This window comes from Magnolia sinica, chromosome 13, assembly GCF_029962835.1.
Source record: "Magnolia sinica isolate HGM2019 chromosome 13, MsV1, whole genome shotgun sequence".
Lineage (NCBI taxonomy): Eukaryota > Viridiplantae > Streptophyta > Magnoliopsida > Magnoliales > Magnoliaceae > Magnolia > Magnolia sinica.
In genome coordinates, this window is record NC_080585.1 from 21,088,392 (window position 1) to 21,232,110 (window position 143,719).

The 143,719-nt window shown below is 39.5% G+C and overlaps 5 protein-coding genes across 7 annotated transcripts; 4 read left to right on the top strand and 1 right to left on the bottom strand.

Annotated features, from left to right (window-relative positions):
• Nucleotides 1–16,010: 16,010 nt before the first annotated feature.
• On the bottom strand, nt 16,011–88,640 carry LOC131223170 (nuclear pore complex protein NUP205). Of its 2 annotated transcripts, XM_058218483.1 has the most exons (45): nt 88,315–88,635; nt 88,119–88,214; nt 76,455–76,529; nt 76,245–76,349; nt 76,003–76,113; nt 75,533–75,692; nt 74,105–74,190; nt 73,766–73,888; nt 73,416–73,643; nt 71,611–71,700; nt 68,967–69,116; nt 56,859–56,975; nt 56,572–56,778; nt 55,113–55,214; nt 54,895–55,038; nt 52,762–52,892; nt 52,483–52,602; nt 52,029–52,152; nt 51,654–51,851; nt 51,447–51,565; nt 51,137–51,287; nt 50,929–51,041; nt 50,768–50,849; nt 50,607–50,693; nt 50,411–50,488; nt 50,007–50,201; nt 47,311–47,403; nt 47,119–47,232; nt 46,759–46,929; nt 46,534–46,589; nt 46,375–46,447; nt 46,069–46,259; nt 45,840–45,969; nt 45,653–45,730; nt 39,139–39,303; nt 36,458–36,610; nt 36,238–36,375; nt 31,494–31,637; nt 31,246–31,359; nt 31,050–31,145; nt 21,111–21,245; nt 20,683–20,783; nt 17,857–17,976; nt 17,607–17,739; nt 16,011–16,337 (listed from the first exon to the last, which is right to left on the bottom strand). In XM_058218483.1, the coding sequence occupies exons 1-45, from the start codon at nt 88,453–88,455 to the stop codon at nt 16,254–16,256; spliced, it is 5,622 nt and encodes a 1,873-aa protein (XP_058074466.1). In that variant the 5' UTR covers nt 88,456–88,635; the 3' UTR covers nt 16,011–16,253. The 2 variants fall into 2 exon arrangements, 1 of the variants encoding a protein (XP_058074466.1); XR_009160317.1 differs by lacking the exons at nt 16,011–16,337; nt 17,607–17,739; nt 17,857–17,976 and having other exon boundaries at nt 21,111–21,238; nt 88,315–88,640.
• A 6,818-nt stretch (nt 88,641–95,458) lies between these two features.
• On the top strand, nt 95,459–104,978 carry LOC131223172 (RHOMBOID-like protein 5). 2 transcript variants are annotated; one of them, XM_058218486.1, is made up of 6 exons: nt 95,459–96,061; nt 99,566–99,729; nt 100,213–100,382; nt 100,745–101,004; nt 103,489–103,617; nt 104,688–104,978. In XM_058218486.1, exons 1-5 carry the CDS (start codon nt 95,778–95,780, stop codon nt 103,538–103,540), a joined length of 930 nt encoding a protein of 309 aa, XP_058074469.1. In that variant the 5' UTR covers nt 95,459–95,777; the 3' UTR covers nt 103,541–103,617; nt 104,688–104,978. The 2 variants fall into 2 exon arrangements, with proteins under 2 accessions (XP_058074469.1, XP_058074468.1); XM_058218485.1 differs by having other exon boundaries at nt 95,460–96,061; nt 104,587–104,978.
• Nucleotides 100,022–127,335, top strand: LOC131223171 (2-alkenal reductase (NADP(+)-dependent)-like). The gene is made up of 6 exons (XM_058218484.1): nt 100,022–100,027; nt 123,905–124,148; nt 125,112–125,289; nt 125,784–125,950; nt 126,670–126,752; nt 126,903–127,335. The coding sequence occupies exons 2-6, from the start codon at nt 123,915–123,917 to the stop codon at nt 127,279–127,281; spliced, it is 1,041 nt and encodes a 346-aa protein (XP_058074467.1). The 5' UTR covers nt 100,022–100,027; nt 123,905–123,914; the 3' UTR covers nt 127,282–127,335.
• LOC131224149 (L-type lectin-domain containing receptor kinase IX.1-like) lies at nt 107,835–114,970 on the top strand. The gene is made up of 4 exons (XM_058219694.1): nt 107,835–107,989; nt 108,075–108,466; nt 109,352–110,071; nt 114,123–114,970. Exons 1-4 carry the CDS (start codon nt 107,835–107,837, stop codon nt 114,968–114,970), a joined length of 2,115 nt encoding a protein of 704 aa, XP_058075677.1.
• A 3,996-nt stretch (nt 127,336–131,331) lies between the features above and the next one.
• LOC131223175 (2-alkenal reductase (NADP(+)-dependent)-like) lies at nt 131,332–136,211 on the top strand. The gene is made up of 5 exons (XM_058218488.1): nt 131,332–131,637; nt 133,827–134,004; nt 134,774–134,940; nt 135,578–135,660; nt 135,791–136,211. The coding sequence occupies exons 1-5, from the start codon at nt 131,404–131,406 to the stop codon at nt 136,167–136,169; spliced, it is 1,041 nt and encodes a 346-aa protein (XP_058074471.1). The 5' UTR covers nt 131,332–131,403; the 3' UTR covers nt 136,170–136,211.
• Nucleotides 136,212–143,719: the final 7,508 nt, after the last annotated feature.

Genomic DNA, 143,719 nt, shown 5'->3' on the forward strand with positions numbered 1-143,719 from the left:
AAAAAATGAAGCATTGAAATATTCAAATGGACCACACCATAGGAAACAGTTGAATTAAACGTTTACCGTTGAAAATTTCTTGGGGTCTACAAAAGTTTTGGACCAATCTTATATTTGTGTTTTCCCTTCATCCATTTCTCTATGAGCTCATGAACGTGTTGGATGACAAATAAACATCACTGTGGGGCCTAGCAAGGTTTCAACAGTGGAAATCATTATCCCCACTCTTTACTGTGATATGATCCACTTGATATTTGGATATACTTCAATTTTGGGTTCAACCCCTTAAATCAGATGAAAAAACGAATGGATGGTGTGGATAGACCACATACATACAAGGTGGGGCCAACTGAGTTTACTCAGTACAATAAGAGCATACAGTGTACACGGTACGCAATCCGATTTCCAAATGAAACCATCTACCGTTTCCGTTAGACTTTCCGTCAAATATAATTTTTTTAATATATTTAATAAAAATGAGGACGTGACAATTACAGTAACGTGGACCAATAATAAAGCTGGATTCAGCCGCTCACTGTTTCCACGAAACACAGGATCCGCACTCATGTTTAGGACAATCTGATTGCCGGATTTTTCCACTATAAAAGGTAAGAATGAACCAAACCTAATGATTGTGAAAATTTGAATTCTAAGCTTTCCTTACTCTCATGATTCTGATCTTTTGAGGACGATGGGCATAAAATATCGTGATAATTTAAATGACGATGAAATTATTACTTTGGATTTTTATTTTATTTTTTAAAAAAAAAAAAGATAGTGGAATTTCACTCCAATATCTTCCAAAGATTGTCCGTATCTTGCCTTATAGTCATTCGAGAAATTTTATTTTTTTTTATTTTTATTTTTTTTTAGAGTGATAGACAATAAAAAGTGTGCAACACTTGTGATGGAGGGTCTTTAATTATTATTATTATTTTATTTTTATTTTTTTGCGTGATGGAGGGTCTAAATCAATAATGCCACCATTTATATATACTGTGATTAATATGGACTGTTTATTTTCCTTCCGATTGGTTGGAAGGCTAGGACTAGTTATCCAAGTGATTTGTTTTAGAGAAATGGGCAATCATTGGTGGGACTCACATGATGGATGTCTAGATCAATGATCAATATGTGCCGTTTATTTTCGTAAGTGTTGATTGTAGGTTAGGATCATCCAACTAAAGTGGTTTTTGAAATGGATGGACAATCGAAGGTGGGGCTCATATGGTTGAAGTTATAGACCAATTGATAAAAACATTTATAGCATGGTTAATATGGACTGTCAATTTTCCTAGGCATTGATTGGAAGATTAGATTCATCCAAACAAAGTGATTTTCTAAGAGAGTCAATCAAGAGTAGGATCTAAATGATATATCTAGATTAATAAACATACTATTTTATAGATTAATAAACATACTATTTTATTAGGATCAATATGGCCATTCATTTTCCTAAGCATTAATTCGATATATTTTTTTATACACACACTCACACCAGACAGTGGATTTTCACCACAATTGGATGTTATAATTATCCAACCAAAGTAGTTTTTGGAGAAAGATAGGCAATCAAGAGTGGGACTTACATGATGGCCATCACAGATCAATGACTCAACCATTTGTAGCATCATCAATATGGACGGTCAATTTTCCTAGGCATTGATTAATTTGGAAGATTAAGATCATCCAATCAAAGTGACTTTTAGAGGAATGGAATTCAAGAGTGGGACCCACATGGTGGATTTCACAATATGAATGAACTAAACATTTGTTACATGATCAACACGAATTGTAAATTTCCCCAGGTAATTGATTATAAGCTTGGGATAATTCAACCAAAGTGATTTTCTAAGAAGGGTCAACAATCAAAGGTGGAATCCAGATAATGGCAAGCCTAGAAATGATTGGAGCATTTGTGATATTATCAACATGAACAATCCATTTCCTCAAGCATTTAGTGGATTGATAAGATCGTCCAACGGAAATGATTTTTAAGAGGCATGCTCAACTGAGGGTGGGACCCACATGATAGACAGTTTAGGTCAATGATAAGATCACTTGGGATATGTTCAATATAGGCCTTCCATTTCTATAATCATTAAATAGATAGCTAAGATCATCTGACAAAACTGTTTTTTTTTTTTTTTTTTTAAAAAGTGATTTAGAATAAAAGGTTGGGACCATATGATGGATAGTTTACATAAATCGATTGTCATTTGTAGCGTAATAAAGGTTGGGAAGACATTGGGTTTCATCTAGTTTGCACTAGCCTAGATTGATCTAAACTTTTGTTGAAACCCCATGATGATGAACCCTGGACCTAGAATTTAACCAAAACCGGTGACAAATCTACACCTGCAATCCATTATAAAACCAGCGACCTCAATATCTGATCAGGCACCCATTTATCCCCAAAGTCCAAAAGGCCACCCCATAATCCAACCCAAAATGAGACAGTGTCCCTGAATATTTTATATGAGTTCACAAATCAAGCCAAAACACAACAATTGTCAATCATCAGAAATTGATACCTGTTAGCCAACTTAAATCGGATTTCCACTAGCATGTTTTGGTAGATTAAGGGCTAACAATGGATAGCTGGATCACAGCAATGTAGGCTCGTAACATAAAATGTAAATAGGTCGGTAGCGAAAATCTGATGATTGTAGTAGACCACTAAAAACCTTTTGTGAGCTGTAAAAGTTTTTTATTAATATGATATTTATTTCTTTACCTTCATTTATGTTTGTGTGACCTTATGAATAAGTTGGATGGAAAATAAAAATTATAGATGAAATTACGTGGAATAGGATAATCTACCATAGATATGTGTGGAAGTTTGGCAGAGTTATAGTACGAAGGTTATCTTCTAAAGATAAGTGATTAAGACAATAAAATTTTACCAATTAACATACAATTACTTCAAGTAATATGCTAATTTATACTAAGATAATTAACTCTAAGGCTTTTAAGCCAATTGGGGGTCCAATGACATAGATTACAATAGATATGTCATTCGAACAACTAGTCTATAAATGATAGTATATATGTGTGTGGGAGACGTGTTAACTATTCCAATCATAGGATTCATCAAATCATGTATACATATAATCTAACTAAACACAAGAATGTATAGTTTTTTTAATTTCCGACGAACGCACTCTCCTTAAGTGTACCGGATTTCACTATCGAAAGTTTTAAATTAGGTTCACCTCTAACCTTTACAACCCTACATAAGAACCTAGCGTACAATCCTGTGGGAGGCTCCCATAAGAGACTTGGTTTCTATCGGCTAAACAACAAAATTGGTCCTAGTCCAATGACCTACGTTTACTCCCCCCGGAAGCTCCTATAGAGACTAACACATACACACCCGTGTTCGGTAAATTCTGTCCTACACAAAAGCCTAGGTCCTACATAAGAACTTATCGAATTTATGTCACAAACTCTTATCATCAACCTTACATAAGAAAAGAGATTATGGACTCACTAAGTGACACTTACTTCTTGAATTAAGCACATTTGACATGCCATACTTGAGTTGCTTCTTCAAAGCTCTCTTATGCTTGAATTAGCTCCTTAATTGTTCTCTCAATCATTGATGTCGATGCTTGTCAATGCTTCAACTTTTAATTCAAATAACTTACATTACATGTGATTCTCCATTTAAAGTAACCAAAGTGATGGGAATTGGGTAGAATCTCTTATAACTAATGAAAAGTTGAACTCTCGGAGAATTCTCCCTAATGGGACACTCTAAAGGTTGATAGACACTAGGATTTACTAATAGAATTGTTGTCTAAAATTTAGATAAGGCTTGAGATCATGATCTTCTTGTAAAAGACTTTGGAATGTTCATCAGAGTGTAGAATTATTAAAAAGATAGCACAAATCTCAATAGGATAGAGTATAGAAGTTTAATCGAGCTTAGAATACACTAAGGCCTTTAAAATGTCAAAATCCATGATTTACCCAAAGATACAAATGCAATATATTTCATAAAAAAATCTCTAACAGATCTCAAACAGCTAGGCTCGAACAATCGAGCCTAGCCCTCGATCGATTGAGTTAGCTGAAAATGATCCAAAGAATTCGCTGGGCTATTTTGGCCATGTTCAATCAATTAAGCTTGATTGTTCGAGAAGAATCGAGAATTTCTCGATTGATCAAGCTCATACCTTGACCGTTCGAACTAAATCATTTTTAGGCCAGTTGCTTGCTGGACATTTTTTGCCATGTTTGATCGATCGACTCGATCGATTAAGCTTTGCTTGAGCATAACACAAAGAGTGCTTGTTTGGGTTATTTATTTTCCAACAGTTCGGAACGTCTATGACATATCTTATCACATTCTAATAAGGCTTTTAAGGCTAATAGATTATCATATAAGGTTTTTCTATTAAGTCAAGAATCATATAGAGGTTCAATGGTTGTTTTGGGTTAAAGTTGGAGTCACCAATGCACCTCATTTATATGTTCTTTACTTTCTTAATATTCCAATCTTCATGTGTCTTAGGGGGCAGCGGGTATGTTTGCTATCAGAAGGAAAAAAACTACACTAGTCAATCAAAAAGATTGTTGTGAGTATTGTAGAATACCAAATTTACTTGTTCTGAAATAAAAGGGGAAAGCGTGGGAAAAGAAATGCCATTAGAGGGAGGGAAATTATTTTGGAGATTTTACGTGAAAATCTCGCACATAGAAACTGAATTTCTCTCAATTTCCGACTGAATTGGAGATCCAACGGCATGAACGTTTCCTGCGTTTTCAACAAAACCAAACAGGCCCTAAGTAATGATAAAATGTTATGTTGATTTGCAGGGATTTGTAAATGCATGGAATGCCGCATGCGCGACGCCTGGCCAATTGATGACTATCGTTCCAATGGGAAAGACTCTTACGCTAAATCCAGTATCCTTGAAAGGTCCCTGCAAATCTACCAATATCCATAGTAAGGTACATAGAAAGAGATCATTTCACGAGCTATCACATATAAAAGCACGTGGATCAGGTGATCTTAACCATCTGATCAATAGCTTAAAAAATGAACGGTCAAAATCACTTATGGCAAAGTAATCCTACCTAACAATTTGAGATGTCTCTTATGGTCATGAAGAATGACATTTGCCATAGAATCTAAACCATCCCATCCATGGCTTGGAAAACTGATGGATATACAAAAAGAGGCCAAGTAATGGACAGATATTAGACCATCCAATGTATGTGAATTTCAATCTGTAGACGGTGGAAGAACCTAATGGATGGTCTGGATTGATTGAATGTACTATTCAGTAGTCCAATGTAACTAGGAGTACTATAACTTATGGTACTCCGAGAACATTGAATCATTTCTCATTATACAAAATTTAAAACTATGGTGAGTGGGCATGCAGGTTTTGGGAAATAGAATGGCGCCCAATGATATGTCAGCGTGGAATGGACAAGATCAGAACCACTGGATTAAAGTCAATGACGTGAACGGTCTCACAATCGATGGATCAGGACAGATCAACGGCCAAGGTTTTATATGGTGGGATTGTAGAGCCAAGGGAGTAAGCAATGCAACTTATAGCATTTTTTCCCTTTGTTTTTTTTTTTTGGTTTTTTTTTAAAAGAAATTTTTGAGCAGTCCTTAAATTTTTATATGTTGTGTTTATGCAGCAATGCTCCAGCGCACCTAATGTAAGTAATACATTTTCTGCACCGTGCATTTCATTCTGTCTGTGTGGATTACCTGATTATTTGAAAGGTTAGTTTGATCTCCAGAATCACATGGTGGGTCCTATCTGATAAACGTTTTGCAAGCTTATCTAGACCATCCAGTGTGTCTGTGAATGTGTGGCAGAACTGATTGTTGATGTGGCCTCCAGATCATTCACACAGTGTGTCCCACCTAATAAACGGCTCGGATATCCTACTAATTAAGATTTTGGTAGTGCCTGAGGCTCCCATATTGGTGGAACAGTGAATCCACTCGTGAAGTGGTGGGCCTCACTCATGAAATGATGGGCGTTCATGTACGTCCCATGTCCAAACCAGTATTCAATGAGATAGTCTGGCCCAACAGATTCTTGGGCCTGGCCTGCTTTAACCTGGGCGTAATCAAAGGCTATCATTAAGGGGCTGGGCTTATGTTACTTTTTAAAGTAGAGGTGGGCATCGACTCGAGTTGGACCAGATTAGGTCCAACTCAACTCAATCCTGTTTTTGTAAGTACTTAACTCGAACTTGATCCGATTTGAGACCAAGTCCAACAGGGTCGACTCAATTCGAACCGATTTCTTACTGGCCTGACTTGATCTAAATCGATTCCTTATTGGCCTAACCCGAACCGAGTTCAACTCGGTCAAGGAGACCAAGTCAGACTGAGTTGAGTATGATTCGAATCAAGTTAGGTATGATTCAGTAGCTAATCCGTGTCCATCCCAATCCAGGTATGCCACAACCAAGGCCCTGAACCACGGCGGGAACTCAAAAATACGCAAATATATATATATATATATATATATATATATATATATATATATATAACCTACTCGATGAATGGACGAGGATGACTAGTGATTATGTAACCTACTCAATGAATGGAAGAGGATGACCAGTGAAAATAGAGTGTTGGGTTACTGAGTGGCCTATATTCCGATCAAGTTCGGTGCGACGCCAGCTCGAGTAGAGTTAGGGTTCGGTAGATGAAGGGTGAAGGTAAAACTTTTTTAAAATAAAATAATAATAATAAATAATAAATGACTTAATACTATCCAATTCCAGACTGGATTAGATCAAATCAAATCAAGTTGATACATGACCTGAACTTGACTCGGTTGGGCATTGGATTCGAGTAGGTTTACTCGATCCAACTCGACCCTGGCTTTCAGTTCGGGTCGTCGGATCCGACGAATCAAGTCGAATCCTGCCACCTCTACTTTAAGAACTCGCTGACATGGCAAGGCCCGACTAGAGTTTCAAGGATATTTTGTGATATATAATGGGTGGTGGGGCATGAATAACGAATGGCCTGGATCTTGTACAAAATCTTATAGCCGAGCTCAGGCTCGAGCCGTGAATAATCAAACAGGCTCCGATGGGCCTATTTGTTTTGCCTTGACATTTGATCTGACGTGCCATTCCTTACAAATGGGGCCATGTTTTCATTAATCCAGACTGTTGATCTTAAAGTGTTACAGATCTATTTTCCTTTTTTAGGGACTGCTGTTCTATCTTTTCCTAACCGTCTAGTTCCTGGACCATCAAATCCACATAAAGTGTCTTGGGATCTTGAATTGCAACAACGTCGTCTTGAGGGGTCTGAATTTCGTCAACAGCCCCGGGAAGCACATTAGCATATACGGTTGTACTACGGTCCACATAGCTCAGCTGTTCATCACGGTCCCTAAAGAGAACCCTAACACGGACGGTATCTACGTGGAAACTTTGCAGCACATGCAGATCCTCAGCTCTAACATCAGAACAGATAACTTTTCATTTCTACCCTTCCTCTTTGGACATAATCACCAAAATAACTTATGGTTGAACTGAATTTTTATTATATTTCCGTGGGCTTATTTATATGTCTTATAGGTGATGACTGCACTGAAATTGGTAGCGGCGTTACTGACCTTAACATCAACCAAATCAATTGTGGGCCTGGACATGGAATAAGGTTTGAACCACTACCCTTTAATGAGAGATGCCAAGGAGGCTCCGCCCTTCTGCCCCACCTTCTGATGATCTCGTCCGTTGATATAGAGAGGGTTGCTGACAGTTTCATGGCTAAGATGGATCAGAAAAGGCACGATCGACGATAGAAATGATGTGGACCATCGGACATTAAATCAGGCGTATCTCGCAATCCAAAATGAGTTATCGGAAATAAAATATATGATTTTGGGGTAAAATGAGCTACTTTAGCCACATGCAAGACGGATTTGCAAAATACCACTAGATCGATGGTCATTTCTGCATTTTAGTTCCGTTTTTACTATAAATAGTAAGTTTTAGTTTGATTATAACTCTTCATGGGGTAGAATGAGCTACTTTAGCTACATGCAAGCCAGATTTGCGAAATACCATCAGATAGACGGTCATTTCTGTATTTTAATTCCATTTTCACTATAAATAGTAAGTTTTAGTTTGATTATAACTCTCCCATGTTAGGCTTTAGGAGTTGTGAGCTACGCACAAGGTGAAAAGAGCTTAGAATAATTAGGAGAACAGCTTGGTGAAGCCAAACAGGACACTTATTATTTTTGGCCGAAAACCTTGTGTACCAGTAGACATGAGTCTATGAATAATAAGTTTACTATTTATAGTAAGTTGTGAATTTTAGGAATTTTAGTTATAGTTTGATTCCAATGTCTCTCTAGCTTAGTATCATATTTAAAGGGTTGTTTACTATTTATAGTAAGTTGTGAATTTTAAAAGTTTTTAGTTATAGTTTGATTCTAATGTCTTTCCCATATTGCTTAATATCCTATTTAAAGGGTTGTGAAATTGTTTATTTAATTCATCTATCAAATTAAGGAATTTATTAGAATTTATTTCTATTTTCTTATTTTCTTTTTTCGTTAATTCACAAAGTCTCTCTTAGGAGTCTAGAGAAGTTCCTATTGAGGAATAGGGTGCTCTACCTCACGTCCTCCCCTGCGCCATCCGTTCATCTAGAAAATATTAGAGTAGATGTGTTTGGTGTTAAAAATCTAGATCTCACTGGCCATGCAAAAGTGTCTTAGAAACAACGGTTCGGAAAGCATTTTTTTTTTCTTATCTCATGTTTGTATGGACAGTGAGGAATTAGATTGAGACTTTTGCCCGATGGCCCATGAAGAGTGGGGCTTTTATATGAATGGTCTGGATCTTCGGAAGTGCGGAGCAGATTGGACGAAACTCCATGGCGTTTCTCATGCATGCGTTGGATGTGATGATTGTGTACTGTCCTTACTTTTGGGATAGGACATGCTCAAAGTAGGTACTATCCTGAGTGGCCTAGATCTTTGACACGTATGCAATTCAACGCAGGAACTAAGCCCCGCATGGGAACTGTGTTTTATCAAAACACCGTTATTTATACGTGGGTGGACCGTGGGGAATCCCTATCTCTGGAACCCCAACTTCTTTTTTTTCTTCTTTTTTTTTAATGCATCTGGAACCCCATCTTCAAGTTCAAAACACAACACCTTACACGTATCGTACGGCACACGTGAGAATTTGACCCGTTTAATGGTTGCTTCCCACCGTGGCTAATGCTCCTAAGCCCAAAATTCCGGTTGGTCCATTCATCTGGTGGGCCATACATGAATGCGGAAATGGTTGGTTGGAAGATGTGATCCATTGTTCTAAATTCAGCATGCATGTGTTGCCCACCTGATGAGTGGGCCTGATTGATTTCTAGCGTAGGGATCATGCACTAAGGGGACCCTCTGATGGAAATACTGGATTCTCCACACGTGTGCCAGGTCAGCATGGTTAGAGCATGATTTTGTTTCTTGAAGATGGGATGTTTAAAAATAACGGTCTACAAATGCATGTATGTCAATCAGTGGAAAGGTGCTAATCACCTTCATCACTATTCATTAATTTTCTTTAGCATCGGAAGCTTAGGACGCAGTGGTTCTCAGGCATCCGTTTCACAAATTCATGTCTTGAACTGCAAATTCTTCCAGACCATGATGAACGGAGCAAGGATCAAGACATGGCAAGTAAATAATGTCAATGAGAAAGATGAGGCTTCGTGGCAGGGATGATAATGTGCCGGGCTAGCCTGGCTAAGATGGGGTTAGCCTATCCCAACCTTGGCCCTTTTCAAAAGATCAACAGCTTAAAATAAATTCAATTTAAGAATTTTTATTGGGTATTTTTAATTCAATTTAAGAATTTTTATGAATCCTGCTATCTAATTATAAACATGACCTGGATCAAAGGTGTTTATATACAACACATTCATATTAAATGGGAACTACTCACAGGTATTTTTAAACTATGTTCTTTTTGTATGATAGTGACTCATTTGATGATTGTACCATGATAATTAACTTGACTAGCTAGCCATTCATGCTTGGCCTTAGACCAGCCTGGCACAGATAACAGGCCTACATTTCAAGCCAAGGGCCCTCAGGCTGAGTATAGGTAGGGTTGTTGATGGGCTTGGTTGGCACTTAAGGCTTTCATGCCCCACCTTGCACAGTCATGTCACTCGAATCCAGATTTTCTGCTTGCCATAAAAAGAAAATCCATGTTTGTTGCAATTTGATTGGCCATATCATCACACACGGCATTTATTAATGCAACGGTGCTGATAAGGTCAATAAGAATATAAGAAAACAGGAATTTTCTGTTTATTACAAGTAGATGATTTGGATTCCTACCATTCTACTTCACTGGAGCATAGGCCGCGGATCACGATCAAATACATGAACATGCATATTAATAGGTTTCGGCCCAGTTGGGTGCACCGAGTTTGAGCGCATCATATCTCCCAACGAGGACGCCGTGTGCATCCAAAATAGTATTCCTGAATCCGACTTTGGGAAGCGTGTTGGAATTCCCGCCCACCTCCTTGTGTGTCGATTTCTGCATTCTTTTAATTCTTCTTGTATTGTAATACTTGCAGGGAGGATCTGGTTTTGCAAGAGAGATCACGTTTCAGCAACCTAACTTCACTGACGTCGACCATGTTATGGTCATAGATCAGTACTACGGTAACGGTGCCCACGGCCGCCCGAATAAGGTTAGACTCTCATTTTTCTCCTTGCGTTACCATACATAATCACAACCAATGGTTTAGCAGGTTCCACCATGGATGACCCTTGGCGCCCAACGTCCCACAATTGAACTATCTGGCGCAAACAAATGGTGAAACAAAATAGCCATAAGTTCATGTACACAATGAGATGGCTAGGATTGTTGTGGGACCCACCAAATCGTGAGGTTCCACAGGGTGTTTGGTCCATGGAATTGAATGGTATTGAATTGTATCATATGGGATTAACATCATTATTGCACAATGATTGCATGTCTAGAAATACCAAGGGACCAAATTCACAACGGATGTCGTTCATTGTACACATATATAATCATTTGTAAACGGTGTATATAGATGGATAGCATGCATCAATGTGTGGCCCAAATGTGCAGTGGATTTCAAAATCCACGGAAATCCGGCATGGGGCCAATTGCAATTCCATGGGACTAAATGCAATTCCATCCCACCTAATCCCAACCTTTCCCATCCTCTCCAAATGCAGGCTGAAATTGTAGGGGACCAAATCCCACCTAATCCCATCTAATACCATGCGACAAACACAAGGTAGTCCCGTGTACTTGGTAGGACTTGGTTATTGAGAAGGTAACTTTCTAACTTATTAACGAATTCCCTTTTCTTCTCTTTTTTCTTTGAACTTTATTCAATCAATGGCAAAGACGAACAGTGTCCAAGTGAGCAATGTAAAATTCATCGGTCTGCATGGATCCGCCAACCATAATTTTCAATAGCATCGGAAGCTTAGGACACAGCGGTTCTCAGGCAGCCGTCGATAAAGTCCATGTCTCTAACTGCCAATTCTTCCAGACCATGAACGGAGCAAGGATCAAGACATGGCAGGTAAATAATGTCAAGGAGAGAGATGAGGTTGGGTGGTAGGGATGGCAATGAGCCAGGATAGCCTAGTTGGGTGGGGTCTTAGCATTATCCCAACTTGGCTTGGCTGTATGAGATATATTTAAATGATAAAGTTTGAAATAGTCCAATTTATAATTTTATTTAAATAAATAAATAAATAAAATCGCAACCGCTGACAGACCTAATTTGAAGGGGCAAGCCCTAGCCTTGTACAATCATACCACGTAGCCATTGCTACCCTACTTCACTGGGACAGAGGACATGGGACACAGGCCATTAGAATACATGAAGATGCAGATTTCCGACATTCGCCAGAGTTGGGTGCACCAAGTTTTGGTGCTACATATCTCCCAACAAGGACCCTAGATGCGTCTTAAAATAGTATTCCTGAATCCCATTTTGGGTAGTGTGTTGGAATTCCCGCCCACCACTTTCAAGTGTTGATATCTATACCATCTTTTAATTCCAACTCGCATTGTAATATTCGCAGAGATGGTCTGGTCTTGCTAGAGATATCACGTTTCAGGAACTCACCTTCACTGCAGTCGACCGAGCTATAGTCATTGATCAATACTAATGTAATGGCGCCCACAACTGCCCAAATTCGGTTAGACTCTTTTATTTTTATTTTTATTTTCCTTTTAATATATAATCACAATCATTGGTTTAGTGGGTCCCACCGTGGATGGACCATGATACCCAATGTCTGACCAATTCGACTATCTGGCAAGCTGCCCTCTGGCTTGCAAATGAATGTTGAAACAAAATGGCCAGATGTTCATTATCCACAATGAGATGGCTAGGATTGATGTGGGACCCACCAGATCAAGCAACCATTTGTATTAATTTTCTAACTAATTGATGTTTTTTATTTATTTATTTATTTTATTTTTTGGGTTGTTGAACGTTATTCAATAAAATGGCAAAGACGAAGGCTGTCCAAGTGAGCAATGTACAATTCATCGGCATGCATGGATCAACCACCTCTGATGTGCCCATCACCCTTGCATGTAGTCAAACCGTTGGCTGCACGGGCATTTCACTAGATAATGTTCGACTAGCACCAACGACTCCTGGAAAGAGTATCACCTCATATTGCCTCAATGTCCATGGGACCGCTAGAGCTCCTGTCGTCCCGGGTGTCCCATGCCTCACCTAGCCTTATCATCATTATACTCTCTACTCTTCTTTCTCTGTGATCACCGTCCATTTATTGTTTACTGGGATTTCAATTTCATTAAATTGCAAAGAAAATAATGCTTTTATAAGAATATTAAAACTCTTTCTTTCTATGGAGGATTTTTGGAGGTTGAATAGGAATAAATCTCCCTCAACTTATCACAGGGTTGATGTTTGATCTCCCGCCCCATGAACTGAATTAAAATGTTAGGAAACAACGGGACTTTAACCTCAGAGCTGATGTGATGCAGGTCCATCTCCATGCTGGGGTGGGGTGGCCCATCAGGTGGAGCCTGTGAGAGGCAGGATGGCCACGGGGTGGGTCCCACTGTGGGACCCATGAGATGCGGGATAGCCCATGGGGAGGTCTCAGTCGGATTGACTGGGAGAGACCGGATATTCCCTGCATCATGATGTGTTCCATTTGAGTAATTGTAACTGCATTTTGGGCTGATGAGAAAAAGACAGAAGCGTCAACAGACGGCACAGATTCATTGCTGGTATCCAAATCTCCACCATACTTATCAGGCATTCTTTAAAAGCAAAGAATTTACTCAACAATTTTATGAGATGTGGAGTCATAGGATAATCATACATAGGCTCAAGCCGGACGTCAGATATCCACTTTTGCCACAATCTGGGCTGTCTTTATGCATGATAGTATGACAAAAATTGCCCTCGAAACCCCAAATGGGCCACCTGGCTCAGCTTCTGAAGAACATATGCACGAGCCACCAGCCTAACTGTTAAAAGACTTGAATTTTAGGACCAGGAGTGGTCTTCATTCCTAGCATTCCTGACTAAATCAGGCCAGAGCCAGCCCATTGACAGCCCTGTTCGCATGGATGAGTCCATCTCATCCTTTTCATGACCCTTCTTGGATTGGTTAAGCAACCAGCAAGACTAGGTTAAGAACGCTTCTCCTCTAAGTTCCATGTTAGAAAAATTGGTATACTTTTTTTTTGGGGGGGTCCATCTCATCCTCTTGATGCTGCCTCATGGACCCATCTTGGATTGGTCAAGTAACGGATTGGATGAAGCAGCCATGGGCCATATATGTACCAAAACTCACACCAACTGCACTATCCTATCCCTTGGATTGGATGAATTTTCCGAAAAACAAAAAGAAAAGAATATGTAGAAAGGGACACTTTCATGCGTTGGGGTGAAGCAACCATGGGCTTGCTGATTGGTCCAAAAGGTCCATTATGCATGAACTAAAATACCACCGCAGCCCTTGCTCAGATAGTCACTCTGGCATTAGGTAGCAACCTCTGGATTGATCCAGTCAAAACCATGGTTAGCAAAATTCCATTCTGAATTCCTTTTTTTTTTAAAACAAAGAAAAGCCATACATAATTGGTTAAATGTCTAAAACTCTATATATTTCAGAACCCAGGAAATATAAAAAAAAAAAAAAAAAATTCTCTTAATTTCGAGGGCGAACCGTATTAAACATGCTTTTTTTTTTAAAGGATGATCAACAAAAAGAGATTGGTTGCTGCCTTTGTTTGGCAAAATTAGGTGGTGGAAACAATTGATATGTAACTTGAAAAAATTATGTATTTGATAAAGTGGAAGAACAACATCGGCCCTCTATTTAATTACCCATAAACATTAACGCTCGTGCACATAGGACTTATAACCATTTTGGTTTAAATATTTTTCATTTTGTTTTCTAAGTGAAAAACATGTTAAACCCGAACATTTCATCCAATAGTTTGACATTTCCATTTATATCTCTGAGATTTTGGCCATCTTAGTCAAACTGAATTACACACAAAAATTTCACGTACCAATTTTTTGTCATATGCCATTTCTTGATTGTCATCTACTTGAGCATGGTCATTCCTCTTAAATATTGTCAAGCCAATGCAGCAACAACAACAACAACAACAACAACAGCAACAACAAAAAACAAAAAAACAAAAAAACATTAAAAAAAAAATGTATAAGAACCTCAAACCTTCCAAGCATTGGGACTCATATCCTTGGGAAAACCTGGTGCATTCGATTTTGATTTTGGGACGTCGAGGGCTTGTTTGGAGACCACCAAATAAGTTGTCTTTAACTGTTATGTCGTTACATCACTTCTCTCTCTCTCTCTCTCTCCATCCATATCAAAGGAGGCCCCACACGATGGACTGTCCACACGTCCCCATTAAAAGTGGGCTCATGTAATGGCTGATCCACATCAAAGGTCGCCCCCTAGTTATGGATATCCCACATCCAAAATGGGCGGGTATAATGGACAACCCACTTCAAAAGTGAAGCCCACATGATGGACGGTTCACATCAAAGGTGAGCTCCACATGATGGACAATGGACATTGAATCTCAGCCCCACATGATGGACAGTCCACATCAAAGGTCCGCCCCTAATAATGAATGGCTGACTTCCAAGCCAAGCCCCACATGGTGGGGAACCCAACTTGACAGTGGGGCCCACATGATGGGCAGTCCACATCAAAGGTGGGTTACACATGATGGGCAATTAATCAGGGTGAGCCACACATAGATGGTCCACATCAAGGTGGGCCCCACATGAAGGATGGCACACATTGAGGTGGGGCCCACAAGATTGACAGTCCACATCATAGGTGGGCTACACATGATTGGCGGTGGATATTGAAGGTGGGCTCCACATGATGGACAATAACATTGATGGTGGGCCACACATGATGGATGACCAACATCAAAGGCGTACCCTATATAAGGGACGGTGCACCCTATATAAGGGACAGTGCACATTAAAGGTCAGCCCCTAATGATGAATGACGCACATCCAAGGTGGCCCTCCATGATGATGGCCCACATCAAAGATGGGCCCACACAATGAACGCTCCACATGATGACAGTGGATGTGAGGGGGACCACACAGGCTGGAGGAATAGATGCTTATGATGTTGGAAACCAAACATGCTTTCCTACTCTTTGAATGATAAGCACGCATGTTTGGCATGCTGAATAAGTAGAAACCAAGATAAGCTACTTGTGGCGTAAGTAGCTTATCTAAGGTAACGATCCAAACGCCCCCCAAGTGACCCAATCTGCTTGAGAGGAAAATATCTAAACAAGGTTGTGCGTGTAATACAATCACTCCTTTTTTCTTTCTTTCTTTTTTTTTTTTTTCCTTCCAATATCTCAAATTGGAGATTTTTCAAATTCAGGGTTTCTTGCTTTTAGATATATGAATTTTCTGTAGATCTCAATAGTTAATCAAGCAAGACAAAAACTTTTCTCCTTAATTATCAAAGACATCATCCAACATACTGGTTACAATATAATTTACAAATTTTTGGTAAATTTGCTCGTGTTTGTCCCAAATTCAGGCATTTGCATGTATGGCCAGCACATCTATCTAAAAACATATGATCTTTCAATACCTTAAAAGGCCACTTACCACTCATGTTGCATGCAAAGACAACGCCAGCACATCAGAGAACAAGTTTCTCTTCTCATGGAGCCAATTTCTGGATTGTCATCTCCTTGAGCATGCTCACTAGCCTGCGAAACACCTTCAATGTGTGTCCTGTTTTATCCTGCAGAAGTGAAGGACACACATCACACATTATTGAATTACTGAAATCAACTGCAGAAGGGGTTTAAGATCAACAGCGACTGCGCTTGTCCATATTCTGAGCACCCAGGAAAAAGAAGAAGTTCAAAATATTGTTCGAAACCGGTACGTATCACCTGATGTGCACCCATTTCAGTACCCAATGATACGATACACATCACCTTTATTGCAAAATGGACCCTGAAACAACCCAATTCAGGCTAGACTAGTCCAAATCGGTCTGTCCAAATCAGAAGATTCTGAATGATTTGATTTAAATACAAGAGATAATTGGACGAAGGCTGTGTGGGGCCCACCATGATTATGTCTAAAATCCATCTCGTTCATCAAATGTGCACCCGAGTTTGGTGATGATCCCAAAAAAGGGCCAAACAAAAACTCAGGTAGGCCACAACAAAGGGAAAATTAGGGAGAATGCCCACCATAGAAATATATTAAACAAGTTTGGGCCCCCCGTGGTGTGCATATGCAATCCAACCTGTCTATTAGGTGCGACTGACAAGGATAAAGGGTCACCTAAAAGGTCAAGCTGATCAAAACCTTTTTTTTTTTTTTTTTTGAAGATTAGCTGATCAAAAACTTAGGAAGGGCGATACTATAAGTTGGTGGTTTCCAGCATGTCTTTACATTGTTTCCTATGATGTGGCCCACTGAGTTTTGGCATATCCTTTCTATGTGGTGAGGCACAACTGATGCATGGTTTAAATGCCACACACACACAAAAGGTGAAGACTGGTTTCAGCAGTGGCTGATATGGTACACCAAAACCATCTTAATCCTGGCCCAGGAGTCGATTCTTCTGTACCAAGTACCGCATTGACCCCATGACAAAATACAACCATGACCAAGTTTCAGTGGTAATAACTTGCAAAATAAGTGCAATTCCTTTCAAAAATAAAAAACGAAGTGCACTTCTACCTTCCTACTACATGCCAAGTCAATTTTCACAAAAACAAAAAGGGGGGAGAGTACCTATTTTAAAACCATTCTGACAATCACCTACATATTTAGAAAAGCTGCTCACATCAAACAATGCATTTCTTTTTTTTCTTTTTTCTTGTATCACATTTACGAATTTATGCACTTCTAATGTATTTCTATCTACATAGATGCTCCAGAATCACACATCTGCCTTAATTAATAGGAACAAAACGTTTACCATGCATGCGCCATTCAATACTACAGAACCAATGCGACAGAATAATTTGGTGCACGCACTGATAAAGCATACCTCGCCTAGTAGTTCCAGTTGTTCTAAAGTCGGAAGTAGCTTCCCACACAGAGAAGGAAGACCCTCTTGTGAATCTGTCTTAAAGCCATGCATGACAGGTTTCATAGCCACACTGGATTCTGGTATAGCAGGACTGCAGAAAGAAAGTTCAAAAGATATTCTTTTCAGAGCCAGAATGTAAGGCCACTTCCTCTTTCGTGAAATCATTTCAGATAAAATATGAACTTGAAACACTAGTGAAATGTCCTACCCATCTTGAAAATGGATGAGGAGAATGTTAAGCACATGCTCTGCGAGTTGAAGCAAAAGAGTAATAAGCTGATCCCTATTACCAGCTACCTGGCACATTTCAACCATCGCAATGTACCTCCTGTAAAGCAGATAAACCCCTTGACATTGCTATATGAAAACAAATAAAATGGAGAAAGCATTGTTGGGCAATAAGAACATATGAACGGGCATGGCAAAGAATCAGTAAGAGAAGGAACACAATGCATGCCAAATGCATATGTTCCAAAAAATAACATAAATAAATAAAACCTGAACATTAAGATCCAGAAGCACCACTATTTTCTCTTATCGATATAAAGACCATAAAATAGAGTTAGTGTGAAGCTCCAGCAGAGAAGACTTGAAAGAATGAAAACCAGAACATAATTATACCATGATCTTGAACACTTCCAAGGGTTGCTTGATGCAAGACACATGATTTAATACTAGCTTGCAACGTGGAGATTATGAAAGAGTCCATAAAGTAATTCAATTAACAAAAGATGCTAACCCACCAAGTAATTAAGAGTAAACAATAAGAAATAAAATCTGATTTAACCTAAATCACATGCCCGCATTCTAAGAAATCACATAAATCAATTAAAACTAGGCCCAATGGAATGATAAAACTTCCGATTTAGGATAGGCACGTTCCACACTTGAGGGACATATTTGTAAGTTTTATGATTAGAGTTACGAAGGGAAATTTTTGAAATTTGAAAAATTAGGGTTCATGAAAATTAGGGATTTTGGAATTATGGTTTTTAGAAATTGAAGAAAATAGGAAATTTGGGATCTAGGGTTTAGGGTAGGATTATGGATGGGGAATCAAGGGGTTTTGACGGGGGGAACAAGGGGAGATCAAAGGATTGAACAGTTGTCCATATGGTCAGCCTAGGGGCTCGCATGTGTAGGGCGTTGGCTAGGATTTTTTTAGGTCCTCAATGATTAATTTTGGTTGGGTTGAAGTCGGATGATGAAAAGTTGAATAAAAATATGATTTGCATGGTCTCGGATAGGAATGAAAAATGAAAGAAGAGAGATGAAGTTTTTGAGAAGATACCTTTTGGATAGAAAGGAAGAGAGAAGAAAGATGATAAATGGAAGCCTTGCACCTCCGTTGAATAAGGAATGGAATCGCACCACACTCAAGCTCCAAATCACATGGAGTATTTTTCAAATCACATGAAGAAGAGAAAAAACGAAGTTTTTTTTTTTTCAAAATAATGGCATTAGAGCTCCACACACCCACATTTCTCTTTTATAGTCTTAGAAAAGACATTTACAAAAAGGTGCTCTCAGATAAGATTCTCAACATAAAGACACTTAATAAATTAAAAGTTGTTCCTAACTCCCTAATCTCAGCATAAATATAAGTTATACCAAAAATAACAAACCACATAAACAATCTAAATAACTAAACTATTTCATGGCCCATGGGAGTCCATGATCAATATGTCCGATAATGATGACCCAACGGTTCGATCATGTCCACCCGATCCAATGGTTCGATCATGTCTATCAAGCTCTTATAAGCAGCCCAAGTGCATCTTCCTAGTGTGGGGTCTTCAAAGATGCACAAACATGTACATGGGGTCTTCAACGTGGGTAGGAATGTGAATTGGGCCAACTGGGCCCCATGTAATGGTCGTCTAGCAATAAGGAGAGTGGCTCAGCCCTCCTCTGGTATGGTGCTCGGATGTCCTCATCATTGATATATTATCAATGTCTCTCATGTAAGGAAATAAAAAAATACTACTCTTATGAACCGAACAATTTATTAGACAGACAATCAATCAGCAGCCGCTCTGGAACCTCTGCACCTTCATACGACCCTACACATCAAACCAGAGAGAGCCTAACTCCTGAACGATGCTGCCCAGAAAGGTAGCATCTCCTTGGGCAGCATCTCCTTGTCACTCACAAAGAAACTACCCAATAGAGCAACCACTGGGTCCTTGCAGTTTTACACTAAAATACAGACTTTTACACCTACAAGAAGATCACAACTACCACTGGACTACAAATATAAACGCAAGGGATCCTCTTACATACCATACTCTCAGACAGGAAGAATTGGTTCTTCATCAAAATTACATGCTAAAATGCTTCCACAAAAGTTTCCACAAGGCATGTAACCAAGTTGGTACGTCGCATCTATATTCTAAATAACTAACAAGTCTTGAGCTCATTTTGGAGTTCGGGTCTTAAGAAATGGGAGCCCTTGTTGATATACTTAGCATGGTATCTGAATGCTGATCGACTTGAACACTTCCCGTATACTAACATCCAACAGTTACAATCTGATTATGATCTTCAGAACATTGAAGAATGAAGACTAATTTGCGCATCAGGAGTACAATACATATCAAGTTATCAATATGACAAAATAACTACATTACCCAAATGGAATATGAGAGATATGCACTCTCTAAGGCACATTCAAGCAACAGGATTTAATTATTTCTGCACAAGAGTATGTGATCCTGATCCTCACCATTTACCACTGCACATAGGTTATGAGACAAAATCCCCAAATGGCCAGCAAAACAAGGACTGGAGAAACTAGAACTTAAAACTCTTCAACTTTAACGACAAACTCTTCAACTTAAAGGATCCATGGAAAATTAGCTGCAATGACGATTGCAAGTAAAAAGTTGAATTGTTCACCAAAAAGTAAACAATGATCACCAAAACAATGAGAACATTATGTCCCAATGATAAGATCATTGGAAATAAAAGAACAGGAAATTTATGTCACAAAGGTAAACAGTGAAGCCAAGTACTACAAAGATAAAACTAATACCGTTTCCGGATATTATCAGATGGTGATACGCAATCTTGCCGCATGCACACTGCGATAATCTCATCAACCTCCTGTCTAGATAGTTCATTGATGTCTTGAATCTAGCAGACCACAAAGATTCATTACACAGTGCAACATGCACAGAATAAGTCACAGTGCAACACGAAAAGAATGAACCTACCTCACGCTGAAGGGTAAACAAGAAAAAGATAAAAGCTGTACTCATTCCTTAACCCACACAGGGTTTGGGCGAACGGCAAGCGTCGTGGGTGTATTCCCCACGGACGCGAGTTCGATTCCCCTCTTTGGGATTACCCAATGCATGTGGTTTGCAGGTGATTGCATGCATCCGCAGGGAATAGTCTCGCCTCAAAATGGGGAGGGGACACCCTAACGTCATTTAAAAAATAATCCTGAAATTCAGTTACCTTGTTAAGCAATAATGATTTTTCTTCAGTGGCATGCTCAAGAGCAATGGTCACAGCACCAAGAAGAGAACCAAGTAGCGTCAACGTGGGTGGATGTCCACCAGGTGCATGATAATCACCAGGACCATCTGAAACCTACCACCACAAATGTATTATTAGAACCAACAAATCAGCAGGAAAATAGACGTGCAATCATGAGTTAAATATATCGTGGCAATTATCACAGAATTCTTCCTTTGCTAGTATACCATGACTTGTTTGGATTTGCAATTTTTTGCAAAGAATGTTCCGTGATATCCCTTTTTTTTCATTTTGCATGTTTTTATCTTAAGCTGGAGAAATCCAATGCATAACATTATGCATCTGAAAAAAATTAACAAAGTTTCCTGTTCCAGCAGTAAGCAAGAGCACCATGTAGCACACTAAGTAACAGAAGAGGCTAGAGCAGTCTCTACTCCTTACAAGGTCTCAAGGTAATAGTAATGCTAAAATATTGATAAAAAGAGAGTACAGCAGTCTCCACTCTCCAAAATGTCTACGGAAATTTTATTTTATTTTTTTTTTAGACGGAAAAAAAAAAATCTCCTAGACATTTTGGAGGGTAGAGACTACTGTACTCTCTTTCTGTAATATTTATAATATTATTTTTGAAAATGATACAAATCCCCAAATGTTGTTCAAAAGCAGCATGACAAACAAAAGCAAATAAATATGAGAAACACATTTTAATCAGTTTCAACTATCATCATCATCAGTCTTATCCCAATAAGTTAGGATCGGACACATGAATCCTCCTGTTCTACCATTCCACTCTATCAAAGACCATAACTTTAGTTATACCATAGGACAACAAGTCATTTCTTACCAACTCCATTTCACTTCCTTTTAGGCTTTCCCCTTGCTGTTTTAGAACCTTCAATTTGTACGAACTCACTCCTAACAGGCACAGCCAGTTATTGATCTCTGTTGCACATGACAAAACAATCTAAGTCTACTTTCACTCATCTTATTACCCATTGGTGCTACTCCGTAGTTCCCTCAAATGCATTCATTTCAAATTCTATCCTTCCTCATCTTGCCACTGATCCTTTTCAACATCCTCATTTCAGCTACACATCCTATGAACATGTTGTTCCTTAACTGCCCAACATTCTGTCCAATAAAGCATGGCTGGCTTTAATCAATTTCAATACATCTTTTGAATCATTTTCAATACAATGGTCTCCAAGACACTCTAGCTCTGTTCAAATCCAAAAGAAGATTTGTATGCATAACCCAATAATACCGATACAAAAAGGCAATAAAAATAATACTTAATTGTAGGGTCACTCCAACGCGAGGAAATGGTTAGGAGCTTGGCTTAGGACCTGTTTGTTTTACCATCTACCACAGAAAGTGGGAGTGAATGGGTGATCATTACTTACCATGGAAAATTCATGCAAGCTTCCCTTATGATGTTAACAGCTTCACTAAAACCAAGGATAAGAACGAGATACATAAAATTTATGGGGCCCACCATAATATATGTGTCTGATCCACACCGTCCATCCATTTTATCAGCTCATTTAGGACATGAACCCAAAACTGAGGCAAATCCAAAGTGCATGTGGACCACACCACAGGCTATAGTGGGAATTGAACGCCTACCATTGAAAACTTCTTGGGGTACACAAAAGTTTTGGATCAAGCTGATATTTGAGTTTTTTGTTCATCCATGTCTTTTTGACCTTATGAACAGGTTGGATGACAGATACACATCACTATGAGCCCTACACAAATTTCTGCTTTAAAAGATACATGTCACTAGAGCTGGGCATCGAGTCGAGTCGAACCGAGTTAGGGCTGACCCAACTCGATCCGGTTTTGAAATATGTCTGACCCGAACTCAACCCGACTCAGTACCGAGTCCAGCATGCCTAATCCGAGTCCAGTATGCCCGGGACTGATCTGGACCGAGTCTGAACTGGTCAAAAGTACTGAGTCGAGTCGAGTTGGCACCGAATCAGATCGAGAGATGAGGGAGGTAGGAGTGTAGAGGATAGAGAGGAGGGTGGTGATGGTGGTGAGTGGCTGCCGGATTTGGAAGAGGATGATGAGGGAGGGAGAGAGAGTTTGGGGTCGATCAGGGTCGGGTGCAGTGGGTAGGTTTAGAAATACTTAAAAACTAGAGTTCTATACACACACACACACACACACACACACACACACACACACTCAAATCCGAGTCAAATCAGATTTTGGATCGAGTCAAGTCTAACCGTATCGAGTTTCGGGTCTAGTCAGATTGAGTTACTGGGTAACTCGGACTCGACTCGATTTGAGTTCGGATTGGGCAAAGCCTAGTCGGTTCAGACTGACTCACCCATTCGGTTCGGATCGAGTCGGGTACGAACGAGTCGGACGAGTCGAGTTAGTCGAGTCAAAGTTGTCCCGTGCCCAACTCTACATGACATTATCCCCCAGTTTCCTACGGTGTGGTCTACTTGAGCTTACAATCCGCCTCATTTTTGGGCTCATGCCCTAAAATGAGCTGTTAAAACTGATGGACAGCAGGAATCAGACATATACATCATGGTGGGACCCACAGATTTTACTTAGGCAATCCCGTCCATTGCAATCTTGATTCTCGAGGCAAAATTACTATGCGATTTCAGTCTCTTCCAAATGGCTATTATAAGTAATCATTGTATATTTACCACCATTTACTGTGGTAGATGGTAAAACAAACAAACAGGCCCTTAGTGGTTGCGATGTAAAAAAGTAAATCTCCCTTGTTCTTGTCTCAGCCTACCTCTTGGGGGCGACTCTAAAGTAGTCTCGTTTTGGGATGCAATTAACAGCTGATCAGTATATTAACTCAAGTCTAACCTTCCGAATTCTTTCTATTATTTGCTTCTTTTTATTATTTTATTTTTTTTGAACGGTCTGCTCCGACCTTCCTATCTCCTTTTCCTCCGGCCGTAGTGGCTTCTAGAGCAAGGTTACCTGGATTGTGGATCGCTTTGGTATGTGGTACAGGAACAGATACACGATAGCTCGGGGTAGGATCATGCGCATCACTCCATTACATATATTATGTATGCAATATAGTTTTATATATGACCTCGTATTGCAATTTATATATGAATATGAACATTATGATTATAGAACCTGCATGGTTAGTGTTAATTTATAACTAAATAAATAAAGGTTAATCTCTACATTGTGAATATAAATTTGCATTTACTTAATCAATAGTAAGAACAAAGAGCACTAATTCGGGTCGCTAAAAATAGCGATCTGGATAGCAAATGACCCATAATCCTCCTGATCAAGAACATAAAATGCTGGGGGTTTGTGGTTTAGGTAACATTCTTCTGGAGTACAGCAGATTCAAAGGAATTTTCAGTGGGAATAGATTAATTCAAGATAAATTTCATCTTATGAATTGGATTTGGAAGGATGTGCAAAAGGTGATGATAGGCATTGGAGTGAGAAAACTTAAATAGAAAAGCCATGCTACCATGAGTAGTATCGGGTTTTTCTTGCGTGTGTGCAGAGGGGGGCTAAGGCGGCCAGGTAGTTAGGGGTACCAACTGAGGCTTTTGCACGCAAGGTGGTAGAGGGAAAGGTCATTTGTTTTATTGGCAACAGTGATAACATTTTTTTTTTCAAAAGATCGATGGATTGATGACATTTCCCTAGTGAAGTCTTTTTGAGCCCTCTTTTCGTCATCTTGCATGCCTAGTGGGGAAAAGGTTACTGATTCATATGGAGTTCTTGAAGTAATGTTGCAATATCAATCTTTCTTGGATTCTCTAAGATGATGAAACAAATCTATTTGAAAGGCTTAGAAGGATGATCTACAAGGTTCATATTGATCTATCAGGAACATGGTTTTGAATATCCGTTACACTATGGCCGTATCGGCCGTTAGGTAAAGGTATCAATCACCCCTTTATTCATAATGGGATTTTTTATTTTGTGTTTCTTTTTGCATGTGAATGTTAGTTAAACCAGCCTTTTTTTATCCGCTGCAGGATTGAACAGTCCGTCAAGAAAAAAAAATTGGGCCAAATAGGATGATACACCAATACAAAGCCATCATTTCTATAAAGGCCACGTTTTGATTTCATTTTTTTTTTTCTTCTGATTTTCCACTTCTTAATTTCAACCATGAAGGAACCTTGAAAGCTAATTTTAGACTAGATCTAGGCGTATCTTTGAAGATCATAATAATTGAGTAGGATTCAACAAATCGAAGCAAAATGGACCGTTTTGGGAAATATCGGAAAAGGGGGAAAACCATCACCTTTTTTTTCTCTTTTTGTTATATGTAATGGGCACTAAACCACCAGATCATCCTCGATTTGTGTTTAATTAAGACCCATTTGGTTGACTTCAACGAGCAAGCTGACAGACAATATTCTTATCAAAGCATTGTCTAATTTTTTGGAAGGCAACGAAACTTGTATTAAAAGTGTCACTAGCACAAAAATGATACAAAAGGATCCCCAAAACGACCTAAAGGAGACAATCTAATGGGATATTTAGATTGGATGCCCATCTTTTACATAGCTCTTAGCCCACCCCAATACAGGAGAAAACAAACCGTTCTTGACCCTAAAACAACGGTTATTTCTCTCCCCAAATAGACCACAAACCAACCAACAAACAAAGCCTCCATAACTTCTTGCCATCCCTTCCGAAACCAACCCCATGCCATGCAAAATATAGGTCATCAATGGTCCCCCAGCATCACCCAAGGAATCTTGAACACTCCCAAAAAGCCAAATGAACCTAGCAAGCGGACAAGTGAACAAACAAGTGGTTTACCGATTCCGCATAGGTTAGGCACAAGGAGTACATATTGGGGATGGTCAATGACCTCTTTTAAAGATTGTCAATAGCATATCAGAAACCATGAATGCATATTAAAAGCAACAGGGCTTAAGCCAAATTCTGATTTTGGATAGTCGAGCCCCTTCTCTCATTTCTGCAACCACCGACCATTGGAAAGATTCCTTTCGCTTCTCTATTGCCTCTGGATCAACACAGACCACCGGCTCCGCTATTGACTCCAATCTCCAAACCCACTGATTCTGCATCGAAGTCATCTCTTCCTTCCCTTCTACTGCATCTGACTACGAATGAGAGTGGGACTCCCCGTTGTCGGCAATTTCACCACTGTTGGGGCCTTACCAGAACTTTTGTTAACAGTCGTCCTCTTAGTTGGGAACGCAGCTTCCCGCTTATGCATGCTCGTCAGTTGTTGATTCCTCCTTGCCCTTACTCCCCTTGTCCTTCCATTCTCCACCTTCTCTTCATGATTGACTACATCCAAGCCGAACCTTGCCCTCTACACTAGCATCTTCCTCCCAGCAAAACTTTCCCCATTGAGATCTATGGCTTTCTCAACTTCCTCCTTCATTCGCATGCAAACAAAAGCAAAGCCCCAGGGAGGTCGCGACCCTCGATGGCAAGGGATGATCACCTCTACTACCTCCCCCGCCATACCAAAAATCCTAGAAAATTTGATAAGTGGCCAGCCAAACAGGTAGCCGCTAACAAAAAGCGTCGGAATCTCGTTCAAAAGGTGTTCAAATAGCCCCTTTCTCCCTTCGGCGTTGCCCCTATTCTTCCTAGCCCAGATCCAACAAGTACTTTCTCCATGTTCTTCATTAGAGGCTCTTATTATCGAGACTCCCTTTCCTCAATATCATTGCCTTTAACAGAAGCTACTAGCATGACCCTCTCCTAACCAAGGCCTACAAATCATTCCCTCGCAGAAGATTAAAAGCAGTTTTCCCCCAACTGTCTCCTCGAATTTGAATTATCCTCCTCTCCTTCAACTTCGTCATCCGTTGTTTCCATCCCTCAGTGATGCATTGGCGAGGAGTCTTCTATCAGGCCTTTATTCAAACCTTGGTCAGCAAATAGAAAATATGGTAAGCATTCATGAAATGGGAAGGTTTTCGATGAGGTCTGGGTTCCATATTCTCACATCTCAAAAGGGAGCACAAGTGTTGAGCACCAAAGTTTGGGGTGTCTCTGGTTAGCAACAGGTGGCTTTATGGAGGGATGTGGTTCGAGAGGGTTGGCTTTCATGATTGTTCTCAATGAGAGTTAGTTCAGATGTGTGAAAGGCATCAGTAAGGTGGGAGGGCACTCAGCGGTGCTAATTGAGTCTCTTGCATGCAAGGTGGTAGGAATGTCAGGAAGGCATTCGTTTTATTGGCAGGCGTGAAACGTTTTCTTTTGGAAATACCTATAAATTGATGATATTTCCCTGGTGAAGTCCTTTTTTATCCTTCTTTTCTCCATCTATACATGTTTAGTGAGGAAAGTGTTACTGATTCCTATGAAGTTCTTGGAGCAACAATGAAAAACTAGTCTTTGTCGGATTCTCTTTTTTTTTTACAATTAACAGCAATTTTATTTTAAAAACTCGCAAAATACAAACCCCAAACAAACTGAACACACGCCTAAAGGGGGAGGCCAGTCGAAGCTGCCTTTACAAAAACCACCCAATCCTTGACTAGCGATATAACCTTAGAAATCACCTCATTCACCCCCTTCCGCGTTCCAAAAACAGCGATCGTTCTTAAAACCCCAAATAGCCCACATCAAAGCCAGAATGAGCAGACACCAATAGACATTACGAACCTTACCACCTCCTCCTTCATGCCACGCCCATAAAAAATCATGAACTGTTTTCGGCATGGCACAATCCACCTAAAACAAAGAAAGAAAATAGTCCCAAACCTTCTTAATGAACAAGCAATGTATAAAAAGATGATCAATCGTGTCTTCATCCCCCATGCACATTAGAAAAATATTAGGAAGAACCATCGCTCTTCTTTGCAGGTTATCAATGGTAAGAATTCTCTTTGATGATGAAATGAGTAAATAAGGACTCAAGAGGATGTTCTGCAAGGTTCAGATCAATTTTTTAGTAGAGGACAGAAAAACATGGTAAGTATTTCTTTTTTTTTAAAAAAAGGAAATTCTCTACAAGGCCACGTTACAAATTCTCATGTCCTAGTAGGAAGTGCTAGCACCGAGCACAAATAGTTGGGGTTCCCACTAGGGGTGCACATTTAACCGGTAGAACCGTAGAACCGGACCGGAACTGACCAAACGGTCCGGTTTGGTCCGGTTCTAGAGTGCACCGGTTCCGGTTCCAAAAATCAAAGAACCGGTGACATCGGTTCGGTTCTCGGTATGGGGGTATGTAGAACCGAACCGAACCATGAACCGATCTGTAGAACCAAACCGTGGATCCGATCCGTAAAACCGAACCGTGGAACCGAACCTTGAACCAATGTATTTTTGCACACTTTATAATTATTTTCTCTAGAATAATTATTTTCGTAAATGTATTTTTGAACACCTTATACAACATCTAAACCATTCATCAAATGGACCACAACATGGATGGACATGGGCTTGCAATTAGGCTGGATTATAAAAAGCCAAGAACCGTGGAACCGATCCGGAACCGAACCGGTTTTAACGGTTCGGTTCCGGTTCCAAATTTCCTAGAACCATTAGGAACGGTTCGGTTCCGGTTTCACCCCAGAACCGGACCAAACCGAACCGTGTGCACCCCTAGTTCCCACAACCTGCAAAGGCTACAAGTCTCCACATGGATAACAACAGCACATAAGATTCTCACATTCAATAGTCTAAAGAAGCGTCACATGGCAACATGTGTTACATTACATGAGCCGAAAAAATGAAGAAAATGAAGACCATCTGTTTCTTAACTATCACGTTATAAACATCTAGATGCATTTCTTTGGTTTGTCTGGGATACATTGGAATCTCAATCGATCCCACCTTGAGTGATCAATTGGTGTCCTTGGGCCCATCAAAATTTAAAGAGCATTTTGTGGAGGATGGTACCTTTCAGCAGTGTTCGAAATATTAGTATCGCGTTACGTATTGCATCCTTGGGATACAGATAAGTATCAGTTATCGCACGAGATATATTGTTTGTATCGGGTAATTTATCGCACTTTTTGGGAAACATGGGGAACCATTGGGAAAATGGTTGAATTTTTCAATGAAACTCAGGTATTGTTAAAAAAAGACCTTAATACACACTTTTAAATCATAACATCTCAAAAAATAAGTGACCATAATAGGTTTCCTTTGCATGGGGTCCTAAGCCATGCGTTATCTAACTGAACTAATGCAACTATATTCAAATTGAATGCACAAAATTTAGAGTGTATGTGATGATCATTTCATTAAACGCTCCTAAATACTTCAAAATTAGTCTCAATCGACAACTGGTTGAAGGGAAATTTCTAAAAAATAATAATAATATTTTATTAATTTAAAATTAAAAATTATTTTTATTTACTTAAAATTGACAATAACTTAGCAAATCAATAGATCAACCCTCATACATGCTTGATTTCATATTTGGAGTGCAACATTGCAAGCAATTTGGGAAATTTTGGAGAAATTTCAAATTTTCCCCAAATCGGGCCACCTACACTCAAATTTAGAAATTAGAGTGTATGTGATGATCATTTCATCAAATACTCCTAAATACTTCAAAATTAGTCTCAATTGATAGCTAGTTGAAGGAAAATTTTGAAAAAAACATGGAGAACATGAAGAACCAATGGGTATCGAAATCAAAGCTCCAACTCCACGACTTTTCATGCAAAAAAATGAAGAACCAATGGATTTATAACCATTTGACAATGATTTAACATAATTTCAACAACAAAAAATGGATCAAAAATTGAAAATGCTCACCGGATCGAACATGTGAGAAATATCAGCACTACCTGTGCGTTTCATATCACATAGGTGGGATACAAGATATATCGTGGAATATATCGGCCGATATTGTCGATATTTAAAACATTGCCTTTTAGTATCATGTGGGGTTTATAGGGAAAGAGAAATAGAAGAATCTTTTACAACAAATCAGCTTCTACCAAATCAATTGAGCAGAGTATTACTTCTATGATCATTGATTGGGCTCTCTCTGGGACTATGTCTCGAGAATGCTCATCAAGGTACATTATGTCGGACTAGAATGAGGTGACTGTAGATGAATGTACCCAATTGGGGAAGAGGTATCTTGTCTTGGTTCTCATGGGATCCATGTTTACTTTATTAGCCATGGATGTGTTGCATCTTCTTCTTCTTCTTTGTAGTGTGAGTGAGAGAGAGAAAGAGAGTTTTGTTAGCTGAAAATCTCGTGTCATAGGGAATGACAAGATGATTAGTTTTAATCAATCCGACCCCTGTATCTGTTTCGTTCGCTTTCTTTCTCTTAGGGTGTGTTTGGATTGAGAGTAAACTAGGGAAAGCATTCAATTTACGTCAACGAGACATCTGCATTTGCTTCGGAAGGAGAGGATGCCACAGCAGACTATTTGCCTTTGCCTCCCCCACCTCAACAAGGGAATAAAACCATTTTTTTAAAGAAAGTCAAATGGTGGCAGCCATACTTTCCCCCTGATTTGAGGTTTTAAATGGCAATTTTTGAGGGAGAAGTGGTTTTCCTTTGTGGGATTGAAATCCAAACACTAGAAATTTCATAGGGAAAGCATTGTCCAGGACTTCTCTTTAGCAAAACAAACTAGTGCAAAGGGTTTACTTCCCCTATCGCTGATGTCAACTTACCATCAGCTTATTTTGCTTTCCCTCACAGTCCCATAGTTTGCCACCAATCCAAACACGCCCTTAAGGATATCTCAGTTTCCGTTGAAAAAAATTAACAAATTTTGGAAGAATCTAGATTGTGTGGATGTTGTGATCAAGGTTCAAGGAAACTATAAATATGTGAATACTTGTGAAAATATTAGCAGCTAATATAACAGAAGCAGCAATCAATACCTCATACAACATAGGATGAGGCAAAGAAAAAGAAAGAAAATGGAAAAGTAACATATGATTATTTCACAACCATCTGCTGAAGCTTTTGCATACCTGCAATCTCAAGAATTTTTTTGTGACCAGGAAGTAGAGGTAAGAGCTCAGACTAAAGCACAGCCGGAACAAAATCAACTCTGACTTCTTTTGATTCTGATCATTACAAAATGAAATCATTTTGGATAAAAATGTCCTAAAACAAATTGATTTGTTTTCAACCTAACAATATTTCAAAGGAACATGGAAGTTTTACCTCAAGAGATTGTGCAAGATTAAAAGTTTCTCCATCAAGGGGGAAAAGGGAACGCATCATACCAAAAAGCCCTTGAATAAAACCATATTCATCATTCTCTTCATATGGCCAAACCTATCAAATATCTAGAGCTCCATTATAAAATCAAGAGAGTTTTCAAAAATAAACAGCAGCGTACAAATGTGAAGACAGATCTTATGACAGAATCATATATGAGAGTAAAATCCAAAGCAGATCCACTTGCTTACCTTGCTTAATATGGCAACAACCAGATTAATCTGTTCTAGAGACAATTCATCTCCTTCAGAAACATCCTCCCTAAGAACTTGATCAAAGAATGACTGATGCCCCTTGACAAAATCTATAATCTCGCGAACAATTTTATTCTTCACCTATTCAACATCCCAACCAACAATAGATGATATTATAGCCTGTAAACCAAAATATAAAAATATGTAGAACTACAAACAAACAAAACAACCAACGAAAGAACAAATAGATGCAGTGAAGCAACATTTACAGTACTAAAACACTAAACATCACCCAATAGGCACTTAATGCATTAATAAACTTCACGACTGTTTTCTTCGATAGGCCATTTAGTGGTTATTAATGAGAATATAAATTGATCATGAATAGAATCAAGTCTAAAGCACCAAAACTTAGGGCCTGTCTGGATTGAGGGAAAATAAAAGAAAAGAAAAGGAAACATTTCATATGATGGGATGTTTCACTATATTCTAATAGCAAAAATAGTAGTGGATTCCACATAGCAATCATTACAATTTTCCATAGTCAATATCTCGAGCACAAGATATGAGATGAGCTTTGTCTCACAAAAATTATATTTCCACATGATGTCCGAACAAGATCCCCAAAAAGGGAATCAACTAGTTCAATAGTGCTATGGAATCCTTGAGAATTCATTGTTGGAGAATCATTACTTCTTTTTCTTTTTTTCTTTTTCTTTTCCTTTCTTTTGGTCTCCATTGTTTTCCCCCAGTCCAAACACACCCTTAAGGGCTTTCCAGCCAATCAAGAAACTTAGAAGTTCCAAAGATTATGGGATCATAAGTAGAGAAGCGGTTAACAAATTGCTCAGAGAAGAAAGGATAAGTTGGCAATTCTCATTGAAAATAGACACTAGCAGTTCCTCAGCAGCATTTTAATACAACAACTATTACTAACTATTTAATGAAAAAAAAAAAAAAAAACACTTTCTTGCGAAAATTTGTACATCCCTTTAATAAGATGATGCAAGAGGGGGTGTGTCATATCCATAGTGTGGCCTCCTAAGGCAAGGAATCCAAATCCAGCGAGCGTCTCTAGCACGAACCATCAGGGTATCCTCCAAGATCAAGGGACCCGCAAGCGTCTTGACTGTTGATCAAACTCAACCTCAACAAGAGCAAAAGAAGGGAAATCCCCACCTCTTCTTCTCTTTATTTTTCTCTACTTAAAAGAGAATCAATTTTCATTTCAAATTTTCAAAAGCTTCTTACAATCTCTCAAACATAGTATTTATCAAACAACCATAATCTCTATCAAATCTTGGTGATTCGTGTGTTGATCACAACTAACCATCAGCTGATCAAAACTAACTCAAACATCCTCATAGCCTCCTTACTAAAAACTAGTAAAGAAAATGAAATGACCAAAATAACCCCACAAAAGCTCAAAATTACGAGGAAAAAAAAAAATAACAATCAGCTAAATAGAGATGACCGTGTGTGACCTTCTACTCAATCTCAGCCCTCGAGATAAGTGGGGCGCACATGGACTGCATAAGAAGGCTATCACATTTTCTACTAGCATCGAATGCAAAATAGGAGAGGATGGTAATGCTTTTGTTGTCCAAAACTTAGTTGCAAGATTGTTCTAACTAGGTAATGCTCCCACTTCAAACTCGCACTCTCACTCCCATTTCCTAGTCATTTATACATGATAATATTTTCAAGCTAATGCTTCCCACACCCGCACCTGAATTTGTTGCCGTTTCACTTCACAGTGAATTATTCCCGATCTGCTAATGTCTCCCATCATGTGGTCCTTTGCACTGCCTAGTGTTGCCTTCGAGATATTTTAGGCCCATTTGTGCTACATTTGATTCCCCTTGTTGGAGAGACCTAATCCTCAAGTTGTCACTGTCATCACTTCTACAATAGCCCTTTGGGTATCCAAAGTGTCTAAGTGCTTGGATGTAGGATGTAGGCCGATGGGGCCCACAACAAAAGGATCTGCCATCCTCCATGGTCATAAACAACATTCCTCTATCGGATCTTCCAAAAAAAGCCATCCAATTGAACAAGATTAGGGCCTCCAAAGAAATGGCTTGTGAAATATAGTGGCAGACACTACAATTGCCAGATATGGTGACACACCATAGAGATGATTTATGAGATATAGTGACGCACCAATGCTTGCCTCTCCCAATCAAGGACTCTCCTCGAGCTTTTAGTAGTGGGAGGGCCTTAAACAATACTGACATCTCGAGAACTTGCATTCTCAACCATCAGCACCAACAAAATCCTCATGCCATAATGGATGCATTGTCGACCATCAAGCAAGATTTGCTAATCAAAACATAGTGGTCCAAAAAAGAAGACACGGCACCTCCCCAAGCTTATGCTGTCAAAACACATTGATACAATATACTCACCGCTAATGGCAACGTAGGAGGACTTGGTCTAGAAACAATTACCAACATGTATGTTACCCAAGACACGAGGGGCCTCTCTTGGTGTTAACCCATCTGTCACCCATGCACTCTTATGGTTGAATCTCACTTCGGCCCAACGGATACATATTGGCTACAATGGGTATAAGAACTTTGGCGATCCATAACGGCTTGCACGAAACTCACACCACAATCATCCCGGCTGTATTGATCATAGCGTCACCTCCTTAAGAAACATCCTTGAACTTCCCGTCGTCACACTTGGCTTCCCAGGTATGCGTAGCTTGTCCAAGATGCTAGGGGATGCAAGTACCTCCACATCCATGTTCGAAATATCGGTATCGCGATACGCATTGCATCCTTGGGATACAGATATGTATCGGTTATCGCACAGGATATATCGTTCGTATCGGGTAATTTATTGAACTTTTTAGAAAACATTGGGAAAATGGTTTGAATTTTTCAATCAAACTTCAGGAATTGTTAAAAAAGACCTTAATACACACTTTTAAATCATAACATCTCAAAAAAAGAAGTGCACATAATAGGTTTCCTTTCTATAGGGTCCTAAGCTACGTGTTGTCTGACCAAACTAATACAATTCTATTCAAATTGAATGCATAATATTTAGAGTGCATGTGATGATCATTTCATCAAACACTCCTAAATACATGGAAATTAGTCTCAATTGACAGCTGGTTAAAGGGAAATTTTAAAAAAAAAAATTAATTAATTTAATAAAAAAAATTATTTATTTATTATTAAAAAATGATTTTTATTTTTAGGAAATTGGCAATGACCTAACAAATCAGTCGATCAACCCTCATACATACTCGATTTCATGTTTGGAGTGCAACATTGCAAGCAATTTGAGAGAAATTTCAAATTTTCCCCAAATTGGAACACCAACACTCTATGTGATGATCATTTCATAAAATAACCCTAAATAGTTTGAAATTAGTCTTAATTGATAGCTGGTTGAAGGAAAATTTTGAAAAAAAAAATGGAGAAGATGAAGAACCAATGGATATCGAAATCAAAGCTCCAACTCCATGATTTTTCATGCAAAACATAAAGAACCAATGGATTTGTAACCATTTAGCACTGATTTAACAAAATTTCAACAAAAATAGGGATTGAAAATTGAAAATACTCACCAGATCGAACATGTGGGATATATTGGCACTACCTATGCGTTTTGTATTGCACATATGGGATACAAGATATATCGTGGGACATTGTCCGATACTATCGATATTTAAAACATTGCTCCACATGAAGGATCATATCGCCTAGGGTGGCTGACGCAGGACAACCACCTGCTCTAAAAGCTCAAACTGATAGAGTGCGGCTAATTAATCCCTTCATCTCATAGCCTAGGTCAGGCCCTCGGCTGAACCCCCCTCGTGGGCCCCACTTCACACACGGGCCACCCACACCGAGTGTACCCCAGCTTCACACAGGTCACCCCACTCAAGCCCGGTGTGAAAATGCGCCTGCATTAATCACCATCGGTAAGGAGTCTTGAACATGAGACCTCCCACTCTGATATCACTTTTGACGTAGGACAACTAACCACTTGCTCTAAAAGCTCGAATTGATAGAGCATGGCAAATTAATCCATTTATCTCATAGCCTAGTTCAGGCCCTCAACTAAACCCCTCTCGTGAGCCCCACTTCACATGAGTCCCACCTCACACGGATCGCCCACCCCGAGTGTGCCCCCGCTTCACACAGGCCACCCCACTCGAGCCCAGTGTGAAAATGCCCTTACATTAATGTCACGGGCTTCTAACAACTTTGCACCATAGTTCATATAACTTTTAGCATGCTGCAACCCTCACTGAGTCATTGATTGTAGCTTCATGAGATTCCAGCCCAAGAACTCAACGCACAATAAGAAAAGGTATGGAACTTAGTTGCAGGATCATTCTAACCAGATGTCGCCCCCGCTTCATAGTCATTTATACTTAATAACATTTTAAAGCAAACACTTCCCCACAACCACACTAGCATCCAAATTTGTTGCCGCTTCACTCCACATTTCATGCAACGGTAGTATGGAACCACAACATAAGGAACTATTCCAATGTTTGTCTTGTTTTCTTCACTTGGGAAAAAATATGTCAATCCAAATCCAGATGAGAAAGAAAAAGAAAAGAAACTAGAGCATCTAACAATTAAAGAGTTACAAGAAAGTAAATGCTAGGACAAATACCATAAATGATACTACTATGAATTATCGAAGGGAGGTATCAAAATGAGGATACTCTAATGTCATCACTAATAATAATAATAACAACAACAAAAAATACCTCTAAGAAATCTGAACTATCCACCAATGATGTTAAGCAACAAACCAATCTCAAAATTGGAGGATTGATCAGTCGTTGCTTATCAATCTCAACAGCAACATCTTTGCCAACCTTAGCATCAGATCGTCTGAAACTTCCCTGATACAGACTTTACGTTAGTTTTAGCCAAATCAAAGGAAATAAATTTGAACAGAAGAACTAGCTTCATTTGCAAACCCACCATCCTCCATGAAGCAAGATGTTCTAAGGCGCCCATAGAAAACAGAACCTGGGCGCCAAGCTTCCCATAGCAATGACTAATTCTCAATAACAAGGCAAGCTCAGCCTCAAGGGTATAAAGACGCTGCAAAGAATTCAATGAATGCCAACCATCCTAAAGAAAATAAATAAAAGAGAGTTAAAAAAACAAAAAACAAATAGTCAATAGGTGTTACATACAACAATTTACAGAATGGAAGCAGTATCCAAGATGAAAAGTAGGAAGACAAAAATAGTGTCCGATATAGCAGACAGAAGCAGCATATATCAATGGGATGACAAAATAACTCAAAGCATCCACATTATATATTTTCAAACAAAAAAGTCTGTAGAAATGTAGGAAGTTGTGTTCAACATGGGCATTCAACTTTGACCATACCAATGTCAACCCATAACAACTAGAAGAGAAATTAAAGAATAACCAGAAGAACACACCACTGCAAAATATATGAACAACTAGACGAGTCATTGAAGAACAAGCTTGCCAGTGCAAACCCATAAAATGGTCATTTGACCTACGGCCACACACACACACACAACTAGAAGAATACAACAGTTCTTAAAGAACCCATTCAGAAAGCTCATTAAAGGTATATGTCCAAGCATGCCAAAACCATTTGCCAAAATTGCTGACAAAGACATTAAAAGTCCATGCCGAGTTTCACCTCTCCCACTGATCACTACAAACTGGGGCCCATATTACAGTTTTACTCTATTGTCCAATCATCTCCTCAATGATGCATACAATTATAACCAACTACAAACTCAACCAGAGTAAAGGCAATTTAAGGAGATTGGGAGCTTCTATAAGAACAAAATAGGGAGTCATCCTCGAATTGGAGCAGGTAAAATAAATGAAAGACATGGGAACTTAACAAATGGTAGCAGTATAGTTAGAGGGGGAAAAAGTGAGAACCTGCATTCATAAAAGCTAAAACTGTTGCAAAGACAGTTTACAAATAGTCTAGTGAAATACTTTAACAAGAAAAAAAAAATAACAATTATGGCCCTAAAATGACAAAAAATCAGTTTTTTTTTTTTTTACTTTTCCTATCATATTGAAGAACAAGAGAAGGAACAGATGATCATAGTCAATTTGAAAGACAACTCTTGATCAGAATTATTCATAGTTCTAAACATGTGCTTCACTAGAAGGTTGATTGAGTCAACTTGACACGACTAGATTTCAAGCGGAGAATGGAGAGATGCTGCAAAACTCACTCGTAAGACTGACAAGGTCAAAACTCAACAGCACTCATCAAGTTGTCTGACTCAATATAATTCGTGGAGACTCAAATAGAGTCAATCAGTTGTCAACTGGTTTGATGATAAAAGGCATTATATGAAGCTTGTGAAACTAGAACGCTTGACATCAACTACAAAAGCAAGCATCATAACCACAATACCGCCACCAGGTCAGGATTGTGCTCATTTCAAGTGCTTCAATATTTCACAGATTCACTACTATTTTCAAATATTTTTAAATTGCGGGGTTCAGGATGTGCTTCTATGGGAATCAGAGACGGTCCAAGGGTAAATTCATACAATATAAACCCTTACAGTACAGTACATGACCTATTTTAGGGATTGGCACAACTGCAATCCCTGACATCTCCAACTTTTGTTCATCCTAAACTCTCCTGTAGATTAAAGGAACCACCAAATGCTATTTGTTTGTAACGATGAAACTTTATTGAACCAGAAAGAGAAGGAATAAATACTTATAGTAGAGGGAAACCAAAACCACCTCCACCATCATCACCAACAGAAGCACTACCATAGCCATCATTACCAACAGTAGCACCAACACCACCACTATCATCACCAACAGAAGCACTATGAACACTTTTTTGCCAATCATGATCAAAATAGGCATTCTCATTGTTGCTTGGCAAAAAGTTCAACGACTAGCTACCTACAAACATCAACCATTCTCCATTAACCAGGCTAACACCTTCATACTAGGTTCCCTTTGAGAATGAAAAAAGACAAGTGCAATAAACACACCTAACTCCCAAAGTTCTTCAATAAAGTCCTCCAACCTTCAAAGATAACAACCGAAGGTTTTCACTCAACATGTAGTTAATGAGTAGCCTTGTTAGACAAACAAATTATTCTCATTTCCAGTTGGAGCTTGTCTAACAATCATGAACCTCCTTTCTTCTAGCAACAGTAGAATTGGGTGTCCAGCATCACATGCAGAAGCATTGGTGCTTGTACCTATGCATTTTTGCTTTCATCTAATGGTTATTTTTATCTTCAATTTGAAGAGCCGTACCTTCTCTTTAAATCAACTTAGATCATGCAAACTTATGAGGAAAGCACTTGTCCTAGGAAGGAAGTTTGATGGAAGGCAACAATGCATAGATGTAAATATGTATACACGTGTATGTGTATGTATGTATGTGAAAATGCCAATATACATAAAGGTACGTAGATAACAATGAACACATGCAGGAAACTTTGAACAAATTATATAAGAGAATGAACCTTCAAAAGCACATAGTGGAACACATTGGCAACATAACACACTTTAAGAAGAGGGCCAAAACATATTAATTTGACTGCTTACGCATCAATAAACCTAGTCAAGGAACCAAAATCAGTATAAGATGTGATGGAAATTTTGGAAAGAAAATGCACCTGATGGGAGACATTGCTGATGTTTGTAAAGCACGATCTTAAAAATCCCCTACTTTGAAGTTGGCTTAAGAAGAACCTCTCTTGATCAATGCTAACAAATGCATCCAAAACATAAAGTGATATGGATTTTCCAGCTTCACTACCTTGAATTGCATCCTTCGTCACCTGAAGAATAAAAGACACATGTGTAGCCAAGAATAAATAAACTGAAGTTTGTCATCTAAAAGAAATGTGTTTTTTGCTTAACGAGATTCTTTTAGGTGATACCATTGATAACATCAGCAATACTTTGAGAAGAATCCCTTATAAAAGTTCCTATACCCTTGATGATAGTCCCAATACCAGCGATAATATCCCCAGTACTAGGAAAATATTCGTAAATGGACAAAAATGACAAAATTGGGGAAATTTCCAAAAACCCAAAAGAATCTCCATTTTTTGGGGTTTTTTTTTTTTTTGGAACTTTGTCCTTTAACACTCTTGATTTTATTTGAATCAAATTTTATATTTGGGAAGAAATCTCTACTCGAAACAAATATGAGCCAAAATTCAAAGGTGTCAAAAAATCCATAGAAACTTCAATTTTATGCATGATTCTCATACATTGACATGGATTTGTGACGAAAAAGTTAACATCTAAGTGAAAAATGGGGGAAATTGGGGAAATCCCCATTTCTTTATTTTTATATCAAAAAATGTGTTCTTCACTATCAATTAATGTGGAAATTCTATAAATTAACGAGCGTTAGACCATCTATTGATTGGCTACAAATTTGTATTTATTTTATACTGATTTTTTTACAACACATGGTTATACTAAATTTATATATAGTTTTTTTTTACTTTTTGCAATATTTTGATTCCTACATGTGGAAACATGTCTTTTTTCTCTTGAAGTTTCATTGAAAGATTCCACCTTTTTCCCAACATTTCTCCAATGTTTCCCTCAGACAATGATATTTTTATGAGCATTGGCGCTAATATTGGCAGTACCAAAAACATGTTTTTGTATCCATAATCATCAATACATGTACCTATACCATTAATCTGAACACTACAGAGAATACATCCTAGTCTAGAGAGATGGCTATCCTCGCAATGGAAGCACTTGAAAAAGGTCCAACAATTAGCAGTTGGCCTGTTGTTGCAAACATGGGCTAAGGGAGGCTTTAGTGCACACCATACAAATTCCTTCAGCTGCCTAACAAATCAAGAGCCGACACACTCGAGAAAGCTTTTTAATTTAAAGCCCAAGTGGAGCTGTTTAGCTCGTACCTCACCTCCAATACGAACAATTTTGATTACCAATAACAATTTTGACCACATACACATATACATAAAGTTTAAAAACAATCTAGAAATAGTTCCTCCCTCCCTCAAACCTGGACAAGTTGATCAGCAAAACTCACCCTGACTTAGACAAGATGAAGCAAACTTGGTGTGAGTCGTCCTGAAACAAGACGACCGGAACCAACTCAAGATTACATGTCCTGACAGAAACCACCGAAGTTCAATTAGCACAACTCACCCTAACTCAAACAAAACCGAGCAATAGGGGTGCACGTCGGTCGGTTTGGTCCGATTCTGGGGTGAAACCGTAACCGAACCATTACTAATGGTTCTAGGATAATCGGAGCTGGAACCGGACCGTTAAAACCAGATCGCTTCCACAGTTCTGGGAGAGAACCTGCGAGAGAGAGAGAGAGAGAGAGAGAGAGAGAGAGAATGGAGGGGGATTGGGGGTAGCCACAGCAAGGTCGGTGTGAATAGGTGAAGGGTATTAGGGTTTTTATTTTAATATATGTTCGATTCCAGGTTTGGTTCTATGGATCGGTTCATGGTTTGGTTCGGTTCTACATACCTCAAACTGAGAACCAAAAACGGTTCTTTGATTTTTGGAAGCGGAATCAAAACTGGTGCATTCTAGAAGACCAAACCATACGGTTTGGTCGGTTCCGGTCCGGTTCTACCGGTTCAATGTGCACCCCTACCGAGCAAACTCGATGCAACTTGTCATGAAACAATATGACCCAAGACCAACTCGGGGTCATTTCTTGTAGCAGGGGTGTGACCTAGACCAATTGCAACCTAAACCAAGACAATTTGACCAAAACCAAGACAACATTTTATACCGTGTTGCTAATGTCCCCATGAAGGTTGGGACATTAGGCATTATATAAATATAGACCACATGTTTCCATATCTCAACTCCATGTGATCCAATTCACTAACTAGTCCCTAGCCCTGATAAAGGAGGGTTATTGTCAAGTTGGTAGCCACTGGACTTACCAAGCAATCAAGATAGCTCGTTTCGAATCTTGATCATGGTAGGTCGTTCGCTTGAAGTGATGCTTTTTTTTTCTTTTCACTTGTTTTTTTCTTTCTTGAAGAGTAACGAAGATTTTATTAAAAAGCCTGCAAGCAAAAGTTGAACGGGGAAAGAATACAAGAGGGACCCTTAAAATTTACAACCCAAAAAAGGAGAGGAGATTACAATAAACAAGATCTTCCAAAAGGGAAGCCCAATCAATCACATCCACCTTAACCTTGCCCACTACCATCTCCTCCACACCTAATCTATTTTAGAAGCATCGGTTATCAATCCAAAAATAACCCACCACATAGCCCAGACAACAAGATGCAAAATTAGCTTGTTTTTCTTTCCCACCTCTCCTCCATGCAAAGCCCATAGAAGCTCCCCCCACATTGCGCAGCATAACCCAAGGTATGTCGAATAGAGCAAGCGAGTGGACCCGAACCTTGGGAATGATCATAGACCTCTTTAGGAGATTGTCTATCGTCAAGACCTTTTTCCTGCCCGCCAACCAAGTGAAGGCGGCAACCTAAGGAGAAGCATCATAGAACCAGAAATGGAAGGCATGATCCCGCGCAATGTCCGACCCACTCGCCCCAAGCATCCAATAAAAGGATTTGACCAAGAACCAACCCAAACTGCGAACACGCGACACCATCAAGAATTTCCCTGCAACTGGAGTTGGGATGGCCTATGCAACTGACCCAATTATCCTATGAAGTGTTCCAGCTCCCTATCCGATAAATCCGGCCTGCATAAAGGCACCCATATCGCTGTGGCACTGCAAGAAGAAAAACAACTGGCCACTTCTACTTCTCTAGTTGGCACCAAGAAAGCTAGATTAGGGAAACCTTGTTGCAAAGTTTCATCACTAGAGCATGTACTCCCATAATCTAACTCTCGATCCATCTCCAATAAAAAATAAAAAATAAAAAAAGATGCCTTCTCTACATTTCGACATCAGCAAAATTATCATCTTCCAAGTGTTAGAAGCCTACAAAGAGATGACTCTTTCACTTCCCATCCCCCATCTTCAAGACCATACTTGCAATCATCTTACGGGTAAAAAGTTACTAATAAGGAGATTGAGACCACTTTTGTTCACTAAGGGGAGCAGTTGGCCGATGTTATCCCTGCATAGTCTTTAGGTAGTCCTGCAAAGTATGTAATGTTTCTTTTCTTAAAATAAATATAAAAGGCATTGTTAATCGTTTTGGCCTAACACAACACCACTTTCAAATCCAAAACTCTTCTCTTTTCTTCCTCTTCATGCATTACCTCTATTTCTTCTCTAAATCTCTTCTTTTCTACCGCCTTCTCTCTTCGGTAGAAAGAACCGTCTTCCCACTTATAGATTTTATCAGCCCATTGTTGAACAAGGCACCTACCATCACCATTGATCCAAGTTCATCCCTAGCTTGACAAAGATCCATATCTCATCGGCATTGAGGGGCTTGATCTTGCGGTCGCTCTCCTCAAGCCACGGCAAGCTTTCATCCACAACTTTATTTGCAAGACAAATGCTCCTTCCTTTGTCTCCAACACCACTGATCACTACGGCGCAGACCAAGCATAGTCCACAACTGTTGGATCGACACACACCTTCGACCAGCAGCAAAAGATGCTTTCCACACCCACTTCCCCTATTCCGACCTGATTTTCTCCTTCTGGCCTTCCCTGCTCCCAACCGAATGATTCTGTTCGAGCCTAACCCCTAGCACTGCTTCCTTGCAGGATTTGGACTTATCCCCTCTAGATCCCTCCCCCTTACTTAAGCTCGAGGGGGACGAGCCTGCCCCCAAACTCACCTCCCTAAACCCCTTTCTGACCTTCGAGCTACTATCTCCTCCTCCTTAGCCCTAATGCTACCCACCCCCCTCACAGCCTCCTTTTTATTCACTACTTTTGATTGTTATCTGGCTCTCTGCACCGACAGCTCCTTCCCTACAAAGCTCTCTCCATTCAACACCTCCACGGCTTTCCCTGGCGCTTCTTCCATTCTCATCCTAACAAAAGCAAACCACGGGGGTTTGCAAATCCTCATTGTCAAGGAACGACCACCCCCTTTACTTCACCTACACGCCCAAAAACCATTGAGAAATTTATCAGCATCCAACCTTCCGAGAACCCTTTTACATATAGTGTTGGGAGTTCCTCCAAGATGACCTTAATGCCTCCCTTACGGGCAGCTTCAAATCCCCTCTTCTTCCTTACATGTATCTAGGTACCCACTATTGAGAACATATACGTAAAAGGTACATTTCTCTCCCTTTTTTTTGTGTGTACATAGGCTTGTTTCTCCTACTAGAGTACTATACTGTGCACATGTTAATAATAATATAAGGGTTGTAAGCCATATCTACACACACCTTTCCCTACCCATCCCTTCTCTATCCCTTTCTCTTTTTATTCGTCATCTTCTATTTCCCTCGTTATTTTTTTTCGTCCTCTTATTAAACTCTACTTGGTATCAAAACAAGGCCTTTGATTGTGGTATTGTTCGTGGCCATCGTACTCTGTTGATGTCAACATCCATGTGGTTGTCATTGGCATCTGAATGATCCATACGGGCATGTAGCCTATTTAAGGTATGGTTTGGAAGATGTCGATTTTAGAAGATTTTTTGTGATTTTTGTGGATTTATGTGGGATAGATTAACATGAGTATTGAGTCCTCTAATGTATTTTCGAAAAAGCGCCAATTCAAGTCCTTCTGAAATTTCGCCCAATCAAAGGGATTTTCCTAAGAAAATCCAATACAAGGTTGGTCAGATTTTACCATTATTGATCGTCCACAACAGTTATTTGCATGATGATTGGATTTTTATTATTTCTTTAAGAGATTTGATGTGCACTTCCACTATTTTTGCCCTCTCAAAAAAAAAAAAAAAAAAAAACTCATCGGATTACACAGAGGGAAGATATCCAGCATATACCTAAACATGTTTTGATCCTTCTAATTGAGTTTCAGATCTGCTGTGTAAGAATTTATTTTCTCTTTTCGAGTTATTGGGACCTTCGGCTATACACAGAAGGACGAGTGTATTTGTTGTATCTTTGTGGTTTACTTTATTGAATTTTTTTCTTATCTGGTCATCCCCTTCTAAGGATCTACTATGGAAGATAAGCTCACTACTAGAGCTCTTATGGGCCCTCTTATTCCCACACCTTGTAGATTACAACCGTTAAGTTGAATGGGAACAATTATTTACAATAGGCTCAATCGATCAAGCTATTTTGGGGAGGAAGAGAAATTTTCTTATATCTTGAATGAATCCCCCCAAATCCTATAGATGAGAGATTCAAAACCTGGAATAAAGAAAATTAGCAGGTCATGGCTTGGCTTCTAAACAATATGGAGGCTACTATAAGTAACTCCGTTATGTTTTTAACATCAGCTGAGAAGATATGGGATACTATCCAGGACATGTATTCCGAAGATCACAATATATCCAAGGTGTACAAGCTAATTTCTGACATGATGCAAGTTTCAACAAGATTCTAAAAGTTTGAAAGAGTATTTTACAATTTTACAAAGTATGTGGGCCGAGCTAGATATGTAACATCCTCTCCCATATCATTGTACACAAGTCCATAAACTCATCTGACAACAACGTGGAGAGACCCGAATTATGCAATATAAATCAAAGTGTTCATGATCAGATCATAGTTATGGAGCCCTTCCCTTCTCTTCTAGTGATCTATTGTTCAAAGAGTTATTATCTCGTCTTCTACTGTTCATGTTGCCCCTGATGGATCTGCATACATACCAGGAGATCGACCTTTCCTAATTCCAATTCTAAAGCTCCAAGTTGGAGCTCCCCAAGTACCAGTCGTGCCCCTAGACATGGTGGTCGAGGCAGGAGTCGAGCTCTTAACAAAAGTGATCGTGGCAACCGCACTTTTAGTGGATGTGGTCGTGGTCGTGATGCATCTAATTTTACTTGTACTCATTGCGATGGCATTGATCATACTGTTGATCGATGCCAAGATGTTTTTTGGGCATCCTTCGTGGGTGTGCCTAGTACCTTTAACTACAGTGATGTGCTAGGGCATTTTAGAGATTCCAGGGGCATGTGCGCCTAGGGTGTGCCTAGTGCCTTCAACTACAATGGTTTATACATGTAAGGCCCAAAAACAAATCCTATGAAGATAGAAACATGGAAACACCAGATAATCAAATGGCTCATAAGATACATACCAAATCAAGAATAGCTTGTGCCTCTTTCCTTAGTATAGAAAAATTGGCATGGGCTAGCTCAGCCTGTTCTTTATCAATCTGGAAATAGCATAAGAAAAGGCATAATTCGACATAAAACTACTACGTCCGTATTTTAAAGCTGAAGCTACTATAGGTAAAGAATTATTCAAGAAAAAAAAATGAAAACCTTCAGGAGATCCAAGTCATCCTCTTCATCTTGTTCTTCCCGCAGCAAGTATTGCAACACTGATTCCGGAACATCTGGATCAAGCATACTCCGACAATACTGAAAGTAGCTAAGAAGTAATGCGTATTGGCTGAAATTTGCAAAAATCAAATAATATCAGCACCTCCTTCAAAAGAGAAATTTGAGAAAAATAAAGGAACAACATCCACAACCCAATTAGCTGCAATACCGTCTCCTCAGAACTTCTGACGATTCATGTCGGAGAATTGCCATGACAAGCTTAAATAATATAGAATTGCAGGCTCCATTTGACAGTTGTTTCACCGAAATAATATCGAGGCATGTGACATTGTCAGAATTTACACCTCCAGGACAAAAGAATCTCTCATCTCGTAGCTTGGCCATGGATGTAAGTGCAACCTTAGAATGTCTCACATTGTCAAGACAGAGTCAACCACAATACCACATAAAATGAAAACCCAAGAGCACAGTAATCAATACAACTGAGCAGCACTAGAACAAGAAAAGAACATACCTGAGTCAAAATTACGGCCATTTTTAAAGAACAATCTGGAGAAGCTGAAGCACTCAAAGAGGCATCCAGGAGCCTGGCAGTTTTAACATGCTAGAATTATTGGTTTTCTAAGGAAAATGCAAGTAAGAAATAAGTGCTACATGTAATAAGTTGACTCACTCAAATAAAATTTGGGAATGATTTTCCAGAAATGACATTCTTCTAGATATGGAAACCTGAAAGCAGTTAAAGAAAAATGTGTTCTTCCATAAACAATGTTAATACAAAAAATGATGAAGCTAATGCAGCTAGTCCTATGCAAAACGCTAAGAGATGTTGAAACAAAGATATCAGTCAGCAAATTCTATCCACAAAATGAGAAAAGGAAAGGAACAAGGTCTCTGCCTCTACAATCTGAGACCAGCCAGTTAACATGTGAAGTTGGGCAGCTTGCTCCTCAAGGTTCTTATTGTATCTCCAAGCACATCTTAACAACTGCTGGATCGATTCTCTCAAATCAACCAGTTCACCTTCACTGCTAAGGGAGCTCAATTGTGGGTTACGGAAATTGCACATCTGTGAAACCAAAGGGAAAAGGTGCCTAAATCATTAACTTCATGGAAGTTTAACCAAGTCTTTATTTAATAAATATATCCATTGCTTTAAAAATTCAGTAACCAAGATGTCTAAATAGAATAAGATTATGCACTTGTTAATGTATTAGAATATCCAAGCAGTACGCCTAAACATTATAATGGAACCAACCTGCCATAGCTTATCCCGGAACGAACCAAGGTCGATCAGACGATCACCTCGTTCTGAGATATAATAGACACCACCATTTTCAGAGGTTGAAGGATTTGCAAGTATATCATCTACCTGCAAAAGGAAACAATATTAGAAGAAAACAGTGGAATGCATCAAACGAGAAAAGAACTTCAAGAACTTCTGGTTTACCCGCATGTCATATTTTGAATTAGAAATTAATTGGGAATATTTCATAGTGGTGTCAGGAGATCTGAACTGGAGAACGTCAAGTAGCTCTAGAACCTGAAATTGACAAATGAAAGCTTCAAGCTACCAGGAGTAATCTAGAAAAAAGCCTCACTCTTAAAGCAAGTACTTTTTTTCTCCGAAATACGCGTCATCACCTCAAAACAAAAAGAAAATGAGAACCTGCTGAAATCACATCATATCATCACCATGCAATAGATGTCAACAATCACTGAGCATCGACCGTGCATTTTAGTTTCACGAAGTGGAAACAGGTGCAAGGAATTGCTTGTTTTCAACAGTAGAATACTCCTTTCTCACATTTTTAAGTAAAGACCGAAATAGGTCTGTCAGCTGGCTAGTCAGGCCCTCAAACCTGGCCCATACCCTGAAGAGATTTTACTCAATTCCAAGAACAGTATTGTATTTATTGTCTCCTCTACCATCATCGCAACCTCCCCGTGCCTGACTAGCTGGCTGACAGACCTATTTCGGTCTTTACTTAAAAATGTGAGAAAGGAGTCTTCCAAAAACACATATATTTCCGTTCCAATGTCATCCTTCTTAAGGCTTCAATAACTAGAAACAGATGGGATCTAAAGCACACCTAATGACCTGTGGTAAATTGATCTAATGTTACCTCATGAGTAGTTATGCATGAATGATAATAACACCACCTATGGAATCTAGCGATCTACTTACAATATATTACTCTAGATGGAGGTCAAAAGAGAGGATAATCAACAGTGTCCTACAAATATCATCTTACTCCAACAAAGTATGGTTACACGAAATGAAACAAATTCGGGTATGGAAGCTTTCGCAAGTGTCTGTTTCAAAAAATTTGCAAGTATAAACTGCTAGGAATGTGGCAGTATGACCATGATTCGAAGTGGGATTGCAAGTCAAAGCACAATTTAAAGTGGGAGAGGTGCCTGGGCAGACGGTTTGTGCAACTAAGCAAATCAATCATCTTCAACAGTCGGATACTCGTTTCTCACATCTTTAGTAAGGACAAAATAGGATTGCCGGCTGGCTGATCAGGCCCTCGGTCCTGGCCCCTAGCGGACAGAACTTAGGTTGATCAATCAAGCCCAAAGGTCAGGCCCGAGCATAGAAATCTAGCTCATTTATTAATTGCCAGGCCTGTGGTATCTTCCAAAGCCTGTTGGCCTTGCTCAGCACAGGAAATTTTACTAAAATTTACGAAAGAGGGGCACTATCATAATTAGTGGCATTTGTAACATGAAACCTTAACTCTGCTCGACCATCGATGCTTGTCCTACCTCATAAGAAAAACCCAAATAATAATCAAGATTGAAGTTATTCTATAGATGTATCCACATCTATCCACCTCGTAAGAAAACGCCAAATAACAATCAAGATTGAAGTTACCCATCCCAAAAACTTTGATTTAAGCCTAAATATGGGTATGTCTCTTACATCTCAATTAATAAGTTTTATTTTATTTTGATTGTTTTAATATTGATTGAGGATATGTTTTGACTTTATTTTTCATTTTTCTTTTTTCTTTTTTTTAGGAGGCCAGTTTTGTGAAACATTGCAGAATAAGCTTGTTCAACAACCATATGTTGCATGGGGCCCACTGGTGTGTGTATGGCATGGAATCAAACTGTCCAGCCCATGTAACTTGTGGTTTCAATTAGACATTAAGGTAATTTGCTTAGAAAATTGTTCATGTGATAATGATTTGGTTTGAATATTAAGTGGATTGGCTTTTGATTACTTGTTTTGAACATGCTTTTAATTGGAAAAAAAAAAAAAATTTGAAGCATTTTTTAGGCTTTTCTTTTGTTTCTTTTCATATTTATTCTTACTATTTATCATATTTTTCCCATTATTTTACTAAAAATAAAGTATCATATGGCATATGCCACATGCAACGTAGCTTACACTACTCACTATAGAGGGCTGAACGCTGCACAACACGTTATTTAAAACATTGGGTAGAATAGGCATTCCCTCTTGCCTTGTGTGGGGGTAAAATAGTCATTTCCTCTTTAAACAAAATGGGGTGATTTGTCTAACACTGCCAAAAGTTAGGAGGGTATTTACAAATACCAGAACTACATGGGGTTTTTGCAATATACAAAAAGGTAGGGAAGTACATGCAGAGCTTAAGAATCCATGCATGAAAGAAAGCAGGTAACTTAACCCATTCATTGTTCTGTATAGTTTTCCCCTTATAAGACAGTTGAACTCTTAAACTGCTTCTACATATCTTGGATCCAAAAACAAGATGGCCACACAATTTTATTCAGGTCACACAATGGAAGTCAGGATAATCACCTGAAATACATCATGAAGTACTGAATCTCTTGATCATTTTTGGCACATATAAGTTGCAGCACACCTTTTTCTTTTAATTGCTTAATGAGTTATATTGTTGCTATGAAGTTACTGATACATATGGTAATTATGAAGCCTAGGTCCAGTACTTTGTAAGCATTATGTCAACTCTACATGCAAAAGCAGGATAGAAAATGAATAAAATGCAAAATTCAAACTCAAGAGTATAAACACATTCCAAAACAAGGATCCATTTATGAGATGATGGATCCAATTACCAAGTATCAATATTCAGTTATTGTGTGTTATATGCAATTCAAGAAAAACATCAAATGGTTCCCATAAAATACCTTACTCTTACTGATAGTTCTGTTTGCAGTTTGGTCAGTTTGGAAGGTGGAGGATATGTCTGGCTCATTTGAAATTTCTCTAACATCGTCAACAAAAATCTGAGCAAGAATGCTCAGGCATGCTTCACGGTGCATGGGTGCATCCACATCACCAGCATGCAACTCCAATGCCAAAAGCTTTAACAACCAAGCTCTCTGTGAAGGTATTGCAACAAAAAATAAGTAAATTTTGCAGAGAGATGGCATCCCCACTCCAACATATGAGTCCATATCACTAATTCTTATCTGAATACCATAGTGTATGCTAGGGACTTCTCGTCCTCGACTAGCACAAATCTGAAGCAACTAGGTTTGTCAAAACAAAGCTAGAAGAAGAAAACAAAAGTAATGAAATAGCCATATACCTGGTGCAGAGAACTAATGCGAAGCGCCTGATTGTTGTTTCTTTTAGGAAGTGGCGCAACACCGATTGTATCCAAATGCTGAAATTATAGAGAAAGCCTTGTTTTAATAAGGTTGAAAGTGCAAAGGAAACTTAAAATGATAGATAAGGGAAAAAAGACCTGCAGAATAAACATCACATATCAGTGGATTATGTACCATTGAGAAGAACTGATACTTTCTAGCACTAAGCAGATCCATTGTGGGAACACATGTCAGTGGATCCAAGCATAATTCATAAAGGAGCTGCATGAAGGCAATGGTTAGAACCTACTTAATATGCCAGAAATAAGAGAATTCAAATTCAAGTGCCATCTAACCTGAAAACTGAACTCATGTAGCAAAGCGTTTACATCTGGCTTTGAAAGTTTTTCCAAAATATCAAGAATAACCTTCAAGCAACTGTGCAAGATGTTATAAATTGATTATTTGCCATTCATAAAAAACAATATACATTAAACATATTTTGAACTGCTAAAACCTGTAATGATATTTTGGCTGTAGCACTGTCCGCTCCACAGGAGTATCCATGTCAAACTTGAGAAGCAAATGTGCAACATTTGGGGCTGGCCGATTAATATTATTAATAAGCAGCTGAAGAAATAAACAGGATAAGTGCACAAACCTTCCTGAAACTGCATAGTAACTTTGAGAGAGAACAAATACACACACTGAGAACTTGAACCAACCTGTAGAATAAGAATACCAGCATCATCTCTGGTGTTCTCTATGACCTGACACTCTTCTGAGCGCAACTCAAGGCAAGCAGCATAATCCTCAATCAAAGAGCTTGCTGCATTCGATTTCAGCAATAACTGTACGAGCCCTACCATACGTGAACTGTCAACAAAAAATTTAAGGAGTGAATATATGTTAGATATAGGTGATAGCACAACTCTCGTACAAACATCTTTGACGCTGAATGGAGCTTAAAAGAGCAAAAAATTTCCTATGCAAGACATCTAAGCATTAACAATACACACCAAATAAAATTAGTACCTTAGAATACTCATGAGTTTGATAGAGCATTGCTGGATTTGAGGTAGAAAATTATATCGTACATACTCCAGTAAAGCCATTATCTGGTTATGATCTTGAGATAGTATAACATCCAAAGGCTGTATGATAAAGTAACAACTAATGAGAACAAATGGCTAGTCAATCATAGGACATTGAATAACACACAACAAAGTGAAAGGTAACTACCTGGTATAAAGGACGCCAGAAGTCAGCAACGAACAAATCCTTCTCCAAGATAAGAATTATAATTTCCAATGAAAGATGTACAGCCTTCTCTAAAAGTTGGCCATAGATTTGACTAGTCCGATCATGGATCAAGGCATTCACCCCTGGCAAAAGAATGCCCATTATATTACGAAAAACAGTTTTACCGCTCATGAAATCCTGCAAAATCCATCAGAGAAACATGAAATAGAATTTCTCAGAGAATTGACAAAAAACAAAGAAAAGAGAAACAAATTGATAGTGCATGTGACTGCAAATTTATATACATCGGCTGACTTCAGGCTTCCATAAAAATTTAAACAAAGGCAAACAAATAAAATACAAAAGAATGATTACCTTCAGCAGCTCTAATATAGGAAGCTGCATTTCAAGTGGAGAAGTGTGCGCCACAGTTGAAGGCTGTGAATGATTAAAAACACTATCAATATCCTCATCCTTAATATCATACATGCTCAGAATCCTGCAAAATGCAACACATAGAAGGAAAATTTGTCAATCTACTTCTATGAAACAACAATTTTCATCCAGCATAGAAAAGTGAAAAAGATAATAATGATAGAGACCTAAAGCAGATAGAAGTGCAGAAAAACATACACATAATAAGCAAAATGATCAAAGCAAGACATAGTTATACAGAAACTAACAAAAAAGGAAACCAAATTGAGGAATATAAATAAATGTAAAAAAAAAAAAAAAAATGTTTGGAGCCTGAAAATAATACATAGACAAGCCATATTGCATCTCTCATAGACAAGACAAAGTTCAGAAATTTTGTGGAAAATATACTGACATTCGGAAGTGCTGAAGGCAAGCAACAACCAGCTGCCATTTCTCGCTAGGATCTGCATAGGCTCTCTGAGGAAAAGGCCCAAATACATGATCATAGACAAACCTAAAGATGCCCACAAACCTGGTAAAAGAAGCAAATCAGAAATCCAAGAACTCCAAAATCTTCAATATTAAACTGAAAAGAAAATGTTTTTGAGAGATGAAAAGGGAAACCGAAAAACATTGAGAAAAACAATGCAAAATTCCACAGAAAGCTTTTCAGGGATCTTTAATTCAGTACCTACGACCTCTATCGCTTACATCCCTTTCTTCTGCAATAAGAGCATTTAACAAGTTAAGGAAAGATATTGTGGATGGGTATGTTTCATTCCTTGCTTCTACTTCATTCAACTCAAACCTCATATCATAAACCTGCCAGATTCACAATTTAAAAAGAAGAAAAAAAATCATTGTAATATCACCAGCAAAAGTACGCAAATAGTCATCCAAAAGATAGGATCTCCTCTAATGCTTCTGCCAAAGTTTACTTTGAAAAACGCAACTGGAGGGTAAGGATGATATACTAGAAAAGTGTTCTTAATATCTACTAATAACATATACACTTATGATTATCTGAATATTATTTTACCCAGAATCCAGAAGTTTCCTAGGCTGCCCCACTTCTTGATATTTTGCAGAAGCAGAGCTTCCTCATTTCTGCACCCCAATACTCCCTTTTGTGAAACCAAGAAACTAATCACAACTACGTCCTCTAGAACATGACTGACATCAGAACAGAACTTTACATGCAAGTATCTAAAGTCTTGTAATCCACCCAATGAACATGGTAAATAATATCATATCAGTGTTAGTGACTCAGAAATAAGTGCAAAACCAACCTCAACAGCATGGAATTATTGAAGATGCGAAAATTAGAATTTTCATTTGTCTACATTACAACATGAATAGTGGGGGACATTTTTGCCCCCACAATTAGTTTCCAATTGTGTCTTTAATGATCATGCAAAAACATTTTAAGTAAAGTTATGGGTATTTTAGGAATTCAAAAATGTGCATGCTTAACAAAGCGCAGTTAAGATTTCGCCTACAAATGCCACTCAATGGTTTATGTTTCCCTTTAAACCAAATACCTCGATGCTCATGCCAAGTTTCTCTCTCACCAAAGCCAAATTTCCCCAACAGCACAGCAAGATACCCACTGGGGTTACTTTCGCAAACAGAAAGCCACGTGGGTAGAACTTTCATGAGATCCACCCTGTCCATCAGGAAGACTACCCCACTCTAAACATTGAATCCAAAATTCATGATCATCCAAAACTCAGTTAGGCCACACCAAAGGAAACAGTTGGGAAGGAACGCCCACCATTAATTTTGTGCAGGGACTACCATGGTGTTCATGCGCAATCCAATCCATTCAACTGATGTGCCTCATCACAATGAACAAATTACCCAAAAATCACAATATTCCTAGATTTAGTTGGGTCATAACACGTAAATTTAGAGGTTTGAGCTACAAGTTTATAGGGTGGCCCACCTGAGAGTTCAATCAGCCTGATTTTTTTTTTCGAAAGATAAATCAGCCTGATTTGTAGAATCAAGGCCACACAAGGTGTAGATTTTGTGCACATTAAGTCGTTTAACCCGTGTTAGTGAAAGAAAACCCGGTAGATATGTAGACGAGATACCCAAGTGTTTCCAAACTTCCCCTCTGCCGGATCTCTTTCTTCCTTTCTTTCCGTGTGCATCACATGTGCCAATACACCCTAGTCGTCGATAAAAAATTAAAAACTTAGCCTATAATATACCAAGTGACCCGCATATACTGGCATTAATAGAGTTATGAAAGTCACGAACCAACTAAAGAGAGTGCATCCCAGGATATGCGCAAATGATCTTTTCTTAAATTTTGTTCGCAAGTTCACCACTGAGGTACATATCATATGTATCAGTTTTTCAGGTACTACTCGTGAATGGGAGTAAATCAGAATCGCAAAGACTTGCATGGTATTGGAACCAAAAAGGAGAAAATCAAAATCCAATGCTTCCACGAAAGGAACTATAGTTCTCTATGTGAGTTTTTCTCCCCTAGAGTGATCCGGTTTTTGTTTCCGTACATTTGAGATGCTTGCCGCTTTACAAGATGAAGACATGTGAGCCATTAAGACAACCAACATAATCATGATTGCTCCTTCAGCATGAAGGAAAAGTTCATTCTCCTTTGATTGATGGGACTGCAGAAGATATACTTACATGCAACCCAATGTAATTCAATCTTCCTATCATCTTAGTTACATGCATATTCATCATCGTTAAGTTGTGTGACCAAAGATATCAGCTTATGGTCATCATTTCATAAGAGAATGCAATTTCTTCACCATACACAAATAAGCAAGGTATTGTCCGAAATGCATACCGGAGTAGCCATCTGTTGAGCATTGTTCCCTAGTGGAGGCCCAACAACTACTGGCAGATCATATTGCTCAAGGTAACTCCAAATAGTATCCTTTAATACAGGAGAGACTTGTATGAAAGTGGCAATCGTATTCCGCAAAGCTCCCTGCATGAACAAACTATATAATGTTTCACTTTCAAGGAATCTGAAGAAAGGAAGAGTCCATTGAAAATACTAACCTTCAAATAAGGAGGCACATTTTCATAACTAAGAAGCTTAAATAAGGGTTCAATATCTGGAAACCATTTCTTTCGTTCAGTAGGATTTCCATTTTCCATGACCTGCATCACATTTTGAATGATCATGTTCACCATTAGTAAACTCATCATGGACTGGACCTCCATGGGAAGCTCATCTAAGGACTAAAAGATCCAATCAGGAAAACCCAAGCTCCCCAGCCTAGATAGGGAGTCTAGCACTTCATTGCTTTCTTGTAAAACATGGCTAATGCGAGAGTTATACTTGGTTAAAAAGGTATCCATAGCCAATGTTCGAAATATCAGTATCGCGTTACATATCGCATCCTTGGGATACAGATACATATCAGTTATCGCATGGGATATATCGTTTGTATCAGGTAATTTATCACAATTTTTTGGAACATTAGGAAAATGATTGAATTTTTCAATGAAACTTCAGGAATTGTTGAAAAAGACCTTAATTAATACACACTTTTAATTCATGACATCTCGAGAAATGAGTGCACATAATAGGTTTCCTTTGCATAAGGTCCTAAGTTATGCGTTGTCTGTCTGAACGATTGCAACTATATTCAAATTGAATGCATGACATTTAGAGTGTATGTGATGATCATTTCATCAAACACTCCTAACTACTAAGAAATTAGTCTCAATTGACAGCTGGTTGAAGGAAATTTTCGAAAAAAGATTAATATTTTAATAAAAATTTAATTAATTTAATTAAAAATATTTTTTATTTTTCAAAAATTGACAAGGAATTAACAAATCAGTAGATTAGCCCTCATACATGCTCAATTTCATGTTTGGAGTGCAACATTGCAAGCAATTTGGGAGAAATTGGGGAATTTTCGAATTTCTCCATTTTTTCCCAAATCAAACCACCTACACTCAAATTTCAAAATTAGAGTGTATGTGATGATCATTTCATCAAATACTCCTACATACTTCGAAATTAGTCTCAATTGATACTTGGTTAAAGGAAAATTTTGAAAAAAAAAAAAAACATAGAGAACATGAAGAACCAATGGATATCAAAATCAAAGCTCCAACTCTATGATTTTTCATGCAAAACATGAAGAACCAATGGATTTATAACAATTTTACATTAATTTAACATAATTTCAACAAAAAAATGGATCGGAAATTGAAAATGCTCACTAGATCGAACATGTGGGATATATCAGCACTACCTATGCATTTTGTATCGCACAGGTGGGATACAAGATATATTGTGGGATATACAGGTTGATATCGTCGATATTTAAAACATTGTCCATAGCCTTCCACAAATGCCACACTTGCCACGGTTCAATGGATCCAGACCTTACTCCATCAACAACAAGTTTTGAAACCATCTCCATAAGAATTTCACGCCGCCCGTGTGTGTGTGTGTGTGTGTTGTAGGAGAGGGGGGGGTCATATCAAAATACTCAAATACCTTCTGTAGAACACTTAGATATGCAACAAGAGCTTTTGCATCACCCTCCTGAAATTCATGCAACATGGTTCCAGTACTTTGGAGGGACTGTTTGAACTTCTGGTCATAAATAGACAAACAGTCAAACAGTGTATTCCATCCAACTGAACGGAATGCTTTCCCCTGAAGTAACTCGAAAACTTTTGAAGCACCTTCCTCACTAGAAGCCTGAAGTAAAAAAGCACATCAAACGATAGTACAGATAACACAATAAACCATATCATGCATGAAAAGTTATTTTGGCCTACCAAGGTACTCAGCATTCTCAAGAAAGCGACGAGAGTCTGAAAATTGGTATGATCCTCTCCAGCAAAGTTTATGAAGGTCCACAAAACCTCATTTCCAGATAGAAGCTCTGGTTCCTTCTGATAAAATTTATGTGCAATAACAAAAGATCAACACATTCAGAAAACGATATATGAATAAAAGCATGAAAAAAGAATCATATAATGGTTTACGAGAGCTGCATAAAATTGGGTGTTGGAATTATTCAACAAGACAAGATTTAACAAAAATGCTAAAAGATGCAAAATTATTGCAAGTCCGTGTGCAGAGACAGGAAGTACTTAAACAGGATTAATAGATTCAACCGTTCGAGTCCAGAAAATCTCCCAAGTCTGACTACAAATTATAAATCAAGCACTCACACATGATGAACTAATGCATTCAACTTCACAAATAATCAACTTCAAAGATGATTCACAAATCAATTATTGTTCTCCAGATAACACAGAAAAATACATTTTTGCACAGCAGAAGCATAGCTGATAGCCGTCAAGGTCACATGGACATGGTGAAATGAATACAAGGCTTCCCAAAAAACAAAGGTTCAGAAGGAGCAGTATCCACTATCCAAATGTCGGGTCAATTCAAACTGATTGCGTCAGCAGGTTGAGGACAAATGGACAAAGTCATTTTTATATATTGGTTGGTAAATTCAAGAGTTCCATTACAGGACCCTTCGAAACCCAGACCCACAGGCCAGTATGTGTTCACAAGTCAACATATGTCAAGATACGGGCAATGTCAGCAAGAGGTATGAATGAATCAAGAACACAAGAAGGTTGGGGGAGAACCATGGCAGCCAAAGGAGTTTTGTGGGATAGGCATTTGGTCCCTAAAATAATGAATCTGCTCTATCGGGAAAATGGCTGGGGAGGTTTGGTGAAGAGGAGGCAGCATATAGAGAATTTTGGTCAGTTGTATGGCATTATCGATGGGGGATGGTTCACTCTACAATAATCTTAGCATAGAGAATGGGGGGTGGTTATGAAAGGTAATGATTAAGTGCAAATTTCGGGCAGGAGATTTCTTTCTATCTAGGAGACAGTGCTTGCATCCAATTTCGGGAGGACGCATGGTGCAGGGTTGGCCGTCTCTGCTTGGCATCCTTTTGCCTATATAAAGTAGCACTGGAAAGGGGGTGATGATTGCCCAATGTGGTTAGGACTCCTCTTTCTTGTTGAGCTTTTACTGATGAGGAACTCGAAGAGTTTGGTAGCCAAATGAACATCCTCCACAATCAAAGCCTGTCTGTTGGGAAAAGGGACAGATGAATGTGGAAAGCTAAGAAACAGGGTCACTTTTCCCTAAAATGCATATATTCCACTACAGTTACTGCTACTCAGTCTACAGAGATGGACCTAATTTGCCGTATCTGGAAATACTAGGGTCCTCCCATTGTTTGGGACTTCAGGTGGTTGGTTGGGAAAAAGAAGGTGCTCACTATTGATCATAGAAGGAGACAGATGGTTATCCCTGATGCATGCATCTTGCGCTTTGTGGACACAGAATCTGATGGACCACCTATCATGCATTGCAGCTTGTAGAATTTCTTCGGTCTATATAGCTCCTGTTTGGATAGGATCCAAATTGTGGATATGGAAAACCCAAGTAGTATCCAATGGGTAGGGAAAACTGCAGACTTGAATCCAATACACATTGCTTTTTGCACAGTTGACTTCCAAGGAAATGTTGAAAGGTCAATGATCAACAAGGAAAGGCATCATCTCTCATTATCGTGAAAATGCTCGTGGATTAGCTTTGGGCGGAGATATCAATTCACTTATTTTTGGCAGAAAAGCATAATAATGACAATCAATTTCCACAACTACTTTTATAATATGAATAGCATAAAACACCATCTCCGTGGAAACTGATTTCGTTTCCAACCATTTCCAGCTCCCAAACAACCCTGGTCATTTTGTTAACATCAGGAGCCATGGGAGACTTTTTTTGGCCACGGCATTCTGGTTGCAGCAGTAGAAAAAGGAAGATTTTATGGTGGCTGGCTCTTCTTGCCAAACCATGGATGATTTGGTTCAAGCAAAATAATAGGTCCTTTCCATGCAAACCAGTCTTTCTAATTGAGGCTTCCGTGAAGGCAAAGTGATAATGGTTGTCTATAATGTTCAACGTATTGATGGTAACAGCCAAAACTGTCAATATCGCAAGTCACCAATACAAGATACGAGAGAAGTTTTTAAAAATAAAAATAAAAACATTGTACCACATGTGATGCCGCACTTATCTTGCAATAGTTTTTGATATCATGACATGTCTCACATGCCCATTAACAAATTTACATTGTATCAATGATACACAGTGAAAATCAAGTGAAATTCACAGAAAAAATCAAAATAGTAAATTTAATATATATATATATATATATATATATATATATATATAAAAGATTTCTCCTAAAAAAATTTGGAGAAATGGAAATATTGATGCATTTTGACAATTCCACAAATTGTTTCACAAGAAATCTTGTTTTTGGTGGAGAAATCACAACCAAAGAGTAAATACAAGCTAGGACCCATTCATGAGAAAAGTTTGTTCATTCCATTTAAATTTGTTTCTTTTCCATAAACAGCTTGCAAATCCATATATATGCATTATTTAAATGCAATGAAGTGGATTTGAGGCAAGTTTCGCCGAGAATGGCAAAAAATGAAAGAAATTGGGGAAATAAAAATTCTACTGTTTTCAACCAGTTCAAATGTGAGTATGGAAAAATTATATGATGCCACTTGCAGGCCAATATACAGATTAGCCACTTTTTTGTTTACAGAAAATATATATATATATATATATATATATATATATATATATATATATTAAAATAACCAAAAAATTAAAAATATACTAAAAATGTATATGTTCATGATCATCATCATCTAAGCCTTCCCAATTAATTGGGGTTGGCTATATGAATCCCGTTATGCCAATCCATTCTATCATGGGTTAGACCTTCAGTTACACCATAGTTCATCAAGTCTTTCTACTACCTCCATCCATGTCCTTTTGGGCCTTCTGCTTGCCATTTTAAAGCCTTCAACTTGCACCAACTCACTCCTAACTGGTGCAGTTCTTGGCCTCCGTTGCACATTGCCAGACCATCCAAGTCTATTCCCTCATCTAATTACCTATTGGTGCTACTCCTAAGTTCCCTCCAATGCATTCATTTCTAATTATATCCTTGTCTTGCCACTCATCCATACCAACATCTTCATTTCAGCTACACCTATCCTGCCCAACAATATGTCCCATAAAGCATGGCTGGTCTTATAGCTATCCTAGAAATTTTCCCTTTCAGTTTGAATGGTACACAACAATCAAATAAAACTCTACAAGCACATCTCCATTTATTCCACCCAACTTGAATTCTATGGGCAACATCCTTATCAATCTCTCCACTCCCATAAATTACTGACCCAAGGTATCAATAGTAATCATTTTCAGAAACTTCTTGGTCAGTAATCTTAACCAACATCCTCATCAATCTCTCCACTCCCATAAATTACTCTTTTATGTTTTTCAAAAAGAAAAACATACTCTTAAAATCAGTAACTTTTTTTAGAGTTAACAACTTTATTATATAAAAAAACTCATAGAAGCGAGAAAAGAATACAACCCAAAAGGAACAGCTTAAAAACGGAGGATGTTAGCTAGAAATATCTTTAACATATACAGCCCAACTTCAGCTAGAAAATTTACTCTCCGAATGACACCTTCAACACTCACTTTCTCATTTTTAAAGCAACACCCATTCCTGGCACCACAAATCGCCCAAAGGACAGCCATGAGAGTTAAACTCCACACCGCTTTGCCTGCCTTGCCGACTCCACCCCTATGCCACGCCCAAAAGAAATCAGCCATTGAATTTGGCATCACCCAAGCGGAACTAAATAAACACAAATATTGCTCCCACACACTCCTGGCAATAGGGGCAATGGATGAAAAGATGATCAATCGACTCCACATCCTTCATACACATAAGACATGTTTGGAAGGACAAAAGACCTTTGCAGATTATCCACCGTGAGCAGTGTTCGAAGTATCGATATCACTACAAGTTTCGTTGGCCGGGGATATAGCAACAATATCGATATCGGCAATAATATCGTTAATAATCGGAAATGCGGGAAAACATGGGAAAAACGGTGGAATTTTCAGCGAAACCTCAAGAGATGTTAAAATGTACATATTTACATATTTAGAAATTAAAATATTAATAATAATTGCAAAATGAATGCACACATAATAAGTTTCCATTTAATGGGGCCTTAAAAGCATGTGTTGTTATAAGAAATCAGTCTAACTATCCCATCCAACATATTTTACCATCCAAGCATCCATTGATATTGCAAAATATCAACAACACATGATATTTCATCAAAAAATCATCAACAATTGGAAAGGAAACGAAAGATTGTGCTCTCAATATCGTGCATGTTGCGATACCGATAATATCAAAATATTATCAATATTATCAATGAGAAATTGAACACTACATAAAATCATGTGCCCATGAAAAAAAATATGAAATAACTTTTTTTCTAATAAACAAAATTTTGATGATATCAATACGTTGGCGATATTATTGAAATATCGTTGATACACTTATGATACAAGCATTACCAAGAATTTACATAGTCAAAAGTATTGGCGATACATTAGCGATATTGATGCATTGGCAATACAAGCGGCACCTAGAATTTACATAGATAAAAATATTGATGATTACATTAGTGATATTGATAAATTGGTGATACTTGGCGATACATTGCTAATACCTGGAATTTCTGATACTACCAACGTTATCGGTATTGCTACCGGTGTTATCGGTATCGTTGAGCTGGAGATAAAGATAATATCAGATATATTTCGATAATATCAGAGATATTTCAATAATATTGGAGATAATTCTAACGAGTATCCTCTTTCGGCCCACAAAGCGAAAACCGCCACCCGAGAAGGAGCTCCATAAAACCAATGATGATAAAGGTGCAAGGAACGGGGGGTTAGATGTAACGAACTAAGTATATGAAAGAACGATCCAACAGAAAATTTGCCGAAGGGATGCACCATCCAAATCATAAAATCATCTTCCTAACATGAAGGACCAAGATCCTCAAGGAGATGAAGCAGCCCAATAAGCTCCTCGCACTCATCATCGAACAAATTCCTTCGGCAAGGTGGATTCCAAACTACATGGCCGCCGCAAACATAGAAACAATCCGCAACCGAGATGAATCAATCAGTAGAAATAGAGGCCACTCTAGGGAAAAGATCTGGAAGGGCAATATTGTCACACCAAACATCCACCTAGAACCGAATGTGTTTCACATTGCCCAAGAAGAAAGCAAATTCCCTTACAAACCAAATGTTTTGTCAATGCGACTGCCTTCCAAATGCTTGAGGTTCTATATAGATAAGATTTTTTCACAAACCAACCATCCCCAGTTACACCATATTTCTTTGCCGCCACCACTATCCAGTCTTTCAGGTTCCGAACCAAACCTCCAAATCCACGACCCTAGGAGAGTGAGATTCATATCACTCAAACTTTCTTATATCGGCACCCTCCACTTGTATTGGCTGGCAGACCTCATCCCGCCTAAGGAGATGGAACTTCCTGCTATCATTGGCACATTTCCATAAAAATTCTCTTCTCAACTTCTCAAGCCTATCCAGAACCGACTTGGGACATTTGAAAAGAGACATGAAGTATATGGGCATATTGGAAAAAGTCTTCTTGATTAGGGTTAAGTGCTCGCCCAAAGAAAGATATCAACATTTCCAACTAATCAACTTCCTCTCAATTCTTTCAATCACCCAGTCTCACAGATGTTTTGTTGGCTTCCCGATGCAACGAGGTAATCCGAGGTATGTGGAGGAAATGACCCTGCTTTACAACTAAATATATTCGCGAACCGCCGCAGCTCCTCTTCACCAACCTTAATACACTACATCTCAGATTTAGCTACATTAACATTCAGACCCAACACCACTTCAAAGCAAATCGTTATCATTCTTAGATTGTCAATTGAGGCCACGTCTGCATCATAGAAGAGAAGTGTATCATCTGCATATTAGAGATGAGTAATCTAAGGTCCAAAAAGTGTCGGCATGAACCCACTGAAAAGCCCATTTTCCGCTCCTTTCTGAAGCATCCTTCTAAGTGCCTCCCCAATCACCACAAACAAATATGGCGATAAAGGATCTCCCTGACGGAAACCCATAGAGGTTCTGAAAAAACCTTTTGGTGATTTGTTAACTAAGATAGAGAAAGAAGCGAATTGGACACAAGACCTAATCCATCTCCTCTACTTAGACCAGCAACCCAATCTGAAAAACATATAATTCGGGAATTGCCAATCGATATGGTCATATTCCTTCTCAATATCCAACTTGCAAACTATCCCACTTTTCTTTTCCCTATTCCTGGCGTTGATGCATTCATGGGCTATGAGCGCGCTATCGAAATTTGTCCACCGATGTAACCTTGGAGAGAACTTTTTTTAGCCTAGAAGCCAGAATTTTAGTGAGAATCTTGTAGGAACCTCTAATTAAGTCGACGGGCCTGAAATCTTTCAGATTTTGCCCCCCCCCCCCCAACTCAACAGATAAATGACCGTGATCATAAAACTCTATGACGAAGTCCATTACATCCTTCTTCACCACATGCCAAAATTTCTGGAAGAACATAATAGGATACCCATCCAATGTTGGAGCTTGTCCTTGCACATTGCACTAATCGCGGCCCACACCTCCGAGAACGGCACACCTAAAGAATTAGCATCCGCGCGAGGTAATTCTTGAAACTCTAAATTATCCAAACAGGGGCAGTCCCATTGATCACCCGATAAAAGATTCCTATAGAAGTTCACAATTGTTTCACATATTTTTCTTTTGTCCAAGCAGGTCGAGCCATCCACCACCAAGCTAGAAATATTGTTAGCACGGGCCCAAGCGCTAGCAATACTATGAAAAAACCTATTGTTCTTATCACCTTCTTTGAGCCACACGGCTCTCGATCTCTACCGCCATTTAATTTCCTCTTCCTTAGACTGAATTGCATATGTCAAAATTAATGATCCCTTTTTGCTATATTCTTTGCCGACAAACCTTCCCTCTCTTCTAGTAAGTCCAGCTCATGAATTTCTTCCGCCATGCGGTCGAATTCTGCCTCTCGCGTACTGAGTACCTCTTTGTACCTAACTTTAATTGTTTCGTTCAAAATTTTTAATTTTCTACTTAGCGTGAATCCGCCATATCCCTCCATCGAGAAAGACGACCACCAATCAGCTACCAACTGCCTAAAACAATCTATCTCTAGTCAAAATGCTTCAAATCAGAAAGGCTTTGGGGCCCAGATTTTCTTATTTAGTCTCCACGACAATGGGTCAATGGTCTGATATTGTCCTAGGGAGACCACGTTGAGATGCCATTGAGAACTTGTCAATCCAACTTGCAGAAACCAAGAATCTATCCAGCATAGTTCTCTCTCTGAATCCAAAGCTCCAACTTGATGTCGCCCACCACCACCGGGATTAATGCTGGACACCCAACCCCTTTTCTTCCTTCTGATATAGATTCTGGCCACTCCTAACTCATCACCATCCTCTGTAGCCAGATTAATGGCCACCACCTCCCCCACACATGAGCCAACTGCAACGAAGAAATCCTTGAATCAGAGCTCCAACATAATACCCGATAATAGGAACCATACCTCCTCCAATCCATTTGAGAAGATGGGTTATCAGCCCCTCTTTTTGGCTCATGGCATCTAATAGAACTTTGTCGATATTCACTTCCAGATGTGAGGAAATCCTGACGTTGCCATGCCTAATTGGGTAGGCGTAATATTCTTCAAGAGATAAACTGCAACATGCCTCTAGCAAATATCGCACTTGAGGGGGAATGGAGTTCGTAACCATTTCCGCCACAGCAAGTGCTTCAAGTTTTCTTTGACTTCGGTTAGCACTTTCAAGTTGACCCAAAACTTGTTGCCTTTATTTTTTCACCCTTCATCACTAAAGCACATATATGTTCGATCTCATTTGGCTCTTCCAAAATATTCCTAATGGTTAGGCAGCACATATATGTTCGGTCTCCTTCATATTGTTCCTCTTGCATAGGATGATCTTCCTCAGATTCTGGCTCTCCTATCCCTATCAGATTCACCACTTTCCTCTAGGGACACTGGTTAGAACGAAGCCTAGACTCACCACAGCTGTAGCACTTAGTAGGTTGGGGTGAAGCATAGAGATTATCTTCTTCTTTTTTTGCCATTGTCGAGCCTCTAGTCCGCTTGGTTGGCGCACTTCACAAATCGCAATCTATGGCTATCGAACCCCCAGATTGATCCCTCAAAGGAATGTTCCTTGTGTCTTGTGCAGTAGCCATTTGCCGGTTCAATGACTGCAGGGCTCTTACTAGTCATTTAATTTCTCCCAATAATCAACCAAGGCCTAGATTGGTTGCTACAAAACCCAATCCTATATAGCCAATCATAGTCCTCCTATGAACCTCACCACTTATTGCGACCCGATTTCTGCCAAGTCATTGCATGAGGATAATTGATAAAATTCTTCCACATACTCCCTCACAAATCAGTTTCCTTGTCTACCATTCTGGTATTGCTGGAACAATATTTGGTCATAGTTGGCAGAAGAAACCTCCCACCCATCAACTGTTTCATTCTTTGCCAAGTACGGATGGACGCTTTTCCCTAGTGAGTTCATGAGAGTTGCATCTGGTCCCACCAAGCTAATTCTCCACCCCTAAGTTTGTATGTCACAAGCTTAACCTTCTTCTCTTCTGGAATCTCCATATAGTCAAAGAGTCATTCAACTTACAGGAGCTAATCAAGAAAATCCTCAATGTGGAGGTAACCATTGAAACTCAAAAGATCCACCTTCACATTGAAATCTTGCTATCATGTAGCACCGCCTCACCCTCTAGGGATAACCCTTTCGGGTTCGTCGCTATAGTCTTCCCCATGGGCATGTGGCTCACGTGAAATTATAGGTGCGTTACCACGAACAGGACGATCGCGAGACTCTTAGACGATCTAAGGCCTATCGTAATCACGAACTTGGAGGCGATCTATAGCTTCCATCAACCATTCGATCGACGCTTGCATCTCTTGCATTGGCAGTTGGTTTTCTCATTGATAAACCTTGAACGTCGCCACCATCATGGCTTGATTCCCACAAGCACAGTCAACAAAGTTGCGGTTGTCAATCCAATACCACTTAACGTAGCGGTAGTGCAAAAGAAGGGAGAAGATCTTCGTCTTCTACCCAAGAACCGTCCTTGAATCCACAAGGAAAAACAACGGGAAAACCAAAAAGAAATCTTTCAGATTCATTCAACAGATGATCGATTCAGAGCATGACAAGGACAATTTAACTATTGAATTTTGAAAAAAAAAAAAAAAACTATGATTTGGGCATAAGCGGTCCCTTTAATTGCGAAACAATCCCTTTTATTACTCTCTAAATTGCAAAATGGTCCCTTGTATCACTCAGGGAATTGCTCGGTGGACCCATCCCACATCACTTTATATAAAAAGTGCAAATGTAACATTTTATTCCATGCACATTAAATGCAACTACAGTTATAGAATGCAAAAATAAATGCATCATGTTTTCTCTTTTGAATGAAAAAATTATAATAATAATAATAAAAAACAAGGACGCACCAAGGCTGGCAAGGAGGCCCTGAATATAACCCTCCTAACCAAGGTTTTTCGTAACGATAACGGTGGGGCCATAATGGTCACCATTGTTACCTTTACGATACGGGTTGTAACGGCTATTACAGTCTCTTTTTTTATTTATTTATTTATAAAAAATAAAAATAAAAAATAAAAAATAAAAAAAACCTGAAAAACCTCTATCAGCCCCGTAATAGACTGTTACAGCCTTTACAGGGGGCATAATGGGTTGTTACGGGAGCTGTAACAGTCATTATGGGCCATTTTTTTCTATAACGGCCATTACGACCATATAACATGCAACGGTCGCCACCATTACCTTTATGTAATGGCATTTACGGCCCTGTAACGGCCGTTATGGCACACCATGCTCCTAACACTCCATCTCTAGCAGATGTATCACAAGTATAGATGTTGCATGCTTAGAATTTTTTAGTTAATTGGCTTTTTTCCTTTTTCTAATATTTCTTTATAGGTCTTTATATAATTTTTTTCTATATTTATTAGTCAGAAAATCTAGATTTTTAACTTTGGCAAATCAAGTTGCTAGTGCATGTCAGACACCGGTACCCATGTCAATGCAACACAGATGAGAAGCCAAGAGGCCACAAGGGCGTTTCAATGTTTGTATGACCCCGAAAGGAAAACCAAAACTACAAGTCATTTAGCTATTACACATGCATTCACCAACCAACAAACCATGGTAAATTCAGGGAACACATCTTAAAAACATAACCTGGAAAAAACGAAAGAATAATATATGAGAGACTGAAAGACCTAACCAGCTAATGCCCAAAAAAAGTAACACAAATTAACCCTGCATCCAACCATACAAGGTTTGCTCAAATGTCTGAACCGGTTTTAGGGCTGTCAATGGGCTAGGCTCGGACCTGGCAAAATCAAAATTTTGAATAGGCCCGGCCAGTCAAGCCTGACCCAAACAGTTCAAAATCTAGCCCGAAGCCAACCCCAGGCCCAGCCCGTTGACAGCCCTGCTGGTTTTGACCAGAACTGGCCATGAAAAAGGGGTGGTTCCCCACAAACCTGGCTTGACAAAGGTGGTCAACAATTTTCCTTACAAAATGTAATGCCATGGGTGAAGTCTGAACTCTGAACACACCTCTACTTCAAAAAATAATCACCACTATGCGAAATCCCTATTATTTGCTCATTCTGTTAATTTGAGTCCATCCAAATTAATTAGTTTCCCAGGCTAAAACAGGTCAACATGTCTGATCAGTGGGGCCAGCAATTGGACCGAATTGCTCAAAAGAACAGCCCACTGTCCAGTCCAGGTCTTAAAACATTCACTATGCCACCCCCATATGCAACATTTAAATGTGAAGTTTGTGGCGAATCTGAGCAGTGCATAATACAGGCCTCACCTTGAAAATGAGGTGATACACAAATCAGTCCAGCAGTGAGAACACACCAGTATGTTGAATGTAAACAATTGGTAAGTTACTTAACAATCCCTTATTTTTGTACAGGGGTGGCCAGCTTGATGACCAGACGGTGCCGTTTTGTTTTGATAGCAAAATAAAATTTTATTCAAAAGAGAGAAATTACATCAACAAGAGGGAACTCCCAAATCCCAATGTCGATCAAACTTCACTGCAACCCCACTTTCGCAAGAGATGAGGCAAACCTCTTTACAACTTTAGACACAAAGGAAAACAAAACATTTTATCCTAGCATTCAACTCCTTATTCAAAATGAAGCTGAGTTTCAAAGGTTCCGAAGCCCAATTGGAGCCCTCCACTTAATAATTTAGACTTGACATTGAGGCTACTTGTATAAAAGCAGCAAGGTTTTATTATTTGCACTCTACTGAAATCATTTTAAAAATTCTTCTCCCCTATTTAACGTACATTGAGCTCACAGGTTTGATTCCAGCTTCTCCACCATAGAGGGAAGGAAACAGCACTAAGTCAAAAAAATCATTAAATATGTTGGTCTGCAATAGATGCACATGAACAACCATACCACAAGGTTGGGCAACTAACAGTAAACCATAATACAAATGAAATTATGAATCCCATTCCAGAGCAGAACCCATGCAGCAATGGTACAATTTCTGTGTACTTTCTAATTGTAACACAGTCCTATATGCACACCACCCCATGAATAGCATTACCAATATCACACATACATTCATATGTATTTCATAGAGAAGTTACAGACCAACATAGAAGATTCTACATAGATGGAAAAAGATTGAAGATTAACCAATTCAAAAAGAGAGAGCTACCGCTAAGATGCTTCCTGACTATCATGGTTAATTCATTAGAAAAGAATACAAGGAGTAAATTAATGACAGAAAGAAAAAGAACGGGCATTGATAGACCTGATAGATTTCGCTAACTAATTCCAAAAGAGAGACAAATGGCTGAGACTTTGTTTGGATGATCTCCTGTGAATTCACATCATTGTCATGTGATCCGCCCGTGTGATATGGACTAAGAGCACTCATGGCCTTCTCCTTCATTTCTTTCACCTACCAAACAGTGTTCATGAAAGTGAAAATACCACAAGTAAAACCAAAACAAGTTGGAAGAAATATCACAGAAAAACGTGCCACGACCTATAACAAGGAAAATTAATTTTTTCCCTAAAAATCACCATATTAAACGCCCACTTCAGAAATATGTCAACATTGCCACCGAGAAAAAATATTAGTTTATCCTTTTACTGACTCAAATATTAGTTGACGTAGGAAGAGAGGAAAAGTGAACCCAAAAGGTAGAACTATCTTTTGCTTTAAAATGTTTCTTACACAAAAAATAGTTCACCTTTTGGTTCATCATTTCTAATATTTATTCGTTTACAAATAAACAATTACCATCAGCATTTACTATTACAAATTCCAGGTCAACTCTAACAAATTCTCAACCAAACTCAAATTCAAGACCTTAAAAGAGGTATGAATTAAATTACAAGGTTTTAAACTGAGGCAATAAGATGATTCAAAGTTGTCACCGTGTAGAAATGAAAATTATAGCTAGAGGTGCGACTTGGGTCAGGCTTAACCCGAACCCAACTGCCCCAGCCGAAAGACTAGATCGGGTTGGGTTGCACTGGACTCAGATCGGGTTGGGCTCAGGGATCAAACCCCCAAGGCCTTGAGCAACCCAAACCCGAATGTTGGATGAGGCTGGTACATGTATATACTTACTGGGCATGCTCCAATGGTATCAATACCAAGGTATTCCATAACAGTAAAGTGTCCATAACGGCCACCACCGTTACCTTTACGATACGGGGTGTAACGATCGTAGCAGGGGCCATAATAGCCATTACCGTTTGTTTTTTTATTTGAAAAAAAAAAAAACAAAAAACCTGTATCGGCCCCATAATAAACTAGTACAGGCTGTACAGCCTTTACGGGGGACCTAACAGACCATTACAGGGGTTGTAACCACCTTTGCAGGCCATTTTTTTTCCATAACGGCCGTTATGGCCTTTACGACCCCATAACGTGTAACAGTTGCCACCATTACCTTTACATAACGGCCTTTATGGCACACCATGATCAGTACCCCCATAAGCTACGGTGGTACTGGGCAGATGTGAGGCCCAAGTGATGCATGCATAAAATCCAACCTGTCCATCGAATGTGAAAGTGCATGTTACACGAGGGCCCTAAAATCAGGCTGATCCAGGAATCATGTGGGCAACACCACAGGGAACAAGTTGGGAGGGAACATCCACCCTTGCTTAGTGTGGAGGGCCAACTATGTCATACATACAAAATCCAGGCCATTCAGACCGTTCATCTAGCCTAGATAAAGGTCAGTCTAAAAATAGGCTGTTTCGAAATTCAGGTGGGCCCCCGAGTAAATCAAGGTCGGTGTGTCCTCTCACATTGTTCCCTATGTTCTGGCCTACATAGAGTGCTGGATGAGGCTGATTTTCGCACCTAGCAGCATGATGTGATCCATATGATGGACAGATTGGATTTTATGCATGCATCAAGTGGGCCCCACATCTTCCTGATACCACCATAACCCTCAAGACCTTGAGCAACCTAAACCCAAGCCTGTATAATTTTTTTTAGGTAATAGCCATGTATAATATTAACATGTATATACTTACTGGGCATGCTCCAATGGTATCAATACCACCATAAGCTATGGTGGTACTGGGCAGATGTGGGGCCCAAGTGATGCATGCATAAAATATGAGAAAGTGCATTCTACCCCAGGACCCCAAAATCAGGCTGATCCAAGAATCATGTGGGCCACACCACAGGGAACAAGTTGGGAGGGAACATTCACCCTTGATTAGTGTGGAGGGCCAACTGTGTTGTACATGTGAAATCCAGGCCATTCAGACCCTTCATCTGGCCTGGATGAAGGTCAGTCCAAAAATCAGGCTGTTTTGAAATTCAGGTGGGCCCCTGAGTAAATCTAGGTGGGTGTGACGTCTCACATCGTTCTGTGTTCTAGCCTACTAGAGTGCCGGATGAGGCTGATTTCCGCACCTAGTAGTATGATGTGTCACATATGATGGCCAGATTGGATTTTATCCATGCATCAAGTGGGCCCCACATCTTCCTGGTAACCACTCAAGCGTGCCCCTTGTATTGTTAAAAATATCAAACAGTACATTTCAGCAAACAAATGTTAGGCAGCTGCTTTTGGTCCGTACGAAGTGACCCAACTGCATACATGGCATAATGAATAATCAGTCGGCTATCAGATTGCCTTTTTCCCAACAGGACGGACCATAACCAACCTGACTTAACCTGAAAAACCTGACCGCATCCGTGCCAACTCAACCGAACCAACCCGAGACAGATTAGGATTACATATATGATGAGTTGGGTTGGGCACAGGTTGAAGAGCTTGGGTTGGGTTTCGGGTTGGATCAGTCACAGGCTGACCCATTCTGCAGTCAGTTTGGGCTCAGGTTGACCGTCAAGCCGACCCGATGCAAGTTGTAATCCTAATTATAGCTGAGAAACTTTTGAACGCTTAAACATAGCTGACCTTGTCTCTAGCAAGCGGATGAGAAAGGAAACATGTCATCAACTTGTGCAGATACGCATTATACATGTAGATCATATCCTCATCATCGTTCTGCACCAATAATAGACAGGAGAAGAAAAACAAAGTCAAGATTTCCCTAAAATATATGCAAAGTAAAAATGCCACAAATTCTTAGTAACTTGTAGCAAAGTCAGTAGAGAAATGTCTCACCAACGACTGTCCAATTCACCAACCACCCCAAAAGTAACATGACATACAGTTAACAGAAACATGGACCACCACACCAAATTATCTCAATTGGAAAGTGAAGAGCAGATAAAAGAATTCAATGGTTGGAATGTCGGTTGGGTCAACCCAACCCAAATCAGGTCGGATCAGGGCAACATGAACCTAACCAAATCCAAACCATTTACAGCTCTACGCAATGGCAGCGAAAGTGGAATGGAAGAGAGAGCCATACCCCATGAAGAGTATGAAGGAAAAAAAAAAAAGCATACATCCAAAAGAAAATGCATTACTGTGGCAAAAGCTGGAAACAGAAGACAAACTGAAGTGCGCACGAACCTAGTAGACAAGGAAGAATCTCTGTCAATGACCAAAATAATCAATGTACTAAAAACTAGACTAGGCTGGATGGTTGGACCAAGTTGAACTGAACCAGACACAAGAACGGTCTGGTTTACCTGACTTGAAACCCACAACTGGTTGCTACCAGTTTCCTTGAAGAGTTTACATTTCTCTCAGTTGCAATCAACCATGATCTCCCTTCAAAATGCCCGAAGGCATAGACGAGGCATTTTGGATGTTTACCCTACTCTTTTTTTTCTCTTTTTCTGTTTTTTCTTTTTTTTGCACTTTAAGCAGAGATGTCCACAATAGGTCCGAACTGTCAACAGAAACAGTTTGACATCTTGTCCGGTTAATAGAACATTGGAAATACCCCAAGAAAAAACAACAACAAAAAAAACGGATAGGGAGAATCAACTGATGAAACATAAAAAAATTCACCGCATAAATATATTGGTGCTAAATGCAGAGAATGATAAGCTTATGTGTTTCAAAACGAAACAAATTGAGGAGCATTATAGAGGGTAAGTGTAAACCATGCATAATTTCAACACTAAGTAAGACTAAATTTTATTTATTATTTAAGCAAAATACTAGGGTAAGAGCAGTCAGAACCTTTTGTCTGAAAAAAGCATGTTAAAATGTGTTCTGTGCAAAGTATGAGTATGTAAAGTCTTTAACTTCATATCAAGTACAGAAAGAGGGTTAAACCATAAATTGCCTTGACTGTATTGGGAAATGACCTTTCTTAAGACAATGTTCAAATGCAGCCTTTGCCAAAAACTTGACCATCAATCTTTCTGGAAACTTGCAAGTTTGGAAAGATTTATATCAATTGAGTACTCATTCAAGGAAAACCAAGTAACTCAAGTATCCAAGAGGGGGTTTTTAAACCTTGGTGTGCCCTTTGACTATATAAATGAGTAACAGTTAGCTTGGCCCACAGCCTTATCCAATGATTTCTAGGTTGGTTACTGAAGCGCAAGTGTGAGAATTTAGCTGATCTCATGAAACATGTTTGGTGAAATTGTTGCTCACAGAACTGATGAAGATGGGTGTCAGAAAAATTAACTAAACATCATGATCACTAAAGCATCACGTGCTAAAAAGTTGACTATCTAGTGCATGGAAACAAACAGAAAGAAGACCTCTACATAAAGAAATTACAACTAAATCTTCCTACCATTGAATAATCTACTCCAACATTAAAATAACTGCATTCTATTTAATACTCAGACCTGGTATGCTGCAGTTCGGAGGACTTTATCCAGTAAAAACTGGAAAGCATTGCTTGAGGAAACAAGTTCCAGGCAAGAATATATATTTGCCAGGTCACTGGATGCAGCACCTGAAACAGTCTCCCTCACTGTAGCTGCATCTTGTGTTAGCATCAAATGTACTGTCCATGAAAGTCTTACAGCATTAACACACCCCTCAATGGTTGGATCGTTTCCAGTAGCCATCACCTAATTTCAATTCAAGATCATCAATAATTACTAAAGGAAACAGTGAGAAGTGTTACAGGCATTTGGGCAACACTAAATGGATGATCAATGGCAAAACTAGAAGCATCAGTTCTTCAGCTTACAAGTTCCTGGAATTCGCGTCTGAAAGAAAAATCATGGGACAGGACAGAGGCTTGATCAGGAACTGTACTTAAAGCATCTGACATGAATGCAATCACGAGAGAAAACAGAAGACTGAATGCAATCTGCAGAGAGTAAATAACAAAAAAGCAAGTTAGAAAAGATCAACAAATTAGCAGAGGCATTTAACTCGCAAAAGTAAACAAACACAAAAAGAAAAAGAACAATTCAGGGGAGTATGAAACAGAACAGGGCATTACTATTGCTAGCAAAGGCAAATAGCACAAACCCAAACAGAAAGCACTGGATTATAGGCCAAGAGATACCAAAGAAAATGAGACCTGAAGTTTTAGAATGTCCACAGTATCATTAACTTCAGCAGCACAATCTTTTAATACAGAGAAGACATCTTTCACATCTTTCGAACCTGCAGGAAGCCCACATTGGAAAGAGTGCATGAGCATTAAAGCCCGCTTAGATTGAAGCGAAAAATAGCAAACATACAGGCACATTCTCTTCCTGCAATTTGATGCCTGAAAAACATAACTAACATGGTTTTTTAGTGCAGCACCTTTTTTACATATTATTTGTAAAGCCAACCCAAAAATGGCTAGGCAACAGTGATCACAATGATCTTTTTATAGAATATGTGAAGATGAGGTAGGTTTAGTATGTACCGGTGATAATAATCCTCCAAATATGCATCAGCATAAACCAATAGTTTCAGTGGCCTTTTTCTGAAGTTTGGACAAGCTGAGGCAAGATATTGAACATGACCCATGAAGTGTAACACTATGCTCAAACCAAATCGGAAATTCCAAGAAGTCGAAAAAAAAAAAAGTATTATGGGCATGTTTGGTTTTCCAATTTCCGGTGTAATTCAAAGTAAATGAGTCATCATTATCATTTCAATGTGTTTGTTTAAGAGAGAATTACGACACCAAAAACGAGAGTCAAATACACCTGTAAAGTAAAAAGGTAAAGGAAATTGTAAGCATTACCTTTTTACATTATAAAATTACCATTTCTACAGTAATTCCCCTGTAAAACAAACAATGGTAGAATGCAATCATTGCAGTCAAATGTAAGTGATGTCACCACACAATTACAGGGGTAAGTAATCATTACCCATTTCCAGCCAATTACCACTGTAATTGGAAAACCAAAATCCCCCTATGTGCATCTAACTTAAGCAAACAAAAATAAGGAACAGACAAGTTGACATATTTCTTGATTTTGGCAGGTGACAATTGTAATTTTCAAAAGATTATATGGTTTTTCAGAACCAAGTTTGTCCTCACAAAGGGTACACCTGAAGTTCATGGGAAAGAAACGACGATTGTTACATAACACATTTCCTCAATATTATCAAAGGACATTTCAATGCAACAAAAGCCAGAGAACAAGTTAAACAAATCATGTGGCCAATAACAAGTTAATTATTCGTTTCAAAAAAAATAACAAGTTAATTACAGAGATAGGGATGGAGACATTGTTTGACAAGCCTTTTACTTCCCTGTTGGATGAATTCAAGCATCCAAAGAGTTGATGTTCATAACTTCATATACAATGGTAGAAGTCAAAGTACAAAAGAAATCCTCAGAACCAATTCAGAATAAAACTACTAATCAACATTGGTGTACTCCTGAAAACAGCAAGGTGCAAAGCTTTAGGCATTCTTCACTCATCCAGGGACCTTCAAAACATATGCCACCAAGCATCATAGCAAGTTCAGTGAAGGAGCTTGAAGTGTAACTACTGTAACTTACTCATTCGCATGACGAGGACAGAGAGCACAAGGCAATGACCAAGGCTGAGCCTTTCCCTACAAACCACTGCTCGCCGTTCCACGAGAGCACCTCTTGAATCAAGAACATAGCGCTCAGCATGGGGCCCTCCCAAACCAGCAGGTTCTTCCCGATTTAGTTCCTACAAGTACAGTTAAAAACCAATTGTAACTAGATAAACAGTCAAAAATATCAGAAGAAAACTCACAAAAAACCATTGTCACCACACATGAAGGAAAATCGATAGTCAATACTGCAACATATTACCAAATTTCAAAACCAAACATGAAAATATCAGAAAGTAAAGAATAATATTCAACAGTGTCCAATTGATGAAATCCATGCCTGCAATGCCCTCAAAGAGGATGTACATGATTAAGATGCACAAATCTATAAACAAGCAAGACCTCAAAGTTCCAAACAAGATAATGATAGTATGGAAAGGAATGAACCTTAATAAGTGTAATCAGCCGTTGCCTGAGACCAGAACTAAATAGATCTTCCAAATGCTTCTGAATGTCAGCGACAAGATCAGCTTCAAGTCCTTGGTCAAGAACAACAGCCTAAAAGAACCACAGGCATAACACCGATAATTAATCAAATATGCACATATCATCATTACCGTCATAGAATACTTGGGTCAGCTTGCGAATAAATGTCTGTAATCAAAAGAATAAAACTATTCATATCCTACCCGTAAAAGAGTGTAGAGAGCAGTTATCAGATCTCTTCTCTCTGTATACCATAGCCCTGCTGCAAGACGCAAAATCTCCAGTGGTTCTCGCCCCGATAAACCCCACTGCATTAAAACAAATAAATGGAAAAAAAAATATTTAAAAAAAAGAATGCTAGGCAACTGATAAATCAAAATAAACAAAATATCAAAAGAAATTTTGAAAATTACCTCCTGATTAGCATAAACAAGAAGGCCAACACAGTCAACTTCATTGAGATTGAGATCGTCACTCAATTTTAGGGCCTGAAATTACATCGTTCAAACAAATACGATTAACCGGCTCATTGAGAATCTGAGGTTAAGTTGTTACAAAATGCCAGACCCAAAGTCTCTCATTGGAACATTTCTAATAAGAAAGTCGCTATATTCATATTAAAAAGCATGTGCCTTGCTAAGCCCACACGCATGTACACCACCACATGTGCCAACATGGCACTTAGGTATGAGATTCAATCCGTACATCAGGAGGGTCCCTTATGCAGTGTAGTTAAAAGGCTCTAGGAGCAACTTCCGCTGGAACGTCCAAAACACCTAGGCACATATTTGGAGATTCCATGCACAACTTTTCAATTTATTTCATTTCATATTGTTATGTATAGAATCTAAAGATTCATATTGACTTTTTAAATAGTTTTAGCTCTAATAATAATTTCAAGGGGCATTAGTTGTGGCACATAACCCAACTCATTTGATCGCGGATTTCACATGTGAGGATGCTTCTTTTCCTCCACATGCTCGCCCCCTACTCACATGCAACCACTTAAGGGGCTCCTATTTAGGCAGTCCGATCTCAGTGAGCTTCCAGAATTTGCAGTTCACCTCAGACGCTTGTGGGACCATCCAGCAGATAGGGTTCGACGAGGTCTCTTGTGACGACAAGCATCCGGGAGCTAGCAGTCTGCCAGAATTGCAGGGTCATGGCAAGAATAACATAGTGCTGGTCCAAGGCAACGAGGAAGTCGGGGAGGAGGATGCCCTATCTGTGGTCAAAGAGGTAGGGATGTCTGTCAAAGACGGAGGGAACCGGGCCATTATGAGGGGTCTAGAAGAGGACCTTCTTGAGGCGGCGATAGTGGTTACGCCGTTGTGCGCCGAGAAGATCTGGCTTGAAGACGACAAAGGCTACCCGGACATCTCGTCAGTCAGTGTTGAGGCTCCAGTTACTGTTAAAAAAGAAAATCTCACAGCAGAACAATTCCAATGGACCAAAGATGTTCTAGAGAGGGTGGGTGGGTTGGCAAGGTTGTCTTATGGAGTCAGAGATGAGGATGTGCGTGATTTTTTCCAGTTTGTGCAAGCAAAGGCTATTCAACAGCAGCAACAACAGCAGGGGCTGAGATCGAAGAAGTCACCGAAAGGCATGAGGGAGCTGCTAAGCCTAGAATGTTCCATTGATTACGACATTGTGGCCAGATGTAGCGGCGGTAAGAGGGCAAGGTCGGGGAAAGATTCTTATCAATGTTAATCCTATCTTGGAATGTAAGAGGGCTGGGGTACAGGGTCAAGAGGGCCCAGATAAAGTCAGTTTGCAAGAAAACAAAGATTGACATCATAGCACTGCAAGAAACTAAGCTTCAGACCTTCTCTCCAGGTACGCTAGATTTTGATGGGGGTGTTACGAAAAAAGATAGGGTCCACGTAAATGTGGTGGGGACCCTAGGTGGAGTTCTTCTTGCTTGGAATTCCGATAAATGGAGAAAGATTGATTCTTTCTCTGGATCGTTCTCTGTTTCGGTTCTGCTTCTTGACATTTTGTCCAGATTTGAATGGATTGTGACCTCGGTCTACAAGACGTGTTTAAAAAGCCAGCGCAATCTTTTCTAGGAGAAGCTCGATGTTGTCAGTCAAATGTGGCGATTTCCTTGGTGTGTTGGCAGTGATTGTAACGTGGTACGATTTACCCATGAAAAATTGAAGGGGAGCAACCTTACAAAGAGTATGGTCTCTTTTTCCAATTGGGTGAACAAGCACATGTTAGTGAACCTACCTTTGAGGGGGGCTGCCTGCCACCAGGTCACAGTTGGACAGATTCCTAGTTTCCACATATTGGATTGAAAGATTTCCTTTAGTGTGTCAATGTGGTTTGCCGAGAGTGGTTTTAGATCATCATCCCATTGTGCTTGAAGTTCCGGAAGAAAACTGGGGCCCTAGACCGTTCAGATTTGAGGCGGCATGGCTGGAGGTAGAAGGTTTCGGGCAGCTAGTGTCGGATTGGTGGGCTCTTTTTCGGTGGATGGTTATGTTGGGTTCAAATTATTTAGAAAGTTAAAGCTATTAAAGGAGAAGCTCAAATCTTGGAATGAATTCCTTGGAAAGAGAGAGCCTGAATTTAAGAAAATTGTTGATGAGATTCACGAGCTAGATCTCCTTGAAGAATGCAGCAATCTTTCAGAAGGAAAAGATAGGAAGGTTGCTTTGTCCCTGTCATATGCGAAGAAGGCTAAAGAAGAGGAGATCAAGTGGCATCAGAGATCTAGGATCGTGTGACTTAAGGAGAGTGACAAGAACACCTGATTCTTTCATAGTATAGCTAGTGTGTGGGCCCACAGCAATAGAACTTCCAATTTTATGATCGACGGCACTCTAACTTCAGAGAAGTGGTTAATTTCTGATTCTATTACCTCTTATTATAGTGATCTTTTATCCATGGATAAATGGGAAAGGGCAAGGCTTGACAATCTCCACTTTGATATGCTATTAGCCGATGAAGCTTTGTCGCTCGAAAAGCCAATTCTGGAGGAAGAAATTTGTGCAGCTTTGTGATCTATGTGCGGAGACAAAGACCCTGGGCTTGATGGTTTTCCTATTCTTTTCTTCCAGAGATTTTGGCATATCGTCAAGAAGGAAGTCACGGAGTTCGTTTTGGAGTTTTTCGAGAAGGGGTCGCTTATCTGCTAAGCTTGGGGCTTCCTTTATTGTTCTGCTTCCCAAGGTGGAAGGAGCCAAGCAACTTAAAGATTTAAGGCCGATTAGTCTCATTGGAGCTCCCTACAAGATTCTTGCAAGATTCTTACTACCAATTTTAAGGTGGCGCTCCCTAAAGTGATCTCAGAAAATCAAGGCGCTTTTGTGGTAGGAAAGCAAATTCTGGATTGTGCTTTGATGGCCCACAAATGCATTGAGTCTAGGCACAGGGAGAAGAAAAGTGGACTAGTTTGCAAGCTCAACATTGAAAATGCATATTATCAAGTGGATTAGGAGTTTATGGATTATATGCTCGAGAGAATGGGGTGTGGTCTGAAGTGAAGGGGGTGGATCGAGTCTTATGTCCAATCTCCTTCCTATTCCATCATTATCAATGGCTTTCCAAAAGGTTTTTTTTTTAAATCTTCAAGAGGGCTAAGGCAAGGAGATCCCTTATCTCCATATTTGTTGTGATGAAGCCCTTAGCGTGATGCTTCGCAACAGCGCGATTCATGGTTTGTTTTGTGGTTTTAACACTATAGGGGAGGGACCGCAGATTACTCACCTGTAATATGCGGATGACACTCTTCTTTTTTGTGAGGCAAAGGCGAATGCAGTTGATAATCTCCACAAATTAACTGTGTGCTTCGAGGCGATGTCAGGATTGAAGGTGAATGTTGCAAAATCGAATATGCTTGGCATTCATGTGGAGGAAGCTTGAGGCTCTTGCTGATATTTTTGGGTTTCTTTCTACTTATCTTGGGTTGTCGCTATGTGTTGGAAAGCCGACAGCTCATCTTTTGGACATGGTAGTAGAGAAGATTAAGAGGAGATTAGCCTATTGGCAATGCCGGTATAGGTCTTTGGGAGGGCACTTAACTCCCATCGAGACAGCTTTCTCCAACATGCCAATTTACTAATGCAGGGGCATTTCCACACCGGGCTTGAGTAGGGTGGCCCGTGGGATGCGGGGGTACACTTAGGGTGGGCGGCTTGTGGAACCCATGGATTTGAGGCCCGTGTGAGGCAGAACCCATGTGATTTGGGGCCCACGAGGAGGATTCGGCCGAGTACCTAACCCATGGATGTGGGGTCTAGGCTATAAGATAAAGGGATTAATTCGCCATGCTCTATCAGTTCGAGCTTTTAGAGCAAGTGGTTAGTTGTCCTGCACGTTTACTTTGTCTCTTTTCAAGTGCCCTACGTAAGTACTTTTCAGGCTTGAAAAGTTTAGGCGCGATTTCTTGTGAAAGGGCGCAAGCGAAGGAAAAAAGTTTCATCTTCTCAAATGAGATGAAGTTTGCAAGCCTATTAGAGATAGAGGGGCAGGAATTAGACCTTTGGGAGCTATGAACACCACATTCTTGGAAAGTGGATTTGGAGATTCAGAGAGGAAGAGGGTAGAATTTGGAAAGAGTGGGTGGCTGCAAAGTATAGTACTTAGGAAGGTGGGTGGTTTGTGAGAGGCTCTTCCTTGTATAGGGCCTCCACTATGTGGAAAGCTATTGCGACTTCTGAGCAATTTGTTCGGAAGGGTACATCGTTTGCAGTTGGAAACAGGCTTTGCACTCGCTTCTAGGTCGATGTTTGGTGCGAAGACTCTGCGCTGCAAGTTCTTTTCCCAAGTATTGCTCACCTTGCCCTCGATCGCTTCGTCGTTGTGGCGGATTGTTTCTCTATTGTTAATGGTTCGATAGTTTGGGCCCCTCCATGTAGGAGGAACCTCTGGGAAGCAAAGATTGGGAGTACGCTAGCCTTTTGGATGTTTTGCGGAATGCCAAGGTTGATGTCCAGGAGGTCGATTCCATGTCGTGGGTTAGCAGCCCTTCAAGGAATTTTTCCATTAAGTCGTTATTCGCTATGATTACGAAGTCCTCAAATTGTCTCCCCCCTCATCTACTCCATCATTGGTTCTATGGCACTCCTCCTCATGTTGTAGTCTTCCTGAGGTTAGCTTCTCGATAAAGGATTTTGAATATTGACAATTTGCAAAAAAAGGCCCGTGATCCTTCTTGATATTTGCCTAATGTGTATGACTAGTGAGGAGTCTATTGGCCATCTTTTCATCCATTACGCCTTCGCCGGAAAAGTGTGGAGTCACTTCCTATCGATGTTCCTAATGGATTGGGTGATGCTGGCTTCAATGGGGGATCTTATGTGGGCTTGGCATGGAGCAGGGAAAGTTGGGAAAGCGATTTGGCGACTGCTCATTTTAGCAGTTTTTGGGCCGTATGGGGAGCCAAAAATGGATGTTGCTTAAGGAATATTGTTGTGAGGGTGAACGAGGTTATTTCGAGAGTGCAAGTCATTTTAGAGGAGTGGGCTTTGCATGTTTCGGACATGTCGGCCGCTTTTTTAGCTTGTTTTGGTGTTGGGTGTTGTATTCTTTACTCGTTTTTCACAAGCTTTCTTAATAAAGTTATTGTTTTCTTTCAAAAAACATAATAATTTCAACACAATTAAATCAAGCTAATTGTAAAGTTATTACATATTGTAAAGGAATGATAGACATCACTTCCAAAAACATACGTCCACTCAAACATTCAGAAGGATCTGCAAAACCCTAGAATTTCCAATTCTCCCAATTTTCAAAACCTAAAACTTCTTATTTAAATTTCCCAATTCCTATCAACTCAAAACCCTATCTCCCCTATTTTCCCTAATTCCCTTAATTTTAAACCCTATTTTTCAAATTCACCTCGTTTTCATAGTTTAGGCTGCACCTATTTTGCTCCTCGTTGCTATGGGAATTGCTTTTGCTTTCTTTTCCCCCTAAATTTCCCAATTTCCTTTCCCAAAATTTCCCAGCCCAAAATCACTTCACAAAAATAATTAAATTATCCACTCTCTAAAAACTAATTTTTTTTCAATATCCCCAAATCCTCTAACCTGAATTTTCCAATTCCCATAAAATCCTACATGCATCTTCTATCTCTTGTATGAAACAAAGAAATTCAAACTACTTTTAGAAAGTCCATTATATTGCTTAAAATGCTAATATAAGAAAGAAATATAGAAAAAGATCTCCAGAGTTTACAAAAAATCTAATAAATTTGGGAGGTATTTTGCCTTAAACCCTTTTGAGTGTTTCCACCCTTAATAAGTATCAAAATACCTATTCTTTTAGATGTACCTCACAACATTTTACAGGTGGCACATAGGCACACCTGGAGACGGCCCCTCACATGGGGCCAGGGCGAGGAGCAGGTGGCCAGAAACACCTAAGATGTGCCTAAAATGCATTTAACTACACTGCCTCCATGTATATGCCTTGGTTCAAAAATCAAGTCATTCCACTATTCAAGCAGGAAAATTTTTGGAAGTTTCTAAGCCATAGATGCATCTAGCATCATGGCCCACCTAATCAGTAGAAGCAGCCTGACTTTTTAGCAAGAACATCTACACATATAGCCCCACCTAATGGAGGGCTTGGATATTGCACGGCATACCACACTGGCACATGTGGGGTTGTGTAGATGATAGGACATGTACACAAGTTTGGGCTCAGCATGCCTCTAAAGCGCAAAACTTAAAAGAAGAAAAGGAAAAATAAAAAACAAAGATAACAACAACATAACGCAATCATTTCAGTTGATTTTGCAATTTTGTGGGATTTTTTAAAAGAAATTGGCGAATCGATGAGGATAAGCAGGTGTTGGTTGATTTGAGTTTGTGAACAATTTTATTCATGGTTGTGGGATGGGCTATGGCTAGGCCCAAGTTCAAGGGGTTGTTTATCTCCGATGCAACCAAGGAAGTGAGGTCACAACATTGTGATCATCAAGTCGGTTGCTTGGTTGGGAGTTTTGTTTTTTGTGATTTCTTTTTCGGTGTGCAATGGCATTTTGTTTGGTCTGAGATGGAGTAACAGGAGGGTCACTCACACGTAGCCCTCAGCTGCCTTGTTATCTATCGTTACACTAAAAAAATCACATGGATATTGAGATCGTAACTCCATATTGAACTCTCATATTGCATCACTGTACCAATTTGAATCAAGAAAGAATATATATATATATATATATATAGAGAGAGAGAGAGATGCCCATGCACAACTAGTTGTATGTCCAACTAGTTGCCTAATTTAAGAACTGATTAATGTTAATAAATATTGCTAGAGCAAAGTTATTTCAAAAAGGAAAGGAGCTGTTGGCTTAGGTGGGCCCCATTGTGGCGTTAATGTGAAATCCACCCCAACCACCAGGTGAGTCACCCTATGATAGACCTAGGGACTGAAAATCAGCCATAGTTGTGGTTCGGGTGGACCACATAATTGGAAATGGTGTACAGTGAAAGCTCACCCTCCAAATTGTTTCCCTTGGTATGCCCCACTTGAATCGCGTATTGGCCTATTTTTTGTCCTCAAACCTAGCTTTTGGTGTGGCATCTAATGGTTGGAGTGGATTTTACATGCTCATCACAATGGACCCAGTAAAAATCAAGGTTGTACGTCTCTCTCCCAACTGTTTCCATTGGTATGTCCCACTTGAATTACAAGTCTACCGAGGGAATAGCCAACAAGGGAATTGCCCCCTAAGGAAATCTAGGATTATCTATGCCGAAATAGGCCCCTAAGGGAGAGACCACTAAGACTTCCTAAAGAACCTGGACTAGGTCATTGAAGCCCCTCACCTTAGGAAAGTTGGGGAAGGAGGCAGAGGGAACTTCCTGAGGGATTGCCATTAAGGCCAAAGGACCAACCGACAAGGAGGATTAATTACAAGGGGGACCCAAAGAAGGAGAAGAACGAGGTGGGGGCAAAGAAACTGGCGATGAAGGGGGACTACGAAAGACCTCCGTTGGAAAAGGGGAAGAGGAGAAGGGAATCAAGCAACCTGAGAAGATGCTACCGTCAAGGTCCAAGCCGATCTGAGGAGAGAGGGCAACTGAGGGTAGAAAATCCTTCAAAGATTGGGAGAATCCAAGAGACTGAGAATCTTCATCGAAGCTACTATCCATCAAACCTTCTTCCGAGCTACCATTTGAGGAGAATCCCTCCGCGTCAGAAGAAAGGAGAGGGAGCAACTTCTTTAACCGGATCTTGCAATGGCCTATCCCACATAGGACAGATAGAGGGAGCAGGAGAGAGAGGCTCCCTACCCAAATCAACATTGGAAAGAGGCGTTTGGACTAACCCATCATCTTCCGTCAATGCAACAATAACTACAACTGGGACTCCTCCAAACGAGGCAAGGGGGATAGGGACAAATGTCCCATTCTTGGCGTCCAAAGGCAAGAAAGGGGGGCACATCAGTGCCTCGAGAAGCTCCTTCTAACGAGAAAGGGTATATTCAAATTAAAGTAATTCAGCGCTACAGTCATCCACAGTCACAACACCAATCTCAAGCATCAGGCGATTCTCCATGTGACACGTGGCTAGGCCACTGCTCGAGGAGGGTCTCAAGACCAGCAATCCTTCAATAAGAGAGAATAGGAACCGATATATTGTCGGGATGAGAGAAATCAACACATGAGGCTGAATCCAACAATCTCCCCCCTAGTGTGAGAAATTTATCAAAAATTGGTCGAGCAAACGAAGGCTGGGGATCGGGTATGGGGAAGGGCCTTAACAGTGAGGCCAGCTGTCTCAAACCCCGGGGCCAGTTGTCCATCTAGGAGAGAGCGTGAGGGGTCTCTCCTTTCACATGTGGGAGCAGGAGGGTGGAAAGCACATAGTTCGCATGGGGGGCTCGAATGAACATGCGGTCCACGAGACATAGGAAAGGAAGCTCCACTAGCCATGGCAGTCAAATGCATCACAATCGAAGGAAGGCCATGAAAAGGGTCATTACAAGCCACCTCCCCAGAGGGAACTGAACCCACAAACCACTCTCTAACCATCTTAATCTCAAGAGAATCCTCACTCACAATGATCTTCACAGAGGCTAGAACCACCACCGTCCTCTTCACCAAGATCAGGAGCTTAGCCGAGCGGAGCTCTTCCCAACACTCAGTTGCTTTATTGATCTGAATGACCTCACCGACATAGGTCCCAAAGAGATGAAAAAAAAAAAATCTTCAAACCACAATTCGAGGGAAACATCCAGGAAGATAAACCAAGCATTAATAGTCCTAAAACTCGACCAATTGGAAAAATAATAGATATCCCCCATCGGTTTGACACGATGAAGGTCACCTATAAACACTACCTTATTGACGTTTGAAAATGATATGAGGGAAACCCAAACTGCCGAGGGACTAAGGTGTCTCAAAATAATGTCGCTTGGACTCAGATAACAGTAAAATTGGAACCAGATAGTCTAAAAGGGTAAAACCCTGACAAAGGGTTATAACCACACTCCATTAAAGCACTTCTCTGGCTTTAGAGTGAACAGAGACGGAGACAAAGATATATGGAACATCACCCTCTAACCTTGATACTTTAATGGGGGAAGAGTCCAGTGAAGGGGGAGGGAATAGATTAGGGTCACCTGGAGGGGGCTCCACAGCAACATGATTAGCTAGAGGAGCCTCCGCCACATTACGCCCTAGGAGAGCTTCTTTGAAGGACACCTGAGAACCCTCGGGAGCTAAAACCCCCTTCGGCACTACCAGAGCTTTGGGGGGGTTGAAATGAACCACAAGAGGCTAGCTCTTGGGGTGTGGGGGAGGACCTTCTTCTCTGCTCTCTTGGTTAACCTCCTCTAGGTTTTAGTGGGCCACATAGACCCGCATCTCCTTGCCATAAAATTTCAGACCCTTCATCCCTTTGATGGCTCAGAGGAGCTCTTCGTCGTTGTCCATCTTAACAAAGGCAAAGCCCTTGACAGTGGAGGACCCTCTTTCTTTAGGGCTGACTACCTCCCTAACTTTCCCAAATCTCCCAAAAACTCTTTGAAAGTGGATCTCTATCCATTCTTCAAGGAATCAATCCACGAAGAGGGTAGGTAACTCCCACATCATATTAGAGAAATGTAGCTGCGATTTAGGCACATGTGACTTCTTCCTAGAACCCACCCTCACCCATCCTCTAGGGACATCAAGACATTCAAGCTCCTGACTCGCAATCAAATCTGGGGCCTCCAAAGGGTGTGAGCTCTGGACGAGGGATTTTCCAAACTCTAAAGAAGAAGATACCCCACGAGGCGAGGCTCCATGCTCAGCATTTTTACCTTTGCGCCCATCATCATGATCTCCGTTACCTCTACGAGAATTGGAGTATCTGCTTCAATGTGACACATGGTCAATGATAAAGTCCACATCCAAACCTTCAGAGCCACCGTGGGAACTGGGAGAAGCCTCTCTAGCCCACCTACCCTATATGGATTCCGAGATGGGATTCTATCTCTCGATCTATTACCTTTAGCCAGGGATGTCAATCTAGATATGCGATTGTTGGACGATCTTCGATCTTTATCACGTCTTCTCCCTCGTTCTCTCATCTTCATCGTGTTGATCCGCATAGCTTGTTCTTTTTTCTTTTTTCTTTTTTTCTTTTTTTTTTCTTTCTTTGAAAGATGAGTAATTTTATTAAAGGCGAAAAGAAGAGAACAAACAAGGAGATGAGAAATCATCCCTCCCAGATCTTAAAATCAACTCCCCCAGCATTCTTATTTGGTCCTGATTACGTCCTTTAAAGTGATGAGCACCCCAAAGCAAAAAAAAAAAAAGAACTCTCCCTTTAGCTTTTTAAAAACATTTAGACACCAATTTAGCATTTTATAATCCCATTATTACAATCCTCTCTCTCTCTCTCTCTCTCTCTCTCTCTCTCTCTCTCTCTCTCTCTCTCTCTCTCTCTCTCTCTCTCTCCCCACTCAAGAGTCAAGTCAACAATGATTGATTTGAAATCAATCTTTTAGTTGGAGGATTCTAATTAGAGATTCACCTATATTTGTTTTTACTATTGTTAAGTTTTTATCATCTCATGTAGATTATATTGATTTGAAGTCAACTATGATTGATTTGAAATCAGCCTCTTAGTTGGAGAATTCTCGGAGTATATAAACGTTGGGGGTTGGAATTAGTAATTCCAAAAGCTTTTCAAGTGTGAGTTCTTTTGTTAAGCATTGTAAGAAGTTCGATATCAATGAGTTATTTCTTCCTCTCGACTCAAATATTCTTGTGAGTGTAATGCATGTCTACTTCTTTGTGATTTGGTGTGGATATCTCATTGATTCAATAACCGGGTTGCACCAATTCTCTTGGATTGAAGTACGTAAATGACACATATATACATTGACATGTGCACATACATGATACGTATGAGCAATCTCACTATCAAACAACTTTTATATATCTCGTTTTGTGTAAATGTGTGCCTGTACATCCAAACCGTCCATGCGTAGTTCAATTCTTCAATGATGATTGGTGTAAATTTAATGTCTGTTGCATGTTATTGACTTCAGACAAATGACAGATGGATACAATTTTTGGGTGTGCATCCTATATGTATCTATGCATGCATGTACGTATCAAACAAGAGCCTGTACATCCAAACCGTCCAAGTGTTCAATTCTTCGATGATGATTGGTGTAAATTTGACGTCTGTTGCATGTTATTGACTTCGGACAAATGACAGATGGGTACAATTTTTGGGTGTGTGCATCCTATATGTATCCATGCATGCACGTACCTATCAAACAAGAGCGACTTAGGCAAACTTGAACTCTAAATTGGATGGCCCAAAAAACAAAATGAATGAGCCTTCCCCAATGAACTGGGGTTTTTCAAGAAAGAATCCAAACATGTTGAACTGCAGATTTTTTAACCAAGGCATCACCATAGTCTTTTATACTGTTAACCAAGGACTTCGCACATTTGATATAAAACTGAGTGGAATCTTTTTTCTTTTAAAGCTTGAGTAAGAGAATAGAACTGCTTCCATTCATGCTGAGATTTTTGAGACTTCAGAACCCAAAGAAGAGAAATGCACGATGCAGCCTAAAAAGAGCAATAGAGAGGCAGAGATAGAGAAAGGGGACTGACAATCTGAACATCCAGGTCGTCGAGTGATATTGGGGACGAATCAGGAAGCCTGACCTCTTTCGACTGGACTTGAGACCGATCCGATGCCTTCGGACCCTGTAAAATCCATAAATGTAAGAATTCGAGAGAAAGCGAGAGAGAGAGTGTGTGTGTGTGCAGACTTCAAAGAACATGATGAGAAGGAGAGTGGACGGACGGGATATGAAAGGAGGTTGCGCAGTGACGGGAGAGATGATCGAACGGCGTGCATGAGCTCGATCCTCTGACGAGGGGTTGGAGGAGTAGGTCCCAGTAGTGCTGATTCGATGGTGGATAGAAGGATCTTTGGAGAAACCATCTCTCTTTCCCTTGTCTTTTCTTCTCTGCAGTTCCGAATAATTAACCCTAGGAGTGGGAATGATAGAGAAATGGCGCGAAGCGTCTGCAATTCTGGGAGTAGACGGGTTTTAAAACCATGATGTTCGCGCTATTAAGCCCTAGCTGGAACTTCTGTCGAGAGTGTCTAGCGTGCGCCGGGTGGCTAGTATAATATTTCGGCGGTACGGGTAGGCGGGTTGCCGAGGGAGAAAGCCCGAATCGTGTGCAGCCCTTGTCAGTCGAAGTGGGTGAAACATCAAAGCTCTGTGAGCTCTACCATGTTGGTCTTATTGAATCCACTCCGTTCATAAGGTTCAAATTTGTATGTTTACTATGGAATTCTGAATCATCCAGATCCAAACCTCTTTTGGGACACACTACGGGAAACAATGGAAAACCACATCTAAAACCTTTTAGTTCAGGTGGTGTGGCGCGCATGAGTCTTGTATCATCCTGCTTTTATTGAATACTGGTCACCCTGGTGAGGATATTCTAATGAACGGCTTGGATGGAATAAAAACATCATGGTGCACCGCATGCACAAACACGTTGTTGGCCTCCCCTCCACATTGATCCCTGTGGTTTGGCGCATATGATTTTTGGATCAGGCTGAATTTTGGTCCTATGATCAAAGATGTTGGGATGCACCTGATGGACAGAGTAGATGTAACACAACATGGCATCCCTGGGAGTACGGGTGTTTTACCTCTGCGTGCAAGTGCTGACTAGGTTTGCTGTCCCTGGCACGTTTACACTAGCCCCGCTCACACATTTACACTCCCCACGCCAGCTGGGCTTGCATGCATGTCGAGCATCTGAGCCCTGCAAGAGATGACACCGCGGTTAAGATGACCACGCATCCGATCAAGCCGGTATATTGATAGGGTGGGCCATGCATGTGTTGTATTTATCTCTTATCACCGCCAATTTGTAGGCCACCGTCCCATGGGGTCGAGATCTTCCAACCTGAAGAAAGATACGCAGGCCATTGCCTGTCTAAGATGGTTCTCACCGTCGACAGTTTGGTCTATTTGGAATTTGGAAGAACTTGGTCTAAAATTTCTGCCCTCGCATGTACTCGCGAACTCGGCTTGAAGCCCTAACAAGCCAAGGTCTTGTTCTGTATCCAGGCCGTTCATTAGTGGTGCTGCTTTTTTCTTTTTCTTTTTTTTTTTTTTCCATCCTGGCCCGAATGTCAGTCCAGTTCAGTCATCTAGTAGGCTGCACATGCATTCCAACTATGGACCATGACACCATCCATTTTAAGGGTTTGCTCATGTGGCTCATGCCATGAATCAACCAACCTAATATTTAGAGCTCCACGAGCTTAGATAAGCTCGACTTGAAAGTTGAGTTCAATGTGAGTAGATTTGTATTTTTTTACCCAAGCTAGCATGAGCTTGACTAGGCTCAAAGCTCGATCCCAGCTTAGTTCAGATCGGCTTGGCTTGACTAGTCTCAATTTAAATTTTAATTTATATATATAATTCTGATAATATAAAGAAAAATATCATTATGACTTCTCTTTTCATTTTGGCCGGGTTGCCCAAGCCTCGTTTTTTCTCCGAGTTGACCGAACCGAGCGGTCGAGGCTCCTTCCCTCTCTCCATTTCTATTTTTTCATTCATCTCTAGAGGCAAGCACCTTGTGGGCCCATCCAAAGTAGCCCCTCTCTCTCCCTCACTCACACACACACATTTTGCGCTTGAGATGGACACCGAGTCGTTGACCATGGTAGCCCTGTCATCTCTATCATCCATGACAACTTGGCCACTATCATGAATTGTTAATGTTAGAATGTCATTATTAAATTTTTAATGCATATTAGATTTTTAGTATTAGATTGCTAGGCATATGATTATTATTATTAGATTGTTATTATTATTGCGAGGTTATATATTGGATTTTTGTTGTTTGATTGCTATTGTTAAATTATATATATACTAGATTTTTATTGTAAGATTATATATATATTGAATTTTTATTATTAAATTGTTTATCAAGTAATCATTATTATTATATTATTAATTTATTATAGTTAAGTTGTATATTAAATTTTATTGTGAAAATGTTAGTTATGTGATTGGTAGATTGTTAATTTGTTATTGTTATGTTGTATGCTAGATTTTTATTTTTAAGTTGTTATTGTTATTTTTAGATTGTATATTAGATTTCCATCAATTATTTTTAGATTGCATATTAAGTTTCCATTAATTGTTATTTTTAGATTGTATATTAGGTTTTCATCTATTGTTTCTTTATATATACATATTTCTTACATTTATTTACATAATTAAATATCCATATTCAAATGCGGTATCAATATTTCTGAAGAGATTATCAAGTATACTACCGAAACTTTAAATGACATTCAAAATGAAAGCATTATAATATATCCAACCCTGAATAAGTGACTAATTTAAACAGCCATGCAACTATAATATATAAGAAAACATTAAAATCTATGGAGTCTGGATGATTTCTTTTAATGGGATCCAATTTGTAACTCTCAAATCCCACTTTATTGTAAGTTGACATCACTTTGTTTTAATAAATGCCTAAAATTAATTTATTGTATTTATATTTATATATATTATTAGTGAAGAAGTCTTGACTATCCTCGATGTTGGTGCGTCAACCACATCCCTCGTATTTTATATGGAGAGGTGTTTTCAGCTTCAACCAAACGAAAAAATATATATTAACAGTGTCATATGACTTCGAATAAGTCGTGATTAATGGTATGGTGAATATTATATGTATTCATTGCAAATCATTATTTAGTAAGAATTCTGAACGGACAGTTACTCATTTGAATAGACACATGCAAAGTTGTTCAAATAGACTAATAATCACAACTGCAAGATAACAGTTGCTTTCATTTATAAGGTTTGAAGAAAATAACTCTTAATGTATAATTTTCACTCATAAATTTGACAAAAATAAGATGAAAAGAGTGATATCCAATATTAGTTATCGTTGAAGAAAAACCCTTTAAAATGATAAAGAGCAAAGTTTTCATGGGATACAATAAATTTCATAACCCTCAAGTAAATAATGCCTCCCTACAATACTGTAAAGAGAGAGTGCACGAAGATGCACGAAAATGAAATGATAAAAATGAAAACATTTTTTACATCAGTTTTAATAACAAAATTGACTTCTATTTTGTGAACGGTGTCGAATCAACAAAAGTAATACATTTCATTAACCGCATAATATGTTATGAATATTAAAAACTCTACAAAATAATTTGAAATTCTGTCACATTCCGCCTCCATCCTCCTTGTATTGGTAATTTAGCTATTTCATGTTTCATTTACAGTTATTTATTAGAGTAGAGCATTGAAAATAAAATATCTTAAATAACTTTGGATAATGCCTCTGCAAATGGCAGTGTAATATCTTTCTTATATGGCCAATTCAAGACAATTGGTTTTTTTTTTTTTTTTTGAAAAAAATATCGCATATTTGGTATTATATTCACATACTAAACTTAATTGTAGAAAATTGACCGAAAATAATTTATCTATTATAGAGAACATAAGAGAGTATGTTAAATATATAATAAGATTACTTTCAAGATCAGGTACATTGAGTAATATAATCCAACGTTTGAATGTAAACTTTTTAAAAACGTTGAAGTTATATGTATACACGCGTTAGAATTCGACTTTTAAAATGTTAAATTCGACTGAGAGAATCGGAGCCTACATTTTTTTAATATGTGGCACATGATATAACACATGCTTGATTGCATACTGAAGATGATTGGAGCAAATAAAAACAAATTCACAAGTTTCTCAAAGCTTTTCATAACCACACGGAGTTTTTTTTTTATGAAAATAAGTATCTCATCATAAATATATTTATTTGAAATATTAAGGGGGGAAAATGTTAGTAAGGGTCCAAAATTTCAACAGTTGATAACAATTTGTATGCAAATAAAGTTCGATAAATATTGGGATAAATGCCGTTTGTTAATGGGCTTAGTGGTTCTTGATTCTCAATGTAAGATTGACTTAATTATATTAATTTTTTATAGAGATTTACTTTGTTAAAAATGGTGACAACCAAGACCTTTTCAAGTTTGTATTGTACTTGAAAAATTGTACACTTCGTGTGTTTTTACTTTATCTATAGCTACAACAGATGATAAATAAGTTAAAGCTCTAAGTGCTTTTACAAGCGATAACAATATACTTGATAAATACGTGTCATGCTTAGTATATGAAGAAACAAACGATCAAATAAAATAATTAGAGTTATGTTTATATATCAAAGGGATAATCGTAAAGCGCTCGAACTTGGACTTTGATGTTTTATGGCAGTGGAATATAAAAGCTAGTGAATCAAAATACCTTACATCATCGGTGATAACACGTGATACATTATTAATTCTATTATCAACAGTGACATCAGAACCTGCTTTTTACATGAGGATTGGGGTCGTGAGCAAATATGAAAGCTCACTTTTCACAAAAAACAATTGAAGTATTAATTTGTACACAAGATTAGTAGCGTTCGGTTTGAAATGTAATAGTTATTATATATATTGAGTATGATAATGAGTAGGAGATTGAGTTTGACTACACTTACAACAACATTAACATAAAGAAAGTCACAAATTATCGTTAATCCGTTAAAAGTAATGTACTGTATACCTGAACGTATTACACCTTTGTAGACTTTATTTCATTTTTTTATATTATGTTAGTATACTAGTTTCTTTATATTATGCCAGAGAGACTTCTAGGCTCCATTGGTTTGATCGGCACCCTTGTCGGTTCGACTAGCATGCGAACAATGAGCAACAGACCGAATGTGTTCCGTTAGTCCAACCAATATGATCATAGGTTCATGCAAGTTGAATCGACAGAACATAATCAGTCCGACTGATAGGCTCCGGCAATCACTAATCTGAGAATTTTTGTTTCACATAATAGGTTATTACTTTTCATATGCAATTTTTACTTTTTATAGTTTATGATTTTGTACCTGCTTTATATTGTTCATGTGGTTTGATTTGAAAATATTTGTAAATTTTTAAAATATCATATTTACCATTATCTAAGACTTAGTCATAACTCTAAACTCGTAAATTTATGATATCGGTGTGATACGAACATTTTCATATTATGTTTTTCCTATAACATATTATTATTATTGCTCTTGTTTATTATATTGTAACAAATTGTTTAACTTTTTTTATATCAAGTTGTTTGTTTTTTTTTAATTTTGTTTGATTTTTAATTGTACCAAAATACTAATTTTTTAAAAATATGAAGTGTGTATATGTCGTCATCTAACCTATCGATCGATGTTTGGGACTACTATTCACTAGTTTGCTCTTCTAGAGTCAAACAAAAATAAAAATTATGCGCGGTTTATGTGAGACAATGTTTATTAATAAAACTAATCAACTTAAGTTACTCCTAGCATGTCAGAGTGGGGATGCTAAACTGCATTGTAAAGGCCCAAAGGATGTATAACTTATTTTTTCAGACTCTTTTAAATTTAAATAAGAAACTTTCTACTTCTTCCAAACCTTTCACAATAATTTGCATGGGTGAAGGTTCTAATATATTAAAAGTAGAGAGTCAATAAAATGCCAGGGAAGATGAAAATGAGGAAAAAAGAATAATTACAACTTACATTGAAACATAGTATTAATTAAGTTAATGGACATCAACGATATCCTCAAAGACAACATGATGCCGATCTAAATCAAACATGAGCAAAAAGAAGAAAAGTAACAAAGTATATAAATTTATCTCCTATCTCAGTGCATTTTCAAAGTGCCGGGTACTCTATATAAATATGTTTACAAATAAAACATTAAAAAGATAGTTCAAACTATAAGAGTACAATGAAAAACTCTATATAGCCTCTGATTTAAGAGAGGTGAATGAGTATCAACATATTGAAGATTTAAATAACAGTTCGAGCTTGACAAATAAATCTCTTGTAATAAAAAAAGACAGAAACACATAAAAGTTTGAATCAAACGACAAAAGTGATAGATCTGATTTAGATATATAAGGTAACTATATATCATGGACACAAATATGATTTTATGCCAGGAAGATACTTTTCTTATGGAAAATATTAAGTTGGTATCGTGAATATTGTAAATTTGTAATATTTTTACTGTTTGTCTGATAAATTATTTTTAAATTTCACTTATTTATATGTGATAGATTTGATTTTATACACTTGATATTATATATAAACTCAAACACAACTCGACAGCTCAAACTTTGTATTCGAAGGATTCGAAAGTTTGAACTCAAACTTAGCTTGAATTGACCCAAGATATCTACTGAACTAAGCTGAGCGGGCCATTACTGTTCAAGGACCAAGCCAAGTTAAACTTGAGTTTAAGTAAGTTGAGCCGAGTTGTGCCAAGCTTGATTTGATTCTGCTCCGCCCACCTCTGACGTAATCCTCTTCTGGCCCGATGGGCGGCTCCGGTATTGATGGTCCATGCAACGTCGGTGTTCTCAGGAAGAGCAGGAATCGAAAAGGACGGAAATTTCCTGCAGCATCCATGTGAAGAGACCATATCACAAAAAATGTTCTGTGAGGCTGATGGCGACGACTAGTTGACATCCACTCCGTCCATACATTGGGTCAGCTCGTTGTAAGAGGTTAGCCCAAAACTCAGTCAGATTCAATCACCAGACGGTCCACACCCCACAAGAAACAGTAATAGTTGGACCACCCACCATTGAAACCTTTTTTAGGGACACAGAAGCCGATTTCTGCGTTTTCGCAGGTGATAATCACCTCACGAAGGAGTTGGATGGCATATAAACACCAGGGTAGCCCCTGAATGTCAATTCGGCATAGTGTGGCCATCCGGGCCATACATCAGGTGCGCCATCGTTTCAGATGAAGTGGCTTGTATCACGGGGGTTGTCATGACTCATGACATCAATTAGTGCAAAAATGGCAAACCGGTGGGCCCAATCTTTCCAGGACCTAGAATATCGTCAGGTGGGCCCTGCGTATTATCCATCACACTCATCCGAGTATCAAAGATTTTCTCAAAAGCCAGGATGTTTTCATCATTTGAAAGAAAGTCGAAGGCTTATTTCGTAAATTTACAGCAATTCCCGCGCAGGACTCGCTCTCAGGCACTCCCACACCCGTCCGTTGCTCCCATCCATTGAGTCCCTCAACCCCCGAAAACATGCACTGCCTGATTCCCGCCCATCCTCCTTCTCCCCGGTGCACGGTAGCAGCGGCACTCGTCGGGACGGCAATCGGCGTACTGCGCACCCCTCCCCCATTCCAGTGATGGGGAAGAGACCTCCATCACCCTCCGCCATCATCGAGTTGGGGCCGCAGTCCCTGCCTCCTCCCCATCCGTCCTACACCCCGCACGTGCCGCAGGAGCCATGGACCCCCTGGCTGGTTCCCATCTTCGTGATCGTGAACCTGGTGGCTTTTGGGCTGACCATGTACGTTAACGACTGTCCGTCCACGACTGGGGCCCATTCCTGCCTCTTCTCATCTCCCCTTGGCAGGTTCTCCTTCGAGCCCCTCTCCGTCAACCCCCTCTTCGGCCCTTCCCTTGAAACGTAAGTCTCTTCTCTAACGTACGCTTCCCTCAGTGCAGAACCGCCCCCTTTGATTGATGGCCCTTCTCACACCATATACTATTTTAATGCGTGCCATTCCTTTGGCTTCGAGCCGGAATTCCGTACAGGTGGTCTGAATCGTTCATCTGGCGGGCCCTGTGTGGATGGGAGGCGCTGCCTGAAAGTATTGTCTATTGGGCAATTCCTGCCATTGGATTGTTGGTCTGTTAATGGACGGTCAGGAATAAAATACAGCCAGTAGTCCATTTTCGATTGGTGAGAAGTCCCACTGATCAGATGGATGTGAACTTTGGATGGAAGGGATTTTTTATTTTTATTTGGTCACTCACCCATCTAGATCAGGGCCACTAATTGAACGATCGGGATCAATAAATGGTGTTTCCTGCATGCATCATCAGGTGGTTTGGACCACTAGCTTTTCAAGCCCCAAGATGATTGGTTTTTGTGGTTCCTAATTGGCACAATTGGAAAGGTCTGCAGAGGCAATGTTCCGGTAAAAACGAATCAAAACATTGAAATAATTATAATCGGCGAAAATGCCTAAGAATTCTGCTAAAAAAATTTGCTGGTGCGAGTACTGAAACTTTAGTCGATGCCAAGAACAACCCATGTTAAGCTGTGGTATGAGTTGATCAACTTGCCGTGGATTGGAGTTGTGTGACAAGTTCGGTAATCCGATATTCTGTCTCATTGGATTATCTCCCTTTTTAGTGCTTGCGTGCTTGTGTGTTCACTTGGATACACCGAGTCATGTACAAGTTTAGTGTATTTGAATCGAGTTTGTCAAGAGATTCGATACCTGGATGTGGCACGGGCACAAGATGGGTATGATATTAGTACAAGACAAGTCTGTGTTTCATGCTTTATATTGGAAGATTGAACATGTATATGATATGAATGCATGACCTATTTTGAATTATCCTGGTAGCATAGAGGAGTGATGAGAGCACGAAGGCCAAAAATGGACAATGCGTGTGAAAACGATGAATGATCGAGATGGATCTACACAGCTATTACAATTAGTGGACCTTGATCAAGCCAAAACAGTGGAATCGAAAGTGTGGTCTGCAATCACAACCACCTGGGAAGGAAAGACTTAGTTCACCCTTATGATACAAGCAACTGAGATGATCATCAGAGCTAAGGGTGGTTATGATGGTAGGAATGCACAAGGGAGAGGTGGACCACTTGGATTACCAAAGGGGTTGGGAGAACTGATTTATATGGACCTATCCCATGAATAGTGGAGCCCATTCTCCCATGGGCCAGTAATGGTGGAGCCCGTTCTCCCATAGTGCCTTTTCCTTTTCCAATAGGCTCACCTCTTTCTAGGTGGCCCATGCATTTCCCGATGCATTCACACGTTCTCACGTGGCAATTCATAAGTGCATCTCATTAATGTGATTCTAGAATTATGTCTCATGGGGTCCATGGTCCACTAGTGGCTGTCAAAGGTGGGCCTCACATGGCCCACTTCCAAAAAAGTGAACCAGAGCTTGGTGGGGTGGAGCTGAAAAGAGTGCCATTTGTAAATTGCTTTCGAGAACATGGTTGATTACTACTTTGATATTGCAGGATTACTAGTGGCCTCCTGAGCGCATTTTAGTAAAAGCCGGGTGACATGACATGTCAAATGAGATTGGTAGTTGGGATTTTGAGCAAGATGCTGCATGGTGAACTTTATTCCTCTTGTAGTAGGCATGAGCAATTCAAGCACTGATCGGATGGAGTGATCATTGACAAAAAATGTCCATAAGATTAGGGAAGTGTAATATGCTTATCTCTATTGCTATTGGTGAAAATGGTTTCGGATGCACCTATCTGTGGGGACAATCAGGTCTCACTTCTATATTCAAACTGCATCAGTGATTTTTTTTGCATGATGATCTCCGAGAAGTGGCACATGTGGATTCTCCATTTAGTCTGTTTCTTCAAGAGGCAGAGAAGGATGGCTGACGAATCTATACGGCTAAGTGCGGGACTACTATGTTTATTCTTGTACCGTTCTTATGGCATTAATGGACATCAATCTAGACTGTCCAAATTGCAGTCATCAATGGATCGAGCATTTCCAAAAATCACGATGGTAAGAGGATTCTGACCATCCAAATGGTTGCTATTAAAAGGGGAAGGTGAGAAAAATGGCAAGTTGTCCAAACTTAACGGCCAACATCAGATGATTAAGATTGTTCAATCAGTGTGATATCTGGGTGATGCTTTATCCATAGTGTGGCCCCAAAATTCAGGGAGTTATGTCTAGATCATGTGCACAGTGCGTGACTCACCACCATTTAAGAATGGTGGAAAACACTCAAAAGTAGTCTAGACCGTGGCCAATAGATGTTCCAGGAGGTTGCATTGTGAAACCAGGAAAAATTTCTCCACTGCCTGGTTTCACGTGCTTCTTCAACAAAGACTTTCGTAGGAAGAAATATGTTTTATTATGCAGTCATTGATGTTGATGTCTATTGGGAAATGTTAAATTTAAGTAATTTGATGTGTTATCAGTTCAAGAACACCATCTCTTTTTTACTTACACGGATATCTTCATCAAGCTTCCTGCCCTTCCTTTGGACCCATTTACATGCAACTATTACACCAGAATTTTGTTATGTGCATTTATTGGACATTTGGAACTTTTAATCAACTGCATCCAACTGTGGAACGGGTAGTGTTCTCTAAACTGTTATTGAATTTAATCTATTACAAAGCATGGGGCATCTCCTTCAAATAGGAAGTCTGCTAAATTATAATGTCCATTTGTAGGGAAAAGTCTTATGAAGACGAAGAGCAAACTACCATTTTGAGTAGAGTCGAAGATGTTAATGGCCATTTCTTCCCTTGCTAGTGAGCTAACGTTGCTCATATTTGTCGATCAATTGTCATTAGCAGAGATTGCCTTTCCATGAATAGGCTGATAACTATGCATTGTGACCATTGATTAGTATCTCTTCATCTATGCCAAACCAAGTGCATGAAGCTGAAAGTCTTCTCCTTCCAGAATTGAAACAATACACTTTAGTCTGTTTGGGCACATGATATGAAGATGTTGACAAAAACATCTAACATTGTAATTGGCTAGATGAGCAAGTGGCTGAGTTGATGCAATTTATTTAAGTCACAAGGATTTTCTGATTTATGGTACTGCTCCCACTTCAAAATCTTGCAGTTCATTAATGTTTCAGCTCCTAAGTTAGCTTTTCTTTGTCTTTCATTACTGCTTTCACTTTCACTCCCACTTATTCCTCCAGTATCTAAGAAATAATCCGCCTTGATAAACAAAATGGTGATCAAGTGGGCCTTTGGAGATTATCCAAGTCTTATGTCAAAGACAACTGAGAAACTCAATCTGTAATGGAATTATTTTTTTATCTGATAATATTTTTGAAAGTTGACTTCTAGACTAGCCTTTTTTTTTTCCCTTAATAGAATAACCATTTTTACTTTCTGCTTCCTTTTTTGCCTTTTCTTTTTCTCCCACAGATTAGATCAAATGGGAGCTCTCGATTGGAAGAAAGTGGTAAAGGAAGGTGAAGGATGGCGCCTGATCTCTTGCATATGGCTACATGCTGGAGTTATCCACTTGCTTGCTAATATGTTGAGCCTTTTGTTCATTGGCATTCGACTTGAGCAAGAATTTGGTTTTTGTAAGGCACATGCTTGGATACATATCCTTGGATTAGATTCCATCATGTTCAACCATTTTTCTGTTTTACTCTTTTTGCATGCTTTTCATCATTAAAAAGTTTATATAAAGTAATGTGATAGATTCTCTCAGAAGGAACGATAAATGTTTTTGGAATTGGGGGTCCAGTGGTGGTTTTCAGTAGGGCGAAAGATGGATATCGTAGCATGGGCCGGCTGTTTTAAGCCTTTTTGTTGTTCTATGCCTTTTAAAATAGTAACCTTGTCAAAAGACAAAGAAAGAAGAAGAAGAAGAAGAAAGTAACATAATAAGCCTATTGATTCTTTGTTTCTTCAAGGTTCTTAAAGCGTAGTTTTTCACTTTCCATGAAAAATCTATGACCATGCATCAATTTAGGACATGAATCGATTAAATAATGGAAAAATGCAGATCATTGTGGCTAAATGACCTTCCTAACTCCAAACTGTGATTGTTGACTTTGCAGTGAGAATAGGGCTTTTATACACGCTTTCTGGTTTTGGTGGGAGTTTGTCATCTTCTCTTTCCTCCCAAATTCATAGATCTATATCGGTTGGTGCATCGGGTGCACTTTTTGGTTTGTTAGGAGCCATGCTTTCTGAGCTCATCACAAATTGGACAATCTATGCAAATAAGGTGCGATTTAAGTTTATATCGGTACTTTATTGGCAAATATTATTCTGTCACAGCTGGTTTGGAATTGATTTTTTTTTTTTCGAAATGCTGTTTTTTCATAAATTACAAATTCTGTCTCGGGTTCTGAATCCAACTTACCTAACCCCCCCCCCCCCCCCCCCCAACTGCCACATCAGCGGCATGCTTATCATTTTGTGGTGTTCTCCCTGCAAAATTCAATAGTAACCCACAGAACGAGAAGTGTCACTGATGTGTTGATGCATGGCCCGACAAATTTGCAATTTATGTAAATGCAGAATTTCAAAATATTTGTAACCCAACTATAGCTTGCATTTTGTATTGACCCTTTTTCCCTTTTCCAGTTTGCAGCGCTTTTAACTCTTGTGATTATAATTGCCATCAATTTGGCAGTTGGACTTGTCCCTCATGTGGACAGTTCCGCTCACATTGGAGGGTTCATTTCAGGGTTTCTCCTTGGATTTATTCTTCTGATTCGTCCTCAGTTTGGATGGGTCAGCCGGAAGCACATTCCCCCGGGATATAACATGGACCTTGTGAAACCAAAGCACAAGGTCTATCAGTATCTGCTGTGGTTTACAGCTTTTGTCCTCTTACTGGCTGGGTAAGGCAGTGAATTTTCTCTGTCCCATTTCCATAATGAATTATCAAAACATCATGATTCACGTGCCATGCAAGTATCTGTATTTATGTTTCTTATGGTCACTGTCAGTATGCAGAACCTCACCGATTGACTCCTAATTTGTCAAAGTTGATTTAGCCTGTAGGGGTGGCAATGTGCTAGGTTTGTTAATTGGGCATCCTGAAAATCTGTCCCAGGCATGGCTAGCTTGTTAATCAGGCATGACTTCAGGTCCAACCCTGAATGATAACAGCCGCAAATGGGCCTGGAATTGGCTTGGGCCGAGCCTGGATTAAATACATTACCATACACCCTGCCTGACATGTTTACTTGTCGGGATGGAAATCCAGGCTCGGGACTGACCTGCGGACCTAAAATCGGTATGAAGCCTGGCCCAAAGCAGGTCAGGCGTGGAACCTTGATAGGAGATCGGAGCCCCTTTCCAGCCATATCTGTTTAGTTGGACTCTTGGAACCAAATTAAACACCAACATATGAGAAGGCTAGACTAGGGTGATGTTCACTGCCATTCTTTTAAGGCTGTCATCTCATCCACTGCACATGAGGCATAGATGTACAAAAATCTGGTCCTTCCAAAATGTGGGCCTCTTTGTGGAGCAGGGCCTTGATTGACACTGATCATGCAATATTAACCCATCTGCTTGCATGTTGAAGTTGGACCACTGGACATTTTATTTCAAATCATAGTGTAATATCCACCAATTGGATTGTGCAGATCATTTGACCAGTGTGATTTTCAGGTTATGCTTCACCAGCACTTGGCCGTAATGATTTGCATGGTCTCAATCAACAAGCACATGTCAAGGTTTATGGCAGCAAGCAAAGACACCACAGTTTCAAAACATGGCAGTGAATTATCATCCTAGTCTTGTCCTATATAAAAATTTGGCCGAGTTAATCATTTACTTACCCAATGTTGTTAAAACCATTATTATATTGCAAATCATGAGAAGGGTTGAATCATATCGAATCACGAATCATTGTAAGAGTTGAATTGTATTGAATCACAAATCATATCGTAAATCATAAGTTTTTTTTTTTTTTTTTCTAAAATGATTTTCTTAAAAAAATGAAGAAAATCTGCAAAATAATCAGAAAAAAACACTCATCAGTCATCCATTTCCCATCCATATGCACCATTATACTTCCATATCATGATAGTCTTAGATGATTTTTATTTTTATTTTTTGTCTTTACTTTTATTTTTTGTCATTCAAGAAATTTACCTTAATCAACATACAAGAATCCTTTAATAATTTTTGTTCTTTACCTTAATCAACATGCAAAAAAAAAAAAAAAAAAAAAATATTAAAATTTGTTGAAATGTCTGTTCTTGACTTTTTCTTTTGTTTATTATTAATTTTATTTTGGGGTCGATTTAGGGCCCATTAATTAAGGTTAGAAAGTGAGTTTTGGGTATCACGGTTTGAAAACCTAAAAAACTGTCTCCCGCTCGTTGGATGAGTTAGTAGAGACGGTGTAGTTTGTGTGAGTGATTCAAGGTTCAATCCTTGGTAGTGTTGCCTTTTGAAAAAAAAAAAAAATCACATTAGAAAATGGCATTCGGTTATGTAGATCGAGGAAGAAAGATAATTTGATTTTTAACTGTTGTTGCCACAATATATATAGGTCAACATGATCACAGGCATCTATCAAAACATTCCAGATAAGTTATACATCAATTAGGTGTTTTGACCAACTAAGATGTAAGAAATCATAATAAAACGCAAAACATTTTAATGTTGAAGAGAATATACATCATGTAACCTCTTATAAAGAACAAAATAAAATAATTGACCTCTTCTAAATGATTCTTAAAGCCTCCACCAATTTAAAAACATAAAATGAAAGCCAAGTAAAGCTTAAAACAAAAAAGAACAGGTACAATTTAAATTGTAAATCGGGATTTGAATCATAAATCGTAGGATTCATCTAAGAAGTGATTCAAGGTGCGATTCAAATTGTTTTGCTTAAGATTTGACTCAAATTGTAAATCATAGGATTTTGACAATGTTGCTCTTATCCAGTGCTGGGTAGAATCCATTGATTCATTCATTCCAGCTCGGATTCCGAATTTTGAACATAACTAACAGCCAGTTTGGATGAAACCCAAGAAAAATATTAAACAGTATTTAGTGTCCAGTGAATGGGCCATCAGAATAGTTTCTGTTCGGCAAGAGTCTCGCCTCTGTTAATGCTCTCACTAGCACTTTTTACTCAAAATTGCAATTGAGCAAGATTAACATTCAACCGAACCCTTGTATGGTTATTACTGTGGTTGTACACATTTGCTTGTCTTTTGCTTGGTTATAGCATGATTTGTCATAGCTACAATGTTTGCAAAATTTCTTTTCCACAGAATCTTCACCTTATAGCTTACATGCTTTCCTTTTGAGATACTGACCTTTCTTTTCTGCTAATAGTGCCCCATCCCTTGAATTTGCAGGTATGCAGGCGGCTTGGTTAAGCTCTTCGATGTGGGCCCGTACGCGTATTGATTATGTTATGCTACAGTACTGACTGCTTCAACTGCTGTTGCTTTTTTAAGCCCTGCTCTTATTTCTAAGAGTTGCAGGTAACACCGTCAGCAATGCTATTGTTTTACCCATTTGAAAGAGTAGGAAGTGTTATTGTACTATAAAACTCTCATCACTAATAGCAACCTCCCCTGTTGGTCACTCCATATTCTTCGTTAATGCATGGAGTATGACTATGAATCCTCTTCTTGCCTTCAAGATCCAGGCCGTTCTCTCGCTGTGTTTTTTTTTTGGGTGCATGTGACCATAGCAAAACTCTGTTTTAAACTCCATAATTCTTAAAAAAAACAGAAAGAAAAAAGAAAAGAAAAAACTCATAGAAGTGGTTAAACGTTTCAAATTCTGTATCTTTCAAAAGATGGGCAAAAGAACTTGTTTTCTAGAAAGCCGAATTAAACACATAATCTTTTCACAAAACACAGTTTAATTTAAAAAAGGTTTTGAGGGGCAATTAAAAAAAAAAAAAAAGGGACTGGTGATTTTCACCCATCTATAGAATCGAGTAGAAGGTGAAAATTTTTAGTGGTGACAGACCATTTACATGGCCATTTTCTTTAAAAATATGTAGCCATTTTTTTCCCTCAGTTATTTATTTATTTAAATTTTATTTTAAAATTTTAATTGAAACCGTGTTAAGCTTGAACTTTTCATTCTCCAATTTGTTAGCATTTCCATTTCTTTTACCAAAATTTTGACAATCATTTGAACTGAATTAAACACAATCTTTTGACGTCTGTCTTTTTTTTTTTTCTGCTGAATGGCATTTTACTAACTACATGTGTGACCCACCAGAGGGACTGGACCAGCCTGATCTTTTTGGGCAACGAGTCATGCACGGTGGGGACCACCTGATGGGTGGTCCAATACTGCACATGCAGCAAGAACTGGATTGATCTCACTCCTATAAGCAGACTTCGCATTGCTCTTTCCTGTTTTGGTTGATGCTATCTGGGCTTGTTAATTTCAGTTGAAAATTTTGCCAAATTTGCTGATTTTTCTGTGCTTAGAACTCGAAGACATCGATCCATCCTTCTATCTATCAGTGGCCGAAGGACTCGGAGATAAAAGATTGAAACTGCAGTTCTAACTGTTTAAAAGATGAATGTAGGGGTATGGTGCTGAAGACAATTGACTCTGTCGCATGGGAATGAACTGAAGCCAAACCCCACTAATGGAAAACTGTTACAGGTGAAATGCATTGGATGGCCAGATTGCAATCCAATGCAATACAAGAATCATATGGGATGACATTAGCTTATCAAGTAATTATTTATTCTTCATTTTGTTTCTGCGGCAGTGTAGTTTGTAGATTACTTGCCTTGCGAAGCTTCCCTTCCAAGAGGTTTGAGTTTTTCCCTTTTCTTTTCTCACAGAAATCAACCGAGCGTGCCATTTTCAACTCAATTGGAATGCATTAATAGATCCTTTTGTATCCATTTGTAGCAAGGAACGATATTATACAACCCCAAGAGCGCTACACTTCCATGCTGCACTGTTTCTCCCACCAATATGTGTGTCATGTGTGGGACATCGGAGCCATGTGATGGGCTTCATTGTGATGAGTGGGCCACTGATGGGTTTTTTAAGACTCGGAGACTCAGACCGGTTTGTTCAATATTGTATCAGGTAACGACTCGGCTGAGTTTGGCTGAATGACCTCCTATTTTAAATTCTCACTTGTTGTGTCCAGGTCGACTCGGAAGAGTCGCAAGGGACTTGTCTGAGTCTTAAAACCTTGGGCCCATCTGATGAGTGGATTGTCCCGATTTGGTGATTTTCATGTTAGGGCCCACCTTTTGCATGGCTTGGACATCCCACATGTGCTGCAGCATGTAAGCTCATGCATGTTGGGATGTATGTGATCATTCCTCATTTCCACAATGGAGGACTAACCTTGTTTATCAACAAACAAGATGTGATTTTTTTTCCTCCCACCCGATTAATGAAATGGAGGTGTGTCGATGATTTAAAGCATCACTGCATGAGCGGATTTGCCTGCTCTTTTGCACCAGGGAACATACATGGAGGACCTACTTGTTGATCATACATAGGTGGGGCCCACATGGTCGATATCATAAATCAATGATCAAAACATTTGTAGTATGATCAATATAGAATGTCAATTTTCGTAGTCATTGATTGAAAAATTAGAAAACATTTGAGGTATGGCTGATATTCAGCGGCATTTTTCGTGGGCATTGATACCCAAATGATGGATAGTTTTAGATGATTAGATCTATGATTGGACCATTTTTAGTAAGATTAATATGAGCCATTTATGTTCCTAGGCATTGATAGGAGGTTATGATCATCAAAATCCAATTAAAGTGATGTTTGGAGAAGGGTAAGCAATCAAGAATGGGACCCACATGATGTATGTCATAGATCAAGACCATTTGTGGCGTGATCAATATGGACAGTCAATTTTCCTATGCATTGATTGGAAGACTACCATCATCCCATCAAACTGATTTTTTTTTAGAGGGATGGGCATTGAGGATGAGATTCACATGACGGATATCATAAGATCACCAGCAATTTCCCTAGTCATTGGTTGGGATCACTCAGCTTAATTGATTTTCTGATAGATGTTGGAAACCATGTGTGGGACCCAAATGATGGTTGGTCTAGAAATTAATAGACAAGTATTATCAACATCGATTTCCTTAGGCATTGATCATCAATTTCCTTAGGCATTAAATGGACTGTGAGGATCATCTAGCAGCAGTTTATTTATTTATTTATTTGAGAGGGATGGGTGACCAAGGGTGGGACCCACATGATGGATAATATAGGTCAAAGATCATACCATTTGCAATATAATCAATATGGACCTGGCACTTCCATAGCTATTAAATGAATGGTTAAAATCATCCTGCTGAAGTGATTTAAAAATAAAATAAAATAGTAATTGACAATAAAGGGTGTGGCCATCTAATGGATGGTTTAGATCAATGATAGGACCATTTGTAGTGTACTAAATATAGGTGTCCATTCCACTAACCATGAAATGAATGACTAGGAATTTCTAATAAAATTGATTTTATTTCACTAACCATGAAATGAATGAATAGGATTTTCTAATAAAAGTGATTTTTTTACTGGATGTGTGATCCAAATAATATATATATGAATGATCAGAAATGCAATCAACATGGGCCATTCATTTCTCTAGACACCGTGGATCACATGTGTAAAATTCTCTCACATGAGCAACATCTAACTCACATAATGTACACCACACATGGTTCCCAACTTGTAAACCCACCAAATACAGACATTATAATAGCTGCAAATCACGGAGGAAGTTGGCCAAACAAGGAAATTACAATCGCAAATAGTTTTAATATCCATGCATTGCAATACCTGGTAATTGAAATATCTAGGGCAAGGGCATATATACAAATGGCCCAGAGCCAAACAACCCAAATCCAATTGAAATATCCAATCATAGCTAAACGGACACAGTAATTACCATGCCTTACGGTTCTGTGGGGGCCACCAAGATGTGTGAGTGCCATCCATCCCATCCATTAGATATGCCAGTCCATGGTACACCTGGATCCCAAACTCCGACCTGGTCCATAAGTCAGGTGGGCTGCACCAAAGAGAACGATGGGATACATCGGGAAAGGAAACGCCTACCATAGAAACTTCTAGATGGAATATCGGGTCCACCATGTTGTTCATATATCATCCAACCTATTCCTCAGGTGTACCCGACAAAGATAAAGGGACACACTGAAATTCAAGCCATTCCAAAACTTATGCGAGCCACAACAAGTGAATGTACATAGATCCCCATAGTTTGTCCCACCTCAGTTTTGGATGAGGATTACTCTCAGCAAATAAGGTGAAAATGAGGAGGCCCATCAGATGCACGGTTTGGATTCCTCACACTCACACACATCACTTATGCACCTTTGCACACGTGTTATGGGTGTGTAATCATAATGGTCCATGTGATGTAGAATCCCATGAAATTCCAAGAGACAAATTTTCACCGTGATCTAAAATTCTGGTGGTCCGTAGCAAAGAGAAATGCAAATTAAGGGAGGAAATTGTTTTCATTTTCATGGTGCGCAGCTGAGCATTCGGATATATATATATATATATATATATATATATATATATATATATATATATATATATATATATATATATATATATATATATAGGATGGGCCCCACACGGTCATTGTTAATCACAGGTGGGCCAACTTACTTCGTCATATTTCAGAAGAGGAGACAAAAACATGAATCTTATAACAACTCTCGAATACAACAAATTAGAGGCATTTGCACTGCTCAATCCTCGTCAAAGCTTTGATCTTTCCATACAACCCCATCCTACACACCAAACTCTTAAAAACAAGTTAAAATTCTACTACAAACAGTGCTACAATCATCTGTATGCGAATACAAATACAAGGCTTTTGGTTCATGTTCTTGCTCTCATTTACAACCATGCTTATTTTTCTGCTAATCCTGTTTAGCTTTCTTAATCAAGCTGCTACAATAAGCTTAGTGGAGCCTATCTACTTCTCCTTGTCTTTCGATTCTGATAACTGCGGCCGGGGTGGTGATCTCATCTGTTTTGGTGCGGCTGCCTCTGCCGACGGCTATGTTAATCTGACTCCTGACCCACATGCAGCAAATGCCAACGTGGTGCCTGTGTTAGAAAAATATGCGGGTCGTGTTTTGTACAAGCAGCCGATGCTGGCGTGGCCCGCCAGTTTCAGGACCACCTTCGTCATCAGGATATCCAAGAACTCGAATTCCATCACTTTCGGTGAAGGGATGGCGTTCATCATGGCTGAGAATAGTGGTCCCGGTCCGGATAACTGTTATGGCGGTTTTCTGGGCCTCTACAATCAATCCACCCAAGGTAAAATAAAAATAAAAATAATAATACAAAATTGACAACAAAACAAGAGCCAAAAACTGATAGCGGTTGTCCATTGTGTGGGCCCCACCTTTGGCTACTATGATCTGTCCAATCATTTTGATATGATGATCAAAACCATCTAATGGGTGACTAGGAAATGGACAGGAGGCCAAGAGTCAGGATGGCTGTGATTATGATCTAATCGTGTGATTTGTTGATTGATGTCTTAAATTATTAAATTAATAAGTGTGTCGATGACGATTCAGACTTTGATGCCATCGAAAAAATTTGAAAATCTCATGTTAGTTGCTGGATACTTTGAGGTGTCCTGATCAATGCTATCGAAGGGATTTCAATGCCATCCACAAGCCCATTGATGCCATTGAAGTCCTGCTCTAGGTTATTTGGAAAATCTAGAAAATATATATTTAGTCGCGGGAATGTTTCGGTGTTTTGTTTGATGACATTGAAGGGGTTCGATGCCATCGACAGTATGTTGATGTCATCGAAGTCCCATTGAACAATCGCGCAGAGTTACAGAGAGCTGTGTAAGTGCATGATTTGTTTTATATTTTGATTATGATTTTCATAGAGGCATGGGTGTAATTGAAATTATGGTGTATCTCAAAACTTTCTAATTCGTTCCAAAGGGATTTCAATGGCTTGTTGGGAGATTTGAGGCTGGGTATCCTCTTTCTCTTGTAATTTTCTACTTTCATAATGGATTAATGTCGCTTTGTGCAGTGGTTTATTTCCGCCAGGGTTTTAGATTCGTCCCTGCGTGCTCCCGCGGTGCTAGCATGATTTTAGCAGGGTCGTACATGAATGGTGGGACCAATAGATTGATGCTTAAAACTGTTTTCCCATGTTGGATGTAATATGTAGGTAATGACAACCATCAATTTGCCGTGGAACTAGACACATTCATGAACGATTTCGACCCTGATAACAACCACGTTGGGATCGACACTAAGAGCATCATATCCGACGCAACGGCGAGCCTCGACGCGATCGGAGTTGATCTCAAGCTCGGGAGAACTGTGAAGGTGAGGATTGAATACGATGGGTGGAAGAAGAACCTCGAGATCTTGGTGGCCTATTACGGCGATCCCCTAGTGAGTGTCCTCAATCGCTCTATCCACATGGAGAAGATCGTCCCTCCATCAGCCTACGTGGGCTTCACAGCCTCGACGGAAAATTCCGCTGAGACGCACCAAATCATCAACTGGGCTTTCACAACACTTCCATTGCCTAAGTACTCACTTAAAGATTCAGGGGCTAATAAGAGCAATAAGATCCTGATAATCACCATTCCGATCGTGATGGGTCTTTTGGGTCTTTTGTTGTGCTTGTTTCTGGTGATCCGAAAGGCGAAATGGCCGGAGAAAGAGAGAAAGATGATGAGAGTTGATATAGAGAACCGATCGAGGAGTGCTGCTAATGCTCCTAAGATGTTCACCTTCAAGCAGCTATCAAAGGCTACTCAGAACTTCGGTAAACTGAATCTGTTGGGGACAGGAGGATTTGGAAGTGTTTATAGAGGCGATATTTCGGAACCTCCGTTCACTATAGCGGTTAAACGGATATCGGCTACCTCAGCTCAAGGTACGCTTTCATTGCATGTAGAATTGTAAATGGGCTGGGTTGGGCTGGACCAAGGTTCGTCCAGGCCCCAGTCAGGACTCAAGAGAGCCCGCTATGTTAACGTCAGGCCAGGTCCTGGCCCGGCAAGATGATAAACTCAACCAGGTCACCATTTTTGGAGTGTTAAGTCATTTCATATACATTGATACACCATCCTCTACCTGCTTGACCTTTTAGAGTAAGTGATTATTCTACATGGTATAAGAGCATAAGTCCCTTGTTGGAGATCGGGGGCTATCTTGATGCATGGATTTTATCCATATATTGTCTATCCATTTTGAACTATCATTTTAGGTTATAAGCTCAAAAATGAGGCATATTCAAAGCTCAAGTGGATCATACAATGGGACTTAAATGCCTGCCATTTAAAACTTCTTGGGAAGCCATAGAAGTTTTGGATCAAGCTGACATGGTTTCATCTATATGATCTTATAAACAAGTTGAATGGCAAATAAACATCACAATGTAGGATCCTTACTCTTGCTCCAATGGTAGACTCTCAGGAGTTGCCATAATTCTTAGATTTGAGCAAATCTGAAAGTATTTGCTCAAATTAATGGAACAGTTGCATACACTATTTGCTACGCCCACATGCATATTCAAATAACCATTTTCTCTAAAAGCTCTAGCCGCATAGGACGGAGTATATCAATGTATATCAAGGACTTTAAACAGCACACATGCATAAGGTTCATCCAATAGATCCCACCATTTTGATGCCATGGACTGAAAATCAAAATGGCCTACATCTAGTGGGCCAAAATGTTAGAAACAGGGTATTGGGGAAAAATCCACAAGTCCGAAAGTCGGCTTATGGAATGGACCAACTCTACTGAACCAACACAGGCCCAGTGAAACTCGAGCCTGTTGAACGCTTCTACGTCCAAGAGCAAGCTGACCTTCAAGAAGGAAAATGCAAACACATCTGAAAGGCTTCTATGCCCCCGAAAGTGGTTGAAAGGCTGACCTAATTAATAGGTCGGCTAAAGGACGATTATGGATCGCCCATAGACCAGCCACACATTGATTATGGATCGACCATAACTCGGCTACAGATTGATCGCAAACTGACCATAGCTCGGTTATAGATCGGTCATGGGACAACTATAGATCAGTCACGGGGCGATCACAGATCGACCATAGTTTGGTTATAGATCGGCCATAGATCGATTGAAAATCAATTGAAGGACGGTCACAGATCGGCCATAGCCCAATCGTAGATCACCGCAAATTAAACAAACGCTCCTATCAGACTTGAGAAGGTTCATCATTAGAACGAGGGAAATGTGACCCCTCTGGCTTAATTGACGGTCGAACATGGTGAATGCCAACATATCGAACAGAACAGTATCAGTCGCTCCTAACTCGACATCTATCTTGAGGTACGACATAAAGCCGAGCTATAAGCTCTGAAGGATCTTTAGATATCTCCCAAGATTTTCAGAAGATAAAACCAAATCCTAATGATCACGTACGAGAACCTGTAATCTCAGGAAGATTCTGAATTGTAACAGATGTCCAAGATATATGGAAGATCCCCCTCATAACAGGATCCCCTCTACCCTATAATTAAATAGGTAAGGTATCCACACACTCATGCTGTAGTGGGATTTCACCACCTATGGATACTTGAACCCTTGACTGGGTGTTGAAACTTCTGAGAGTCTACCACTGGAGCAAGAGTAAGGATCCTATTCTGTTCATTTGTTTCGTCCTACCTAATGAGTGGATCCAAAAATCAGATCAATCCATTCATTGAGTGAAATGTGGAATGTTGGTAAGTTTCTTTAAAACTGTCCAATCTTTTTGTACAGGTGTGACCCACCTATAAGTCAACCAATCTGATTTTCGCATACAGTGTCTTTCAATTCTTTAAACAAATGGCCCGTCTCATGGACTATTGATATCTTTTATACACTTCTAAACTTAACACATGTGATATACTATATGTAAACTACTTGCCTTGTTGGAGTCATAGATGTCATGTAACCCAATCAGGCAATCACTCGCAATCGGGTTCAATCTGGCTCAGTAACACGAGTCAGGATAACTCTGCTGAGTCGCTGAGTCATGACTCGACCCAATTCACCGAGTCTTAAAAAATCAGTACTAAATTCAAGTCCTATCAGGTGAACGCGAATACTTTGCGGAGATCTGCACCATTGGACGTCTCCGACACAAGAACATTGTGTTAACGTCAGGCCAGGTCCCGGCCCGGCAAGATGGTAAACTCAACCAGGTCACCATTTTTGGAGTGTTAAGTCATTTGATAGACATTGATACACCATCCTCTACCTGCTTGACCTTTTAGAGTAAGTGATTATTGGATATGGTATTAGAGTGGAAGGTAGCTTGTTTAAGTTCTTAGGGGCTACCTTGATGTATGGGTTTTATCCACATGCTCTACCCAAATTTAATGCATATTCAAAGCTCAAGTGGACCAGAGGAGGGAATTAAATACCTACCATTGAAAACTTCTTAGGGGCCTAAAAGGTTTTAGGTCAATTTTTTTATTTTTATTTTTTGGGTTAGCTTGTTAGCACACACACAGATGTCAAGACACACACTCCATGTTAGCCACCCCCACTTAGGATTGATACCAAGACTCAAGTGTTGAAATGAGGTATCACCACTCAGGCTGTATTTTCCTTTCATCCAGATCTATATGATCTTATCAACCGATTGAATGGCAAATAAACATCACGGATCTATGAAAGTTTTAATGGTGGGCTTCATTAGCACCACTATTGTTTTTGTGGTGTGGTCCACTTGAACCTTGGATCTCCTTCATTATTGGGCTCATAACTTAAAATGATATTGAAAAATAGATGGACAATGTGGATAAAATCCATACATCACGGTGGCCCATTAGAGCCCCAGCCTATGCTGGAGCTTAGAAGAGGCAGGGGTAGTACAAAATCCGCGCCCGCGTGGGGCACGAGTAAAGTTGTGCCAGCACAGGCTATCTAGGTTATGTTATCTTTTATAGTATAGATAAAATGAATTTGCAATAAGTTAAATGAAATACAAAAGAAAATTACTCTACCGCTAAGTATTAAAAGTGATCCATCAATCAATATCTATATCAAGAGAATGGTAGAATTTGATTGAACATCACATATAAGGCCACACAAAGCATACTTGGAAGTTATTTGGTTCAATAACCAATCTAGATAAGGCTTTTTTTTGGAGACCGGGTCACCAGCCAATCCACTTCCCCGATTCAAGGCAGTCAGGTCACTTTATTTGCATACAAACAACTCCTTAATATTCTAATATTGCCATAATTCTCAGTGATGGTTATAGATTTGAACAAATCTGAAAGCTTTTGCTCAAATGAAACAGTTATACACATGCATATATAAACAACCTATCTTCATAAGTATGGAATGTGTGAGTTGAATAACCACTTTCTGGGAAAAATGGTACATTGTATTTATTTATTTATTAATAACACACGCACACATTCCCACATACTCATGCTGTAGTGGGATTTCACCACCTATGGATACTCGAACCCTTGACTGGGTGTTGAAACTTCTGAGAGTCTACCATTGGAGCAAGAGTAAGGATCCTATTCTGTTCATTTGTTTCGTCCTACCTAATGAGTGGATCCAAAAATCAGATCAGTCCATTCATCGAGTGAAATGTGGAATGTTGGTAAGTTTCTTTAAAACTGTCCAATCTTTTTGTAGAGGTGTGACCCACCTATAAGTCAACCAACCTGATTTTCGCATACAGTGTCTTTCAATTCTTTAAACAAATGGCCCATCTTATGGACTATTGATATCTTTTATACACTTCTAAACTTGACACATGTGATATACTATATGTAAACTACTTGCCTTGTTGGAGTCATAGATGTCATGTAACCCAATCAGGCAATCACTCACAATTGAGTTCAAGCTGGCTCAGTAGCACAAGTCAGGATAACTCTGCTGAGTCGCTGAGTCATGATTCGACCCAATTCACCGAGTCTTAAAAACTCAGTACTAAATTCAAGTCCTATCAGGTGAACGCGAATACTTTGCGGAGATCCGCACCATTGGACGTCTCCGACACAAGAACATTGTACAACTCCATGGTTGGTGCCATGAGCACGACCGCCTTCTCTTAGTCTACGAATTCATGCCGAATGGAAGTCTCGATCGCTTCGTATCCAAAGGTGGCTTCCTTGACTGGCCTACTCGGTATAAGATCCTTACAGGGCTGGCCTCATCGCTACTCTACCTCCATGAAGAATGTAACAACATAGTCATACACCGTGACGTGAAACCAAACAACATTATGCTAGACAGCGACTACAATGCCCGCTTAGGCGACTTTGGGCTCGCAAGGTTAGTCCATAACGAGACAGCGGTCACAACCAAACTAGCCGGTACGCCTGGTTATCTAGCCCCCGAATGCACCTACACCGGAAAGGCTACAACGGAATCTGACGTTTTCAGCTTTGGGATTGTGGTACTTGAAGTTGTATGTGGCCGGAGATCACTCCGCATGGAACATAGTAATTTAGTGGACTACATTTGGGAGCTCTATGGGAAGGACCATTTAATCCAAGGTGTGGACCAAAGGTTAGAGGACAAGTTCGATGAGGACGAGTTGAAGCGGGCCCTCGTCGTTGGGCTTTCATGCTCGCACCCAGACCCTAGGATGCGACCCACGATGCGGAAGGTGGTTCAGATCTTTACGAACCCAAATGAGCCACTAATTGATTTGCCTGAGTCGCGTCCTAGTGCCATTTATGTCCCTGTGCTCTCTCCTTCGGGTTCGGCGAACGCTTTTGGCTCGATGGCAAACACTAGCGCAGCAATGTCTGAAGTATCGATTGATGATGCGAGTTTTCAATGTGGGCGATGATGAGATAGACGGCTGTGATGTGTGATTATGGTGTTGTCGCGGCTGAGTATTAATGGCGGTGTATGAAATTTACTTTGGTGGCTTATTTTTATTTTTAATTTTCTTTTGTATATGTAAATTGTCTCTTATTCATACATTAACGGTTGTGTGATTATTGTTGGTTAAAATTGAATAGTTATAAATAAAGGTTTATTAAAGGAAATCAGATGAATTATTTATTTTCGCTCTCATAAACACTAGGTCTAAGGGAAAAAAACGTCATTTTGTTCTAAGTTCAACAGCTTAAGGTTAAAACTTCCCTCAGCTGTACTTCTGAAGTGGGCGTGGCCTAACCTGGTCCAGACTTGAACTGGGCTTGGACCTATTACCATGGCCAGCTTGAGATTTGAGCTTTCCATGTGTATTTTTGGAAGTGGGCCCTGCCTGAACCAGTCCAGACTTGAACTGGGCTTCCAATAGTATTGGCTCTAGCAGCTCAATTAAAGATTCTAATAATTTTAGTGGGATGTTAAAACGGCCTTTTTAAGTGGACAACTCGAGAAAGAAGTCTACGTTGAACAACCATAAGAATATGTAAAGAAAGTTAAATAAGAGCTTATGTTATCTTAGTCTGTACAGAGTATCATATATATATATATATATATATATATATATATATTCCTTGTTTACTCTATGACAAGAAAAAGAAAAATTTTCTTCCTTGAAATTTGTACCTGTTCAACAGTGGGCGTACTCCTTTTTCTAAATAAATAAATATATATATATATATATATTCTTTTCTTCCTCTTCATCTTCCCAATCCATACAAGAGATTGCTGTTGGGCACAAATTAGAATGACCTGAGGAACACGGAATCAGTTTTCCATCAAAATCAGGTTGTTGGGAAACATCGGATGCATCGCCGTCGAACAGCAAGTTTGCCTTGCAAGTGATTATTCCAATCCAACAAACAAAGAAGTCCTTCAAAACAAATAGGCAGCGTTGGATGCTCGGCGGATGATTATTCCAATCCAATAAATAAAGTTCTCTTTTTTTAATGCAAAAAAAGAGAGAGAACTTTGATGCTCTGGTGGAGCGTGATGGTCCATGAGCTGGCGCTTCATTGTATCACATCTCCAACTCAAATTAAATGGGGAATCAAAAGTTATAACGTGGTCATCAAAGAAATAAAATACAATAGCATTGTCATCAGTAGAAGCATAATACATTTCATCCACAAGTGTAGCATGTGAAGTAATTTGGTTGAGGCGGATCTTAGCTAATCTTCAGCTAGTTCAAGGGAAGCCTACAATAATTTTTTACAATAATATGTTGGCAATTGTAATGTAAAAAAATTCAATCTTCCACAATCAATCCATGTACATGGACTTGCGTCATCACTTTATTCGAGAGCTAGTGGAAGAGGGACAAACCGAGTTGAATTTTTACAAATTAAAAGATCAACTTGCAGATGTCTTCACTAAAACAGTGACAATAGAAAAATTCATCAAGTCTAAGAAAATGTCAGGAATTCAAGAATTTTCGAAAATAGTAATTATAAAAATCTATTTAATCTTTTTCTAAAAGTTAAAAGTCTAAAAAAAAAGTTCTTATTGTAAAAAAAACTTTTAAAAAAAGAAAAAAAGAAAAAGAAAAATGACAGTGTGTAGAAGCTTCGTAGAAAAGTTCAGGTTATCTTAGTCTCTACAGAGTATCATAATATATATATATATATATATATATATAGAGTCATGCTCCCCTGCGCACCTACACACATGCGCACCTTTGCACACGTGTCATGGGTGTCTAATTTGAACGGTCCATGTGATGCGGAATCCCATGAAACCTCACATGAGAAAATTTCACCCTAATCTAAAATTCTGGTGGGCCATAGCAAAGAGAAATGCAAATTAAGGGAGGAAACTGTTTTAATTTTTCATGGCCTATCAAAGTTCTAGATCAAAGTAAAACTTGGTCGAGGTTTCACGAGGTGCTGCTTCACATAAACGGTTCAGATTTTGGATCTACATCACGTATGATGGGTTCTCAAAAAAGTTCGTATGTAACAGGTATGAACTGGTTCGCAGGTGAGCGTTTCCGTGAGTGTGTGTGTCTATATATATATATATATATATATATATATATATATATATATATATTATTATTTTTTTTTTCTTTTCTCCCTCTTCATCTTTCCAACTCATACAAGAGATTGCTGTTGGGCACAAATTAGAATGAACCGAGGAACACGGAATCAGTTTTCCATCAAAATCAGGTTGCTGGGAAACATCGGATGCATCGCCGTCGGACAGCAAGTTTTCCTCGCGAGTGATTATTCCAATCCAACAAACAAAGAAGTCCTTCAAAACAAATAGGCAGCGTTGGATGCTCGGCAGATGATTATTCCAATCCCATAAATAAAGTTCTCTTTTTTTAATGAAAAAAGAGAGAGAGAACTTTGACGCTCTGGTGGAGCGTGATGGTCCATGAGCTGGCGCTTCAATGTATCACATCTCCAACTCAAATTAAATGGACCATGCAGGGGGCCCACTTTAGATGGATCATATATTTATTACTCTGAACTAATGCAGATTCAATGGTCACAATTAAAAATAAATGGAATCCAAGGTTAGGATCGCTCAATCAATCTAATTTTGTTGTTCTGAACTATCTAGAGTTTTTCCCACCAACGTTATGCCACGTATGCCAGAAAATTTTGATCGCATGCATATGAAGCATTAAACTCTGCCGTGGCATCAAATAGCTTACCTCGGGTCCACCCATCTCATAATCCACAGGCGACTTTTACCCAGGAGGTATCATCCTGATACATCAGGACTTGTATATTGTCCTCATGCATCCATTTCCATCCAAGTGTAGCCGGCCGTTCGATGATCCAGACCAGTGATCTAGTGATCCACTACGGACAGGAATTTCAAAAACTTCACATATTTGGGGATCCTAATTGAAACGGATTGCGTGGTGTGCCACACACCACCGACCTCCTTGGTGTGTTGATGTCACCAAGTTGTATTATATCCACACCGTCCATTCATTTACGAGATCGTTTTAAGGCATGGCCTAAAAAATTAGGTAGATGTGATTAAGTGAGATCCAACATCTACCATTGAAACCTTTTGGGGAGTCACATAAGTTTTGGATATGTTATTTGTTTTTTTCCCTTCATCTAGTTCTGTGTGACCCAGTGAATAAGTTTAACGGCGAATAAACATCATGTGGCTCAAAGAAGGTTTCAACCGTGGGAATCATTGTCCCCACTGCTTTCTGTGGTCCGCTTAAACTTTGGATCTATTTCATTTTTGGGCTCCTGACCTAAAATGACATCTCTAAATGGATGGACCATGTAGATACGACACATACATCGTGGTGGGGCCATAACACAGTGGATGTTGTTGGCGCGCTGCACATCACTCAATACGCTTCCAATCCTAATGGCTAAAACTTAAATCAGTAGCCTGCAAGCACGTCAATTCATTTAAGCGTCCAGTTTTGCAGAGCCCCCAGGGCCCACCTGCGAAGGGTAGCTTATCTTTTAGAAATATAGATCCTACTCAAGTGGCAGAATGAGTGAAAGATAACAGTGATGTGTCAGTGCCGTGTACTAACAAGCTAACCAAAAAAGGCCAAAAAAAAAGAAGAAAGAAGAGATCCTACGCTTGCTCCAACCAGAAAAATTCTGCTTTAGTGCATTACGATTCATCACCAATGATGTTAGCACTACTTCACAGATTCATCACCAATGATGTTAGCAGTTCGCACTACTTCATTAAGGCATAGGATCCGTATTCATCTTTTAGATGTGGAATGTACTGCCTCCTAGGAACCAGATGAACGACTGGGATCTCTCACACGACTGCCCTTTTTGGATTAGGTGCGGCCCGGGCCGGGGACTCACCCAAGGCGGCCTGCCCTTACCACCATCTAGATACATGTATTCTATATATATCCATGCCGTTTTGATGGATTATTGGATGGCATGGATCCAAAAATAAAACATATCCAAATCTTAGGTGGACCATACCATAAGGAAACAGTAGTGATCGGCCATTAAAAGCTTCTTATGGGCTAAAAAAGTTTTGGATCACATGATATTTATTTTTTAGCTTTGTCTAAGTTCATGCAACCTTATTAACGAGTCGGATGGCAAATAAATGCTACTGAAAAATTATGGTGGTCTTAATAAATTTTTAAAGGGGGGCTTGTTCCGTAACCACTGTTTCTCATAGAATGGTCCACCTAAGATTTGGATGCCCTTCTAATAATCTAGCAAAATAGATGGACTGCGTGGCATGGATATAGAATACAAACATCAAGTTCGGACCATGGTAACCAATCTGCTTCTCTTTTTGGACACAGATTTCCTACCAAAACCTTTTGTTGGGTGTTCTTAAGCCAGGATGCTACGTGGGCCACTATGATATTTCTAAAAAATCCCTATCCATCCATATTTTGAGATCATTTTAGGATATTAGATCAAAATCAAGTGGATTTAAAACTCTAGTGGACTACATGGAGGAAATAGTGGAGATTTAGTGATCATCGTTTAAACACTTATATGGGCACAAAAGTTAAGTATAAGGGAAATAGTATTGTGTCTTAACTTCATCCCAATCTAAATGAACATACAAACAATTTAGATGGCATATAAATATCAAGACGGAGCCAGGAAGGTTTCAATGGTGGCAAACTCTTTCTCCAATTTCCCTCTCGTATGCTGCTTTGAGTTTGGGAGCCATTGATTTCCAGTCTAATCTCTTAAAATAATTTGAAAAAAATAGATGGGCTTGGCGGCCAACATTGAATAATGCATGATTCTTAGCGGAGGGACTTCATGCCAAAAGGAAATTTCCTATTGTAAATCCCACCTTTTCCTCATTGCCTATTTTGAACACTCTCAAACTTTACTTTTCAAAACAAAACCATTCTTAACGGACACATTATTTGTAGATGAAAATACCCTTGCATTTATGGTGGCATTGTGATATCCATGGTGCCATTGTGGAACTCTGTTTTGTTTGCGGGGACACCATCCACTACCAGAAAAAGAGTTAAAGCATGTAGCTAAAGATATATAGCTACGGATTATAACCGTAGCCATTTCTTTATTGGAGTCGACATTGCTACAGATCTAATCCATAGCAATTTCTTTTGTAGCAAAAAGTTCTACAACTACGATAATTGAACGAGCCTAACGATGAAATTGAGCAAGCCAAACATAAAATTGAGTGAGCTTCAAATGAAATTCAATGAGCCTAACATGAAATTCAACGAACCTAACTTAAAATTGAATGAGCTTCAAATGAAATTGAACGAGCCTAACATGAAATTGAACCAGCTTCAAAGGAAATTGAGCGAGGCTAACATGAAATTCAATGACCCTCAAGGGAAATTGATCGAGACAAACATAAAATTGAGCAAGGTAAACATAAAACTCAACAAGCCTTAGAGGAAATTGGGCGAGGCAAACATGAAATTCATGTTAGCCTCACTCAATTTCCTTTCAGGTCCGTTGAATTTCATGTTTGCCTCGCTCAATTTCCCATGAGCCTCATTGAATTTCATGTTTACCTCGCTCAATTTCTAGTCTCGCTCAATTTCTTGTTTGTCCCGCTCAATTTTCCTTGAGGCTCATCTAATTTCATGTTAGCCTCGCTCAATTTCCTCTGAAGCTCGTTGAATTTCATGTTTGCTTCGCTCAATTTCCTTTGAGGCTCGTTGAATTTCATGTTAGCCTCGCACAATTTTCCTTGAGGCTTGTCGAATTTCATGTTAGCCTCGCTCAATTTCATCTGAGGCTTGTTGAATTTCATATTTGCCTCACTCAATTTCCTTTGAGTCTCATTGAATTTCATATTTTCCTCGCTCAATTTCCCTTTAGGGCCTGTTTGTTTTCTCAAATCAATGGGAAATACATGGTAAATAGTAATAATTACGATTTCACCGTGCTTGAAAATTTATAGGAATTCGTGCCTTTTAAATTGGTTCAAAAGAGATAATTTTAATTTTTGAACTGCAAGGTAATGCGTATGATATATCCATTCCGTCCATCTATTTTATTACAATATTTTGGAGCATGAGACAAAAAATGAAGCAGATCCAACACTCAAGTGGTCCACGCTAAAAGAAACAGTGGCCTCATAAAGTTTTTAATGGTAAGTATGTGATTCCTTTTTTTTATGACGTGGTCCACTTGAGTATTGGATATGCCTCAATTTTTTTACTCATGCTATGAATTCAATTGGAACAATGGATGAACGATGTGAATAAGCGAAATGCATCACAATGAGACCCACAAACATTTTGTAATATTTTTGGTTTTCATGTCAAAAAGTAAGCAGTCAAATCAAGTACGTTGTAAATGTATAGGGAAATAATTATTAATTTTTTACAGGGTATTTACCACTTCACTGGAAAATCAAACACGCCCTTAGGCTCATTGAATTTCATGTTAGCCTCGGTCAATTTCCTTTGAGGTTCGTTGAATTTCATGTTATACTTGTTCAATTTTATTTGAAGCTCGTTGAATTTTATGTTAAGCTCGTTCAATTTCATCTGAAGTTTGCTTGATTTCATGTTAGGCTTGTTGAATTTTATGTTAGGCTCATTCAAGTTCACATTAGGATCGTTCAATTATCTATATTTGTACATACTTTTTAGTATTGAAGCAATGGCTACAGATTATATTCGTAGCTATAGTGCTTATAGCTACATATTAATGAGGAAATGGCTTACACTACTTATGGCTGCGGTTATAATTCGTAGCTATGGGTCTTTAGCTACAGCCTTTAACCATTTTTCTGGTAGTGGATGGTGCCACCATGGACAAGATAGAGTTCCACGGTGGCATCGTGGATATCATGGTGCCACATGAATGCAAGGGTATTTTCGTTTGCAAATAATGTGTCCGTACAGAATAGTTTAGTTTTGGAAAGTAAAGTTTGAAAGTATTTAGAAAAGATATTGGTAAAAGGTGGGATTTATAGTCGAAAATTTCACTCTAGGAAATCCAGGGATTGTTTGTCTGAACTGAACGTGGAGACATGACGATATATAGTACGTGGGGCTATATACTGTCCCAGATGGCCCAACTTCGTATTTGCTGAAAAAAGCATAAAAAGGGGCGGCTGCATCTTTGACATTGGGACACAGATTTACCTTTTTACAGGAAGTTCCTTCACTGTAACAATATGTGAGTGTAACTGTGATGTTTGTGAGAAATCTATCTCCACATACATTTTGTAAGCTTATTTCAGGACTTGACTTGAGACTAAAATTGAGCAGAATACAAGACTAAATGGGCTGCACTAAAGGAAAAGGTGGGTAGAGAAATTCCTACAATTGAAACCTAATAGGATGAACTAAAATGCAAATATTAGACTGATTCAAAACTTCTGTTCCTCCATGAATATTTCAACTGTGGACATCTAATCCTTACATTTTTGGCCAGCTTGAGTCTTGAATTTGGCTCATTTTTACTCCCATGTCCTAAAATAAATTCAAAAAATGAATAGACAAGATGAATTTCCCACAAGCATCATGTTGGGTCCACCTAAGTTTCCAGCACGGGAACTTTCTAAGAAAGGCTTTCACAGTAAATCCATCCCTAACATCGTATAGCTCGAATAATCCTATCTTGCAACGTGTCATCAATATCTCGCCACTTTTCAACAGCACCGAGGTTGGGGTGAGCCAGAGGTCATTTGTCGTGTGCAAACCGGCATCTGCCGGCCTTCTCTTCCCGAATCGGAATCTGACTACAGCACCACTTTCATCTACGCGTGAAACACCAAAATCCATGGGGCCCACCATGATGTATATCTAAATTCACTCTGTGTGGCCTACCTGAGTCTTGTATGAGGCTGATTTTCGTATGCTTACTTCGTCACTGTGATTCATACCTGATGAATGAGTTTGATGAAGGATACACCCCCCATAGTGGCCCACTCACAAACCTATGGTTGGCGTCACATCTAATTATTCTTCCATGTGGTGTGGCCCACCTGAGCTGTGTATCTGGATGGATTTTATTCTCAGGTCCTAACATCTTTGAAATTAACTGATGGACGGAGTGAATTTCACATAGACAACACGGTGGGGACAGAGAGCCGGGCAAAACAGATGGTGTAGAGATGCCGATCCTCTCTTCCCAACCGGCCTTTGTCGCAAGATGCAAACATAAAACTAACAAAATAAAATACAAGAGTGAGATGCACCTAGTTGCATAGGGAATCTTAAACAGTACATTCGATTGATCTACACCGTTCATTAGGTTCACCAGACATTTTTTCTGCTTCCACGCAAACATCACATGATCTGACAAATATGAACCATTTGAATAATGGTATTTATATGGATGGTTAGGATCACCTACACAAAACAGTTCCAATTTTTTTTTTTTGATCCATCTATTTGTTAGGGGCCATCATCGATTGCTTGTGATTCTTTAAAAATCACTTTCGGTAGGCAAAATTGTAACCATCCCTTCCACGGTTTAAAAAACGGACGGCTGTAGACAATAAAGCCAAATCAAAGATGGATTGGATCATCCAATCAGCACGATTTGTATATGACAGCTTATGAAATGTACTCTAGACATAATGAACAGTTCAGATCGATTGATGATCTGTCCAAGTTAACTGATGCAACCGTGAGCACTATAGTATATAGTGCTCTACGGGGCAATGGAGCATTTCTAAAAATAAAAATAATAAATAATAAATAAATAAATAAAATGATGAACACATAAAAGAGAAAGGCTGTCTCAACGGAAAAGCCAGCCCGGGGCAATTTCGTCCCAATCAAAAAAAGGTGCTACTTTGGCCATATGCTACTCTGGGGATAATGGTGCATTTCTGAATATGCTACATTGGTCAGAATCGCTAACTTAAATACACATGAGTTGAGGTTTCACAAGAAAGAAAGAAAGAAAGAAAGAAAGAAGAAAATGGAGGTTGAGAACAAGTTCGTGACCATAAAAGGCTACGTGGATGGTCCACCATCGGAGTCCGACTTCGAGGTCGCGTTCGCCGTTCGTGTATTGAAGGCTGACCAAGGATCGAACGATGTCATCGTGAAGAATATCTGCGTGTCTGTCGATCCTTACCAAATCAACCGCATGAAGAACTACAGCTCTTCTCAAACGACGAGTAGCTTCGCCACCCGCCTCGTCCCTGGAGAGGTGGGTCACACCGACGCTCTTAAGATGATGAATAAAAAATGGAATTGGGCTTTTATTGGGTTGAGTTGAAAGGCTCGATCATAGCTCATACAAGGGCCTGGTTCAGGCAGCAACAGGCTTGCCTTGGCCAAGTCATGGTCAAGTCCAGACCATGGCTTGAGTGCAGGCCTAGCCAAGCCCGGTCAGTCAGGGTCCACCACTATGGCAATGGGTCTGGTTTGGGTCAGGTCTATGCCAGTCTCAGCACAATAGGTTTCCTATATTTCCTAATAATTCCAACCCAAACCCAATCTGAGATCCAAACCCAGCAGCCCAACTTGACCCACTTAAAAGCTTTTATACATCATGTGTATATATCTATATTTATCATTTATTAATTTATTTTGGGTTTTGGGCTGAGTATACTACTTAAATGTGACACACTTTCTAACCCAAGACCAGCCCACTGCCCATTAACTTGGACAAAACCCACCTCAGAAGTGGGTCAGGGAAGTTGAGCTGCCGGCCAACCTGATCCAATGCCATCCCTATAATCAGAACCTTTGAAGGAGTTGGTTGGTGCTAGGGCTAGTTGTTGGGATTGCAAATGGACAAAGCCAATGCAATTATCAGGGCTGAATGCAAGACTAATCCAACCCATGGGCTTTATGACTCTACCCAAATGTGCTGGACTTGAGAGATGTTTCATAGCCATTCATTCTCAATTTTGTTTATGTTATCAAGCCTGGAGATGGGCCCATTAAAGCCATTAAAGGATCCAGGTGCAGGCCTTGCTTATTTATAAATGGGCGTTGGCAATGAGCAAACACAAGTCCTGTGGTCACCACACTGTAGATGACCCAACTCAGCATGTGGGCCCCCCCATCAAGTGGGGCCCACCTGATGGATGTTGCACGTCTTCACGTAGCAGTACGTCTGGGCTCAGCTAAACTCAGTATTACTAATTTAGTTATTGATTGACAGGGGATTGATGCCTATGGGATTGGTAGAGTTGTGGCGTCGGATAATTCGGAATTCGCTGAAGGTGATATCGTCGTTGGGTTGCTGGGGTGGGAGGAGTACAGTGTTGTGAGAGGCGGAAACTGGTTAAGGAGGATCAATTCCACGGAATTCCCATTCTCATACCATGTAGGAATCCTAGGTAAGTGCTCAATACATTTCTAGGCCCTTTCAAAGTATTTGTTTCAGCTGGCCCAAGTTGCTATAGACAAATTTACCCATGCAGAGGCATATAATTCGGCTTTTAAAAAGGTTATTTAGGTAATTTGAATATCTCGGCATCTTCAACTAAGATTATTTTAGTTATTTTAAATTTTTTATTCCAATGGGCTGCACCCTTTCTCTCCTCTCCTCTTCTGCATGGACCACTCCCAACCTCTGTTTACGGTCGCAGGTTCAGCCCAAACTCATAAAAGGTGTAGTTGAGTTGGGTCACATGGGCATTGGGACCCACATATTGGCTTAAGTGGACCGTCTACATGACCAATTAAAGTGCATGTGGATGCATATCCCGTATATATTATATGTCAACTTAGAACAGTCGCCCTTTGATTAACACAATATCAAAAACCTCAATGTAAAACTAATTATTGAGTTTTAAGTCTTGCTTACTCTATAAATGGTCTTCTCCTGCAGGGCTTAGTGGGCTTACAGCATACAGCGGTTTCTACAACATCTGTAAACCTAAAAAAGGAGAGAAAGTGTTTGTATCTGCAGCTACGGGATCGGTCGGCCACGTCGTTGGACAATTGGCAAAGCTATTCGGTTGCTATGTAGTGGGCTGTGCTGGTAGCAAGCAAAAGGTCATCACCCTATGTTCTTGGTTCACCTTCTCATGATATGGATGCACCACTGTAACTCGGCTTGTGAGTCAAAACTCACCTAGTCAAGAAAAATATACAAAGATGAGAGTGCTTGACTCAGTGAGTCAGTTGAGTTGAGCATCTTCTCACAAAATCAGTTTGGAGCATGGTTTTAAGATTCAGCAATGTGACCGGCTTGTTCGATCGGTCAGAGTTGATTTGCAACTCAGCCAAGTCAGGGGCTGATTCATCCGAGTCAGGTCTATTTTCATTATTGACTCGTGGTTTGGAGCCCAAAAGGTTTAGTTGGGGAATGATCATAGAGCACATATATAAGATGGTCACCACAAGTTATCATGATTGGGCACTTGTGATGAGTGTGCCTATCTACTTCGGTGGGATGCATTCACCACCACCATGGGATTGTCATATGTTTACAAGACAATGGTGAATGGCATATATGCATTTGAATGGACTGAATTGCAATTATCAGTTCAACTAAGTGGGCATAACCAGATTATATATAATATCCTCACTACTCAAATTGAGGTAATGGACTTGAAGTTGGATTTGAAAGAAATGCAACTGCAATTTGAGGGACTTCCTCATCATGAATTCTAGGAAGCATCATCTGTTCTTGTAATTTCTCAATTCTCAATTCCCTTGCACATCCAAATGCGGCCTTAATATCATGTTCTAATTTAGAATTCATGCTTTAGGTTGATGTCCTTAAAGATAAGCTTGGTTTTGATGATGCTTTCAACTACAAGGATGAGCCTGATCTCAAATCAGCACTCAAACGGTTAGAATCTCTCTCTCAATGAGATTTTCCTCAATAGGGCCCATCTGATGAATGGTCATGATATGGACTATTAACTGTCCAATTTGGTGGGAGCTCATAAGAGGATCACATGTTCTACCTCTTTTAAAAACTTTCAACTGATCATGGCAGGTATTTTCCGGATGGAATAGACATATATTTCGACAATGTTGGTGGAGAGATGTTAGAAGCTGCAGTTGCCAACATGAACACATTTGGCAGAGTCGCCGTTTGCGGTGTAATCTCCGAATACATTGATGATGGAAGGCGGGTTGCACCTGACATGCTAGATGTCGTCTACAAGCGGATCACCATTCAAGGATTCTTAGCTTCTGATCACATGAATGTCATGGCTGATTTCATTTCCACCATCTCTGATCATCTCCGAAATGCCAAAATCCATGCGCTCGAAGACATTTCACAGGGTCTTGAAAGTGCCCCTGCTGCATTTCTAGGACTCTTTCGTGGTCACAACGTTGGAAAGAAGTTAGTTAGGATATCAGCTGATTGAAAATTGCAATAAAGAACTCAATTTGTTTTGTCTTTCTAATCGTTTTCATCCATAGTTTATTTCCATAATTTGCAGTTGATGAGAGTCATGACAGACAAAAAAAATCTCAAGCTGAGTCCTCTTCAATGAAACAATGGCACTGCAAAATACACTCACACATGTTTTTGAACTTGATAAGACGTGTTTGGATGCACAACTGCATGGAATTACAAACATTCAGTTCATAGTGAGAAAGTGGCCTTTAAATTCAGTTACTTTCATTTTCATTTGAAAGTAATGCGATTGCAATCTGGCGCCTCGTCAATGCCCAAAAACAAAGTCGTAAGGTTACGTTCGGATGTTTAATCTAATGGAATTACAATAATCAATTTTGTAAAGATTAATTAAACAAAGGATGCTAGAACCACTCCACTCATAAAGTGGGATTAGCTCCCAAAATTATGAACATTAGCACAATGATTTGTTCACATCTTTAAAATCCTAAGCTCATAGTGAAGGAATCAAATCACTTATACCAATACTTTTGTACCTAGTTTAAATGGTAAAACAATCTAATAAGCTAATAAACAAGATTCTACTTGTTTTCTTCAATAGAACTTTTAGGTTAAATTGTAATTTTCTTCATCAAAATTTTTGTACAAAAAGATAACATTTATATCCAATTGTTCAAGATTCAAGCAAAGCACTATTGGCATGCTTAATACAATACAAATAGTAATCAATCAAACAACTAAAGAGAAGATGCAATTGAAGTCAATACATTATTTCTCAGCAAATCCCTTTCTATTAATTAGGATTTGTATATTTCAACATTCCCGCTACTATTTTTGTTAAGCTTGTAAACTCCATATGTAACTAATAACTTCACACCATTGTATATTTCAACTAATTTTAAAATCTTATTTTTATGTAAAGCTTTCATCTCTTCCTCTATGAGACTGGTTGTTAGCTAGGATTCACAAATTCACATGCCTTAAAAGTTACAATAGAAATAAGGTCCGTGCTCTTCTATTATTCAAACATAATTTGTAACATCATCATTGAGTTAGACAAAAGATTCTGTAGGTCTATTTAGTCGGCCTTAATTACTTTAAGTTTTAGTACCTGATAGGGATCCCACGGGGACCTCACTGGACGCGGATTCACTGATAGAGTCTTTCCCAAGGAGTTTTAGGAATTTAGGTGGGGCCTACTGTGTTGTTTTTGAGAAATCCAACCCGTTCATCTTCTGTGGGAGCTCATTTTAGGACAGAAAAAAAAAATCAGCTGGATCCAAGACTCAAGGGGACCACACAAGTGGAAAAACCAGGGAAAGAAATGCCTACCGTTGAAACCTTCATGGATCCACCTTTATGTTTATAAGGTCATTCCCCCTGGGATGAACTGAAACCAAAAAAATATTAGCCAGATAAAAAACTTTTGTGGCCATACAAATGTTTCAACGGTGGCCTACTGTTTCCTCCTGTGTGGCTCCCTTTCATCTTGTATCTGGATGATTTTTTTTTGTTGTCTGTCCTAAAATGAGCTCCCACAACGGATGGACGGGGTGGATTTCTAACAAGCATCACGGTCGGGCCAATCTAGATTTCCGTCGCAGGAACTTTCTCGGTAAGGGGCAGGAAATCCGTTTCCTTGGGCGTGGATTAGATACTGACAAGGTCAGTAGCAAAATTGCTGCTAAAGTGACGTCACCAAGCTGTAGACCCACTATGATGCATGTGTTGTATCCATACCGTCCAACCATTTTTAGAGATCGTTTTATGGCATTAAAAGAAGAATTATATAGATCTAAAGTTCAAATGGACCCACCACAGAAAACCGTGGGATCAATCACACCCACCGTTGAAACATATATAGGGCCCACCATGATGTAATTTTTAGATCCAACCTATTCATAACCTAACATAGAGATAGATGAAGTGAGAACAAAAATATAAGCTTGATCGGAAACTTCTGTGGCCCCTAAGAAGCTTTTAACGGTGGATGTCACTGTCCCCACTGTTTTCTATGGTGGGGTCCATTTGAACTTTAATCTATCTCATTATTTTTGTCATGGCATAAAACCACCTCTCCAAATTGATGGACGGTATGGATATAACACATGCATCATGGTGGGGCCCACAGAGCTTGGTGACGTCACTTCAGTAGGGATTTGGATGTCAGTATCTAATCCGCGCCCCGTTTCCGATCCGGAAGCGGATTGGCTGGTCCAGAAGACGAGCACTAACGCTCCTCGAGCTCCGAGTTGTAAGAACGGTTCAAAGGAGATCAAAGTTACATGTGCCCCACAGTGATGTATTTATTATATCTACACCGTTCATCTATTTTTAGAGATCATTTTAGAGCATAATCCAAAAAATGAATCATATCCAAAAATCATGTGGACCACACCACAAATAGCAGCAGAGATAATGATTTTCACCGTTAAAAAATTCGTAGGGCCACCATAACGTTTATTTTCCATCCAATCTGTTCATAAGGTCACAAAGACATGAATGAAGAGGAAAAACAAATTTCATATTGATCCAAAACTTCTGTGACCCCAAAAAGGATTTCAATGGTAGAGGTTCAATCCCCTGCTTCTTTTTGCAGTGTGGTCCACCTGATAGCTAGGTCTGTCTTATTTTTTGTCTCAAGCCTTAAGACGAGCTTCATAATTTTTGGATATAACACATACTTCATAATCAGACACACGGAACTTGCTAACGTGATGAGGTACACCAGCCGATCCGTTTTGGAGAGAAATCATAATTATTGAAAATTTTAGCCATATAGCCAGGCCCTACCATAGATGGCTCTGCAGAAATCATAAATTTTGGAAATTTTAGCCATCCAACAGAAGGAATCTACCATTCTGAATGCAGACTACTACCTACTTTTATTTTCAACCATCAAATGGAAGCCCACCAATTGGACTGCTAAGATTACCAACGGATATTATTGTTCAGAATAACATCAATGGCAGAACTTAACACATGGAATATACATATCATTATTCATGGAGTCAACTGAAAAGCAGAAAAATAAAAGTAAAAAACCATAAGAGAGCCAATAGCAACAAACCATTCGCGTACTAAGCAATAAACCTCAAGTGCCATTAGTACAAAATGCATGCACCTCATCATGCAATGCTTCTTCATCCAGCAGATGAGCGTTTGCTTGACGTACCAACAACTGAAGACATTGGTGATGGACGCGGATTAGATACTGACAGGTTGAGTAGGGAGACTCTCTACTGAAATGACGTCACCAACTTCTGTGGGCCCCACCATGATGTATGTTTTGTATCCGCACCGTCCATCCATTTGGAGAGATCATATTAGTGCATAATCCAAAGAATGATTCGGATCCAAAACTCTAGCGGACCCCACCACAGAAAACAGTGGGGAGAGTGACGCCACCATTAAAAGGTTCTAAGGGCCACAAAAGTTTTCGATCAAGCTGATATTTGTGTTTCCCCTTCTTTCATGTCTGATTTAACATATGAACAGGTTGGATCTCAAATAAACATCATGGCCGACCTTCAGAAGGTTTCAACGGTGGGCATCACTCTCTCCATTGTTTTCTGTGGTGGGGTACACTCCAGCCTTGGATCTGCCTCATTCTTTGCATCATGCCTAAAATGATCTGTCAAAATGTATGGACGGTGTGGATGCAAAACATACATCATGGTGGAGCCCGCTGAGGGCACCTAATCGGCTATCTGAGGAACGGTTCTGATGCAAGATACAAACAAATTTACGGTCGCCTCCCATCTAATTGTTGTTATCCGTAGTGTGGCCCACCTGAGTTGTGTATCTGGCTGAGTTTTATCCTCCGCCCAAGCATCGATGAAATCAGCTGAGGAACGGAGGGAACTGCACACCATATTATTGCCTATGAAATGTCTTGTGGATTTAATGGACGGTTGAGATCAATTCATGAACTGTTAACCAATGCAACTAGGAGCACTATAACTTTGCCTGGAGAGCACAAGAGCATTTCTAAAAAGAGAAAAGAATGAGAAAAATGCGTCCACATAAAAAAGATAAGGTGTCGGTACGTCAAAGTCATGCATTTTTAGTGGCGAGATGAATCTTACAAATACAGCCAAAAGGTTTCAGAAGAAGAAGGAAAAAGAAAATGGAGGTGGAGAACAAGTACGTGACCATAAAAGGCTACCTTGTTGGCCCACCATCAGAGTCCGACTTCGAGCTCAGGATCGCCGTCTGTGTGTTGAAGGCTGACAAAGGATCAAATGATGTAATAGTGAAGAATCTGTGTGTGTCCGTCGATCCTTACCAGATCAACCGCATGAAGAACTACAGCTCTTCTCAAACATCGACCAACTTTGCGACTCGCCTCGTCCCTGGAGAGGTAGGCCACATCGAAGCTCTTAAGATGATAAAGAAATATTGGTCTGGGTTTTCGTTGGATTGAGTTGAAAGGCTTGATCATGGTTCATACAGGGCGTGGATCCGAAGGCAATTGGGTCTGGTTTGGGTCAGGTCTGTGTCAGCCCAAATAATTTCAGCCCAAACCCAAGACCCTAAGGCCTGACTTGACCCACTTAAAATTCTCAAGTCAAAGTCCATTCACCATATTCATAAAAGACATTTATATATCATGTGTATGTATCTATAAATGGTACTATGAGGTCGGCCTCATGGTAACTTCACATGAGGTCGATCTGTGTGGGCCCCATTGTGATGTGTGACGAACATCTACCCCATCAGTTAGATGCACCATTCTATGATGGGCCACAGGCTTGAAAATTAGATCAATCCATGGCTTAATGGGGCCACACCACATACAATAGTCGAAAGGGGTTATCCACCCATTAAAACCTTTGTGATCATTTATTGGGCCTACTGAGATGTGTTTTAAAAATCCATCTCATCCATTGTGTGTGTCCCACTTGGATGAGGGGTTGGAACCCCACCAAGTGATTTTATATGATTTAGGTATGTTTTCACATGGTTTTGGATGGTATGGCTCACTTGAGTTCTATATACGGTTGATCCTCGGTATATTCCATAACCTAGAGGGGACCCATCAAATGCACGGTATTGATGTTTGACATACATCACGGTAGGCCACACAGCTCGACCTCATAGAAAGTTACCATGAGGTCGACCTCATAGTACCATTTCCCTATTTATAGTCTATTAATTTATTTTGGGTTTTGGGCTGAGTCGAGTTGGATAAGGTTCTACTTAATTGGGCCAAACTTTCTCATCAAGCCCGACCCACTATCTATTTAGCTTGGCCCAAACTGAGCTCATAAGTGGGTCAGGGTAGTTGAGCTGTGGGCCAACCTGGTTCAATGTCATCCCTATCCACTAGCCCTATAATCAGAACCTTTAAATGTTAAAGGAGTTGGTTGGTGCTAGGCCTAGTTTTTGGGCCTCCAAATAGACCAAAAAGCCCATGAAATTATTGGTCCTGATTGAGCCCATGGGCTTCACGACTCTACCGAAATGGCCGGGCCATCCCAGCATGGTACTGACGTTATTAAGCATGATAATGGGCTTACATGTTTAATTAATTGGTTGAGCCCAAGCCCATCTATTTATTGGCAAGGGAGGTCATGTTTCATAGCCATTCTCAATTTTGTTTATATTATCAAGCCTGAAAATGGGTCCATGAAAACCATAAAAGGATCCAGGTGCAGGCCTTGGTTGTTTATAAGGGGACCTTGGCAATAGGCAAATCCAATCCTGTGGTCACCAGTACATGAGTCAAACCGAGTCGAGCCTGGCACAGCTCGGCTCGGTCCTAGAGCTTGACTGGCCAGCTCGGATCAATTCAGTCAGCAGCTCGGGCTAGTTTGAGCCTGTCTGATATTTTATCAAACAAATACAATGCATCTTCAATCTCTCACAGAACGCAAATCAATAATAGCACTTTACAGGTATTTCAACAAACACTGAGCGAGCAGTGTGAAAAGCAAGATATGAGGGCGGTCTTATAGTGTAAAGGTTTTTTTTTTTTTTTAATTTTAATTATTTTATTTTATTTTTAAATTGCGATTTGTTTGAATCCATTCCTTCCTTGCCACGAGCTGATTCTGCGGTATCTTAAACAACACTTCGTTCAGTCATTTCATCAAACATTTGGCAAGAAACATCAAGATAAAGATAACCGAGCAATTCGAGTTGAGGTTCAAGCCGAGTTGAGTCGAGCTCTGACAAGCTCGAACTCGGCTCGACTTGGTCCGAAGCCAATTTCGAACCAAGGCGAGTCCAGCGTTTCCGAGTTGAATCGAGCGAGCTGGCCAAGCTAACTCGACTCGTGTACAGCACCGGTCACCACACTTTAGATGACCTGAGCCAGGAAATCTGGACAGTTAACTCGGCACGTGGGCCCCAGCAAGGCAAAAAAAAACACAGAAAAAGAAAAATTCCGAATATGCAAATTCTACTGATCCGACCAGCCCATTTTCCGAATGGGCCACCAATACACCTACAAGTGGGGCCCACCTGATGGATGTTGCACGTGTGCACGTTAAGGTGCGTGCGGGATCAGCTAAACTCAGTACTACTCATGTACTTATTGGTCCACAGGTAATAGACTCCAATGGGATCGGTAGAGTAGTGGCGTCGGACAATTCGGAATTCGCTGAAGGTGATATCGTTGCTGGATTGCTGGGATGGGAGGAATACAGCGTCGTGAGAGGCGGAAGCTGGTTAAGGAAGATCAATTCCATGGAATTCCCATTCTCATACCATTTAGGAATTCTAGGTACGTACTCAATACATTTTCTAGGCCAGACAAACAGCCGTTCTGGTTCGGGCCCGGATCTTTTTAAAATATAGATCATCATGAGGTGGTGCATACATTCAAAGTTAAATGTTATACACATACCATGTGGCCCCCACAATTCTTGAGTTTCACTACTTTCTAAAGAAAAAAAATTAATAAAGATAATTTTGTAATTTCATCCCTCAAAAGCACCTTCATGTAATATCTAATCATGGTGAAGTGAATTTTGTGGTAAAAATCCCTCTAATTTCTATTAAATGTTATTATATGTCTACTTATATACAGCGTAAGTAGCTACGACAGATTTACCCATGTAATTAATCATTTGCAGGATCATAAACTTTGGATTTTAAATAAGACATTGAAAGTATTTTTAACATAGAAAAAGTATTTAGGTAATTTGAATGTCTCTACATCATCAACTACGGGTTTTTTTTTTAATGCCGATGGCTGCACCCTCTCTCCTCTCATTTCTTGTGCGTAGACCACTCTTGGCATTTCTCTACGGTCGCAGATTCGACCCCAACCTACCTACCAAAATGGCCTAGCTAGTTCAATTGGGTCACATGGGTAGTGGGACCCACACATTGGCTCGAGTGGACCGTCAACATGATAAACTAAAATGCATTTGAATGCATATTCTGTATTTGTTTCACATGTCAGCTTAAAACGGTTCACCCTTTCATAAATACAACAAACTGATCAAGTTTTAAGTCTTGCTTTCTCTGTAAATGATCTTCTCCCGCAGGGTCTAGTGGGCTTACAGCATACAGTGGTTTCTACAACATCTGTAAACCTAAAGAAGGAGAGAAAGTGTTTGTATCTGCAGCTTCTGGTTCAGTTGGCAACATCGTCGGACAATTGGCAAAGCTATCTGGTTGCCACGTAGTCGGCTGTGCCGGGAGCAAGCGGAAGGTAATCACCATGTCTTCAATTTGTTCACCCTCTCACGATATGGGTACATCATTGTAACTTGGGTGTGACTCAACACTCACCAAGTTGAGAAAAAATTACCAAGATAATAATTTCTTGACTCAGTGAGTCAGTTGAGTTGAGCACCTTCTCACAAAATCAGTATGGAGCATGATTTTAAGACTCCGCGATGTGGACTGACTCGTTTAGTACAGAGTCGATTCACAACTCAGCCGAGTCAGGATTGATTCGTACGAGTCGGGTCTATTTTCACTATTAACTTGCAGTGGAGCTCAAAAGCTATAGCTGGGGAATGATAGAGCATATAAGATAGTCACCACAAGTTATCATGATCCAAAGGTGGTGATGAGTGTCCCTATCTTTTTTTCCAATGGTGAATGGCATAAACCTTAAAACGCAATGGCGCGTTTGTATGGACTGAATTGCAATTATCAGTACTCAAATTAAAGTAATGGGCTCCAAGATGGATTTGAAAGAATGCAACTGCAATTTGAGGAAACTTCCTCATCATGAATGCTAGGAAATTACATCATCAGTGCATGTAATTTCTCAATTCAATTCCCTTGCACATCCAAATGTGGCCTTAATATCATGTTCTAATGTAGAATTCATGCTTTAGGTCAATGTCCTTAAGGATAAGCTTGGTTTTGATGATGCTTTCAACTACAAGGACGAGCCTGATCTCAAATCAGCACTCAAACGGTTAGAATCTCTCTCTCACTGAGATTTTCATCAGTAGGACCCAACTGATGAACAGTCATGATCATGGACTACTAAGTGTCCAATTTGGTGGGAGCTAGCTTCTTTTAAAAATTTCAAATGATCATGGCAGGTATTTTCCGGGTGGAATAGATATATATTTCGACAATGTCGGCGGAGAGATGTTAGAAGCTGCTGTTGCCAATATGAACGCATTTGGTAGAGTTGCCGCCTGTGGTGTAATCTCTGAATACATTGATACTGGAAGGCGGGCTGCACCTGAGATGCTAGATGTTGTCTACAAGCGGATCACCATTCAAGGATTTCTAGTTTCTGATCACATGAACATCATGGCTGATTTCATTTCCACCACCTCTGATCATCTCCGAAGTGCCAGAATCCATGTGCTCGAAGACATCTCGCCGGGTCTAGACAGTGCTCCTGCTGCATTTGTAGGGCTCTTCCGTGGTCATAACATCGGAAAGAAGTTAGTTTGGATATCAGATAATTGAAAATTGCAATAACGAACCCAATTTGTTCTATCTTTCTAATCATCCTCATCCACAGTTTATTTCCATAATTTGCAGCGGACGAGAGTCATGATAGCCTAAAAATCACGAAAAACATGCTCTTCAATGAAACAATAGCACTACAAAATACACATATGGAGTCATGTTTTTGAACATGATAAGGCATGTTTGGATGCACAACTGAACGGAATTACAAACCTTCAGTTCATAGTGAGAAAGTGGCCTTCAAATGTAGTTTCTTTACTTTCACCGAAAGTAACGTGATTGCAACCTGTAGCCTCATCAATGTCGTGGCCTGATTGTGTTTTCCTGGCCCTGTCCGAAAGGATGTACATTGTCTCATCAATACAAATATACAAAGTTTTTTTTTTTTAAAGCCTCATCAATGCCCATAAACAAAGCCTTGAGGTTACATTTGGATGTTTATAATTGAAATTTGATTGAATTGTAATTAAATAAAAGGTGCCAGGACCACTCCACTCGTAAAGTGGGATTAGGATTCAAAAAACGAATATTGGCACGACGATTTGCCTCACATCTTTGAAATACTAAGCTTACGGTGAAAAAATTAAATCGCTTGTATCAAAACTTTAACACTTGCTTTAAACCATGAAACGATTTCTACTACCTGACAAATTAAATTCTTTTTTGTTTTCTTTAATAAAACTTTTAGTTTAAGTAATAAATTTTTTTTTTATAAAGATTTTTATGAAAAAAAAAAAAAACAGTTTTTACTTCTAACCTTTTAACCTCCAAGTCAAGTATAAATGGACACTTAACATAGTATAAATGGTGCTTGATCAAACCACTAGAGAGCAGATGTCATTCAAGTCAACACTTTTTTTTTCTTTTTTTTAACTTTTAGCTAATTGAATTTCATATTTTACAAAATTTCCGTTACTATCTTTTTGAAGCCTGTAAACCCATCTAAATCAATTAGCTTCTACCCTTTGGATAATTTAATTGATTTTCAAATTATATTTTCATGCAAAGCTTATATGTACCTCATCCTTTATAGATGCTCTTTATTGGCAAGCATTCATTTTTGTGAGCACCTGTGGCCCACCTGATGAAGGGGCCGTCTTATCATTTGACTCTGAGACGTAGTACTTCTTAAACACACTCGATCTTGTACTCGTGTACAATACTCACACCCCTCTCGGGAATACTCCCAACATGCTTTATTTATCAAAAGAGAAATAATGAGATGCAGGGCTGTAGCACAAGTTACAGTACATGTATTGTATTCTGCAAACAGCTCATATGCATAGAATATCAAATCCGTCGAAGAGGTAGGCGACAACATGACTATCATAAAAAAAGTAAATCAGGCAAATCTACTCATGAATTGATACACAAAATCAAAATCAATGAACAGCCAATGTCATGTCACACCCTACTATTTTGTTCCAGCCAATGAGTAGGTCAGCCTGATTTTCATACCAGGTGGTATGGCCCACTTTTTGCATGGATTGGATATTCTTTAGTGGAAGAAAATTGTTGTGACATGACTTACGATATGATAGAGTACTGCAAGAAATTGATTTTTATCTTCAACCATACATAACTATCTACTAAGAATTATGCACTAAGAAAATTAAATGATTTTCCTTTATTCATACTTACAAATCAAATAAATATTAGTATAAATAGAATTCTTCTTTAACAACTTCCATAACTTGAACTCTATCAAAGGCAATATTAATTTATTTACGACTCTCGTCTAACAAATCTTCTAATATAGCTGGTTCTTTATTTTTAGGGATCTCTTGATGCCTAGAGATGTAACATTCAGTGTCAAAACTTAATATTGGATTATTTTTCTTATCAAAATGTGCAATGTTACACAACATATAATAAACGACCACATACCTGTTTTAGGCGGCCCTTAGAACACCAAAAATATATGGGCATAAAGTGATGTATATGTAAAATTCACTTCGTCCATCAATGAGAACGATGTGAAATTAGATATAAAATATCAAATTTCGTAACCGTGTGGTCTGCCTGAGTCCTGCATTAGGCTGATTTTTGTATACTCACTTCGTCACGGTGATTCCTACCTGATGAAAGGGACACGGATAAGTGAGGAGATCACCACCCTCAGCGGTTGAATGGGGTGGTAATGTGTTAAGATTTGATTGGTGTGGCCACATGCTGTCAGATATAGGTCGAGTGCTCATTTCTGACAGCATGTGGCCTACTAATCAAATCTTGTCGCAATACCATACGATCCCATTTCTCATGTTAGACTTGGGTTCGAATATAAGCCTGACGGCTGGGCTTAAATTAAGACCATTTTTAAATCAGGTCAAGCTTAGATTACTATGGAAAGGGGTTGCCGGCTTCCATGTGCATGCCTCACCGTGATGTTTATGTGAAATCTACTAGGACCACCAGGTTTGTTATATATATATATATATATATATATATATATATATATGTTAGGCGTAAGGCCTAAAAATTAACCCCATCTATGTTTCAAGAGGATCACATGATTAGAGAGCAATGGTTGAATAACAGATCCTTTAAACTATTTTCCTCTGTGTGACCTACTTGAATAACAGATCGGCCCGATGTTTATTCCTACATCTAAGTTTTGGTGTGGTAACTAATGGTTGGAATGAATTTTATATAATCATCATAGTGGGCGGTATAAATATTAAAGGTGGATGTCTTTTTCCTATCTGTATCCATTGGTGTGGCCCACTTGAATCTTATATAAATATTAAACGGGTCTTACTGATTTTTTTGGACATGGCCCTAAGGTAAGATTACACATTTAATGGCCAAAGTGGATCTCACACATGTATTAATACTATGGTTGACTCCCCAAAAAGTGAAGGGTGGGTGTGAGAGGAGAGTTTTTTTAACTTACCCATCATCACATTGAGAGGGAGAAAAGTTATCCTTTCACAATGACTTTTGCAAAAGTGAGTGGGCGGGCGGCTTGGGTGGGCTCCACGTGTCGGTGTAAAACCGCCTTAACCGTGTCACACCATCTTAGGCCCATTAACCGAACATCCGTCCCGTGCTTGTTTTAAATGGAATATATGATTGGAAACATTGTATAAGGCAACACTCACCATCCAAACTATTTTCCTGTGTGGCCTACCTAAATAACCGATGCTCCTAATGTTTGGGGTGTGGAATCTAATAGTTGGAGTGGATTTTATATAGTCATCACCGTTGGCCTGTAAATATTAAGAGTGGACATCTCTCTCCCTACAGCTTCCCTTGGTGTGGCCCACCTTATTCACGGACTAGAGTGATATTTTGGTCATAAACTTATTGTAAGATTATAGATCTAATGGTTAGAGTGGATCTTACATGCCTATCATGGAAGGCCCCCTAAAATTAAAGGTGGCATCCTAAGGAGATTTAACATAAACATATGGTGGGAGAGGAGCAATTATTTCACATTTGGAAAGCGGGTCAGAGGCTTGGATGGGCTCCACTTTGGTGTTGATGCAAGATCCACCTTGATCATCAGGTGTGTTACGCCATGTTAGGCCTACGCCGAAACATTAGCCTGATCCATGCTTCACATGCACCACATGATTAGAAACAATGTGGCAATGCGTACCCTCTATACTGTTGCCCTTCATGTGGCTCACTTGAATAACAGATGGTCCTGATGTTTTGGCCCATGCCTAAATATTGGTGTAACATCTAATGGTTGGAGTAGATTTTATATAATCATCATGGTGAGCCCACTTTTTCCTTTGGTGTGGCCCACCTAAATCACAGGTCAGCCAAATTTTTTCTCCCTTAGCCTAATGTGGTTTTACACATCTAATGGCCGAAGTAGATCTCTTATAAACATCATAGAGGGACCCATAAAAAAAATCAAGGGTTTATCATCAAGTATAATAGGCACATATAATGCTCAAGTAAACTATTTTTCGGGGGCTTGGGTGTAACGTACTTGAATTTTGGTAAACTTAAGAACCTTAGTTAATAATTTATAAATTTAATTTTTAGATTATAAACAAAATAAATCACTCAACTCATTGTGAGAGATACTGTAAGACCTGTATCCCAACCCGTATCGTTCCGTAGACTTCCGCGATCTTTCTGGTCGAATTTCGGCAACCTTCGATCCTTAACCGGTATTTGCGCGCGACCCTGCGTCACATGCCGTCAACTCAAGTCGACTTAACCCAAGACTTGTACCCCTGCGACCGCGCCGTTGCCGCAGTTCCGATGCCGCATCTCACACGTCGAGACAATACCTGAGCAAGAAAATGTAGGCCCGTGTTCATTTCGAGGGAAACGCTACGCGTTGCAATCCCAAGAGAATGTTCCACCAATCGCATCAAGTGTCAAGTACTCCATCCCATCATGTCAAGTACAAACACCCATCCCCAAGCAACCCCTAAAGTCAACACATACTCTCTCTCTACCCATCAAGTACACCTATCCATCACTCACATCTCTCACCTATCACCTCTCTCTCTCTTCCTCATTTCTCCCAAGCTCCATGAGAGCAACTCACCTCCAAGTTTTCCTCCATTTTTCCACTCACCATGAAGCTTCATACCCCATCATCCAACCTCTAAAATCCAATCTCAACCATTGATTATTTCTCCTTGGAGCTAGATTACCCTAGTGCGGAAGAAGGAGTAGTAGTTTTGAAGGTGGGTGCTTCTCTCTCTCTCTTTTTCATTTTTATGTGATGTGTGGCCCACTTGGATGGACTCCACCTTGATGTATGTCTTATCCAAACCATCTAAGTCATGTGGACCCTACCTTAGGGGGATGGGAACACACAAATATAAAGTTGACACCAATCAAGTGGGCCATGTCCACGTGGGATCCACCAGTAGTGGTCCCCACATGTGGGACCCACCTCAATGAAATGCATGCCCGGCCGTCCGTCTAGCGTCCCTAGACGCTGGACGTGTAGTGGAGAGTTCGCAGACAGTGGTGTTCTAACAAAAGAATAAATAAAAAAAATATGTACTTGTTTTAAAGTGGTTTTTGTGTGGGCTACTCCTATAGGCCCCAACTTGATGCGTTGATCCAATCCACGCCGTCCATCCCATTCCTCAGCTCATTTTAAGCGTTGAGCCGAAAAATGAAGTGAATCTGATTATCTGGCGGGCCATACCATAGAAAACAGTATTTTTTTCCGTTGAAATCCACCCTAATATTTTTATACACCAAAACACATCGCATATTGGGCTCATTTGGTCAGTCTTGAGCCATAGAATCCAACGAATGGGTCAGATTCTCCGGATGCGGGCCCCACCTGCGAAAAACGGCGAGAAAACGATTTTCAAAAAATAAAAAAATCAAACAATGCAGCAGGCGCTGCTGCTGTCCAGAGGACGCGCAGCGTCCTGCTGCGCTGGGACGTTAAGGACGGGCAGGGACGTGGGTCCCTACCGTAGGCCCCACCATGATGCGTGTTGACATCAATACCGTGCATTTGGTAGGCCCTCTTTAGGGCAGTGAGCCACCCCAAAAATCAGACGTATTTGGAACTCAGGTGGCCCACGTAACAGGGAACAGTGTGATTGAACGTTTGCCATTGAAACCCTTTTGGGTGTCCCACAAGTTTTGGGTGATTATGAAATTTGTTTTCTTCTTCATCCGGGTCTGTGTGACCTTATTAAATGTTATGGTGGGCCCACCACGTGGGACCCACTACTGATGGATATATTCCATCTAAGCCGTCCATCCAGCGTCCAGAGGTCTGGACGCTGGCCATTTGCACTCTCGCATGCACACATATATACATATATTAATATAATATAATATAATATAATATATTACCTTATGATGGTGGGCCACTTCTACGTGGAGCCCACCTTTAATATAAAGGAATTTTGCACCGTCCAGATTCAACTGGACGGTGGGTTACCATATATATAATATATTATAATATATTATATTAGATTTAAAGGAATGAGATGGTGGGCCACTTCCACGTGGAACCCACCAGATGCATGTATCTCATCCATTCATCCACCGTCCAGCTATGGACGGTGGAGCCCGCCTTGATATGTGGCTGTGCGCACCATCCAATCCAGGACGGGTTAGAAGCGAATTGACTGGAGTACCTCGCACCAGCTGTGGGGTTGCTATACTGACGTCAACAACTCTGTGGGTCCCACCTACCTGCTGTGGTGACATCGGCAAGAGGATCTGATCATGGGGTATGTGTAACATCTAGACCATTCATCTCCACCGTCCGCTGACTAGGACGGTGGATATCCCACTTTAATGTGTATGTTTTAGCCACGCCATCCAGCGGCTCACCCTGACTGAGGACTATCCAGCCATCCATCCATTTGGCTAGCTTGTCTCAAGGCTTGAGACTAGAAATAAGACAGATCTAATATTAAGTGGACCACACTGCAAAAACAATGTGAATGAACGTCCACCATTGAAATCCCCCTCAAGTTACATGGTTTTTGACCAATATGATATTTGTTTTCTTTTCCCTCTCTATCCAGGTCTTTGTGACCTTATGAACAGACTGGATGGAAATTGAATGCTATGGTGGGCGCACTGGAATTTAATAGTGGAAATCATCACCACCATTGCCATTTGTGGTATGGTCAGATGATCTTTTGATTTGATTCATTGTTTGGATAATGCTTTAAAATGATATCTATCGATGGATGAATAATGCGGCCCCTGTAATGCGACCCACTTGATATTTAAGGCCCATGGGCGAGGCCCATTGTGATGTATTCAAGGCCCATGGGCGTGGCCTAATGTGATATACTTGAGGCCCTCGTATGAAGCCCAATGCGATGTATGTGAGGCCCAATGTGATGCATGTGTAGCCGCTGCGTTGCGTATAAATCCCTTATGTGGGCCACTCCTTAGGAGCAATGTTGGTTAGATGTCCACATTGTTGAGTAATGATGGTTAGATTCTACATTGTGACTTTTCCTTAGGCTTGATAAGGCCCATCCTCATCATTCTCTAGTGGGTTAACCTAAACGAATGGGCCCCATTGATATTGCTTGGTCCATCATCGGTCGTCCACATATGGACCCCGCCTCGCGATCGAGACTGATTATCGTGACCGATTGTCGATTCTGAGTATCGAGGTAGATTACCGATCGATGCCGTTTATTATGACCGATTATTGATTTTGATTGACGTGACTGATTTACCGATTCTGATTATCGATCGATCCGATTGTCGTGACCGATTTGCCGATTCTGATTATCGATCGATCCGATTGTCGTGACCGATTTGCCGACTCTGATTATCGATCGATCCCGATTGTCGTGACCAATTTGCCGATTCTGATATCAATCGATCTAATTGTCATGACCGATTTGCCGACTCTGATTATCGAATCATCCCGATTGCCGTGACCGATTTGCCATTTTGATTAGCGATCGAGGCTGATTATCGTGACCGATTTATCGATTTTGATTATCGATTGATCCGATTGTCGTGACCGATTTGCCGATTCTGATTATCGATCGATCCGATTGTCATGACTGATTTGTCGACTCTGATTATCGATCGATCCTGATTGTCGTGACCGATTTGCCGATTCT

What these genes read in the sequence shown, in the direction of transcription:
- LOC131223170 (XM_058218483.1), bottom strand. Translation starts at nt 88,455, where the DNA reads ATGGTTTCTCCAAAGATCCTTCTATCCACCATCGAATCAGCACTACTG. An exon ending in CACAAGCTATTCTTGATTTG is followed by an intron (nt 39,304 to 45,652) that starts GTATGTATCTTA and finishes TTTATTCTTCAG; the next exon opens with GTGACGAAGGATGCAATTCA. An exon ending in ATCTTGCTTCATGGAGGATG is followed by an intron (nt 36,376 to 36,457) that starts GTGGGTTTGCAA and finishes AGTCTGTATCAG; the next exon opens with GGAAGTTTCAGACGATCTGA.
- LOC131223172 (XM_058218486.1), top strand. Translation starts at nt 95,778, where the DNA reads ATGGGGAAGAGACCTCCATCACCCTCCGCCATCATCGAGTTGGGGCCG. An exon ending in GGACAATCTATGCAAATAAG is followed by an intron (nt 100,383 to 100,744) that starts GTGCGATTTAAG and finishes TCCCTTTTCCAG; the next exon opens with TTTGCAGCGCTTTTAACTCT. An exon ending in TTTGTCCTCTTACTGGCTGG is followed by an intron (nt 101,005 to 103,488) that starts GTAAGGCAGTGA and finishes TTGAATTTGCAG; the next exon opens with GTATGCAGGCGGCTTGGTTA.
- LOC131224149 (XM_058219694.1), top strand. Translation starts at nt 107,835, where the DNA reads ATGAATCTTATAACAACTCTCGAATACAACAAATTAGAGGCATTTGCA. An exon ending in AAACAGTGCTACAATCATCT is followed by an intron (nt 107,990 to 108,074) that starts GTATGCGAATAC and finishes AATCCTGTTTAG; the next exon opens with CTTTCTTAATCAAGCTGCTA. An exon ending in ATCGGCTACCTCAGCTCAAG is followed by an intron (nt 110,072 to 114,122) that starts GTACGCTTTCAT and finishes AAGTCCTATCAG; the next exon opens with GTGAACGCGAATACTTTGCG.
- LOC131223171 (XM_058218484.1), top strand. Translation starts at nt 123,915, where the DNA reads ATGGAGGTTGAGAACAAGTTCGTGACCATAAAAGGCTACGTGGATGGT. An exon ending in CCCGCCTCGTCCCTGGAGAG is followed by an intron (nt 124,149 to 125,111) that starts GTGGGTCACACC and finishes ATTGATTGACAG; the next exon opens with GGGATTGATGCCTATGGGAT. An exon ending in CTCAAATCAGCACTCAAACG is followed by an intron (nt 126,753 to 126,902) that starts GTTAGAATCTCT and finishes TGATCATGGCAG; the next exon opens with GTATTTTCCGGATGGAATAG.
- LOC131223175 (XM_058218488.1), top strand. Translation starts at nt 131,404, where the DNA reads ATGGAGGTGGAGAACAAGTACGTGACCATAAAAGGCTACCTTGTTGGC. An exon ending in CTCGCCTCGTCCCTGGAGAG is followed by an intron (nt 131,638 to 133,826) that starts GTAGGCCACATC and finishes ATTGGTCCACAG; the next exon opens with GTAATAGACTCCAATGGGAT. An exon ending in GTGCCGGGAGCAAGCGGAAG is followed by an intron (nt 134,941 to 135,577) that starts GTAATCACCATG and finishes TTCATGCTTTAG; the next exon opens with GTCAATGTCCTTAAGGATAA.